We start from the raw sequence: 144,179 nt of genomic DNA, 5'->3' as shown, positions 1-144,179 counted from the left end.
TTCGAAGCAATTGATCGGCATCTTAGGGAGCACGGAACATTCCAGCCTATGACTCGCGACTGGGGAAGACCTAGAACGACGAGAACACCTGCAATGGACGAGGCAATTCTTCGTGCAGTTGACGATAACCCTAATGTCAGCGTCAGAGAAGTTGCTGCTGTACAAGGTAGCGTTGACCACGTCACTGTATGGAGAGTGCTACGGGAGAACCATTTGTTTCCGTACCATGTACAGCGTGTGCAGGCACCTGATTGGCCTCCACGGGTACACTTCTGCGAATGGTTCATCCAACAATGTGTCAATCCTCATTTCAGTGCAAATATTCTCTTTACGGATGAGGCTTCATTCCAACGTGATCAAATTGTAAATTTTCACAATCAAAATGTGTGGGCTGACGACAATCTGCTCGCAATTGTGCAATCACGTCATCAATACAGATTTTCTGTGAACGTTTGGGCAGGCATTGTTGGTGATGTCTTGATTGGGCCCCATGTTCTTCCACCTACGTTCAATGGAGCATGTTATCATGATTTCATACGGGATACTCTACCTGTGCTGCTAGAACATGTGCCTTTACAAGTATGACACAACATGTGGTTCATGCACGATGGAGCTCCTGCACATTTCAGTCGAAGTGTTCCTACGCTTCTCAACAACAGATTCGGTGACCGATGGATTGGTAGAGGCGGACCAATTTCATGGCCTCCACGCTCTCTTGACCTCAACACTCTTGACTTTCATTTATGGGGGCATTTGAAAGCTCTTGTCTACGCAACCCCGGTACCAAATTTAGAGACTCTTCGTGCTCGTATTTTGGACGGCTGTGATACAATAGCCATTCTCCAGGGCTGCATCAGCGCATCAGGGATTCCATGCGACGGAGGGTGGATGCATGTATCCTCGCTAACGGAGGACATTTTGAACATTTCCTGTAACAAAGTGTTTGAAGTCACGCTGGTACGTTCTGTTGCTGTATGTTTCCATTCCATGATTAATGTGGTTTGAAGAGAAGTAATAAAACGAGCTCTAACATGGAAAGTAAGCGTTTCCGGACACATGTCCACATAACATATTTTCTTTCTTTGTGTGTGAGGAATGTTTCCTAAAAGTTTGGCCGTACCTTTTTGTAACACCCTGTATATATATACGGTGGTCCATTGATCGTGATCGGGCCAAATATCTTACGAAATAAGCATCAAACGAAAAAACTACAAAGAACGAAACTTATCTAGCTTGAAAGGGGAAACCAGATCGCGCTATGGTTGGCCCGCTATATGGCGCTGCCATACGTCAAACGGATATCAACTGCGTTTTTTTAAAATAGGAACCCCCATTTTTTATTACGTATTCGTGTAGCACGTAAAGAAATATGGATGTTTTACTTGGACCAGTTTTTTCGCTTTGTGATAGATGGCACTGTAATAGTCACAAACATATGGCTCACAATTTTAGACGAACAGTTGATAACAGGTGGGTTTTTTAAATTAACATACAGAACATAGGTACGTTTGAACATTATATTTCGGTTGTCCCAATGTGATACATGTACCTTTGTGAACTTATCATTTCTGAGAACGCATGCTGTTACAGCGTGATTACCTGTAAATACCACATTAATGCAATAAATGCTCAAAATGATGTCCGTCAACCTCAATGCATTTGGCAATACGTGTAACGACATTCCTCTCAACAGCGAGTAGTTCGCCTTCCGTAATGTTCGCACATGCATTGACAATGCGCTGACGCAAGTTGTCGAGCGTTGTCGGTGGATTACGATAGCAAATATCCTTCAACTTTCCCCACAGAAAAAATCCGGTGACATCAGATTCGGTGAACGTGTTGGCCATGGTATGGTGCTTCGACGACCAATCCACCTGTCATGAAATATGCTATTCAATACCGATTCAACCACACTTGAGCTATGTGCCGGACATCCATCGTGCTGGAAGTACATCGCCGTTCTGTGATGCAGTGAAACATCTTGTAGTAACATTGGTAGAACATTACGTAGGAAATCAGCATACATTGCACCATTTAGATTGCCATCGATAAAATGAGGGCCAATTATCCTTCCTCTCATAATGCCGCACCATACATTAATCCGCCATGGTCGCTGATGTTCCACTTGTCGCAGCCATCATTGATATTATGCCGGTTTAGATTACGCTGTTGGTGAATGACGCTTCTTCGCTAAACAGAACGCGTGCAAAAAATCTGTCATCGTCCCGTAATTTCTCTTGTGCCCAGTGGCAGAACTGTAGACGACGTTCAAAGTCGTCGCCATGCAATTTATGGTGCATAGAAATATGGTACGGGTGCAACCGATGTTGATGTAGCATTCTCAACACCGACGTTTTTGAGATTTCCGATTCTCGCGCAATTTGTCTGCTACTGATGTGTCGATTAACCGCGACAGCAGCTAAAACACCTACTTGGGCATCATCATTTGTTGCAGGTAGTGGTTGACGTTTCACATGTGGCTGAACACTTCCTGTTTCCTTAAATAACGTAACTATCCGGCGAACGGTCCGGACACTTGGATGATGTCGTCCAGGATACCGAGCAGCATACATAGCACACGCCCGTTGGGCATTTTGATCACAATAGCTATATATCAACACGATATCGACCTTTTCGCAATTGGTGAACGGTCCATTTTAACACGGGTAATGTATCACGAAGCAAATACCGTCCGCACTGGCGGAATGTTACGTGATACCACGTACTTATACGTTTATGACTATTTCAGCGCCATCTATCACAAAGCGAAAAAAGTGGTTCAACTAAAACATTCATGTTTCTTTACGTACTACACGAATATGTAATAAAAATGGGGGTTCATATTTTAAAAAACCCATTTTATGTCCGTTTGACCTATGGCGGCGCCATCTAACGGGCCAACCATAGCGCCATCTGGTTTCCCCCTTCAAGCTAGACGAGTTTCGTTCTTTGTAGTTTTTTCGTTTGATGCTTATTACGTGAGATATTTGGCCCGGTCACTATCAATTGACCACCCTATATATATATATATATATATATATATATATGTGTGTGTGTGTGTGTGTGTGTGTGTGTGTGTGGAGCTACCCAAGAACGTTGGAAATACAGAACGATGGGAATACCATGCAGAACTCGCACGTTCAGGAATCTGATGGTGCCCACATGCTGAAATGTAGAAACTGTCCTCTTCCTTTCTGCCTGAGATTCCCTACACTGAAATTGTTTCAACGGTGAGAATGGTGGGTTTTTCTGTATTCCTACACCTCTCATGAACAAGAAGATTCTCATTTCGAACTTGAATATTTTTTAACAGTTGCTGTCATCTTAAGTAAATTGTTAATTCCTCTCGAAATGTTGTCGGCCGAAATCTGAGTCCACATTGTGGTACCTCAGGGCTGTCAAGAATTATTACTGTAAAGTCTCTTTTCCTCTCTGGAATTTCCTTAATGGTTTAAATCATGACACAATTTTTAAGTACTTTGTAGTAATACGGGTATATAAATTATGAATGCATTAGCAAGTTGTTCATCATCAAAGGGTTCTCAATCTTGATTCATTGCTTACTGATCTGTAACTGGCTCATATTTTGCTTTTGGTCTTATGCAGCCACCCACACGTGTGTCCTGGTGTGTGGTGGTCTTGGTGAGATTTGTAACGTGAGGAGTTACATGGTGTTTATTTCTCCACTAGAAATCGAACGAAAGCTTGTAAACAGCACAATAATACTCTGTGTATCAGCACTTTTAGTGCCAACAATATACACATCATCTGGAAACAAGCACACTGAAAGTTTCTCTCCATGAACTACCAAGCTGCATGTCTCCCTTTAAGCTGTAGAGAGTAGCCGTTGAGTAACATAACAAATAAAGTCATAGACAATGGGTAGACTTGATAGTGTCTGTTCATTTTTATTGGCTGCCTTAGGTTGCTATTGAACTTTATTATGAAAGTTTCATTATGTACTATAGCATGATTGTTACGAAGTGCTTCACAATTCCTCATCTTCCTTAACATCTTATGTAGGTGATAGTGGATGACACAGTCAGTTCTTAAATATTTTTTCCATGTTTCACTAATCATAATTGCAACTTCTCGCTATGATGCAGAATGAGTCACTTTTCAAATCATAGTGCACTTTCCCAGTGATAAATATTTCAGTAAGCTGACTATTTGCATGACTGTTGTAAGCAACCTTTTATTTCTTACGTTACAGTGTTTTATACTTAACTACATTCAATCAAAAAAATGTTAAAATGTGTGTGAAATCTTATGTGACTTAACTGCTAAGGTCATCAGTCCAAAAAGCTTACACACTACTTAACCTAAATTATCCTAAGGACAAACACACACACCCATGCCTGAGGGAGGACTCGGACATCCGCTGAGACCAGTACATTCAACTTCACACACACACACACACACACACACACACACACACACACACGCATCATATTATTACATATTACGAATAGAACAGAAAGAGAAAGAGCTTTCAAAGAGATATAAGTTTAACTTTCGAATTAATTCTATTAATGATTAAATTCTTTACATCCCTGGACTGGTGATAAATCATCTTTTTGGTTGGATGCCTCGTTTTTCCCTGTTCACCCTAAGACTGGCTGAAGGATAAGCAAGCAATTTATTCTTCTTATATTACATGAGCGCATTGTAACCATAATGGAATTCAAATCCAAAAGCACGATCGTCCATGAAGTCCATCATTTAGTAATGAAAGCTCACCTATAAGAGAACTGCCTCCTGGATGGAGAGGGTTGCTGTCTGTACAAACATCGTATACTGCGTTATATGCAATCATTACAAATGTCAGAAATTTCGAGAATTTTCCAGAAATGATAAATAAATTCTACACAACTTGCATTTGCTAGTGACTGGATTAAAATGATTACAGTACACCAGCCAGCAATGCCAATTTCCACTCCACACCACGTATAATGCAGTTCATGGGGTTTCCCCCTCTCTCAGTAAAACAACGACCTGCTGCTTCAGGACATCTCATTGGAGCCAACTAAAGCATCCTAGATCTAGATATTGTCACTGATCTTCTGTATGGTAGTGCTGCAGTACCCTTGGATTTCGGTTGTGATGTGACATTCTCTTCACTCTGATGAGAATCGAAGGTATCCCTTATGCATTAAGATAAATTCCAGCATTAATTAGTTTATAACTGTCGAATACGTTGAAATCCTTCCAAGCTCCCCTCCCTGTCAGTAAGCAGTGACAGTGTAATGAACCTAGGGGTTTCTAATTGAACAGCAGTTTCAATGGTACATGTTTGTCTGGATGCAGTCGGTAGTATGGCATATTCAAACAGTTCTCATAAACAAAAAGTTAATGCCACTTGAATACCAGCATTGAATATCTTTGAAAACTTGAAATATTCCTCGTCGGTTGTATAAATATAATTAGTTTTGCATACTAATTTCTCAAGCACAAATTTATGCTCTTCAGAATATCCCTGAATGTATGAGTTATTACCCGTTTTACTATGTACTAAAATTAGTTCTTGCTTTGATTCAGCATCTACAGCAGCATACATATGCTCAAGTACTCATTGCTACTTACTGATATGACTATAAACAATACTGAATTTATCAAACCATTTAAGTCCAAAATTAATGTGGAAACATACGTTTTAAGGCTTGATGTAACTCCAACATCTCTTGTACAATCAATCTCAACCCCATTCATTTCATCTCTTTCATGTTGGAACATTACGTGTAAGATGTGGTCTCACTGTGGGGCCTCCATCCTTTTACACACATTTTCCTTCCAAGTATAGGAAACTGTTACCTGGAATTGTTAAAGCTGCGTGATGCTGAATGAGAATCCTAATCACGTCATTATTATTAAATGTCACAGAAGGAAAAAGTTAATGGGAGAAATATTCTTGGTGTACTGAACTGGGGCAGTTGTACCAAGTGACATCATTGCAAAGTTTTAAGCCTAATGGTATAAGGTAATTCTCGCACGTCATCATGTTGTGCTTCTGCTGCAGAGTGGTGCACTGACAGCTGTGTGCATCAAATTTATACTTTATACCCATGCTGCTGCTCCTGTTTGAAGTATAGACGTATTACGATTTCTTCACATCAAATGTCGACTAAATGCCTCTTCCGGTCAACAGTACACAACTCGAGATAGAGATGGTCTAATGTCGGGACAGTCACTGGAATGTATTTGGTGTTAGCAAGCAGTTCAAGGATTTTATATTCTGGACCCACTATATGGAGGATTCTGTGAATCAGTCTGACAATGAGATATGAATTAGTTTCTGTATTACACTCAATACGAATTGTGTTAACTGATACTGTATCCTCTGGTTGTGCCAAATTGTAAAATTTATCGGAATTCCTCCAAAAAACCATAGGGTCTGGTACTGTATCCACTGGTGGTGCCCACTCGTAAAATCTATCGGAATTCTTCTCCAAAACTTGATCCGTGGAGAAACCTAAAAGCAGTCCTTTCGAATCTTTGTATCGACAGTCTATACTATGTTCTGTTGTTTTTATCTCTGTTTTAAATGTATTAACGTGTGCACATAACTCAAACCCATCTACGGTTTGTTTTTTAAATGCATTTAAATCATCAATATCATCATATATCTCCACACCTTTACCAGTTCCCAGATGTAGTTTATAGCTCACCTTAGTGACATTAGGAATGGTGTTGTATGTCTTCAGCATGGTCAATTCAATATTCCATTCCCTCATGCTTAGATTAGTTGGTGGAAAGTAATTTGCGCATAGAACTGATGGTCTTTCTTTTAATCTTTTAAAGTCAAGAGTGTTCGATATCACATGTACGCGAGAGCCGTTTAAGACTTTCAGCTACAGGCTTAAAAGTTTATGAAGAGAATAATCTCTTTACAACTTTCCTAATTTTAGCGATCGTGATTTCCACCGAATAGCTTTCCATGCCTGAATAACTAGGCATTTTGGCGAAAATCTGTTGTATACTAAACAGGTTTTGAGATAGTATACAACTTATATAATACCAGATTAGCCATGAAGCAGTTGTTTCTTTATACCTTCACTAGTGTTTTTCGGTTTTACGTACCTTCGCATTTACTGCATTGAAAAAATTTGGAAATTTGTGGTAAGGTCTTATGAAACCAAACTGCTGAGGTCGTCGGTCTCTAAGCTTACGCATTACTAAATCTAATTTAAACTAACTTACGCTAAGGAGAACACACACACTGATGTAGCTACAATCATCCCAGAACAGCAACACCTAGTCCATTCTCCGTTCCTCTTCCTTTTTGCTCTGCAGATGTGACCCCAAATTTCTCATTCCAAAGACACTCCTAACTGTCATTCAGAACTACCTTCCAGCAATTCAAGTCCAACAACTCTTCCCTAGGAGAGATTCTATCGTCATTAAGGCTAATGATCCACATTCCCATTCATCCCCCCTCCGGATTATCCCCTCTTTTAGAGGAAGTGCTGGTTCGAATGGTTCAAATGGCTGTGAGCACTATGGGACTTAACATCTGAGGTCATCAGTCCCCTAGAACTTACAACTACTTAAACCTAACTAACCTAAGGACATCACGCACTTCCATGCCCGAGGCAGGATTCGAACCTGCGACCGTAGCGGTCGCGCGGTTCCGGACTGAAGCGCCTAGAACCGCTCAGCCACAGCGGCCGGCAGAGGAAGTGCCACCATTATGACCTTCACAAATCATCCACCGAAACAATCGCAACTTCCACGCCAACCCTCCACATTCACAGAAGTGATTAAAAAGGTTATCTTAAAGTACACCGACTAAGAGATCGAAAATGAACTCAAATTACAACCAGGAATCAATGTGCTCATGGCATTCTGCATTCAAAGTGATAATGGACGTCGCTTCTTAGTATGAGTGTTATCGGAATTACCCAATACCAATGACACACTTCTCAAACATGGAGCCTTGATTCACTGCAGGAAGCATCGCGTAGAAGCATCTCGATCCACTATACAAGCTTATACACTAAAACGCCAATGAAACTGATACAGGCATACGTATTCAAATACAGTGATATGTAAACAGGCAGAATATAGTGCTGCTGTCGGCAACTCCTATATAACACAAGTACCTGGTGCAGTTTTTAGATCGGTTACTGCCGCTACAATGGCAGGTTATCGAGATTTAAGTGAGTTTGAACGTGGTGTTATAGTCGGCGCACGAGCGATGAGACACAGCATCTCCGAGATTGCGATGAACTGGAGATTTTCCCGTACGACCATTTCACGAGTGTACCGTTAATATCAGGAACCCGGTAAAAAATCAAATCTCCGACATCGCTGCTGCCGGAAAAAGATCCTGCAAGAATGGAACCAACGACAACTAAAGAGAATCGTTCAGCCTGACAGACGTGCAACCCTTTCCCAAATTGTTGCAGATTTCATTGCTGGGCCATCAACAAGTGTCAGCGAGGGAACCATTCAACGAAACATCATCGATGTGCGCTTTCGGAGCCGAAGGCCCACTTGTGTACCCTTGATGACTGCATGACACAAAGCTTTATGTATCGGCTGGGCCCGACTTTGGACTGTTGATGACTGGAAACGTGTTACCTGGTAGGACGTTTCAAATTGTATCGAGCGTATGGACGTGTACGGGTGTGGAGACAACCTTTGGAAGCCATAGACCCTGCGTGTCATCACGGGACTGTTCAAGCTTGTGGAGGCTCTGTAATGATGCTGGACGTGTGCAGCTGGAGTGATATGGGAACCCAGATACGTCTAGATACGGCTCTGATAGGTGACACGTACGTAAGAATCTTGTCTGATCACCTACATCCATTGTGCATTCCGACGGACTTAGGAAATTCCAGAGGACAAAGCGACACTCCACAAGTCCAGAACTGCTACAGCGTGGCTCCAGGAGCACTCTTCTGAGTTTAAACACCTCTGCTGGCCACCAAAGTCTTCAGACATGAACTTTACTGAGCACATCTGGGATGCCTTGCAACGTGTTATTCAAAAAAATCTCCACCTCCTCGTACTCTTACGGATTTATGGGGAGCACTGCAAGATTAATGGTGTCAATTCGCTCCAGCACTACTTCAGACATTAGTCGAGTCCATGCTACGTCGTGTTGCGGGCATGTGGGGGCCCTACACGATTTTAGCCTGATGTAGCAGTTTATTTGGCTCTTCAGTGTAGGTGCTAGCGATGCCTCCAAAACGATGAACACCTGACAGAACATTCCAGGAACACACTCACCTGTCATTAGTGCAAGCAAAACCATGATCAGAAATAATGCCAGTAGCTAAACTCCCCACCTACCTGCAAGATCTGCGACCAACCTCACCCCACCTACTTCCACAAGTGCAAATCCAAACCCACTTTCCAAAAACCTGAACTCACAATGCACAGTTGATCAATCACTCCACACATACAGCTCCCTCCGTCCTCCACCCACCATTGAAGATATAATCTGTTTCATAACATTAGTCCTGCAAAACACACATCCATCTGATAGATTACAGTGCTACAACAAATAGCCCTCGCCACCTGTACAACCTTCCATCTCAATGCCTACGTCACATAGTCCCAAAATCAAGCCCATTTCATTTTCGATCGTCTCGAAACACTAGTCTAAGCTTCCCCTCAACTTCTCCTTGCTTCACTGAAAATGGCACAGCAGAAATACAGCATTCTCTACCAAAATATCTGTTCCCTCCACTCCACTAAACGTCTTCTTATCCATTATTGTTGTTGTGGTCTTCAGTCCAGAGACTGGTTTGATGCAGCTCTCCATGCTACTCTATCCTGTGCAAGCTTCTTTATCTCCCAGTACCTACTGCAACCTACATCCTTCTGAATCTGCTTAATGTATTTATCTCTTGGTCTCCCTCTGCGATTTTTACTCTCCACGCTGCCCTCCAATACTAAATTGGTGGTCCCTTGATGCCTCACAACATGTACTACCAACCGATCCCTTGTTCTAGTCCAGTTGTGCCACAAATTTCTCGTCTTCCCAATTCTAGTCAGTACTTCCTCATTAGTTATGTGATCTGCCCATCTAATCTTCAGCATTCTTCTGTAGCACCACATTTCGAAAACTTCTATTCTCTTCTTGTCTAAATTATTTATGGTCCACGTTTCACTTCCATACATGGCTACACTCCATACAAATACTTTCAGAAACGACTTCCTGACACTTAAATCTATACTCGATGTTAACAAATTTCTCTTCTTCAGAAACGCTTTCCTTGCCATTTCCAGTCTACTATTTATATCTTCTCTACTTCCACCATCATCAGTTATTTTGCTCCCCAAATAGCAGAACTCATTTACTACTTTACGTATCTCATTTCTTAATCTAATTCCCTCAGCATTACCCGATTTAATTCGACTACATTCCATTATCCTCGTTTTGCTTTTGTTGATGTTCATCTTATATCCTCCTTTCAAGTCACTATCCATTCCGTTCAACTGCTCTTCTAAGTCCTTTGTTGTCTCTGATAGAATTACAGTGTCATCGGCGAACCTCCAAGTTTTTATTTCTTCTCCATGGATTTTAATACCTACTGCGAATTTTTCTTTTGTTTCCTTAACTGCTTGCTCAATGTACAGATTGAATAACATCGGGGAGAGGCTACAACCTTGTGTCACACCCTTCCCAACTACAGCTTCCCTTTCATGCCCCTCGATTCTCATAACTACCAACTGGATTCTGTACAAATTGTAAATAGCCTTTCGCTCCCTGTATTTTACCCCTGCCACCGTCAGAATTTGAGAGAGAGTATTCCAGTCAACATTGTCAAAAGCTTTCTCTAAGTCTACAAATGCTAGAAACGTAGGTTTGCCTTTCCTTAATCTGTCTTCTAAGATATGTCGTAGGGTCAGTATTGCCTCACGTGTTCCAACATTTCTACGGAATCCAAACTGATCTTCAAATGGCTCTGAGCACTATGGAACTTAACATCTCAGGTCATCAGTCCCCTAGAACTTAGAACTACTTAAACCTAACTAACCGAAGGACATCACACACATCCGGCAAGATTCGAACCTGCGACCGTAGCGGTCACGCGGTTCCAGACTGAAGCGCCTAAAACCGCTCGGCCACCAACGGTCGGCAAACTGATCTTCCCCGGGGTCGGCTTCCAGCAATTTTTCCAATCGTCTGTAAAGAATTCGCATTAGTATTTTCAAGCCGTGACTTATTAAACTGATAGTTCGGTAATTTTCACATCTGTCAACATCTGCTTTCTTTGTGATTGGAATTCTTATATTCTTCTTGAAGTCTGAGGGTATTTCGCCTGTCTCATACATTTTGCTCAGCAGATGGTAGAGTTTTGTCAGGACTGGCTCTCTCAAGACTGTCAGTAGTTCTAATGGAATTTTGTCTATTCCCAGGGCCTTGTTTCGACTGAGGTCTTTCAGTGCTCTGTCAAACTCTTCACACAGTATCATATCTCCCATTTCATCTTCATCTACATCCCCTCTCATTTCCATAATATTGTCCTCAAGTACATCGCTCTTCTATGGACCCTCTATATATTCCTTCCACCTTTCTGTTTTCCCTTCTTTGCTTAGAACTGGGTTTCATCTGAGATCTTGATACTCATACAAGTGGTTCTCTTTTCTCCAAAGGTCTCTTTTATTTCTCCAGTGATATATGCCTCTACATCCTTACATTTGTCCTCTAGCCATCCCTGCTTAGCCATTTTGCACTTCCTGTCGATCTCATTTTTGAGACGTTTGTATTCCTTTTTGCCTGCTTCATTTACTGCATTTTTATATTTTCTCGTTTCATCAATTAAATTCTATATTTCTTCTGTTATCCAAGGATTTCTACTAGCCCTCGTCTTTTTACATATTTGATCCTCTGCTGCCTTCACTATTTCATCCCTCAAAGCTACCCATTCTTCTTCTACTGTATTTCTTTCCCCCATTCCTGCCAAGTGTTCCCTTATGCTGTCCCTGAAACTCTCTACAACCTCTGGTTCTTTCAGTATATCCAGGTCCCATCTCTTTATGATCCCAACTCTTTGCAGTTTCTTCAGTTTTCATCGACAGTTCATAACCAGTAGATTGTGTCAGAGTCCACCCCTGGAAATGCCTTACAATTTAAAACCTGGTTCCTAAATCTCTGTCTTACCATTATATAATCTATCTAAAACCTTCCAGTATCTCCAGGGCTCTTCCATGTATACAATCTTCTTTCATGATTCTTGAACAAAGTGTTAGCTATGATTAAGTTATGCTCTGCGCAAAATTCTACCAGGCGGCTTCCTCTTTCATTCCTTACCCCCATTCCATATTCACCTACTACGTTTCCTTCTCTCCCTTTTCCTACTACCGAATTCCAGTCACCCATGAGTAATAAATTTTCGTCTCCCTTCACTATCTGAATAATTTCTTTTATCTCATCATACATTTCTTCAATCTCTTCATCATCTGCGGAGCTAGTTGGCGTATAAACTTGTACGACTGTGGTAGCGTGGGCTTCATATCTATCTTGGCCATAATAACGCGTTCACTGTGCTGTTTGTAGTAGCTTACTCGCGTTCCTATTTTTTATTCATTATTGAACCTACTCCTTACATTACCTCTATTTGATTTTGTATTTATAACTCTGTATTCGCCTGACCAAAAGTCTTGTTCCTCCTGCCAGCGAACTTCACTAATTCTCACTACATCTAACTTTAACCTATCCATTCCCTTTTTAAATTTTCTAACCTACCTGTCCGATTACGGGATCTGACATTCCACGCTGCCATCGGTAGAATGCCAGTTTTCTTTCTCCTGATAACGACGTCCTCCTGAGTAGTCCCCGTCCGGAGATCCGAATGGGGGACTATTTTATCTCAGGAATATTTTACCTAAGAGGACGCCATCATTATTTAACCATACATTAAAGCTGCATGCCCTCTGGAATAATTACGGCTGTAGTTTGTCCTTGCTTTCAGCCGTTCGCAGTACCAGCACAGCAAGGCCGTTTTGGTTAGTGTTACAAAGCCAGATCAGTCAGTCATCCAGACTGTTGCCCCTGCAACTACTGAAAATGCTGCTGTCCCTCTTCAGGAACCACACGTTTGTCTGGCCTCCCAACAGATACTCCTCCGTTGTGGTTGCTCCTGCGGTATGGCTATCTGTATTTCTGAGGCATGCAAGCGTCCCCATCAATGTTAACGTCAATAGCTCATGGGGGCGGGGGGGGTACTTATCCATAACTTCCAAAAATATGAAATCCACATCAACGAAACCTTCCTCCAGTCCCACATTTCATCCACACATCTTCTTCCATCCTACATCGCACTGATAATCCCCATTCTACAGCCCATTGCAGAGTGGCCATTGCCCATCTCTGAACTATCGCCTCTACTCTCCAAACGCTCCTCAGGATCACTGAGCACCTCATCTTCACCTTCTATCTCCCAAAACTCACATTAATGCTTGCCACTATCTTCATCCTCGTTAATTATACCTTCCCTTACAATTCCCTGGTCCATGTAGGCTGAACCTTTACCACATACATAATCTCAGCCGACCTTAACTTTCACTCCCGCACTCTCGCCAAAAAATGGTAGTGTTGCCATTTTATCAATATCTTCAATGGATACGATATCCATATCCTTGCCACCCTTATCCTGACAAGATACCACCGGCGATGCCATTATCGTCTCCCCCAACCTCTTGTGGTGCACCACACTAGAAGTCCTAGATCCAACAGGGATTGTGCACCTGCCTGTCCCCTGTATATCTTATACCGTTTACCAAACCCAATTCACACCATTCCTAATCATCCATCCAGGCATACCCTGGATTATTCTCGTGTAGAATGGAATGCATAGAGAGCCCAAATTCATATCATAATCGAAAGCCATGATTCCAACCTTTAAAATCCTGATGACATCCAAAAATGAGGCCGACTTCCTATAACACACCATCTCGCATGCTATTTCCCACCATATCCCACTCTGAACTCTCTACTACGATCGTCCTACTCTTCCTCTGCGTGCTCTGGCCTGCTCCAAGAACCCCATGGTGCATATACATAATTCCTTCATACTCCTGACAGGATATCCTCGCACACCACTGACAGCTCCAGCAACATGTTTGCAGTCACCTTCAAGCCAAACAATGTCAGGACTGGCACGTGCTATGCACTAAATTAAATAAAACACCTATAAACTCTACAAAGTATTGGAAAGCATTTCATATACTCTCCAGAAATAACCCCACTCTCAACTATCTCATCCTACACAATAACAGACCACTTCCAGGCAACCTCACCGAAGTCAGGTCTTCACATCCTACCTGGAACACACATTCACCATCCCATATGATCCTAACTTTGATTACACAATGGATCCTTATGTGTATGAACGTGCCAACACAACTATTCCACCTCTCGCCCCAAATTTCCAGTATTTACTCAATACTCCACAAACAACACTCAAAACGCCCATATCAGTAGAAGACATTACACAAACACCACAAACACTGGCTGAAAAGCGAAACACTGCGCCCGGTCACGATACAGTTACCTATTACCACTTCAAGGAATATCCCAGAGTCTGTCACGATACCCGTTCTATTCTGTACAATACCATCTTGTACACAGCTACCCAGAGGAGTGGAAAACGTCCAAAGTCCTCCTCTTCCTGAAACCTTATAAACCGGCCTTGCAGACCTCATCATATCGACCTATGAGCCTTACGTCAGGTTTCAGCAAAATCTTTGAAAACGAATCCATCAGAATCTTGCAACCCACCACCTACTCATTCTCAATACCCAATGTGGCTTTCGTTTCAACTGTTCCAACTATGACCAACTTCTCTACGTTACCCTCCTAATCTCCCATCAACTGAATAAACCGAAGTCCGCCATATTTGTCTTCTTTGATATTCAAAAAGCCTTCGACCGAGTGTGACATTCTGGACAGCTCTTCAAACTACAAACCTATGAATTCCCAGTTAACGACGTCGATCTTACAGCATCCATCCTACATTTGTTACATCAACCATACCTGCTCCCACATATTTCACCACACTGCAGGTGCGCCTCAAGGCTGCAGACCAAGAGCACACGGAGGAAAAGTAGGGCAATCGTAGTAGAGAGTTCAGAGTGGGATATTCTGGGAAATAACATCCAGGATGGTGTGTTGTAGGAAGTCAGCCTCACTTGGGACGTCATCAGGATTTTGAAGGTTGGCATCATGACTTTCGATTATGGTATGAATTTGGGCACTGTACGCATTCCAGTATGCATGAAAATAATCCTGGGTATGCTGGGATGGATGATTAGGAATGGTGTGGGTTGGGTTTGGTAAACGGTATGAGATTCAGTGGAGGAGAGGCCGAAAACAGTATCAAAAACGAATTTTTGGCATTTTGTCCTCTAACTTTGTCAGTCTTAGCGCTATTTATAGTTATCTCAAGTGTGGAAAGTTTTGTGCTGGATACGTTTCACGCAGTAGAACATGCAATCGCTTCAGCTTCTTGCTGAGTTGCTCAATGCAGGTGCAAGATGACTGTAGCACGAGACACCAGAGTGCCTAAGAGAACAAACACGTGGTCAGCTGCAAAATTCCCTCGATGTAGGGCATGAGATACGGAGCATGTCAAGATACCATTTTCAGAAATTTATTTTTTGCGAAAATGGTCTACACGAAGAAATGTGGGGAGACGAAAGTGCTTAACTTCATTATGTAGTCATCTCAGATAAAATGGAGTTTTCTTCTGAACCCTTTTTCCTGTAGAGTAGCATAGCATGTAACATTGTACACCACAACATGTGCTAGTGAAGTTTTGACAAGGTGAGCTACATATGTGTGTAAGAATATCATTCGCTCTATGGCAGCAAAGATTCAAGGTCAAAAACCTGTGCTACCTCGTGTTATCCATGAGCCGTGCTTCACCGCCAAGAGGTGAACTGCGCTCGCATCATTCCTCTCGTAGTAAGGGAATCTTATGGTGTCAGAATCCAAGAGCCTTACAGCATTTCTGAGCGCACCGATCGACGGAGGATCCAGTAGGTGTGTGGAAACTAGATTTTAGGTGGTAAGAATACAGGCTTAGAATAGTGATGTGGTGAACATATTGCAGCAAAAAGGTTTTTAACGCCGTCCAATTGAACACTCCAATGTGTTTCACATGTATGTGGATATGGTTTGGTGCCAGTTTTGGAAGGCGTAGCTGCAAAGCAAACATGTGATCATTAAGAAACTCTGCGTAATGAACACCAGCCCTACGTAACTAATGCCAATCGCAATTGGCAAAATTTTGTATTTTCTGACGGATCGGCATTTTCCTCAGAAAACGGTGGTTCAGTATGCATATACAGAGCACAATGTATCTGTTTTGAGCCAAAAATACATCTGCGCGTTATCTTGCAATAGCCGTCTGCCTGTAGCTGTCTCTTTCCGTGGACTTGATATTAATGGTGGGCTAAATGCTACATACTGTATGCTGAGTTTCCAGTTTCTACTAGAATCAGTCCCACTTAAAAACATCAGTGATATTTCGAAAACGGTTTGCAGCACAGAACTCTTGCTAACTGGCCTTTTCTGCACCATGTCTCAACCTATGGGAATTGTTGCTTGATCTCGCGCCGAGATTTTGAGGTGACCTTGAGGACTTCACCCTAGCTGCTTCGTAGGTGAGATCAGAAAGTGGAAGATTTATGAATCCATTCCTTGCAGAATGCTGCTGATAATTGAAGTTGAAAGCCTTTGGACATGATGTTAAATTATGAAGAAACTGATTGCTGTACTCTTTCAGAGACCAGATCATCTTAATAAGAACTATACTGCCCAGTCAGATTAATGTGACCAACTGTCAAAAGGCCAAACAACCACGTTTTGCAGTGTAGATTGGTGCGAAACGTGCAGGAAGTGAGTGAATGAGGTTCTGGAAGCTACTGACAAGGTTGTGGAGAACTACCGACTCCAGAACCGTGGCCAACTGTGCGAGATTTCTCGGTTGAGTATCCATGGCGCGAACAGCCCAATCGATGTGGTCCCACAGATGCTCGACTGGGTATAAATCTAGGGAGTTTGGTGGCCACGGGAGGGCGGTGAACTCATCTTGGGGCTCTTGGAACCACGCACGTACACTGTGGGCTCTATGACACGTTGCATTGTCCTGCTGGTAGATGCCATCGTGCGGAGGAAAAACAAATTGCATGTAGGTGTGGACATAGTCCTCAAGGATAAATGCATACGTGGTTGATCCGTTGTGCCTTCCAGAATGACGAGATCACCCAGTGAATGTCACAAAACATTTCCTGACCATAAGGCTTCCTCCTGTGTCCTGGCCCCTGCCAACAATCGAAGAACCATCCGTCTGATAGAGCGCAAAACGTGATCCATCTGAAAATCGTCGCCGATGAACAGCAGTCGGGTTGAGTGCATGAGCAGGGCACCTGCTGTGGAGGCCCATACGCAGCAATGTTCGCTGAACAGTTGTTCAGAAGACAATGTTGATAGTCCCTTGGTTCAACTTGGTGGCCAGCTGCTCAACAGTTGCACGTCTGGTCGCCAGCACACATCTCTGCAGCCATCGTTCACCCCTGTCATTTACGGCTCGTGGAGCACTACAGTTGCGTCGGTACCGGTTTTAGATAGCAGCATTTTGCCATCCACGGTATACTTTAACCACGGCGGCACGCGAACAGTGTACACACCGAGCCACTTAGGAAATGCTTGCACCCTCGGCCCAGAAGCCAATTCTGATGTCCTTTTGGACGTCAGATGAATCGTTCCGTTTCCGCATTATGAGAACGACTGCACTACTTCCCGCGTCCTCACCAATACGTTTTATATACCCTCCACTGCTAGGGCTGCCACGCGCCGTCTCTGAGTGGTTACTGCAAGCTGACGTTGAACATAGGCGGTGGCCGCATAAATGCGACGTGACAGTGTATAAATGTGCGTCAGTTTTTCTTCGATCTGTCTTTTAAGTAAGTCGTAGTGTTAGTATTACCTCTTGCTTTCATGTATTTCTTTGGAACCCAAATTGCTCTTTCTCGACGTCGGCTTCTACCTACATTTTTCTGTAAATAATTCAACTTGGTAGTTTGAAACCACGACTTATCAAATTTATGATTTGGCAATATTTACATCTCTCAACAGCTGCACCCAGACGAAAAAAGGTTTTAGCTCCTCAACTAATGCCGAATTGTAAGTTTAACGCACTAGAGAGAAACGGGCTTTCTCCTGCTTGTTGTGACATGCAAGAGATATCCAATCTGGGATGAGAGATGGAGGGCCACTCTTGTTAGTTTCGTGGTGCATGACGAAATAATTCTTTAGATTTCACAACAGATGAGTGTGGGTACACTCGCTGCTAATCAGCATTCATTACAGGTTTTGGCTTTCATCAAACTTACACTGAGTTTATGTGTCTGTCTGTTTGGGTAAGTGGGTCGCGAGTCCTGTTCATGAAGAATTTTTTTCTGAGGAGGGGTTGGAGGCAGGATGGGCAGCCTATTTCTCCCGCCCTCACTGGATACGTACTTGGTCGTATGGAGAGCTATCAAAAAACTCTGTATTTCTAAACGGTAGTACTGGCATAAGTTAAGTTTCTATGTATTTTTTAAAATTTTCTATCCAGTTCTGAATGATAGCTTCAAGGTTTGCTCTTTGAAACATCTTTGAGCAATGAATTCCAAATGAAACGCGTCTACGTGCACAACCATAAAAAATTGGTTAGTACTTTTTTCGACACCTCTTCTCGCTTACTGGTGCTCTAGCAACATTTATTTACAGTGTAATGTCTATCCACATTTATCTAAATAAACACGGTGAAAGCTGTTATTTCGTACTGTTGTTCATAAGATCGCAGAAACAGCTGCTAGCAGCAGACAGACGACAATCGTTATATTCCTTTTTAATGCTATTCTTCTTTATATCACGTTCCCCCTTCTAATTACCATATTACCATTCACTTTAACTTTTTCTTAGTACAATCCATCCACCTATCCGTCGACCCTGCCACTCTTTTGCCGGCTCATCGTCAATTGGTGTTAACAGAGAGCTGATGTGTCGTCATTTAAGGTGATTAGTTATCGTATCTGTTAGCACTGCGAAAAATGCACACTGTTTCAAACTGGAACGTGGTTGCACATACTGACGTAATTAGGCGACATCCATTCGTAGTAAGGTCTACTGTTTGCCGAACTGAAAGCATGGCGACTGTGTCATAGAAAAGTAAGGTATATTATACATATGTGGTGTCTGTTCTTTCAGACATGACCAAAAGACGACACCATTTTTTGATCCAGGAGCCATTATGAATTAAAACACAAAGGAATTACAGACATTTTCTGCGAGTGGGTATTGATTGAAATCAATGTGGAAAGTTGAACATTTGTGTTGGACCGGTATTCCAATCCTGGTCTCCTGCTTGTATGGCACATATCTTGACCACTAAGCCATTCGGTCAGGGTGGTCATTGCACCTACACGGAATACCCTAGCACGTCTCACGCCAGACCAGATTCTCAATTTGCCACACACTACTAATGTAGTGCGCCTTGCCCATTATCCTCATTACTCGCCGCATTTCGCCGATTCCCGTGAGAGTTCGAGCCCAGAGTGCACCTGCATTGACGAGATAATTGGACGTCTCACCTTTTATAACCACATCAAAAAAGTTTTGCATCACCCCGGTTCGCGAAACTCCTGAAGACAGACGTTGACTGTGGATGATGTATCACAGACACAGTCCCTTTGACAGTTCAGAGACGTCACTAAACCCGCCCAAAGACGCAAACAACCATGCATGAGCAGCGCCTATTAGATGAGGGGTTCCGACAGCCCATCAGTTCCAGTCATTCCACCAGGAAGGAGGTACACGGCTCAAGTTGTCTGTAGTTCAACGTCCACCCCGATTGCTGAGTGGTCAGCACGACTGACTGTCATGCCAAGGGGCCTGGGTTCGATTCACGGCTGGGTCGGAGACTTTCTCCGCTCAGGGACTGGTTGTTGTCTTCATCATCTCATCCTCATCGGCGCGCAAGTCGCCGAAGTGGCACGTCAACTCAAAAGATTTGCACTAGGCGACCGGTCTACCCGACGGGAGGCCCTAGCCACACATTTCATTTTTGTACTTCAATCGTGCCTAGGCGGTCAATACCGCGGTTCGATCGCGTCCGCATTGTTACTTTGTGCCAGGAAGGGCTCTCAACAAGGGAAGTGTTCATGCTTCTCGGTGTGAACCAAAGCGATGTTGTTCTGACATGGAGGAGATACAGAGAGACAGGAACTGTCGATGACATGCCTCACTCGGGCCGCCCAAGGGCTACTACTGCAGTGGATGACCGCTACCTACGGATTATGGCTCGGAGGAACCCTGACAGCAACGCCACCATGTTGATTAATCCTTTTCGTGTAGCCACAGGACGTCGTGTTACGACTCAAACTGTGCGCAATAAGCTGCATGATGCATAACTTCACTCCCTACGTCCATGCCGAGGTCTATCTTTGCAACCACGACGCCCTGCAGCGCGGTACATATGGGCCCAACAACATGCCGAATGGACCGCACAGGACTGGCATCACGTTCTTTTCACCGAGGTGTGTGGCATATGTCTTCAACCAGACAATCATCGGAGATGTGTTTGGAGGCAACCTGGTCAGGCTGAACGCCTTAGACACACTGTCCAGCGAGTGCAACAAGGTGGAGGTTCCTCGATGTTTTGGGGTGGCATTATGTGGGGCCGACGTACGCCGCTGGTGGTCATGGAAGGCGCCTTAACGACTGTACGATACGTGAACGCCATCCTCCGACCGATAGTGCAAACCATATCGGCAGCATATTGGCGAGGCATTCGTCTTCATAGACGACAATTCGCGCCCCCATCGTGCACATCTTGTGAATGACTTCCTTCAGCATAACATCTCTCGACTAAAGTGGTCAGCATGTTCTCCAGACATGAACCCTATCGAACATGCCTGGGTTAGATTGGAAAGGGCTGTTTATGTACGGCGTGACCCACCAACCACTCTGAGGGTTCGCTGTTGAGGAGTGGGACAATCTAGACCAACAGTGTCTTGATGAACTTCTGGATAGTATGCCACGACTAATACAGGCATGCATCAATGCAAGAGGACGTGTTACTAGGTATTAGAGTTACCGCTGTATCTAGCAATATTGCCATGGGAGCTTACAGCAAATACATTGGCATGGGACGACATTGTACCCTCACAGTTTGAATGCCGATTATGTCGTCAAAGTGTTTAACTTTTCATGCCAGTTTATGCACTTTGTCATTTTGTGGTTCGTTCGTACTGATGACATCAAGTCTCGTCACATGTGTCGATATTTCCAGATAAGAACTCTCCACATTTTAATCAAGTCGCTACAGGCACCCATGCGCCATTGTTTTTATTTGGGAGCCAAGATGCGCGTGACAAACTTTGAACATACTTTCTATTCTTTAAAATATTCTGGAGAATTAGTGTTATATGTATGGTGTCTGTTCTTTTGGACATGTCCGATAGAAAAGACACGACACTGTCATGATTCCGCGACCGCTTATGTACATGACGGAAGAGAGCTACCGACGTCAGTCGCGTGAGGGCATCGAAATAACTTTGGCAACAAGTGACAATTATGCCGGACCGTGACTCGAACGCCGATTTCCCAGTTTACTATCCAAGCACACTTCAGGTCCGAGCAAAATTCCCACTTTGTCGCACACTACTCCCATAGCGACCGCTGTCCATTTTCCTCATTGCTCGCAGTATCTCGGATGATTCCCGCAAGAGGTCGAACCTAGGTTGCATCCACACTGAAGATATAAATTAATATTATATCTAAGCCTTGACGGCATTTAATTCGGATCTGAAGCGTGCTCGACTTGTCGAAGTCGTTAAGGGGACCGCTCGCGTAAAGCGGGAAATCCGAGTAAGATTCGCGTTCCGGCACGAATTTCCACTTATCGCCGTTGAATTATTTCAGTGCCTTCATGCAGCTGACGTCAGTATTTCTTTTTCATAATTCTAGAGAATGCCTTAACCATCGGATTTAGACAAGTTCTTCCATCGCAATTTGCGACACTACAACGTCGACACACTACGATCGCACGTCCACTACTAAATACTGCCTGTTCACAGCTGACTGGTCGAATGCACAACTGTTGTTTGTAATTCTATGTTCAAGCTGCACCGTAGTCAGCGCGATGGCGTCGCTTCTACGTAAGGAGTATGCTTTTGGCAGGCATTCCACAGTATACGGCACCCGTCTTTTACAAAATTAAGACATAGTTAAAACTTCGTGTGGAACGTACCGCACTCCTACTTAGGATACCAGCAGTTTCACACGTCACTGGTCGTAGATCACTCTTATCGTAACGCCCATTATTTCGATGTCTTCATATGTAGGTGCTATTTTCGGCCGTCCGCCATGGGAATCATCTTCAGAGAAGTACGACCACTTTTCAATACAGTTACCCATTTTTTAGCGTTGAGAAGAAAGAAGCAAGCTTCATAAAACCTTTAGTCTCCGGATGAGTATCCGTTGACAGTAAATCATCCAGAATAAAGTAATTTTATAAAAACGTGGTATTGCAGTTTATCAGTTTGAGGGAAAACGCATAATATGATAACTTTCAAAAGCATTATTAATAAAACTATCCCGCAGATGAAGTTGATAGGAAACTTTCGAAATTGTATAACATGTATCAACATCCTCTTTGCATCAAACTGGGAAATTTCTACCCAACATTAAAATTATTTCGGAAATATACTTTCATGACTGACCAAACGGCGCATAGGCAGTACTTTTCCACACATACACGACTAGTCCGGAAATAATAAATTACTGAATTCAAAACAGTTTGGCTTCAGATCAGATCTATGCACATTAAAAGCAATAGGAAATCTGTTATATATTACATATGATGGTGCTGGAAGGAGGCAAACTACTTCTGCTATAGTTACAGGTCTGGGAAAAGCATTAGATTCTGTGTCACATGAGAATATGATAATTAAATTAGTTCAAATATGGCATAAGAGATGAGTCGTCAAGTTCATTTGGATACCATTTATCTGACGGGATACAGTAAGTGTATGTAAATGTTTAGATATCACATCTATTGAAAAGAAAACGAAGAATCCCACAGGTGTCAGTTCTTGAACCATTTCTCTTCACTGTTTATATAAATGATTTCTCAAATTCTCTACCATGTGTGAATGTACTCAATGGTGATTAAATTACCCGGGTAACAACAGGTGAAAATTTACAAAGCATTCAAAATTACATGAGAGAAACAAATGAAAATAGTTATTACTGGTATTTGGCAAACCATGCGTCCATTACCAAAACAGAAACCGAAGAACTTTATTTTAATTTCAGCTTGGCGCCCTAAGAGAAGGCTAGTATCGGTTGGGCCCTGGATGTATTCTAGGTTTGTCTCCAAGAGAGGCTTGAAGCAGTCAGTTCAGATCACTTAACGTAACAGTCCCAAGTCTCTACATCTATAGTTCTTATAATGTAGGCCAAAGAAAATTTACAGTGATTTGGATTAAGAAATATTGTTCATTTGCATAGTATAAGAAATAACTACATAGGGGATGTACTGTACTCAAGTCTCTCCGACACACACAATAGTCACGAAGATACGAGACTGAAGTTCTTCAACAAATTGACAGAAACGTCTCGCTTGCTCCACTCACATAAGTCTAGAAAGTTTTGGCAACTTGGCTCAAAGAATGTTAACTCACGGAGAGTGATGTCCAAGAATGGTGCTTTCAATAGCTATACTCTACTCATCTGGAACTTGTATTTTCACACAAACTATTAACTGTATTAACTGTACATTATATTTTAACAAGGCCAATTATATGAAAACATACTGAACGGTTGACAATAACACGTTGTAAACTTTCTTTACTCAGAGTCACTGCTACTTCTCTAACGACCGCATGTATGTCACAAACAACACTTGATAACCAACAAATTCTAGTAAGGGTAATCACACTTGTTAACTGATGCGTGAAACAAAAGATTCGGAAAGTGGTGGTGAGTAACGGGAGGGGCGGAAGTAGGGGGAGGGGAACCAGCATACGACTTCCACCGGAACCGTTTCCTGGAAGGAAATCTGCGAGTTCTACACTGTTCCGCTACGCTCAGAAGACCGTATAATGGAACAAGATGTGTTGTTAACGCACTCTGCTCTACTTACGGCGAGCAAACTTGTTCTAAGTGAAAAGTCCAAATTTTCCTGAAGTAAAAAATAGTTACGTATTACTTTGTTCGGAGAGAGGGGTAGCAGAGAAGGAATCTGTGTATCCAGCAGGGGACGAAATCAAATGCGCACCTTATAATTCTGCTTTAGCTCTTCGAGGGCCTTGTACATTGCGTAGACAATTTTGCGTTGATTCCTTAGATTAAGCAATCGTCTCGTTCTAGTAAGCTAGGTCGGTCATTTGGCTCTTGGTACCTTTTCTGTCTTGGAGGGTGGCCACCAGTAATGCCATCTGCAGTTTTTGCAGTCAGAGAAAAAAATCATTTTTCATTTTCCATATGTGATATAAACTACGTTATTTTTTAAACAAGAAGGATACAGGAGAAACACAGTTTCTCAGAGATACCAGTTAGAAGAAGAGCCAGACGGTCACTGAAGAGGATTGTGACGAACAATAAAAGGACGACAGCTGTGAAAGTCATCGCAGAACTCTATGTCGCACTCAGGAACACTGTCAGGACGACAGCTGTGAAAGTCATCGCAGAACTCTATGTCGCACTCAGGAACACTGTCAGCACTAAGGCAACACGAAGGGAGTTCCAAAAGCTGGGAATACCAAAACCATTCGTCAGTAATGTAAATGACCGTAACAAGAAAACTTGGAGCTGAAGGCGCAAAGCCTGGACCAGAGAAATGGAGGAAAGGTATTTCGCCGGATGAGTCTTGATTCACATTGTTTCCAACTTTTGGGTGAATTTACATCCCAAGAGGGATACGCCCGAGAGGGATACGTGGCGGGGTTTCGGTGTTTCTTTCGCCATCCATATCGTAGTACTCCATCGGCTCAGTGGGTACTCTGCAACTTCGTACTAGTACCAAGAATTACGTGACCATTTTGGGTGATCAAGTTGATCCAAGGGTACCATGTTTGTTCTCCAGTGCGATGTTGTAACACAGCTATTCATAAGGCTCGCTTCGTGCACGATTGGTTTAGTGAGCGCGAGGGCGAATCGCCACATCTCCCCTGGTCACCAAAGTCGCCAGATCTCAATATTACTGAACTTTTGTGATCTACTTTGGAGGGAAGCGTGCGTGATCGCAATTTTAGGAAACTTTCTCACACTTTCACACGCGATACCACTAGATGTAGGCAACTGGGTTGCACAAATTTCCTTCCGCAGACAGGAGAGGGAAAGGGTGGCGACAGGTAGAGCATCTGACAATCTTCTACCACTAACATAACCAAGTCCAGTCATTAACATGCCGACCCCGTTAAGAAGCGGGATGGAGGCCAGGACAAAGATAGGCGAAACATTACTTGAGGGGTGCGGATCATAATCGAAGACGAGTGTGTGGAAGGAACAGGATGTTTAAAATAGACGCCTTTCTACGTCAAGGTCATCACAGATGGAGAATTTGCTCGTACTGAATAACAATGGGAAAATTATTTGGCTGCAGCCCTCCTTAAGGAACTATTTTAGCATTTTCCTTTAAGCAATATAGCGAAAATATTCAGAACCAAAGTAAAAATTGCCGGACAAGGATTTGAACCACAGTTGTCCTAACTATGAGTCCATTGCCTTAATCACTATTCCATATCTTTCTGTAAACAGCCATTTGTGATCTGTGGGTAACATCTCAGCTTCCAATGTACAGCACAGTGTCTAGAAGAAGCTTTCTTGACTTCGTATGTTTCATTTATGTTAAGTAACTGGAGTCTGCCCCATTGTTTATGTATTAAATTCACAGATTTAGGCTACTAAGATGACATTTGCTTTTAGCTGCTGCAACAGGGAGACAACAGCGCCCCTTAAAGCTGCTGCCATTTTTTTTAACCTCCGGTTTTCATAGAAAATTACGCCGTTTCGTGAAAAATATGTTTAGTAACCACTTCCAATTAAGCAGGGGCTGTAGCCCATGCCTCAAAATTCTGGCGCTGTAAAGCTTTTTTTTATATAGAGAATGAGTTTATTCTTTTCACTGAGTGCAGCCCTTCTTTGTCTTTCAGTTCTGCACCGACGCCGACACCGTGACGAGGTCGTGTGCGTTGATGAAGATCAAGGAGAATTATGAAGCACTGTGCTGACAGGCAGCTCTTCCAGGATCAACGAAAGTGGAAACTGAAATACACTGCTTTTGTGTGACACCCAAGTCAGAATGTGATGTAGAGCTGCCGGAACAGCAATAACTGTATAGACTGCGGTCTTATTTTTAAAGTGTAGTTATCGTTCTATCGCCTATACAGAACAAGCAATGCTGGAAAGCAGACATGTGCTAAATTTTCCTCTAGTGGGAGTTGTTTGCAACCCAAAATATGTTTTACGCCAAGGTGTAGCCGCCGAAACAACAGCGTCTGATTCCAAATGAAGTGCGAGGTGCTACAGTTGTGACGTATGTGTCGCGATGCGCCCTGGTTCCGCGATGCTGGTGGTGCTGCTGACTGTGCATGCGTTAGGCCGGGCAGCTGGCCAACAGGCGAACCACAGCATTAGCGCGCGGGGGACCTCTGGCCTCATTTCCGGTCTTGCGCAGTTCAAGCGGCAGTGGGCGCACCAGAAGCTAGCCAGGCGTAAGTACCCCTTCACTGCTTTGTTCACGTGTTTCCTTACGGCGAACAAGCACAGTTTCTCTAGAATGTCCCTTATGTAATCCATCATTCTTTATTCTCTTTATGCTATACACTTGTTTTTTATGTGCCTACAAGGCCACTATATGTAGTGCTTGCAGCTATTCAATTTGTCTTGCATCAAGGATAATTTCCCATCCAGGTTGTATTCCACATCTAGTTATCAGCATTACTAATCTTCTTTTCCGGATGACACTGTTGTGTATGTAAATAATTATATATATATATATATATATATATAATTATTTATATTATTTTGGTTTTTTTATATAATTTTTGTTGAACTGAATTGAGATGGATGGAAATATTTTTAAAAAACTCAGTGAATATATTTACTGATTTTGATAAGGTGGCATCGGACATATACTTTGAGAATTTCGTCGCCGTAAGAAGGAGGTTAGTGGGCCACGTTATTTCTGAGCTAAAAAGAGATAAATACTGAAAATACAGTTTACATATAATGTTGAAATTTTAGGATCATGGATTAAACAAATAATTAAATTTAATAACAAATAGCGTTAATCATAACTATAATTGCTGAAGTGCACTATGCTACTTACATTGGGAATACAATATTAATCACTAGTGATATGTTGATTATCCGCACGTCGGTATCTCGTCCGTGTGCAGTGGAAATTTCCTTATATAATTACTAGTATGCGCGAGTATGCGCCCTGCAGTACGCAGTGACTTTTTATAAAATTAACGAGTTTAAATTACAGCGGCCAGTCTAACGCGCGAGGCTCTCCCTCGACTCCAATCCAGAACAGATAACAGAAGAAGTAATTAACAAAAGACTAGACATCCTTTCTGTGTCTCACCAGAGATCACATGCGACCGCGCACAAGATAACTTACATTGGCTTTCATGCTTTATTAAACAGGGTTCTCTGATTAAAAAACTAGATTTACATGCTATGGCTAAAAATGTGCCTTTAAATGTACTTAAACGCAAAGGTGGTGGAATAAGCCAATGTACAGTAGGAACATGGTAATTACGGTCTTATTAGAAAACTCAATTCAGTTAACTTACGTCGATGATACTTCTGAAAGATGATTATCTCGTGATGTATGGTTTGTGGGATGTTCTCAGACTGTTCTATAAAATGAGTATCAGTCGTGCAGTGAAAAAAAGAAAGAAAAATCGGGATACTGCATGCTACTTCTGCAGCAGACGATCGTCGGTTCCAAAGATTAAAAAAATGCTAATCGATGTCAGTGCATTCTCAGATGTAACTAATGATAAAATTTCACTACTACAGGTTTGAAAATGTTGTCTGATGCAGTTGTTTCAGTATTTTTAAGAACACCTTTCTCAGATTACTGTCAAATAAAGTTTCTTGCGACCTCCATCAAAATACGACGTTGTTTACAACGATAAAATAAAAAGAATTAATCTGATAAAAGATTAAACTATTACCCAAAGTTATAAAGATTAAGACACTAGTTTATAAGACGCGTCCGTTCCCAATATCCTACGTATGAAGATCGAAGTTACGTTGCAGATAACTAGGCCTACTGCTATCATTTACCTTATTCTTTATAATCCCACAGCACTTCCTTTCATAGCTTGTTGTCAAACCAAAAACACAAGTCTGTGAGAGGGACTACAATTTACAAAGCCTTTACTTGAAACGAATGATATGGATACAGTATTGCCTGTTACGCATCCGTTTCACCCTTTACTTGATAGAGAAGACTATGTACAAACGTTTAGGTTTGGATTCTTTTGCCACAAGAAGAACGGCAAACGTCGTGGATGTAGAAATCGGTAAGTTAACATATTTTGCCGGCCTCTGTGACCGAGCGGTTCTAGGCGCTTCAGTCCGGAACCACGCGGCGGCTACGGTCGCAGGTTCGAATCCTGCCTCAGGCATGGATGTGTACGATGTCCTTAGGTTAGTTAGGTTTAAGTAGTTCTAAGTCTAGGATACTGATGACCTCGAATGTTAAGTCCCATAGTGCTTAGAGCCATTTGAACCATTTAATATATTTTGCAAATTTCAATTCACTGGTGTCTTATGGAATAATATTTTGTGATAACTCCTCCCTTAGCCAAAATGTATTCATTCCACAACACAAAATAATTAGAATTATGTGTTTGGCTCACACACGTATATCATGCAGGCATTACTTTAATTAGCTGAGAATATTCCCGTATGGAACTGATTAACAGTACATCTTTAGACATGCCAGCTGCAGTAACGTAGTGGAAGTATGAAATACTTACCATCGTCATGATCAGCCACGCCGTAATGGTGCTGTGCGACTGATTAAGGTGGTGTTGGAAATTACACTGATGGCGATTTACTTCGTGTTTGTTGCGCTTGTTCCAGTCGGGACTAACAGTACATAGCGTTTCACTAGGCATGGTCTGCATCTAAACAGGACTAAGATGGATGGTATAGCTAACTGCTGAAAGTATAAGCAAGTGCTTATTGACCCACGCACGGCGAAAGATCTAATTGTCATGGATTGGAGAAAAAGATTTCTTTTAGGAAACAGCCGAAACAGTTTTTTGCCTGTTAAAAGATTGTTCCCATTAGCTTAAAGCTCTGTTGCATGAAGTTGCCATTTGGTAAATTTACGTTTAATGTTAAGGAAACCACTCGTATTTGCATGATGTTGCCGTCTAGTAACACATACTCTCTCGCTGCATCGAGCGACACTGTGTTTAACGTCACTGAGGTGGCAGACACGGCAGAAAAAGGACGCGTTGGTCCACCTCTTACCCTTATACAAGCAGTTATTCGACTCTGCACTCATTGGTATAATTGTTGGATGTCCTCCTGAAGAAAAGCGTGTCAAATTCTGCCCGATTGGCGCTTTAGATCGCCAAAATCGCATCTGCTTCAAACATTCTCAGTTCGGGAGAGATCGGGCGACCTTGCAGACCAAGGTAGCGTTTGGCAAGCGCGAAGACCAGCAGCAGAAACTTTCACCGTGTGCGGGCTGGCATTATGTTGCTGAAATGTAAGCCCAGATTAGCTTGCCATGGTGGCCAATAAAAAGGGGCCTAGATTGTCATCGCGCAGCGCTTTGTGTGGTAAGTGTGCCGCGGGTGTCAACCAAAGGGGTCCTGCTATGAAAGGAAATTGTACCCCAGACCATCAGTCCTGGTTTAGGGCGAATGGCGGGCGACAGTCAGCTTGGTATCACAATGCTGTCTGGGGCGTCTCCAGACACGTCGTCATCGGGGCTAATTTCGAAGCGGGAAGAATCACAGACCGAAAACATGACTGGAGAAACCTCTTCTTGACAGGGTAGATGATCAGGCACTTATTTATGAAAAGGATGGCAGTGTAAATCGGGACATGCCGATACTACAGTTAGAGTACATTTCTAATTTTTTACACGAGAACCAAAGCGAAAAGCCCGTGGTCTACGATAGACGTTATGTTGACTAAAATGATATTTTTTTTTCTAGGTCCTGTTGCATAATAAACCAAACAATGCCTCCGTAAATTCCAGCGGGAGGGGATGGAGGGGAGGCAATGTTCTACACTATTCTTGGCCACAAAATTAGGTACTCTGACAAATAGACACATGCCAAGTATACGAGATGTAAGTTTGTTGACTGATCCACAAGCTTGTTGTCTTTCTTTATCCTACGTTCATAATAATCATCTGCACATTAATTGACTACTCTATACTGGGCGAGGTTCAAAAAAATATTCAAATGTGTGTGAAATCTTGTGGGACTTAACTGCTAAGGTCATGAGTTTCTAAGCTTACACACTACTTAACCTAAATTATCCTAAGGACAAACACACACACATACCCATGCCCGAGGGAGGACTCGAACCTCCGCCGGGACCAGCCGCACAGTCCATGACCGCAGCGCCTTAAACCGCGGGCGAGGTTCACTCGTACGATTTATCGTCACTAAATTCTGATAAAGACTGCTTGTTTGTTCTCATAGCCGTTCATAATTTAAGAATCTCTACACGAAATCGCCAAATGTTATGATTCTACTGTGCGTTATAGATATAGGTCCTCAGTTCATTAACTTTGCTCTTATTCCTGCTGGGAGAATGTTATTACACTGGTTTTAATAATCGCTTTGAGGCTACAAATGATATATTGTTCTCGTCATAAATTTCTTGTATTAGAAAGTTCATCCAAATATATACAGTAAGTGAAAAGTTGAAACATTTTCAGCAGTTAAGAAATGTGCAACTGAATTTAACCACGATCGTAATTCCTTTACGTAAAGGACGTAACAAAAAAGGCAACCAGAAATCAAAATTTCGGGGGAGTGCACAATACGGTAGTAAACGATCGGCAATTAAAGATGTAAGAAGTGGTTGACTCCATATCCATGTCATACCAATGAGTTTTGATAGATTTTACATGAAAAATGAATTGTGAGAAAGCTTCGTGCCCTGCGCTATAAAAGGTGCAGCCACTTTCATCAGTCAGACAGATTGCGGCCAGAGTTTTCTGCGATGTTAAAGAGATTCTTCTCACTAATTACCTTACGAACGGGAAAACAGTAGTTAGGGAATAATATGGAATGGTTGACAAAATACGCATAAAGAAACCTGGATTATAAAAGAAAAAAATTCATCTAGAGAATGTACCTGTCCACAAAGGTGCTCTGAAGATGAGTTTTTCCACCTGTGCCGTTCACCCAGTCCCTCACTGGAGTATTTTCTAGCTGGAAAGAGTTTTGAATTAAATAAAGATGTTACGTTCACACATTCAGGAATCTCGTTTCAGGTAGGAAATCTACTCGCTCGAGTAATTTAGGAAAAAAGAATTCCGTCCGAACGGGCCCCGAAAGGCCGAACGGTACTGACCCTGCAACCTGGCCGTCCCGATCACCTGATCTTTATCCGTGTGACTTCTGGCTGTGGGGCTATCTGAAAGCTGTTGTGTTCAGTGTTCCGACTGCAAACTTAGCTGCATTGAAGGCACGAATTGTGCAACACATTCTGAATGTGACCCCTGAAACATTTCGATCAGTTGTGGAACATGCTGATTCTCGATTTCAACTCGTTCCAGAAAACGGTGGACAGCATAGTGAACATGTTTTGCGCCAGTCATACGGAAATTAATAATCCGATTTGATTTTGACTGATGCTTTTTATGCGGTTTATGGCCTCAACACAATTAAAAACCAATGTCAGTGATGCTTTTTATGTGGTTTTTGGCCTCAGGATAATTAAAAACCAATTTTTTTCCATCCTATGTGATATGACCTTGCCGTAGTAGATGGGCTTACGTAACTAACCATATCGCACCTGTTCACCCATACACACTGAGTAGTACAGTTTGTTTAACATCAAACGTACACCTTGGGCATTGTTATGATTCATTTGTCATTTGTAGTCGGCCACTATTAAATTGTGATGCTTACAGCGCCATCTATTGCTAATTTTGTAACTTTTTATTTTTCTTCTGCCTTACGTTTTCCATTGCAATTTGACGTCATTCTGACCAGTGGTGTTACTTCTACAGCGGTTTGAAAGTTTAAACTTTAATTATAATCACTCTGTATGCGTAGCAGTTGGCATGATCGTATAAAATGTGTAAATTGGCCCTTATTTGCAGATAAGAGCGCATTTTACTTGATTTCTAGTTCTGCTGTTTCACATACCTAAAGTGAATGTATCAGTGCTGCAGTACGTACATGATAAATAGCGAGCGGTAGGTTATCACACTGGCTAGCAGAGGCGGTTGACCATCTGGCGCTTTCACAGCCAGTGGGATGAGGTGCCGAAGCAGAAATCGCTCGTGACGTCAGCAAAGAGATACGTAGAGGAAGTACCTTTATTCTGGCGCGAATCAAGTAATTGTTGTCAATAAAAATTTGCTAACAAAAGTTGCCTTTTTCCACTCAGACATTAGGAGGAGTCTACGGATCATAAATACTATCTTTCAATGCCAGGAAACGTTGATTTTAATAAATAAATGAATAACTTTTACATAACAGAAGATGTACTACCTTGTACGAACTACACGGAGTGTATGCTCAAGTTACAGACTGGGCGCCACAGTCGGAGTCATCGATAAGACGCCTTTCGATCTAGTGACGCAGACCAACACATTCGGCAGAGCTCTCACGCACTGAAAACACCTGGCCATGAGTTGCCGAGGAACTGGCGCTCCGCGACTCAGCAGGCAGTACGACAGATTCACTCCGGAACATTGCTGAAGCAACATAGAACGACGTACCCAAATCTGTTATGCAGGTTCATCCCCCCTGCGGGTTCGGGGGTTAGAAAAGTCACGCGGTATTCCTGCCTGTCGTAAGAGGCGAGTAAAAGGAGTCTCAAACTTTTCGGCCGTATGTGATGGTCCCCTATTGGGTTTGACCTCCATCTCTCAACATTTTTCTGAAGAGCGAGCCGATTGGGGAAGGGAACCTTACTTGGTGCATTGTGTCCATCTTGCGATCAGACCTTTCGCCAGCTTCTTTGTCGTTGCATTGCAGTCCTGCCCGCTCTCCATCTCTTGGGCATGGATACGTTCCTGCGTGCACTTTCAACCTTGCGCTGTGCAGTGCCACTTTCTGCACTGACGGCGACCATGGACCACATGTCACCTAACATCCAGCACGGTAGCCAGCCCGTTGTGGTGGGGCCACCATGTGCCCTGTTGGTTGTAGCCCCCTGACAACACAGGGATCGCTCTACTGATGCCTGCGCCGTTAACTTCCCACGTATGCCAAGGAGTAGATGCCCATCTCCCTGGGGCATCATGACTCCCGGCAATGGCCATCCTGCCAGGTGGCTATTGCTGCGGCTGGGTGGCGCCCGTGGGGAGGGCACTTGGTCGGAGTAGGTGGCATCAGGGCGGATGACCCGCAATGAGGCGTGGTACATCATCTCTCGCTGGCGGGTAGCCGCCAGCAGTCTCTAAGCGTTCTCGGGCTCAATTTAATGCTCAGAAGTACGATCCGAAAACGTTCCCCTCCCTGGCCACGTCGTGGGAGGAGCGTAAGTCTCAGGATGGAGGTAACAGTTATTCGCCCCGATTCTTAGTTTGCACGAGAGCTGATGGGGAGTCTTTTCTGTCCACAAAGGCTCAGTTCTTCGTCGAGCTTTAGAGGACAAGTTTGGGGAGGTGGAGGGCTTGTCCAAAATGCGCTCTGGGTCAGTACTGATACAAACGGCATCCTTCACCCAGTCACGCAGGTTACTTGCTTGTGACAAGTTGGGGGATGTTAAAGTTACCATTACACCACATAAAATATGGTCCAGGGTGTTATTTTCCATAGGGACCTACTTTTGCAGTCTGATGACGAGCTGCGCGCCAACTTAGAGCGTAGAGGTGTTCATTTCGTGCGGCGCGTTCATCGGGGTCCGAGGGACAATCAGATTGCTATCGGCGCCTTCATCTTGGCCTTCGAGGGTGATACATTACCGGATAAGGTCAAGGTGATGGTCTACCGTTGTGACGTCAAGCCCTATATCCCTCCCCCGATGCGGTGCTTTAAGTGCTGGAAGTTCGGCCATATGTCTTCCCGCTGCACTTCCAGCCTCACAGGCCGAGATTGCAGACGCCCATCACATCCCAATACTCCATGTGCCCCGCCTCCCATCTGTGTCAACTGCGGAGAGCATCATTCACCTTGCTCGCCAGACTGCAAAGTCTTTCAGAAAGAGCGCAAAATCATAGAATATAAGACCCTGGACTGGCTGGTCTATACTGAGGCCAAAAGGAAATATGACAGACTACATCCTGTGCGAATGACATCTTCTTACGCAGCTGCTACAACAACTGTGCTAGCCCCATCAGTTTCGAGACTTCCAGCCAGCTCGATGAGCAGTACAACTCCTCCTGCCCCCTTGCCCGTGGGGGGCTCTACCCAACCGGTTGCTCCTGCACCACCTACCTACGGAGCAATATCCTCCCACCCATCGGGGACTTCTGTCCCCGCTTCTCAGCCAGAGAAGCGTCTAACTTCTTCGGCTGCTCTCGCCCATAAGGTTTCCCTTGGGACCCTCCCTTCCCAGGCTTCCAGCAGCGGGAAGGCTGACGCCCGACAGTGGCGTAAGTCCCCACCAGCGGCTGGTTGTAGGGCTTCGCAATCCTCCTCCGTCCTGGAGACTGATTCGGTGAAGCCTTCCCAGCCGGTGAAACCCAAGGTTCAGCGAGAGAAGTCCAAACGCAAGACCTCTAAGGCCAAAGAACTTGCGGTGGCACCGACCCCACCGCACCCTTCGAGCTCTGCGTCTGAGGATGACGTCGAGATTCTGGCGTCCGCTGAGGACCTTGATCTCGCCGGTCCCTCAGACGCCATGGCTGTCACTCGCACGGGTACTGAATCGGTGGCAGCGAGTGAACAAGCGACGTAAATTGCCTGCCCAGTCCCTTCACGCCTTTCTTAGCCACGGACAATATCATCGTCCAGTGGAACTGCAGCGGTTTCTTCCACCCTCTAGCTGAGCTCCGACAACTTATCAGCCTTCACCCTTTCTTCTGCATTGCTCCAGCAATGCGAACCCCCGCCCTTCGTGGCTATCGGGGTTATTATAAGAACCGGGCAGCTTATGAAAGGGTGTCTGGTGGCGTCTGCCTCTATGTCCTTCACTCTCTGCACAGCGAGTCTGTCCCTCTCCAAACATCTTTAGAGGCTGTCGCTGTTCGGGTGTGGACGCCACAGGCTGTTACCGTCTGCAGTCTTTACCTTCCACCAGATGGTGATGTTGCGCAGCATGTCCTGGCTGCGCTGATAGCCCAATTGCCACCACCTTTCTTGTTACTGGGCGACTTCAATGCCCATAACCCTTTGTGGGGTGGGTCAGTGGCAACAGGTTGAGGTGTCACCGTTGAGCATTTATTGGCGCAGCTCGATCTTTCCATTTTAAATGATGGTGCCTTCACACACTTCAGTGAGGCGCATGGCACATACTCCGCCATTGACCTTTCGATCTGCAGCCCTAGCCTCTTACCGTCTGTCCAATGGAGAGTGCATGACGACCTGTGTGGTAGTGACCACTTTCCGATCTTTCTGTCACTGCCATGGCGTCACTCTTCTGGGCGCCCTAGCAGATGGGCTATGAATAAGGCTGACTGGGACTTGTTTTCCTCCACTGTCGCTATTGAGCCTCTCTCTAATGATGACATTGATGCGGTGGTTCAATTGGTCACCACCGTCATCGTTACTGCCGCAGAATCTTCCATTTCCCGTTCTTCTCGGAGGAGGACGGTGCCTTGGTGGTCGCCTGAGATCGCTGAGGCGATTAAAGATCGCTGGCGGGCGCTACAGCGTCACAAGCGACATCCCTGCATTGAACACCTCATCACCTTCAAACGGCTGCGTGTGCGGGCCCGCCGCCTTATCCGCCAGAGCAAGCAGGAGTGCTGGGAGCGGTATGTGTCCACCATTGGCCTCCATGTCTCTCCATCGCAGGTCTGGGCCAAGATCCGACGCCTCTATGGCTATCGGACCCCTGTCAGTGTCCCTGTGCTCTCACTGAATGGAGCAGTTTGTACAGACTCCGACGAAATTGCCAACAGCTTGGCAGAGCATTTTTCTCTGAGTTCCGCTTCTTCCAATTACCCACTGGCCTTCCGCTCCATTAAAGAGCGAATGGAACGTCGGAGCCTTTCTTTTCGCACCCACCATCCTGAATCTTACAATGTTCCATTCAGTAAGTGGGAATTTCACACTTCCCTCGCCGCTTGTCCTGATACCGCTCCTGGGCCAGATAGCATCCACTGTCAGATGCTGAAACACCTTTCAATGGACTGCAAGCGACGCCTCCTCGACCTTTACAACCGTCTCTGGGTCGAGGGTGCGTTTCCGTCGCAATGGCGGGAAAGCATGGTCATCCCCGTTTTGAAACCAGGCAAGAGCCCTTTGGAGGTGGACAGCTACCGTCCCATTAGCCTCACCAACGTTCTTTGCAAGTTGCTTGAACGGATGGTGAGCCGACGGTTGAATTGGGTACTGGAGTCTCGGGGCCTTCTGGCTCCGTCTCAGGGTGGGTTCCGTAAAGGCCGCTCCGCCGCCGACAATCTGGTGAGCCTGGAGTCGGCCATCCGTACTGCCTTTGCCCGCCGTCAGCACCTGGTCGCTGTCGTTTTCGACATGCGGAAGGCGTACGATACGACATGGCGTCATCACATCCTTTCTACACTTCATGGATGGGGACTTCGGGGCCCTCTGCCGATCTTTATCCAAAATTTTCTGTCGTACCGTACCTTCCGCGTGCAAGTCGCGGCCTCCCATAGATCCTCCCGAGATCAGGAGAACGGTGTGCCACAGGGATCTGTTTTAAGTGTCTGCCTGTTTTTAATAGCCATTAACGGGCTCGCTGCGGCGGTGGGAACGTCTGTCTCAGCGTCCTTGTATGCTGACGACTTCTGCCTTTACTACAGCTCTATTGGCATTGCAGCTGCTGAACGTCAGCTACAGGGCGCTATCCGTAAGGTGCAGTCTTGGGCTGTAGCTCATGGGTTCCAGTATTCGGCAGCCAAGACCTGCGTTATGCATTTCTGCCGGCGACGCACTGTTCACCTGGAGCCGCGGCTTTATCTTGACGGCGAACTTCTTGCTGTGGTAGAGTCCCATAGGTTTTTGGGTGTAGTTTTTGATGCCCAGTTGACTTGACTGCCTCATATTCGGCAGCTTAAACAGACGTGTTGGCGGCATCTAAATGCTCTGCCATGCTTGAGCCACACCAGCTGGGGCGCTGACCAATCTACCCTGTTACGGCTCTACCAGGCGTTAATGCACTCCCGTCTGGATTATGGGAGCCTGGCTTATGGCTCAGCATCCCCATCTGCGTTGCGGGTGCTGGACCCAATCATCCACAGCGGGATACGCCTTTCCACTGGTGCTTTCCGTACCAGCCCTGTGGACAGCATACTAGTGGAGGCAGGTGTCCCTCCACTGCGGTTACGGCGCCAACGTTTGCTGGCCGCTTATGCTGCCCATGTTTTCAGCTTGCCCGGGCATCCTAACTATCGGCTACTATTCCCACAGTCGCACGTCCATCTTCCAGAACGTCGGCCCAGGGCTGGGTGTACGATCGCGGTCCGCGTCCGAGAGCTTCTCCCCGGGCTTGGGGTTTTACCTCTTCCGCCTCCTTTCTGGGAACCTCTGCGTACACCCCCTTGGTGTGTGCCTCGCCCTCGCCTTCAGCTGGCATTGGCACAGGGCCCAAAGGACTCAGTCCCTCCGGAGGCCTTCCGCCGCCGCTTTCTTTCCATCCTCGCAACGTATCAGGGCTCTGGCATTGTTTACACTGACGGATCGATGGTTGCTGGTCGTGTCGGTTATGCTCTAACTCTAGGGGACCATTCCGAACAACGTTCTTTGCCGGCTGGCTGCAGCGTTTTTACTGCTGAGCTGGTCGCCATCTTTCGAGTCCTAGAGTATATCCGCTCCTGCTCAGCTGAGTCCTTCATTATCTGTAGAGATTCCATGAGCGGTTTTCGAGCTCTCGACCAGTGTTTCCCTCGTTCTCGTCTGGTGATGGCTCTCCAGGAGTCCCTGCATACTCTTGCCCGTTGCGGCCGCTCTGTGGTTTTTGTGTGGACCCCAGGCCATGTCGGGATACCCGGCAATGAACATGTTGACCGCCTGGCGAAAGAGGCCACCAGTACACCATCTCTGGAGATTGGCCTCCCAGAGACTGATTTGCGAGCGTTCTTACGCGGCAAAATTCTGGAACTTTGGGACACTGAATGGCGAGCCCTGCCTTCACGAAACAAACTTCGGGGCATCAAGGAGGCTACCGGTGTGTGGCGCTCCTCCTTGGGGGTCTCTCGCAAGGAGTCTGTTGTCCTCTGCCGACTGCGCATTGGGCACACATGGCTGACGCACGGCCACCTATTGCGACGTGAGGACCCACCTTCATGTCGCTGCGCCTCTGTTTTGACGGTGGTCCACATTTTATTGGACTGTCCACTTTTAGTTGTGCTCAGGCAGACGTTCGCACTGCCTGACACGCTGCCTGCCCTTTTAACAGACGACTCTGCCTTGGTGGACTTAGTTTTGCGTTTTATTCAAAATGGTTCAAATGGCTCTGAGCACTATGGAACTTAACAGCTGTGGTCATCAGTCCCCTAGAACTTAGAACTACTTAAACCTAACTAACCTAAGGACATCACACACAAACATGCCCGAGGCAGGATTCGAACCTGCGACCGTAGCAGTCGCGCGGTTCCGGACTGCGCGCCTAGAACCGCGAGACCACCGCGGCCGGCTTGCGTTTTATTCGGGCAGGGTTTTTTTTATCGTTTAATCTGAGAGTTTTTTTTTTTTTTTTTTTTTTTTTTTTTTAGTATTGATTCTGGCTTTTGGCCTACGATTTTAAACTGAGTTTTGATGTGTTCTCGGTGGTTGGCTTTTCCGGTTTTTTCTCTATGGTCGGCCAACCACCGTCACAATCTGTGTAATTTTGTTTTGTCTGATCTCTGCCGGAGTATTTCTTGTCCTGTGTCGTGTGCCGTCTTTCTTGTTGTTCGTTTTTTATTCTCTTGGGGTGGTTTTAGTTTTTTGGAAAAATGGTCCGATGACCATAGCAGTCTGGTCCCTTTGATCCCACAAACCAACTATGCAAGTTCAGTCCGATTCTGTGCCCTGGTGTCAGAGGTGGGAGCTATGTGTACTAAATTACGCAGCCCGTATATCCCACTCTCCCCCCCCCCCCCCCCCCCCCGAAATAACCAACAATGTTAAAAGCGTGTTCTTCATACCATAGTGTAGACAACAGTAAGAAAATTTTGTTATTTGTACCCTTATTGGTGCTGCAATTTTAGTGACCAGAAACGTAAACATGTGATTGTAACGTGGAAGAAGGTTCTGGCCATTTTTTAGAGATTTCACTGTCATTTTTTGCGGAGCGAAAGACATTAAGGTTTGATTGTTTTCAATAATACCGTAGTCACAAGTAGCGCTATGAAAAAATAGATTCCGCCTTTTCACTTTCCAACATGGAGAGTTGTAGAGCATACTCGTACAACGTTGTTCCTAAGTACCTCCGAGCATTCAGAAGATGACTGCACATAAACATCATGTGCTTCATTCTTATAGCACATAGCTACATTCTAAGTTACATTGTTTTAATTCTTGTTTTTTTTTATTGTGTAAAACAAATTCTAAGACAAAGAAAAAGGACACACCACGAATAAATTTCTGAATGGGACGGATATTGGCAGATGTGATGTTCATGTACAGACAATCAAATGAAATGAATTCGCAATTGCGAATAAGGATTACCATCAGCTGTAGAATGGAATGACGACAATGAACATTTGTGCCGGACCGGGACACGAACCCGGATTTCTCGCTTATCGCTTATTTTCACTGACGTCATTCCATTCGACAGCTGATGGTAGTCGTTATTCACAAATGCGAATTCATTTGATGTGTTTCGTAACGGCTGGGGTCACCGCGGTGGCTGTCCAAAGGAACTTTGCATCGTAATCAGAATAAAACAGGCACTGAAATATCATAGACAAACAAATGGTTACAATTTCAAAAAATTGGTTGATTTGTTCAAAATAAAGAGTTCGCAAACTGAGCAGATCAATAGCCCGTTGTTCCACTTCTGGCCCTTATGCAAGCAATTATGTGGCTTGGTATTGGTTGACAGAGTTGTCGGATGTCCTCCTCAAGGATATTGTTCCAAATTCTGTGCAAATTAGCGTGTTATATTGTCAAAATCCCCAGCTGGTTGCAGGGCCCTGCCCATAATCCTCCAGACGTTTTCAACTGGGGAGACATTCAGAGACCTTACTGGCCAAGGTAGGGTTAGGTAGCACAAAGATAAGCAGTAGAAACTCTCGCATTGGGTGGACGGACTTTATCTTGCTGAAAGGGTAAGACTACGACGACTTTCAACGACGGGCGACGAAACGGGGCATAGGTTATCGCCGACGTACCGCTGTGCTGTTAGGGTGCAGCGGATGTCAACGAAAGGGTTTCAGCTATGAAAAGCAATGGCGCCTCAGATCATCACTGCTGGTCATTGGGGCTTATTTCGAAGCAGACGCACCACCGAAGACAGCAGCACTCCAGTCAACGAGATTTCCGGGCGAAGACGTGTGTGGACGCGCCCTGAACAGCCGTGGGACGCCAACCTGACTGTCGCCCGACATACAGCTCGACAACTTGGGGTGTCATTTCTTTTCATAGCAAGACCCCTTTCGTTGTCATCCGCGCTTTCCTACAGCACAGTGATCGACGATATTGTACGCACCGTTTTGTTGTCCTTCATTCAAGCCATCCTGGGTGCATTTCAGCAAGATATTGCCCGTCCGCAGACGGCGAGCGTTTCTACTGTTCGCCTTCGTGCTTGCCACATCTCACCTTGGCCAGCATGGTCGCCGGATGTCTCCCCAGTTGAGAACACCTGGAGGGTTATCGGCAGGGCCCTCCAACTAGCTCGGGATATTGACGATGTAACGCATCAATTGGACAGCATTTGGCACGTAGACCCTCAGGACAGCCAACATCTCTCTCAATCAACGCCAAGCCGTATCATTATAAGTGTTACTGATGATTTGCTCAGTTTCTGAAGCTCTTTCTCTTGAATAAATCATCCAGTTTTTATCTGAAACTGTAATCATCTGTTTGTCTGCACATGTTATGTATATCTCATCTACCGATTTCCCTCCCATTCGGATAACTAGTTCGTGGTACGTAGTTTGCTTTGCTTTAGAGTATATGTAAGGTACATGTAGTGTATCATGGGTCTTAACAAGTAGAAGGAAAAAAAAAAATCAGTGCACACAAATATACCGGGTGATCAAAAAGTCAGTATAAATGTGAAAATTTAATAAAACACGGAATAATGTAGATAGAGAGGTAAAAATTGAGACACATGCTTGGAATGACATGGGGTTTTATTAGAACAACAAAAAAATTCACAAAATGTCCGACAGATGGCGCTGGACGACAGCAATACCTCAGTGACTACGCATGACAATCGTGTATAAAAGGAGCTGTAATGAGGGAGAGAATAAGATGCGCCAGCAGTTTCAGCATGTTGACGTTACCTGAAAAGGCGCTTTTAGTGAAGCTGTATTATCAGAATGGGGAATGTGCTAGTTCAGCGTTACGATCCAATCGCCATAGGAAGTGGATTCGAACGGGCAAAGGTCCGTTGACAAATGCAGCTGTGGCGAGAATGATTTCGAAGTTCGATGCCACGGCTTGTTTAGACGATACACCCCGTAGTGGCCGACCGTGTACAAGGCGTAATGCTGCTTGACAGTTCAGGAAGAAATGGAGACTGTAGCGGGTTCGTCTACGCGCGGGGAAGTCAGCATTCCATACACTACTCTTTGGTTGGCACTGAGGCGTACAATCCGATGCTATCCGTACAAAATCCATCGGCATCATGAGCTGTTACCTGGCGATTTAGTGAAGCGGAGGGCATTTGCAGCGTGGGCGTTTCAAAAGATGGCGGCAGATGACGATTGGTTGAGTAACGTGTTGTGGACCGACGAAGCTCATTTCACGCTCCGAGGGTCTGTCGACGCCCACAACTGCAGAATTTGGGCTACCGAAAATCCTAGAACTGTCGTGGAAACTCCATTGCACGACGAGAAAGTCACGGTATGGGTTGGATTTACCACATCTACCGTTCTCGGGCCTTTTTTCTTCGAGGAAATGCGTGGTTCTGGTTCTGTAACTGCTACCTGACAGGTGAGAGGTACGCCGATATGTTACAGAATCGCATCATCCCCAGCCTGACTGATAAACACCTGCTGGAACGTACGATGTTTATGCAGGATGGCACTCCACCCCATATTGCTAGACGTGTGAAAGATCTCTTGCGCGCGTCGTTTGGAGATGATCGTGTGCTCAGCCGCCACTTTCGTCATGCTTGGCCTCCCAGGTCTCCAGACCTCAGTCCGTGCGATTATTGACTTTGGGGTTACCTGAAGTCGCAAGTGTATCGTGATCTACTGACGTCTCTAGGGATGCTGAAAGACAACATCCGACGCCAATGCCTCACCATAACTCCGAACATGCTTTACAGTGCTGTTCACAACATTATTCCTCGACTACAGCTATTGTTGAGGAATGATGGTGGACATATTGAGCATTTCCTGTAAAGAACATCATCTTTGCCTTGTCTTACTTTGTTATGCTAATTATTGCTATTCTGATCAGATGAAGCGCCATCTGTCGAACATTTTTTGAACTTTTGTATTTTTTTGTTTCTAATAAAACCCCAAGTCATTCCAAGCATGTGTGTCAATTTGTACCTCTCTACTACATTATTCCGTGATTTATTCAGTTTTCAAATTTATACTGACTTTTTGATCACCCGGTATATTACACTTCTTTCACACGGTTTTCATCCTCCATAGGGACATTTAGAGGCAGTGTTCGCCTCTTAAGTACTGAGTAAGGTTATCATCCTGGTCATATCAACTTACATTTCTTGGCTGGAGGACAACATTTCTTCATCTTTTGTGTTTTGTCATCAGATCCAGAACTGTCAGAGCACTCCTGTTCATAGACAGACATTTCCCTAGAGAGCTGTGACGAACTTCGCATATGAGAAGATTTTATTAGCTTATTAACCACATTCAGTCTAAATTTTATTGAGGACAATCTGTTGTATTTTGGTACGCCCTCCTTTGTACAAGACCTTTTGTACATAATCCAACAATTAACAACAGCTAAATCAGTAAAATGGTTAAAGACTCGAAATGGTCAGTTTGTTCTGATACTTGACTTAAATTTGTTTTTGAGCCCTTGACTTTCACTTACAAATACCTTGTGGCTCACTTCCAATACACTTGGATAACAGGACAACAGACTGAAATCACTCTCCTCCAGGGTGCAAAGTATTTCTTCATCATGGATAACTGAAGATAATAACATAAATTAATTTCTAGCTCAAAATTTAAGTGCTACTATTTACACTGTATAGGAGATAAGAAAGAGCTTCGAGGATGTAACCTGTAGTTCACATATGTGTGTTTAGAATTTCTACGTCTACTGTAGTGAACATAAGAACTAATTCTAGTAAAATATATGTTAATGAAACATAAGACCATTTTCACATATTAAAAGAAATAAATGAAATAAATCTAAGATACCTTCAGAGTGCGCGGTTTTGGCAGCCATTCTGCTGAATCGTCTCTTCAAAACAGCCGGCGCTGCAGGGAGAGTGTGATGTGATGTAGCGGCACAAAGTGAAACTATGCAACGTACACGAACGTGTCATACGGGTCTTGAGTTAATAAAAACAGTTTACTGATTTTATGAAGTGAAAACTCGAAGTCACATATAACACCCAAAGACTGTAGACTAACAATGCAACTTGAAGGCAGTACAACCTGCAGGTGCAAGCTGTAATCATAAGAACTCTGCAAATCTTCAGTGAGATGCTGATACATGGCAATAGCATGGAGCAAATTGCGACTGATTCTCTGGTAAGCTACACAGTATGTCTGAGTTCCTTTAGGACTGCGGCTAAGAAAAATAAGACATGGATTATGTTCCCAAAATCACTGATTTTATTCAAAATAGCTTCCCCCTAAATCAAAACACAGCTGAAATCGTTTCAAGACAGTCACAGTAGTCCTTTTTTGGAGTTGCACTTAGTACTGCAGTAGAATTTTCTTGGATGTCCTTCATTTTGTCATTGCGAACTTCAGTTTGAGAAACAACCAGAAGTCGGCTGAGGCCAAATCCGGGAATACTGTAGGTGACCCAGGACTGTGATCCATTTGCTAGCTAGGCTGGGGTGTCGTGAGGGAGGAGCAATCGGGAACCTTCGTCTCGGTATTCGGGTCGAATTCGACGAATTCTCGCCAACAAACGCTGGAAGACTCAAAAACTTTGATGTTGCCTCACTGTTCCACTGCTATTTTCCTACGAGTGTCACACACGTATTGTTACATTCGCGGCTAGGATACCTGCTGCAGCAGTACTAGCGATTTGGCTTTCTACACAGCTGTTTTTGAAACTTCAAAGATCGTAACCCCGCAACTCGCCACGAAATGGCATTGCAGTTTGAAATTTCAGACAAGCAGTCCTAACTAACGGATCTGGAACACACTGTAGTAGTAGTAGTAGTAGTAGTAGTAGTAGTAGCTTTATTCATCCGTAGATCTCTTTTTACAAGGATACAGGACATGTCAAAGTATTTACAAATTTGGATCAATTTAAAATAAGCTAATTCGTATACATATATATTTACAGACTTCTAGTTAGAGACAATCATTAGCTTTACTCCTGATATACAATACTTTTTTTTACAAATAACTTATTAAATAATGTAATGCCACATTGTTCACTCATATCTCACTATCAGTCACTGAACACACTATACACACATTGTTTCATAACACTTCACTTACTACACACACATGACACACACACACACACACACACACACACACACACACACACTGGTGATCTCTGGTCCATTTTCTATACTGCAACTTCCCATTTGCTGTCTTGAAAAAATGAGTCAGCATCTCTCCGTAATGAGTGAGATGTTGAGCTCAGAAAGAGGAAGAGGTGTTATTGTATTGTGCCATACATAGCTTGGGGGTATGTATTTCTAGAAAGGAAAAAGAGAAGGAAAAAAACATAAAGTGAAGGTGTTATGTGTAATGTTGGGTATTTTATAATCATTATATTATTATTTATTTTTATAACATTTTTTATCAATTTTAGCTGCCTTTTTAAATAAGTGTATTTTTGCAATTTCTTTAATCTCTTTTGGTAATTTTTTGTACAGTTTTATTCCTTGGTAGAAAATGCTGTTTTGAGTTTTATGTTTATTTTTTCTTGGTAAATGTAGGTTGAGTCTATCTCTTGTTGCATGGTCATGGACAGAGCCGTTTGTGCAGTAATTACCAATGTTGTTTTTGATGTGTACAACTGACTGGTAAATGTATTCACATGGAGCAGTTAAAATCCCCAGTGTTCTGAACAGATATTTACAATGAACACGACTAGTATTTTTTGGTCATTATTCTTATGGCTCTTTTCTGGAGTTTAAAAATTGTGTTCATATTTTGTGCATTTGTTCCCCAAAAAGAATGCCATAGCTAAGAATTGAATGTACGTAAGAATAGTATGTAACTAAAAGACTGCATGTTACACACTGATGATAGGATTCTAAGGGCATAACATGCTGAAATTCTGTTTGCAAGTTCCTTCGTGTTTTCACACCACTTCAACTGAGAATCAATATTTATTCCTAGAAATTTTGTATTTGTTACACAGTCTGTAGAGGTGCCATCCACATTTAATTTAACATTGTCATTTTTCCTCTTCAAACTGAAATTCATGGCATTACTTTTTCTATATGTTCAATGTCACTTTATTACTTATTGACCAATCACAAACTTTCTTGAGAGTTTCATTTGCTTTCTCAGCAAGGAGTTCTCTCGTTTTCTCAGTGACTATAATATTGCTGTCATCAGCGAAGAGGATTTTTTTCACCATGAGTAACACTACTGGAAAGCCATTGATGTATATTAGGAACAGTATTGGTCCTAATATGCTACCTTGCGGAACTCCTATATTAATGTATTTCAGTTCTGATAAGTGTTTTGCTTATCTATTTGAAGTATGAGTTATCTCTACTCTTTGTACCCTATCTGTTAGGTATGACCGAAACCAGTCATTAGCTACCCCTCTTATTCCTAATGCTTCTAATTTATTTAATAGAATCTTGTGGTCGACTGTATTATACGCCTTAGACAGATCCAAAAATATGCCTGTGACACACTCATCTTTATCAAGAGCATCAAGTACAACTTTTGCGAATTCTACTATGGCTGACTCCGTATTTTTGCAACTTCGGAAACCAAACAGTGATTCGCTTAAAAGTATGTATTTATTCAGGTAATTCATTAATCTGTCTTTCATAACTGCTTCTATTATTTTTGAGAATGCTGACAGCAGGGAAAAAGGGCCGATAATTTTCTATGTCTTCTGCATTACCTTTCTTAAGCAAAGGTACAACTCTTGCCTGTTTTAACTGCTCTGGAAATGTCCCTGAAATGAAGGATTCATTTATTTTATTTGTTAAGGGGCCTTGTATAATCCCTATGCATTGTTTCAGTACATACATTGGTACTTCGTCTAAGACTATTGACTTTTTATTTTTTAGTGTCTGAACAGTTTTACTGATTTAATTCTCTGTGGTTGGAAGCAATATCATTGTATTTAGTGCAACATTATTTACAGGTTTTATATTTGTTTTCGGCAATTTTTGCTGTAACTTCTCTGTAATACTTGAAAAATGCTCATTTACATAGTTTGCTAAGTGCTGTGGATCATTTATTACTTTATCCCCCTTCCTTAACAGTATGTCATTCTGCGTTTGTTTGCCTCTTCCCGTTTCCTTTTTTATAACATCCCAGACTGCTTTGCTTTTATTCTCTCCATTATATATTATTTTGTCATTAAATGACTTTTAGCAGCAATTAGCACCTTCCCATAGATCTTTTTGTATCTATGATAGAAATTTAAGAATTCTGGATCATTTTGAATCTTTTTCATGGAAATGAGGTTTTTAAGTGTCTGGGAGGACTTCTTAATACCTGCTGTTATTCATCTCTTTTTGTGAGATGTTGATACAGAGATGCATACTTTTGGAAAAGCCTTTTCAAAGTTCAATTTGAACAATGTGGAGATTTTAGAGAATTTCATATTCACATTGATTTCCTTATATACTTCACCCCAGCTTTGTTTTTCTAGTTCCTTTGAAAAATCTTTTATTTTGATTTATGATAGATGTCGTTTGTAGGCTTGTGGTTTAGGGGATGATTCGATGCCTGATTGTTGTTATTTGACAGAGATGGTCTGATAATCTGAGATCATTTACAGCTACATCACATTTTTCCCTGTCCATATTTGTGGCCACATGGGCAATTACTGATGAAGTCGTTGTGGTAACCCTTGTTGCACTATTGACCAATAGCGAAATGCTAAAACTTTGAAGGATGTTTATGAAGGTGCTGCTGGATTCATTTATGATGTTAGTGTTGATGTTAGTGTCCCCACATAGAATTATGTTGACCTTCGTACTTGAGACTTTATCTAGAACTTCTTTTAACTTATTGAAAAAAGTGTCCACACTACCACTGGGAGATCTACACACACACAAAATGATTAATTTCTTGGTGATATCAAGCCCTGTTAATTCAATAGCTGATATTTCGAAGTGTTCGCTTACGGTGCTGAGGTTATGTCTTGATTTGAACTGCGTTCCTTTTCTGATATAAATGCATGATCCTCCACCCCTTGAAGTAATTCTGCAGTAAGAGTTTGCCTTTTCATACAATGATAATACTACATGTTGAATTTCTGTATACATGTCTGTGTATACTGCGGAACGCATACGTCCCAGTGCTAGTGGAAGGGTTAGCGTGACGCTGTTAGTGGTACGGCCAGCCGGTGCGAGCGCGTGCGCTGTGTGTTGCAGTGCTGAGCCTGCTGACGGTGGTGCGGTTCCACAACGGGCCCTGCGTGACGCCGCACGGGGTGGCGGGCACGTGCTACCACCGCCTCGAGTGCGCCAGCAGGGGCGGCGCCGCCGGCGGACACTGCGCGCGTGGCTTCGGCGTCTGCTGCTACTGTCAGATGAGCTCCATTACACAGCTTTAAGGCTTCATGAAAAACGCACGCTGTTTTAAAGATGCACTAAACCCACAATTTTTATGATACGGCACTCAAATTATGTACCATACTTGACACAAAATTAACACATTTGTTACATTGCTAGGATTATATACATTTAACATTTTTGTGAAATTTAAAAATTTTATTTTCAAAAAATAATATACGTACCTTTTTCTTATAAACTAAGAGATTTCTATAAAATTTCCTCCGTTTGCATATAGTAAGCTTCTCTCATAACTTTTTGTCAGTATATCGAATAAGCGAATTTTGATGATTTTTAATTATAATTCTGTAAATATAACACAAAATTCATGAGAAATTCCAAAAACGTTGCCATATCTAGCAGCTTATACTTACAATTTCAAAATTTACTCTTGAGTCCACATTTATTGGGTTCGTAGAAATAAGAGTACGAAGTTTTATAATTGTAGCCTTCAAAGATTCCAAGAAAAACTTACATAACTTTTAAAAAAGACAACTTTCAGGAAATGCAATTTAAAGCTCAGCTTAATGTTTTTCCTTATTTCACGCCTTATGAAGGCCCCAGATTTGTACATAGGGTCCTCTTTTCCTAGAAGGCTTCTCTTCTCGTTTCTCGTTTCCTACTTTCGTTCCTTTAACAGCTCTTAAACTGACTTTCCAGGTGTAGAGAGGCGCTGTAAATCTATTTTCCTTAAGATATTTTGAGTGAAATTTCCTATCTTAAAGCCCATTCTTTCTAATACCTTCATTCTCCCTACGTTCCTATCATTAAATACAAGAAATGCATCATGTGTTGCAATTCTGACAACTGTAACAGATGAAAATGTGGTTTTAGGGCATCATTTCCATATGAGTGAAGTTACAGATTCATTTGGATTCTGGATTTTGCCACGAACACACTTTCTAAGAACCTAAGTTTCGGCCACCAACCTGTAAGTGGGCTTCACAACATCCAGAATACAATTTGGAAGCCCATACTGCGTGCACTTTTCATGTCACTTTACACCGGATAGTTCTATCTGACAGACTTGCCGTAATACACTTACGTACATCTCCGTCAGTAGCACAAGTCAAAACAAGAATTGCTTCTTCATAAACAAAGCAGCTGGTTTATTATTGATTCCAACATACACAACGGAGTCACAGGTGATCTATAAAACCAAACGGTATATATACTGTGGCGCCAAAGAAACTGGTATAGGCATGCGTATTCAAATACAGAGATATGTAAACTGGCAGAATACGGCGCTGCGGTCGGCAACTCCTGTATAATACAAGTGGTTGGCGCAATTAGATCGGTGACTGTAGCTACAATGGCAGGTTATCAAGATCTAAGTGAACTTCAGTATGGTGTTATAGTCGGCGCACGAGCGATGGGATTTTCCCGTACGACCATTTCACTAAAGTGCGCGTCATTTATGTTGGCGGCCGAGTTTAGGTTCGTTCTGCGCATCTGACGACACAAAACACAGTCAGCCAATGAACAGAGAACGACGTTGCCAGATCTCGACTGCAGTGCAGAGCACGGACGAGTGTCCTCAGTTTTAGAAACGTTCAGTCAAAAATAAAGTAATAGAACAAAATCAATGTCTTGATAGCAGACTTTCTTTTACAGAATGTTTGGAAAAAGCATTCTTTATACCAATTGCTTCATATTCTATTAATTAATTAAACCAAACAAGCAATAAGACTCCTAATTCAGGCGATAGCAAGGAAAGGTGTTTGTATCAATCTCACGAACCGCTTTTTCGCAATAAAGAACAGCGGTAATTGTTTATTTCCTGTTGTACTTAGATGAATCGTGAGTAATTCATAGTCACACCAACAGTGTTTGTCAGTATTTTGCGTGATGTGTTACAATCCTCTGGGGTTTTGTCGTCAGACGAGTTGCGTTAGCGTAACGGTTAAAGTGTATGTTTTACGACGTCCGCCCCGAGCAGATGCAACGAACACAAGCAAACAAAATGAATTAAAAAAAAAAAGTGTTGGGCTGATAAGCGCAAGGTTGTGAGTTCAAACCTCGTGTGGTGCCTAATATTTTCTTTATTTAAAAACAATATTGAAGTGCCTTACTTCACGAATTTTATTCATTTGAATGCAATTTTTTGAAATTTCTAGTGCTTTGTCTCTTCATTAACCCTTTCACTGCTGCCGATACGTGCTCCCCGCATTCCGCGCTGTGTGCGATTTTGTCATCACTGCACTGCTCGCCTGTGCAGACACATGGTATTCCCAATGCTTTGACGCACTTGTCATTGGATTTCACAAAAACTATTTGGCCCAAAAATTTGATTTTAACACGTCTTCTTGACTGATACCTTCCCCCCATAAATGACTTAATTTTTTTTCGATGTTCAACGCAGTTATTTTGCTGCATTAGATGTAGTAAACCATTGCACGAAATTTTGAAGAGTTATGCTTTAAAATAAAGCCAAACATGCCCGGTGTAAATAAAACTTTTGTTACAGTCGCGAAAGATGGAATATTTCTCAATATTACATACGACACCTATGTGGTACTTAAATTAAATGAGATATTGTTATACAGTAAATTTTATATGAAATTTAGGTATTTGTCCACATGTCAGTCTCAACATTGTGGCAACTAAAATCGACCATACGGAAAATATACGCTATGGACTTTTACCTCTGCAAACTCTTCGAAATTTCGTGCAATAGTTTACTATATTTAATGCTTCATAATAACTGCGTTAAACATCGAAATAAAATTAGGTCATTTATGGTGGGAAGGTATCAGTCAAGAATATGTGTGAAAATCTAATTTTTGGGCCAAATAGTTTTTGTGGAATCGAATGATAAGAGTGTCAAAGCAGTCGGAACACCATGTGTCTGCACAGGCGAGCAGTGCAGTGACAAAATCGCGGGGAGCACGTCTGTGTAGCAGCGAAAGGGTTAATGCAGCCGTGGTGGCTTTACTTCATAAACTGCGCGCTCCCCCCTAAACGTAAGCTTGCGAACTATGCTATACAATGGCGCTGCTTCTCTTGGCGAGTGCGTCGTGTGCAACTGGCAACGCAGCAATCTCCCGCTTCTGGGCGGGCATGCGCGAGCCGCCAAGATAAAAGAATTGAACTATAGTTTACCGTGAATATCCGGTAAAACATCAAACCTCCTACATCGCTGCGGACGGAAAAAGATCCTGCAAGAACGGGACCAACGGCGACTGCTGCGAATCGTTCAACGTGACAGAAGTGCAACGCTTCCGCAAATTGCTGCAGATTTCAGTGCTGGGCCATCAAAAAGTGTCAGCGAGCGAACCAATCAACGAAACATCATTGATATGGGCTTTTGGAGCCGAAGGCCCACTCGTAGACCCTTGGTGACTGCATGGCACAAAGCTTTACGCCTCGCCTGGGCCCGTCAACACCGACATTGGACTGTTGATAACTCGAAACATGTTGCCTGCTCGGACAAGTCTCGTTTCAAATTGTATCGAGCGGATGGACGTGTACAGATATGGAGACAACCTCATGAATCGACGGACCCTGCATGTCAGCAGAGGACTGTTCAAGTTTTCAACCGATGTACTTTTTCAGCGAGTGGATCAGGCGATTCGAGGAAATCATCGGTTCACAATTTCTGTATTGAATGATTCATTTCTCGAAGTCACGATGTCAGCTCTCTATAACATCGTGAGTGAGTGACTTTAGTACGGCAAGCATTGTGCGACATGGCTTCCCAAGATGCTGTCCGACAATCACAAAACATAGTGAACGAGCGGCGCCTTATCTTCAGCGCTACCGTGATCTAGGAAAGATTTTTTGAACAAAATTGTCACAGAGACGGAAGAAGTGTCAATTTTGAAAATGAAGAGAACAAAAATGGCCACCCCAAGGGTGGAAGCATTGTCATTTCCTGTGTAAACCTCCATCAGAAAGTGTTGGCTACTGTGTTCTTGGACCGAAAAAGGGTTTTGTTGGTGGAATTCATGGAAAGTGGCACGACCATCACTGCAGCCTCATACAATCTGACTATTCAACGTATACGAAGAACATTTCAGAAAAAGCAAAGAGGCATCTTGTCTTCAGGCATTGTCCTTCTTCATGATAACGCTCGGCCGCACACTGTAGCTGTAATAAGGACGATGTTGGGCTTTCGATGAGAATCGTTTGGTCACCCACCACGCAGCAAGCTCTTGGCTCCCTCATATTTTATCTCTTTGCCCACATGAAACATTGGCCAAGAGAACAGCATTTCAGCAGAAACAACGAGCTTAAGACCAGCGTAGAGAACTGGCTGAAAGCTCGGGCGGCTGCTTCCTAAGCGGCCCAGTCACATTTATGTGGCAACCTCCTATGTTCGACGTCAACATGCAGTAACCACTCACAGACAGCAGATGGCAGCACTAGCAGTAGAGGGTATATAAAGCGCGTCAGAGGGGCGCGGAAAACAGTGCAATCGTTGTCGTAATGCGGGCACAGAGCGATTTACGTTATGTCCAAAAGAGCTACGGGTGGAAGCATTTTCGAAACGGCTAAGTTTGAAAACGGTTCGTTCTACCGTGGTCGAAGTATGCTGTACATTGGCTGCGGAGATGTGTACGAGCGAACAGACTGTCGACCAACTGATCGATCAGATGAACCAAGGGGCTATCAACACTATCTGCCCCACGACCGTTCAGCGAAGACTGCTGCGTGTAGGCCTCCACAGCAGACGCCTGCTTCATGAAGCCGTGCTGACTGCAGTTCGTAGGGGTCGAAGGCTATAATTTGCACACCAAAACCGGAGTTGGACGTCTACTGAGTAGCGACAGGTCGCCTTTTCAGATGAATGACGTTTTACGCTCCGTCGGACAGATGGCCATTGGCAACAATCGTGGCAAGGGTCCAGGCTGGAGGATGGAGCGTTAAGACCTTAAAATGTTTTGTGGCATTCCCTAGGTGGTCTCGTTATTTTGGAAGGATCAGTGAATCAACAGAAATATGTCTCTATCCTTGGGGACCATGTCTACCTCTGCATGCAGTTTATCTCAGCACGATGGAAACTACCAGCAGGACAGTGCAACGTGTCAGACAGCTCACAGTGTATGCGCGATGTTCGACGAGCAGCATGATGAGTTTACCGTACTTCAGTGGCCACCAAACTCCCCGGATTTACGCGGTGCGACAATAAATTAATGAGACCCATGTGAAAAAAATGTTACTTTCCGTTTTAATCAAGTTTAGTGTTGTCTCCTTCAAAGTAGTTCCCTTCTGATTGCACACACTTTTTCCAGCGCTTCTGCCATTGATGCTAACATTTCTGGGACTCATCTTCTGTAATATCCTCCAAGACCCTCATCACAGCTTTTTGGACATCTTGTGTTGCTTGAAAATGGTGTCTCTTGACCGCCGTTTTGACTCTTGGAAACAGAAAAAAGTCGCACGGAGCGATATCTGGTGAATAAGGTGGCTGTGGTAGTACTGAAATCAGTTTTGAGGTTAAAAATTGCTGTACTGACAGAGCAATATGGGATGGTGCATTATCGTGATGCAGAATCCAATTATCAGCAATGTTGGCACGGACACAAAGAACTCTTACGAAGTCTTTCTAAAATTTCTTTGTAGTAATATTGATTTACTGTTTGTCCAGGAGGCATCCTCTCTTTATGAACAGTTCCCTTGGAATCAAAGAAGCACACAAGCATGCATGGTCGTCCACTGCCGTCTCCATCTTCAACATTCGTTCTGCCTTCACTAAACATTTTATGCCAACGAAAAACTTGAGCTCTCGACATAACCTCCTCTCCAAAAGCCTTATGAAGCTTACCGTAAGTTGTCGTCGCGTTTTCACCCAATTTAAGCGCAAAAAGAAATGGCATACCGTTGCGCATTATTATGCGGTTCCATTTCCGTGACGACATGCACAAATACACAACATTACAGCACAACTCACGACTGAGCAATTGCACTGATGTGGCGCTTGGACTAGAAGCAGCGTATAGACCAAGGTCAAAGATATTGTGCCTACGCAAGCCTGAAGGGTTACCACATCCTCCAAAGAAAATCGGTCTCATTACTTTATTGTCGCACCTCGTAAACCCAATCGAGAACACCTCGGTCAGGCTGTTCGCGCCATGGATCATCAGCCGATAAACCTAGCACAGCTGGCAATTGCACTGGCTTCAGCATGACTCCACATCCTTTCGGTACCTTACCTTACAGAACCTCACTGACTTTCTTCCCACACGTCTGTGCTCAAAAAGGTGGTTATTCAAGTTTTTGACAGGTGCTCACATTAATGCGACTGGACCGTGTATGACGAGGTATTGGAAAACTTAGTATCACACTAGGATAAACGTCTGTCAGAAGGACGACTATGTGGAGAAGTACCTGGAAGGTGTTGCTAAATGCTGAAAATAAAACATTTTTGATTTGCTCAGTGGTTTCCATTTCGCAGACAATTGGACCTTGTAATATATATCGCTCATATTTCATAATAATCTTTGGTGTTTTTATTCTTATGTATGAGGGTGACTCAGTTTAAAATGTTGTGAACGTCATACTACTGCCGTTTTGAATTTATCACACATGTGTTCCTAGAACGTGGCAGCACATGTCAAATGGAAGTGTTCCGAAACGCATTATTATGCATCCAGCGGATTTAACTGATGCCAGTACCAGGTGGCAAGTATGCTTTAGGAGTGTACCTTTCTATAAAAACCACGGTTGAGCGATATTTTTTAGCAAGGGATTCTCCAGAGAGGACGTTCTTTGTGAAATGCATTTCTTGAAAGGTGAGCACTGAACGCTACAGGAGAAAGGTCACAGTTTAACGTCCCGTCGACGACAAGGTCCTTAGAAATGGAGCACAAGCTCGTATTAAGGAAAGCTAGGAGAGAAAATCGATCGTGGCCTTTGAAAGGCACCATCGTGGCATTCGCCTTAAGCGATTTAGGAAAATTACAGAAAAACTGAATCTGAATGGTTGTATTGTATTAGCGCTGTGCCGTCTCTCGCCGTACTTAAGAGAAAGCTTGCTCATCAGTATACAGGAATTCAACAAAGGACGAGAAAGAATCACAAACGAGGAGCATATTTGTTGCCCTGTGGAGTTTTCCAGTCATACTAAGTAACAATATGTGCAAGAAATGACCTCTGGAGATCGTCGTGATACAGTCAATGACGTACGCGTGGCCTAGCTGTAGATTGTTCGTTGTTCTCAGGGATCCGGACTTGGTTATACACTCCTGGAAATGGAAAAAAGAACACATTGACACCGGTGTGTCAGACCCACCATACTTGCTCCGGACACTGCGAGAGGGCTGTACAAGCAATGATCATACGCACAGCACAGCGGACACACCAGGAACCGCGGTGTTGGCCGTCGAATGGCGCTAGCTGCGCAGCATTTGTGCACCGCCACCGTCAGTGTCAGCCAGTTTGCCGTGGCATACGGAGCTCCATCGCAGTCTTTAACACTGGTAGCATGCCGCGACAGCGTGGACGTGAACCGTATGTGCAGTTGACGGACTTTGAGCGAGGGCGTATAGTGGGCATGCGGGAGGCCGGGTGGACGTACCGCCGAATTGCTCAACACGTGGGGCGTGAGGTCTCCACAGTACATCGATGTTGTCGCCAGTGGTCGGCGGAAGGTGCACGTGCCCGTCGACCTGGGACAGGACCGCAGCGACGCACGGATGCACGCCAAGACCGTAGGATCCTACGCAGTGCCGTAGGGGACCGCACCGCCACTTCCCAGCAAATTAGGGACACTGTTGCTCCTGGGGTATCGGCGAGGACCATTCGCAACCGTCTCCATGAAGCTGGGCTACGGTCCCGCACACCGTTAGGCCGTCTTCCGCTCACGCCCCAACATCGTGCAGCCCGCCTCCAGTGGTGTCGCGACAGGCGTGAATGGAGGGACGAATGGAGACGTGTCGTCTTCAGCGATGAGAGTCGCTTCTGCCTTGGTGCCAATGATGGTCGTATGCGTGTTTGGCGCCGTGCAGGTGAGCGCCACAATCAGGACTGCATACGACCGAGGCACACAGGGCCAACACCCGGCACGTCCGCCGCTCGTGGTCTCGCGGTAGCGTTCTCGCTTTCCGAGCACGGGGTCCCGGGTTCGATTCCCGGCGGGGTCAGGGATTTTCACCTGCCTCGAGATGACTGGGTGTTTGTGTTGTCCTCATCATTTCATCATCATCCAGGAAAGTGGCGAAATTGGACTGAGCAAAGATTGGGTAATTGTACGGGCGCTGATAACCACGCAGTTGAGCGCCCCACAAACCAAACATCATCATCATCAACACCCGGCATCATGGTGTGGGGAGCGATCTCCTACACTGGCCGTACACCACTGGTGATCGTCGAGGGGACACTGAATAGTGCACGGTACATCCAAACCGTCATCGAACCCATCGTTCTACCATTCCTAGACCGGCAAGGGAACTTGCTGTTCCAACAGGACAATGCACGTCTGCATGTATCCCGTGCCACCCAACGTGCTCTAGAAGGTGTAAGTCAACTACCCTGGCCAGCAAGATCTCCGGATCTGTCCCCCATTGAGCATGTTTGGGACTGTATGAAGCGTCGTCTCACGCGGTCTGCACGTCCAGCACGAACGCTGGTCCAACTGAGGCGCCAGGTGGAAATGGCATGGCAAGCCGTTCCACAGGACTACATCCAGCATCTCTACGATCGTCTCCATGGGAGAATAGCAGCCTGCATTGCTGCGAAAGGTGGATATACACTGTACTAGTGCCGACATTGTGCATGCTCTGTTGCCTGTGTCTATGTGCCTGTGGTTCTGTCAGCGTGATCATGTGATGTATCTGACCCCAGGAATGTGTCAATAAAGTTTCCCCTTCCTGGGACAATGAATTCACGGTGTTATTATTTCAATTTCCAGGAGTGTATTTTCGTAAAATTTCTGGCCACTGACTCCAGAGTACAAACGGAGCCTAATAGTTACAGGGGGCATGTCATGGGCTCACCACTGTCAGTAAAGAAGTTCAGTGCGGACCCCTCGACATACAAAGCTATGATGATGACTCTGGTACGGGACGTACAGGTTGTAATGCAGCTGAAATTCCAGCATCACGGTGAGACCGTTAATGCTGCATCCTACGGCACCACTCGCAGGAAATGCGACCGGCTTTTCACCGTAAGGGAATTTGACTCTTGAGGGCGGACGCCGTTCAGATCTCAGTGCCTACCTTCTCAAAGCACAAAAACTCAGGAACTACTGCAGACATTCCGTCGGAAACTCTTGGAACATTCGCCGTACAGTCTCGGCTTAGCCCTCATGGTTTGATGGGTTTTGGTTCTTTAAAAGCCTCTTGGATGTGCGACTCGTTGAAAAAGATAAGGTTGTAACACGAAAAGAGATTCGTTGGCTGGACAGCCGCCACGTGAATTCTTTGCTGCATGGTTTCAAAGTCTTTTCAAACGATGGGATAAGTGCTTAAAGGGGTAGCATGTAGAAAAGTAAAATAAATTTCAGTTTGGTACTCGTGGCACTGGTACCGCTACCCTGTTTTGAAACTTTTGAGTGACCCTTGTAAATTAAAATCCACTGTAACACTATTATGCTATGTCCTTTGAACTCATAACAGTGCAGCAATACTCAGAGATGTTTAACAGTAAGAGCATCAATACTAACGTGTAGTCGGTTCCCAGTTGAATCAACTACTGGGTAAATATGGGATGTGAAAAAAAGGTCTTCCATATTTTGAGAGATGATACTATGGACTAAAACAAGAAAAAATGTCCATTAAAGAGGGGCTCGAAAGTGCATACCTTAAGAGCTATGAACACTGCTTCCGGTTCGCTACTATGAAACACGTCTCTTCTACTGAACAAGTTCTTATGGCTCTTAAGGTATGCGTTTTAGATCCCGTGTTTTTTGGACATTTTTTCCTTGTTTTGGCCCGTACCTACCACCTCTCAAAATATGGGATACTCTTTTTTAACACGCTGTATTTAATAACCACTGCTGCATAACGTCACTTTCCTTGATGATGGCAGCAAACGTGAACTGACGAATATCTTCCTAACTATGCAGGAAATGTTAATTTCGTCCAGGTAACATAATAGTTGCGAAACAGATCAGCAACAAAACAGTGACAACCTGTGCATTGTGTGCCAAACCCATGTGCCTGTCTCTCTCACCCTTTCTCCCTTCTCTCCCTCTCCCCATTTCTCTCACTCTCTCGTGTGTGTGTGTGTGTGTGTGTGTGTGTGTGTGTGTGTTTCACCGAGGGGAGTTTATTTCTTTCCAGTCAGCAGTTTGCCGACTGATTTGATGCCATCTTCCAACTTTTACTCTCTCGTACTGATCGTCTCATGTATACATACTTACAACACCCACCGTCCTCAACAACCTGCTTCCTATTCTAGTCTTTGTCTGATACATTATCCTTCCCCTTCAACTGTTTCCAGCTCAAGTTCACTACTCCAGGGCAGTGTTGCTTCATGTATATTCTTTGGATAAAAGTTTTCTGTTCTTTCCAGTTCCACTTACTATTATCACACTTCTATGGCATCTGCTTTCAGATACTCTCTGTTACATCATCAGCGATTTTCCCAAAGACCACATTTCGCTTGTACACTACACAATGAGGAACGGTACTCCAAACATATGCTTACAGGAATTTCTTTCACAGTTACACGTCAGTATTTCACATGGCTTTATTAATAGTTATCAGCGAAATCACGTGCGTTGCTTCACAAAATATTTTTCTTCGTTGTCTTTTCATCAGCTAGCATACTGCTTTCAGCAGCGGAGCATTGGTCAATTATCTAAATCAAATTAACTAAAAGGTGCTCTTACCATGATGCAAGGGCCACGTTGGTGCCAAATAGGGAACTTTATATCATAGAGAATATTTTTAGTGGTAGCGTCACTCTTTTAAGTTCGGGTAAAAACTAAAAGGTGTTTTTCCCTCTCTGTAATCATCTTACACAGGTCTTGTTAGAAGCATTATGTACAATGACTGAACTAAAATGCGTTGTGAGGAATGAAAGGGCTTGATCAATAGTTGGAGCTTCACTGCTAACAGTACTTGATATCGGAATACGCTGAGATTTCAAATATCAAGTCTCCAGGAAAGTTAAAACGTTTCTTTTTGAATATCTACAGATAACTTAAGCTTTCTTTCACACTGCTGGACGCTTTACTCTCCTGTTGGCTTTCAGTGGATTTTCCTATATTTCGGTTCTTTCATTCTTCCGTAAGACAAGTTTTGAGTAACCATCTGTGACTTCGGCCATTTTACGTTTTACATCTATGAAGGAGCTGTTCCTTTCTGAACACTATGTAAGTTCTTTTCATCCTTTTTCTTTTTTCATTCATTTTGCTTTTGCTGAAATTCGCTTCTCTTGGTCTCTGTCTCTATGCAAATACGCATACTGTCTTCCATATGACAGATATGCCACACTAAAAAGCGTTTTTTACTCAGAGGACATACAAATCAACGCCAAATTAGATAAATTCTGGAAACGTCTTGGTCACGGTTTCTTGCTGATTACAAGCTTCAATCCACTTATAATTGTAAGCGTAATTTTTCATATTTTTTTTTCTTAAGCGTCTTATTCAGCTATTACAAAGAATTTATGAGTAAATTCATTGAAATAATTAATAGTAAACAGTCTTCATAGACGAGTAAATGTCACAAGTGGTAGGTTCACTAAAAGCATTTGCTTACAAAAAGTTAGCAAACGCTTTAATTTCCAGGTTTTACTCGTGACACTGTGACATGAAAATCAATGACTTGTCCAGTGATCATATGGAATTTAAGTGCGTTGTCTTGCAAATGCTTTGTCCTTTAATCAAACGCGAAGCTTGAGTTACCACTCCAAATATTCTGGTTTTTCGAGTCTTCAATAACTGTGTCAGTAATTTGGGTGGTGCCCCTTCTCTGACTCCAAATTAATGTGTGAACATTTCTCGCTTCACACTAACTTTTGCACCATGTCCACTACTCATGCGTCCGTATATTGTATTAAAAATCAACGCACAATGTAACCACGATCAAATTACGTTTCTTTGTCTGTTGTAGGAAGTAAATTAATTGGCACAAGTAATACAGGATACTTAGGAAGCAACTGACCAGTGCAGATAAAACTGTCTGATTTGACTATACAGCTGATGGCTATGTGGATCTGATTGTGAAAGGGGCTCCTTTACGATAATTATTATGTCATGTTTGTAGTTGCTTGTAGTAATCTGTTACACAATAACGCGTTTTCACTATTGCTTTCAAGGGTGAAATTTCATTTTCATTCAAAATGTATGTTCTCCTCCTGCATAATTTCTTTCACGTCTTTGTTGTACAGTCTTTTATTTACTGTTACTTTTTGTTTCAAAACGTTAATCTTCATGAATAAAATTATTATTTGTACAACAGTAAAATATATAATAGTTTTGCTTTCGACACGGAAATGTTTATCTCTCTTTGCATGTCTAAAACACCTTCTCTCCATGTATAGGTTGCTAAATATAATGAATACTCGTATTTTTAAACAGTTTACTTAAATGCATCTCTGATAATGTTTTGTTTCAGACAACTTTGGCTAAGTATGTAGCGGTTGTTTGTAAAATAATAGGGTTTGCTTTATTACAGTTGTGAGGACATGTGGCCAGCAAAGCGACCAAAATTGTACATATTTTGTAAATCCAGGATTTCCAGCGGCTTATGTGAACGGGCAGCCTTCTGAATGCGTTCTGACCATTAACAAGCGCAGTCCGAAGGTTACTCAGCTGCGGCTGGATTTCAAGATATTTGAGGTAGGAAAACAGAAAATAAAGGGGAAAAAATATAACTTAGTCACATCTGTTTGTGAAAACTGCAGAGCCCAAATTTCCTGGAAGATGGCTAATCGAAACTTTTTATGAAATGCAGTAAAGTGGACCTGATGTGAAAACCCAAAAACTATGAGTACCGCAGCGTTAATATAATTTTCGAGTAAAGGCAAGTCAGCTGATAACCTCAGACCATTAACTGGAGCACCTCATGTCACTATTACTCGAAATATTGCAAGTGACAGCCACTAGAGCGAAAAATGATTGGTTGCCGCAGTTTGGTAGTACTGTGTTGTTTATTTTGTCTATATACGCAACAGAGGAGCTTGCTGATTGTGAGATATAAGATGTTTAAATACTGTGAACAGAGATACCAACGAGAGTGATAACATGCGAATCTAAACTGATAGGAACCATGGTTTGGTATCATAATAAATGGTTAGAAATTCCGAATTTGATATTAGGTATTATTAGAGATTATTTGGCTATTGTAGTCCAGACCTTCTACTGGACACCAGTACTACTTTACTATTTACTTTGCCCACTGTACAACACGAGTTAGGTAAATTCAAGATAGAAGAAAGTAAGTGGTCCACAGAAGAATCTTGCCGTCTAGGCAGAGCCTAGACTGGCTTTCAGAGTTACGCAACCGTAGTTGCGAAAGTTTTCCCTACTAATTAATACGGAAATTTGCAAAAAGGCAGACATTTATGACGTTTTCATGACTAATCTTCAAGATAAATATTGTGGTTAAGTGGTCAATAGTCTTAATGAAGGTAGAAGCAATTGCCCAAACCCCGCCCAGAGAATGTTCGAAGTGTTAACTTCAAAGAATCTTCATTTTCGATGCCGAGAGTGCGGTAGGTCAGAGCGTTCATTATATTGTCCAACACTTCCCATTTACATCAGTGTATTGTTTTGCGGCACCTTAAATCAACACTGCAGTTATATATCAATCTATGTTGGTGGGGGAGAGTCTTGGCTGCAGTGTGGTTTTGCTGCAGGACCGTGGATAGGCTCTTGCCAATGGCACACGTACAGAGCGGACGCATAAAACGACCGAAATAGAAGCAAATTAAAGATGGTTTAAGAATTAATCGGGAGAGGTACGTTATTTCTTCTATCCCTTGTGTTCCTACCGTCTGCCTACGAGAAGAAGCCGCTCGCTCGGCCCACTGCAGTAAACACACTTTGTTGTCACAGTGTCATTTACTCCAAGTAACATCAAATGGTTCAAATAGCTCTGAGCACTATGAGACGTAACATCTGAGGTCATCAGTCCCCTAGAACTTAGAACTACTTAAACCTAACTAACCTAAGGACATCACACACATCCATGCCCGAGGCAGGATTCGAACCTGCGACCGTAGCGGTCGCGCGGTTCTAGACTGTAGCGCCGAGAACCGCTCGGCCATTCCGGCCGGCGAAGTAACATCATAAGGAGATGACTAGAATCGAACAGACGTCCACCGCTTAGTTCACACACCTGCTCCCTAAGCAATTTTCTCATGTTTAGTAATTGGAGTTCTTGCTGCTACCTCGCTACAGAACTGAAGGATCTCAAGGGTGTGAAGAAGCGCTGAAGTAAATACCCTATTTGACTGAAGGCTCCCGATTTTTCCCAATTTATGCTGACTGAAAAAAGGGTGAAAGGGATATGCAATTTTCTTGCCACTGCCTTTCGGATGGCAGGACCGGATGCGGAAATAAAAAAAATCGAAATTAAGTTGCTGAGGCTGATAGTGATTGTGACTATTGAAAGTCATACTCTATTCATCTTGGAAATATAATTTCAACATATTAAAGATGAAAAATAAAATTCCTTAAGGTCGAGCATGAGTGAAAGCAGCCCATCAAATTTAGCTATCCTGCCGACAGAAAACGCTAAAGCTGCTAAATATGACTTCGATGTCATTTTCGATGTGATTGCTCCGCTGAAAGCAATGACATGGAAAGTAAAAATATAATAAAAACACAATTCCTGGAAAATTATATTTTTTCAGTTTTTCAAAGCTACGTAGAAAAGGTTGCGGGTATTATAATTTTTGGGGTGAGTAGTGTTACAGTGGGAACAGGGGGATGTCACAGCTTTCGCAGTTCTGCCAGGGGCGCAGGATCACCTCGGTAAGGCTGTGATTTGCTGCTATATCCCAAAGTAAACTTTACCTAATTTATTCAAAATCAACGGCAAAATCTCTGCCTAAAGATCTGCGGCAACACTGTAGCTGACGTCAAGAGCGTAGGCTACCCAGGATCTTATCTAGATAAGGGTGGAGGAGAGTAAAGAGGGGAGGGGACATTTGCAAGTTTTGCTGTGTACGACAAAATAGTTTTGAGATTTCACAACAAATGGTTGTGGGTGCATTTACTACTAGGCTATAATACATCACATGTTATGACTTTCATAAAACTCATACTGCGTTGATACGTCTGTCTTTCGGGGCAGGATGAGAGGATAAAAGCTGTAGAGGGAGCAAATAATAGAGGGCGAAGGTTGCAAGTCTTACTCTGAGATAAAGAGGTTGGCGCAGGAGGGAAATCCGTGGCCCGCGCATCAAACCAATAAGAAGACTGTTGACCCCCCATCCCCCCCTCCCTCCCCACCAAAAAAAAAAAAGGTGCCAATTCAGTGTGTGAAGCTGCCTCTTCCTACACCTCGATAGGTAATTCCTTGGAAACTATGCAAAAACGTGTATGCATTTTGGCAATAAAAAATTGTAGGCTGCTGCACCACCATCATATTCTTGGCTCTTATTCAATTTTTTACACAGTACCCCTATACAAAACATGTGCTGCCAGACCTTTGCTTACGAGTAACACACTTAATAGGCAGCTGACTAACACAGTCAGCGTTGGATAACACGTCACTCTGTCTGACTCGACGTTTGGATTACTATAAACTGTTACACAAGCCCCTCCCCCTATTCCCACCTCCCCCCTCCCCCCTTTGCTCCCGGCACTTCCCCTTATCGTTGCAGCTGGTTAATTCAGACAACGCAAGCCAACAATAGTGAAGAACTGAAAGCTTGCTTTGCAGTGGCTTAAATGCAAATGCCCAGAATGTTTCACGCTAACACATGCATAATCTACATATATATATCCTGCGAACCGCAGTGAAGTGCATGGCAGAGGGTAAGTCCCATTATATCAGTTAATAGGGCTTTTCTGCATTCCATTCACCAAAGATTGTGGGAAGAATGATAGTTTAAATGCCTCTGTGTGTACTGTAATTAATCTTGTCTTCGTATTCCCTATGGGAGCGATATTAGGGGGTTGTCGTATATTCCTAGAGTACGCTATTCATTTAAAGCCGGTTCTTGAAACGTTGTTGATAGACTTTCTCGCGATAGTTTCCGTCTGTCTTCAAGAGAGTACCAGTTCAGTTCTTCCATCATCTCTGTGACATTGTCTCGCGTCAAACCTGTGACCATTCGTACTGTCCTTCCCTGTACACTTGCAGAATACCCTGTTGGTCCTATTTGGTACAGACCTCACATATTGAGCAATACACTATGTGGATCAAACGAGTGACTCGTAAACAATCTCTTTCGTATACTGATTGAATTTCCCTAGTATTCTACCAATAAACCTAAGTGTGCCACCTGCTGCACCCACGACTGAGCCTATGTGATCGTTCCATTTCATGTTCCTACTACATATTTCACCCAGGTATTTGCATGAGTTTACCAATTCCATCTGTGACTCACTGATATTATGTTCACAGGACACTTGGTTTTTTTCGTCATGTGAAGTACACAACTGTACATTTCTGAACATTTGAAGCAAGTTGCCTGTATCTGCATCACTTTGAAATCATTTCATGTAGACTGTACTTCATTGTAGATAACTGCGTCATCTGCGAAAAGTCTGAGGTTTGTATTAATATTGTCCGCAAGATCATTAATATACAACATCAACAGCAAACGACCCAACACACTTCGCTGCAGTAAATCCGAAGGCACTTCTACATCTGTCAGTGACTCTTAATCTGCATACTCCCTACCAAGAAATCCTCAGCCCAGTCAAAACTTTTTCTCGATACCCATACGATTATACTTTCGATAATAAGCGTAGGTGTGATACTGAGACAAATGCATCTCGGAAATAGAGAAATACTTCATCTACCTGACTGCCTTGATATTTGGATTTCGGGATGCTAGGATGCCATTTGAGATGACTGAGAGTTGGGTTTGACATGACCTATGTTTTCGCCGGCCCGTGTGGCCGAGCGGTTCTAGGCGCTTCAGTCTGGAACCGCGCGACCGCTACGGCCGCAGGTTCGAATCCTGCCTCGGGCATGAATGTGTGTGATGTCCTTAGGTTAGTTAGGTTTAAGTAGTTCTAAGTTCTAGGGGACTGATGACCTCAGATATTAAGTCCCATAGTGCTCAGAGCCATTTTCTTACCTATGTTTTCGAAATCCATGATGGTTGATATGGAGGAGGTCGTTCTGATCGAGATACTTCATTATGTTCGAGCTCAGAATATGTTCCAAGATTCTACAACAAATGTTTGTTAAGGATATTGGCCGGTAGTTTTGTTGATCACTTCCGCTACCGTTCTCGTAGACAGGTGTGACCTGAGCTTTCTTCCAATTAATGGACACGGCTTTTTCTTCGAGGGATCTACGATAGATCATAGTTAACAGAGGGAGTAACTCACCTGCAAATTTGGTATAGAATCTGACAGGGATTCCATCAGGCGCTGGATTTTGTTCAGTTTTAACGATTTTAGCAGTTTCTCGATGTCACTGACACTAATTTCTATTTCATTCATATTTTCGATCATATGTCCGCCCCCGGTAGCTGGGGGTCAGCGCGACAATATGTCAATCCTAAGGGCCCGGGTTCGATTCCCGGCTGGGACGGAGATTTTCTCTGCTCAGGGACTGGGTGTTGTGTTGTCCTAATCATCATCATTTCATCCCCATCGACGCGCAAGTCGCCGAAGTGGCGTCAAACCGAAAGACTTGCACCCGGCGAACGGTCTACCCGACGGGAGGCCCTAGTCACAAGACATTTAAATTCGATCATATGAGTCTTGAATTTGGAAATTACTCCTGGGTTTTCCTTTGCAATGGAACGTTTGAATACAGAGTTAAGAATTTCAGCTTTTTGCATGGTACTCTCAATTTCAGTTCCTGTCTCACCCGGTTAGTGGCTGGACACTAAGTTGTGTGCCACTAACATCCCTTACAGATCATCAGAATTTCTTTTGGTGAAAGGTCTTTCAACGGTATTCTGCTGAGGTAGTGACCGAAGACTTACAGCATCGCTATCTTGACTGCCAAATGCGCTTCATTCAGCATCCCTCTATTCATAGCCCTATGCTTCGTTTTGTTCCTATGATCTAACACCCTCAAGTTCTTTAGAAGTTTCTTTACTGTAACTGTACACCATGGAGGACCCCTCCAGTCATGAACTGTTGTACTGGATACATATCTAACCAGTGCATGGTCAACTATTCTTTTAAACTTGAACCCTAGTTCCTCTACATGCTTCTGTCCTGAGCTGAGAGTTTCGATTTTGTGTCAGTCCTTGATACGGAGTCTTGTCCAAACACTCTCACTTACAGCGTCAATTTCTATTTCCGTGAATTTGAGTTTCTTGTGTACTGCGACAGATAAACCACCTCCATCTCCATTTCACTATCCTTTCGGTACACGCTTATATTTTCCCCCAAGATATTTTTACTGTTAACAATTTCAGGTTTTAAGCAGCTTTCAGTGGCTTGTATTATGTAACCTTCAGTGCTTTTTAGGTGCACTTCGGACTCTGACACTTTGTTGTGAACGTTTCGATAGCTAACCACTAGTATTTTAATAGTCTCATCTACAAGGGGCATTTCTTTGGATCTTACACTGTTAATTCCGGGTTTCATACAACTGTCGTTATTTGGATTGGACGGAGAGTCTCCTAATCTAAAAACCCGATATGTGCACCCCAGTCACATTCAGTTACTTTAGAAGCTACCACTGTCGTGCAGTGCACACTCGAGTCACTTAGGGAGCCCCTACAACTCTCAACCCGAACGGCGCAAGTCTGTGTAGTCACAGGTGTCACTGATAGCAACATGGGATTAAGTATTTAATTTAATTAACTGTACAGATTTTAACATGATATGTTGAGGCCAGCAAAGTGTAGTGTTATACATACTGAATGATCCTAGCAATAGATTGTAAACCAAAAATTCGCCAGTCGATTGATTGATTATTGCTTAGTCCCATTTGATTACATTACATACACAACGTTCACCTGTACTATAGGGCAAGTCAACTTGATCTAATGTCTTAAAGTATTTGGCCTACACATTGCAATATAGAACATCAAACTACCAAACATGATTGTAACGTTGCACCGATTTTTTTCTATCAATTTATATTTAGATCTTGAAGTTAACTCAGTTAACTATTGAGCAGACATACAAAAGCAAATAATGCATACAATATTTTCAGGTGGTTACAATACATACCTACTGGTTTTTGAACTTGGTGCCGAGAGAATATCGAGACATAGATGTGAACTCTCTGACATGTTTAGTTTTGTTATCTTTGCCATAATAATTTAAGTTCAGTGCGTTAACTTTCAGTTCCTTTTATCGAATGTTCTTGTTGTCATTCATAAAGAATAAAAGCCTAATTCTTTAAGTTCTAAAGCTATGTACAATTATTAAGAGGAAAACTTGAGCGCCCACATAGTGACCCCGGCATTTTCGACAAACGTCGGAAATACGCAAGGAGCCAATGAACGACAACGGCATATTATGCCATTTCATCGTAGACAAATTAGCGAACTCCCCGATTACATTAGGATTTTGGAGCTTATTGTTCCATCAAATATGAGCATGAAGCTCATGCAGTGCAACAAAAACGGTGTAAATTCTGCAACGCCGACATATCACAGCACAATGAAATTTCTGCCGAGACAGGAGATGTTAAACCAAACTCTAAGACTCTATCGGCTCATATAAGTACTCTCGGCTCGCAACCGTGTGTAACAACAAATTGTATAACGGAGCCGTGACCATAGTTCAAAGCAACGAGATACCGGTCGACCACTTGTAGCAGTTCGTCGGCGCCGCGCCTGCAGTTACTGCTTACTGACAGAATTTAATCCCACCCAACAACAAACGTTGTTTGCGTTAGTGGAGAACATAATTCGGTAGCAACTAGTGATCAACTACCGCAGACAATTCAACTTGGTGATGAGCATTCTGAACCAAAAAGCCACAACATTGGTATCGGACATTATAGTCCACCCACCGCCAGACGGAGCTTGAAACAAAATAAAAGAAGAGCTAATATCTCGCTGTAAAAAACCTCACCGATCTCAGGGTCAGGTACTATATCAGGGGAAACGGCGTGACAAGACCCCATCAGAGTTCCAGCGGCATCTAAGATTAGTGAACAGCTCCACCATGTCCAATGGTTTGTCACTACACGTTTGGCAATTACAACTACCGGCACAAGTACGGACAGAGTTGGAAGTATACGACTATAAGTCACCCAACAAATCACTTCAGATCGCCAATAGCATTGCCCGCAACAATTGCCATGACATAGGCGGACACTCCCAGCCGAATTCACCTGAGGCGACTCCAGACAATGCGGCTGTCACGTCATGATGCCTGTCGAGCGTCTCCAAAGAAATTTGAAGCTTGAGAACCACAGTGGAAGTGCTGCAGCAACGACAAGGCGCAAATAGTCGAACACAGGAACTGTGGAGGACCTTCTGTCAGGAATGCTGGTACCACAAATATTTTGGCCAACATGCTGTGAAGTGTAGCTTATGTTGCAGTTACTCAAATAGCCAGTATGTCTACAGTAACAGTGTAGGGCATACACACTGTCGACAGCAGGACATTGAAGCACGTAAAAAAGACTATGTGTCTACCATACAGTTAAAACGAAGACACTTGCTCCAACATCACCACGCTGTCTATTAGCCATGCACTGGACTACAAACAGGATCTTTAAGCATGGTTTAAAGCACTATACAACTCTGTGATCAACACTCACTTATACGGTGTTCACTTTTGATGCCGATTTCTCCATAACCTCACGTGGTTATTTGCAGATGTTGATGTCTCTGAATCTGTTTTAGGCGCTGACTTCTGTGCATATTTGTTACTAGCAGTTGACCTGCAGGGAACATGATTACTGAATTCAGTTGACAGCAGTGCTATATCAGGAACTAGAGACCACTGCTCAATCGAACCATCAAGCGAGTATCAGGTACAGGTTCACCACAATGATGCCAAGCACAGTGCAGTGTGTCACACACCTGGACAAGCAGTATCACTTATATGTGCAAGCAGAACTGCACCTGAACACTTAACAGACACAAAGGCAATGTTGCTGACTAGAATCATTCGCTGATACATTAACCCACAGTCTTCATACTCACAAGCGGAGACAATGACGCTGGGATCACATATTTACTCCAAACTTTGTACACCTTTAGTAGGCCATTAAAACAACATAACGTGGAAGTTTGAGGGTTGTCCGAAAAGTAAGATCCCCAGCGAGCTCCCGTCGGGACGGAGCGAGCTAGCTTAAATCTGACAACAGCGCCATGTTCCTTGCTCCCCACACCAATCTCTGCGACGTTCATTTTTGGCGTAGCAGCCATTAACGAGGGAGGAAAAACTGACGCACCCGCCAAGTGTGAATTGCATTCTGTGATTAGATTTCCGTGGTTTATGGCGTCAACCCCTATTGAAATCCATCGTCAGTTGACCCTCGTGTATGGAAAAAGGTGTATGGTCGTAAAATAGGTGCGTGAGTGGTGTAGGGAGATCGCAGACAGCCTTACAAACGTGCATGACGTGGCGCTCGTGGGCGTTCATCAGTTTCAAACGAGACAGTGATAAAAGTCGAAGAAGTTTTACTTGTGAATCGACGTGTGACTGTATGAGAGATTGATGAACTGATAGGGGACCTATCTAAGACTACAGTGGACAAGATTTTGAAGGACGTTTTGAAGTATCATACGGTGTTTACCAGGTGGGTGCCATGGCTGCTCACCGAAAAAAGAAGTGCATTGAAAGTGCCCACAATTTCCTGCGCCGTTACAGGGAAGAGGGTGAGGAATTTTCGAATTCCTTTGTAACCAGAGACGAGACTTGGGTCCACTACTCTATACCAGAGACTAAGGGACAATCAAAACAATGGCAGCATTCCAGTTCTCCAAATGTCAAGAAGTTCAAGCAAACGCCATTAACGCGTAAGGTGATGGCTTCAGTATTCTGGAATAGGTAAGTAGTTCTGCCCGGTGACTACCTGGAAAGAGGTACAACAATCAATGTGGCTAGGTACTGTGAGCCACTAACAAAGCTACGCTGAGCCCACCCTCATATCGCCCGCACCACAACAGATCTCATCGCCAAATTTGAGTGGGAAATCATTGACCATTCTCCGTACAGCCCTTATTTGGCTCCCAGTAACTACTACTTGTCCCCCAGTTTGAAACAACCCTTGGGAGAGTGAAATTCTCAAGCGATGAAGAACTGAAGCCACCTGTCCATTCCTTCCTGCGCACGCCTACGGGAGAGTGGCATGATGCAGTATGAAAAAGCTTCAAGAGTGTGTCCAAAAATGGTATATTGGTGCATCTGTGACAGAAATGACTTACAGTGAGCCTCTACACATTCCAGTAACTACTTAGTGGCAGCACCACTACTTGTCATGGGGGAACTTTCACAGTTAGTGGAGCAATTAAAATATGATGGCACCAAAATCTGCACATCAGCTACCTGCCCACTTCCCACTATGACAATGAACAGATGTTTGTGCACAAAGACCTGCACTGCTATTCACATATGATGCTGCAAATGTACTCTTCTAATGTGTAGAGAGGGTGTCTTACTAAAAATTTCTTAAGCTGATGTTTCAGTTTAATTGTAGGAAGAGCCATGACTGCACTAGGCAGTGCATTAGCTAATTTTATACCTGCGTACTGAGGCCCCTTTTCGTAAAGTGCTGTTCTGTGGCTGCCAATGTAAAATCTTTCTTTATTTCTAGTATTTTATTGGTGGAAATCTGAATAAGTGTTTGGGTGCAGTCTTTTCACAAGCAATATGGCTTTAAGAATGTATGTGTTTATAACAGTTAACACCTCTGTTTTTGGAAACAACTTGCGACAAGATTCCCTATATTTTGCTCCACAGATTATTCTCACACCCCTTTTTTGAAGAATGAGTAGCTTATCTAGATTAGCTTTGGTTGTTGCCCCCCAGATTTCAATACCGTAGTTCAAGTGAGAGGAGAAAAGAGCATGGATGTAGTCTTTAGGACTACAGTGTCTCTACAGAACTTGATAATAGTACTGATTGCAAATACATTTTTTGACAACTTAGTTGCTAGGGAGTCAGTATGCGTGTCCCATTTCAGGTTGCTTTGGATTGTTATGCCAAAGAATTTTACACTAGACTGTTTCTTTACCAATTCGTTGCCAATGTATAATTTAATTTCGTTATTCAAACTACTTTTGTTAAACTCCATCAAACATGTTTTACTGTTGCTTGCATTTAAGTGGCTTTCATTAAAAAACTGAACAATTTCTTTTGTCACATTATTACACTCGGCCTCTAGTTCATTACATGATTCCTTTTTACACACAATGGACGTGTCATTGGCATACAGAACAATTTTGGAATTTATAGTACAATATTTAATATCATTTACATAGATCAAGAACAGATTGCTGTGTGAGACTTGTTCGAAGTATTTTCACTGGGGGGAATGCAGTGGGGAACCCAGTGGGCATTCTGGTGAGATCCTCTCCTGGAACTGCAGGTTATGTAGCAAGAGTAAGTTGATAGAGGAGCAGGAGCGTAAGATCTGTGCCCTTCAGGTGCAGTTGAAAAACGCACAGCAGGAGCTAGATAGGATGAGGAGGGAGAAGGGGGTTGGGGAATGGGAGCTGGCTGTTGGCAAGAGATCTGCTAGGAGAAGGAGATTTTCAGATAGTTTTACTATTGGTGTTTGTAATAGATATGACCAACTGTCAGAGTCTAGTGGAGAGGAATCTCTAGTAGCTGTAGATGTAGGAAGTATGCAGCAGTCCTCAGCAGTTACGGTGGCTAGGACAGTTGCAAAGTCTAAGAGAAAGAAGAAGGTTCTGCTGTTAGGTAGTTCTCATGGTAGAGGTGTAGGCCAACAGTTGCAGGAAGTTTTGGGGAGTGAGTACCAGGTCACCAGCATTGTGAAGCTTAATGCAGGATTGGCTCAGGTGACTGTTAACATAAGGCGGTTATGTAGGGATTTTACTAAAGAGGATCAGGTAGTGATTGTGAGTGGGGCTGATAATAGTATTGATAGGGATGGGGAGTATGACATAGATGGTGACCTGGAAAAGATAGCCACTCAGACTGGCAACATGAATGTGCATTTCATGGAACTGTTTCAGTGTCACGATTGGCCTCATCTTAATACAGCCATCAGGCTTAATAACATGAGACTTGGGGGTGCGCTGATGACAGAAGGCATGAGTCACATTTCAGTGGTGTCGGTGGAGTCTATCAGCAGGACGGGTTTCACTAGACATGGCCTGCACCTCAACAGGTATGGAAAGGGGAGGTTGGCAAAGCTTATAGGTGACAGCATAGGTGGAGGTGGTGGGATCACTCATGGGAAAATTCCGGTAGTTGTGGGTGTTAGAGCTGTACCTTTTTTAGATTGAAGTCAGCTGATAGGTATTCCTGCTTAAGGGAAGTCTCTCTAACAAAGAAACCACTTTCGACAAAGCTTAGGTATCCGATTAATGAGGGAATTAGTATATTTCATCAAAATACACAAGGTATTAGAGATAAAGTTAGTTAACTGCTTATAGATGTTGACTCTGAAATTATTGGTATATCAGAACATTTCTTAAATAAGGAGATAATTCAGAGGCTTCCTTTACCAGGATACAGGTTGGCTGGCAGCTTTTCTAGGAGCGCTTTGCGGTGTGGGGGAGTAGCCATGTATGTGAAAAATGGTATACCATTTGAGTCAATTGATGTTTCAAAGTACTGCACTGAAAAGGTGTTTGAATGATGTGCAGGTGTGGTTAAATTTAGTGGAGCTAAACTTCTTACTGTTGTTATTTATAGATGCCCAGACTCCGATTTCACAACATTTTTGTTAAAGCTAGAGGAGGTTCTTGGTTCACTTTATAGGATATACAAAAAGTTAGTTATATGTGGTGACTTCAATATTAATTGTATAAGTGATTGTGCAAGGAAAAGGATGCTGGTAGACCTCCTTATTTCATATAATCTTATGCAAACCGTATTCTTTCCAACGAGAGTGCAAGGGAACAGTAGAACAACCATAGACAACATTTTTGTTCATTCCTCTTTACTAGAAGGGCATTCTGTTAGCAAAAAGGTGAATGGCCTTTCAGATCATGATGCACAAATTGTAAGTCTAAAAGATTTTTGTGCTGCGACACATGTTAAATATAGTTACCAACTTTTTAGGAAAGCTGATCCAGTTGCTGTAGAGACTTTTGTAAACCTTATCAAGGAACAAGAGTGGCAAGATGTTTATAGTGCTGATACAGTAGATGATAAATATAATGCTTTCCTCAAGACTTTTCTCGTGCTCTTTGAAAGTTGCTTTCTGTTAGAACATTCAAAACAGGGTACTAGTACAAACAGGCAGCCTGGGTGGCTGACTAAAGGGATAAAAATATCTTGTAGAACAAAGTGACAATTATATCAAAATGTTAGAAACAGTCACAATCTAAATGCAGCAGCCCATTACAAACAGTATTGTAAGGTGCTTAAAAAAGTTATTAGGAAGGCAAAAAGTATGTGGTATGCAGATAGAATAGCTAAGTCTCAGGATAAAATTAAAACCATATGGTCAGTCGTAAAGGAAGTGGCTGGTCTGCAGAGACAGGTCGAGGATATAGAATCAGTGTGTAGTGGGAATGTCCGTGTTACTGATAAGTTGCATATATGCACAGTATTTAATAACCACTTTCTGAATATAGCAGGTGAAGTAAATAGAAACCTAGTCCCAACAGGGAATCATATAGCGCTCGTAGAAAAAAGTGTTCCGAGCCTGTTACCTGAAATGCTCCTCCATGATACTGACAAGAGGGAGATTGAGTTAATAATTAAATCACTAAAGACCAAGAACTCTCATGGATATGACGGGGTATCTAGCAGAATACTGAAGTATCGTTCCACGTATGTTAGCCCAGTACTTAGCCACGTCTGTAACTTTTCCTTTAGGAGTGGTCGGTTTCCTGACCGATTAAAGAACTCGGTAGTGAAGCCACTTTATAAAAAGGGAGACAGGGATAATGTTGATAATTATAGACCTATTTCTATGCCATCGGTGTTTGTTAAAGTTATTGAGAAGGTTGTATATACAAGGTTACTGGAGCATTTAAATTCACGTAATTTGCTGTCAATTGTACAGTTTGGTTTTAGAAATGGCTTAACAACTGAAAATGCTATATTCTCTTTTCTCTGTGAGGTTTTGGATGGATTAAATAAAAGGCTCCAAACGTTAGGTGTTTTCTCTGATTTAACGAAGGCTTTTGACTGTGTTGACCACAAAATATTACTGCAGAAGTTGGACCATTATGGAGTAAGGGGAGTAGCTTACAATTGGTTCGCCTCTTACTTTAAGAACAGAAAGCAGAAGGTAATTCTCTGCAATATTGAGAGTGGTAGTGATGTTTAGTCCCAATGGGGCACTGTTAAATGGGGCATTCCCCAAGGGTTGGTGCTGGGGCCACTGCTGCTTCTTATTTATATAAATGATATGCCTTCTAGTATTACAGGTGATTCAAAAATATTTCTGTTTGCTGATGACACCAGCTTGGTAGTAAAGGTTCTTGTGTGTAATATTGAAACATTATCAAATAATGTAGTTCATGAAATAAGTTCGTGGTTTGTGGAAAATAATTTGATGCTAAATCACAGTAAGACTCAGTTTTTACAGTTTCTAACTCACAATTCAACAAGAACTGATATTTTGATCAGACAGAATGGGCATATTATAAGCAAGACGGAACAGTTCAAGTTCCTAGGCGTTCGGATAGATAGTAAGCTGTTGTGGAAAGCCCATGTTCAGGATCTTGTTCAGAAACTAAATGCCGCTTTATTTACCATTAGAACAGTATCTGAAATAAGTGACATTTCAACACGAAAAGTAGTCTACTTCGCATATTTTCATACACTTATGTCATATGGTATTATTTTTGGGGTAATTCTTCTGATTCAAAAAGGGTATTTTTGGCTCAAAAACGGGCTGTTCGAGCTATGTGTGGTGTAAGTTCGAAAACCTCTTGTCGATCCCTATTCAATAGTCTGTGAATTTTGACATTGCCCTCACAGTACATATTTTCTTTAATGTCGTTTGTTGTTAGCAATACTAGCTTATTCCCAAGAGTTAGCAGCTTTCACTCAGTTAATACTAGGCAGAAATCAAATCTGCATGTGGAATGCACTTCCTTGACTCTTGTGCAGAAAGGAGTGCAGTATTCTGCTGCATCCATTTTCAATAAGCTACCACAAGAACTAAAAAATCTTAGCAGTAGCCCAAACACTAAACTGAAGAGTTTCCTCATGACTCACTCCTCTTATTCTGTCGAGGAGCTCCTGGAAGAGCTAAAAAATTAAGCAAATTCCAGTGTTACATTGTTGATTTTCTTTATTTAAACTTATGACTTGTCACCTGAATATGTTTCTTATATTTCATTTTATCTGTTACTACAATTGTGTTATAATTTCATGTATTGACTCGTTCCATGACCATGGAGACTTCTCCTTAATGTGGTCCCACAGAACAATAAATAAATAAATAAATAAATAAATAAATAAAGGAGGCCCAACACCGAGCCCTCTCCCTCTAGTATCTCCTTCAGCAGTTCTCAGTCTGTGTGGTATACTTTCCAATTGGCCTTTATTTCTTGTTTAATCTAAATTAACATTTACATTTTTTGTATTGCCTTTGATTAATGGAATTATTGTTCTGCATATGTCCATGGATGGAAATATCAATATTTTTAGATTGTGAAAGGCAGTTCTGCATAAGTCTGTTTTTAATCCAGGATGGTCTGAATAGACTTTTTTTGCAATACAAAGCTTTTTTTGTGTTGTTGCCCAAACAGTAGGGCCTAATTTCATACTACAAGTATGGTCCAAAACAAGCATGGTACACTGTTTTTTGGCATAATGTGCAAACTGTTTCATAATAAATATTAAAGTGCTTAATTTACACCAGATATGGTCTATAAGTTACCTCAATTGCAGCTTATTGTCAAAGACAGTTCACAAAAAAATTGTACACATAACCTCTTCCAGTCTTTTTTTCATCCATGAATACATCTATGTGATCTTTCTATTGTATATTCATGAGTAAAGGGAACACTGCTATTTTCAGAGTTGGTGACTATTTCAGTTGCTGTGACTATCAATAGTCCAGCAAGCCATTAAGATGTCGAAAGTTAAGATCTTCGGACTTTAGTCTTTGCTACACTGTTGTTATGTACACTTCTTCTGTCATGTATGCAGTTTGTTTAGACAGTAATTTTCACATTGTTTCTTATAATTTGATATCTTCTCTTACCTCCAAAGAGTATAGTGATAAATATCCACTATGGTGATCGTGGATGCTTTTCCGTACACAACCAACTAACTACGTGGTTAGACACTGGACTCGCATTGGGGAGGACGACGGTTCAATCCCACGTCCGGCCATCCTGATTTAGGTTTTCTGTGATTTCCCTAAATCATTCCAGGCAAATGCTGGGATGGTTCCTCTGAAAGGGCACGGCCGACTTCCTTCCCCATCCTTCCCTAATCCGATGAGACCGATGACCACGCTGTCTGGTCTCTTTCCCCAACCAACCAACCAACCAACCAACTAACTACTTACCAGGATCCAGTGCCAAGCCTATGCAGACAATGGATCGATTGTCTTGGAATACATTGGACTGTACACTACCTGCCTACACACTGGATGTCAATTGTGAAGGACAGCTGCAGTCAATAGTGCAAGTACCAGTTTTGTGCGCTCATGTACAGTCTTTCAATATCAGCCCACATGTTCCTAACCTGTGACTGCACTATTGCCCAACACTGATTGAAATCTACATAATTTGATGCAAGAATTCACCCCAAAACCTCTTGCTTCTATGCACCCACTACCTTTGTCAGTTTGGCACCTACACCAGGCAGTGGACACTTATTTTTACCATTCGGCTGTCAAACCAGTTTCTCATGATCTTTCCATCTCTCCTTCTGACAACTATTTCAGTTGTGGTGACTATCGATAATCCACCAAGCCTCTATGATGATGAATGCTTAAATATTTGGACTTTTGTCAGTGCTACACTGTTGTTATGTATGTGTCTTCTCTCATGTGCACAGTTTATCCAGACAATAAAGTTTATTTCGTTTCTTATAATTGGATTACTTCTTTTATCTCCTGTGCCGATGTACATGTTTTTGATATCAGCCCACATGTGCCTAACCTAACTGCAACTGCACCTCCGCTACGGTTGTCCCATCTGCATCAGTCGGTTTCACTTCCACATGTGCTGTGCTGTGTAGCACACTTCGTGAAGGCTTCACCTTGTAATGTCTCTTGCAGCGGTCTCTCCACGGTATTTTCAGAAATTTTATAAGTTATATAACTCAGTACATATCTCGAAATATCTCTTCTTATCTTACTGATTCCTAAACTTTAATATACGATGATTATCAATGCAAAGTAGTTTCAAGCCCTATTATTCCTTGGAGCGCCCATTTACTCCATGGAATAGCTTCTCTGCTATCTGTTTTCTCTTATGGAAAGAATGAGGCAATGCTTGCTGATTAACCGTGAAAGAAGGAGGATGTATATGTATGTATTGTTGAGCTAGTCGCCATCTTGATGAGATTCTGTATGAGAAGGAATTAATACATGAACTAAACTAAAGTAAGTGTGTTCGCGTATTATTTAACTGGTTATTATAGACAGTGTCTACTTACTAAGTTGTGTTGCACGGGATCAGTGGGGAACATCTGATTTACACTGGACGAACCTGCCATTTTGTATGCTCAAGATATCCAGTTACTTCAAATAAATAGCCTAACACGGTCTTACCAGCAGATCTCTGGTCTTCCCCATGTGATCACCGAAAGTTAATAATTATTACAAATGTTTTCAGGAGATCAACTGACAATTTTCATCGCACCGAGACTTCGAAATTGCTTCACTGCCTTATGGAATTTAAGTTAAGCTCAATTTAATCAGGATAGAACAGTATTGAACTGTGTGAATGTGATAAGCCTGCTTTGTGAATGAAAATCCCCTTAATATACGCATGTTTTTACTATCCTGATCAGTGAAGCTAAATCAGGCCGGTGTGAGAGAGGTTTTTTAAATTTTAGATCCCAAAAAAAAAAAAAAAAAAAAAAAAAAAAAAAAAAAAAAAAAAAAAAAAAAATTAAAACTGGCTTGCCCATGGGCCTTGGTCAACACACCTCACCGACCTCCTTCTTTGCATGGCATTCTCAATTAGGACATCATGCCCACTGCTGTGGATACCATCACAGCAAGCCACATTGCCACTGCTCTTCCATGATACACTGCACCAACCAACTTCTATGCAGTATGTCCCAACAAGCAGATTCTCCAAGTTACCACAGCCCCAGATGGAAAGTCCAAAGATGTGGCTTGCCCTGGTGGCTAACATCCTAAACGCCGATACTCGATTCATATGCGTGGTCAGCGATCTCCATGACCAGACTGACCTCATTAGTGACCTGATTTTGAGCTCTTCTGCACAAACCAAGTATGTTACCATGAAGTCGATTATCATTGAATGCCTATTGCATCCCACTGATAGGCCAGTTCATCATATCATCCAGCAAAAAGCAGCTCAGCAACAGATAGCCTTCTCAGCTGTTGTGACACCTCTGGGCTTAGATCGGCCTAGAGGCCATGCAACACATCGCTCTTTGGACATTATGGCTTGTTCACTTACCACATCATCTCAACTTCAGCTGCCCTCGCACTCAGTGGATTCTTTACAGGCTAAACTCTGGGTGTTAGATCAGACACAGAATCATCTGTCACTGGCAGCTACTTTCAGCCACAAGCCTTTCACCATATGAGAAGGTTGGCAACAGTGTTAACATCCTCACTCCTTGTCTGATGCCCTCTGCTGGCAGAGGTCATATGAGAACTCACACAACTCAACAGAACGCACTGTTGCCTGTTGCCACCTAATGGCTGGTAACTAGTGCTATCTATGCCAGTTCCACCTCCACTGATGTTGTCTGGCCACCCTTCACACGATCACAAGGCACATCTCCAGCAAAGCACAAGAGATGGCGTGGGTGACAGACACCCTACTCTCCACCCTGTCTATCCACTCTGTTGGTTTCACGTCACCTTCAGTGACGTGGCAAGAAACTGTCAGCTTAATACAACAACCATCAGACATGGTGGTCTCTCCTAGCTGAAAACTTTACGCCTAAGATTACAATAATAAGCTTCATTTCCTCATAGACATTGGGACTGATTCCAGGGACATTCACCCCTCTTGTGTCCCTATGCATATTCTGGTGAAGCTCATCGTTCACATCACCAGCAGTTCCCATGTCAATGTCTATCACAGAGTTGAGTTTCAGATTCAACTTATGCTGGATTTCAGTTTCCCTGCACTTTTCATGTAGCTGATATGGAGAACCCAGTCCTCATGATTGACTTTCTTAAGAATTTTGCCCTCTCTCCAGACCTGCATTCAGCATAATTGGTACACCATTTGATGGATACATGTATAACAGGCTCCTTCATCCTTAGACCCCCTCTTCTTTAGTGAAAAGTGATCCACTGCTAGCCTCTCTCTTGACTGCTCACTCCAGCAACTCCCTGTTCGGGCTTACTACCCAACACTCCAAGATTGACATCCAGCAGACACACATTTTGTAACTTCAACCGCTCATCAACGACACATTGGACAAACTGGTGCATGCTCTCCACACTATCAGCCACCTCATCAGTTTGTGGCTGACTTATGTCATGGAGATGCCCACCACAGAAGCCTTGCCCCTGTCAATTTCACCACATCCACAAGCTATGGTACACCTAGGTGTGATTATGAACAGTACTTCCCACAGGACAACAACTACAGAGGGTCCTCCCATGCACTACAGGGCCACACTCCTAAGAAACTGCGCCAAGCAAAAGCAGCTGTCAATGAAATTTTAAATGTGAGCACTGTATGCCCTTCAGAGATTAACTGATCTTTCCCCATACATCTCATCCAAAGAAGAATGGTTCATTCCTGTTGTGTGGTGATTTTTGGAAACTCAATGCCTGTGCCATCATGGAGAATTATCCCATTCCCCACATTTATGACTTCGCCCAACTACTTAATAGATTGTGAGTGTTTATGTTATAGATTGTCACAAGGCATACCATCAGATCACTATGTGCAAATATGACATCCCTAAAACAGCATAACTACACCTTCGGCTTATTCCAGTACTACTTTGTGCCTTATGCTCTCTAGAACATAGTTCAAACTTGGCAAAGGCTCCCTGACTCTGCTTTGTGTAACTTAGCTTATTGCTACAGCTACCTTGACAATATCCTGCTCTATTCCCCCTTGACTGAGGAACATATAAAACTCCTAGCTCAAGATCCAACTGCAGTCACCAATAATGGCGTGGCAATTAAACATGAAAAAACACAATCGAGCCACATGAGTGTTATCTTTCTTGGTCACACTGTCAATGCCACATTTCCTTTCTGACATCTAATTACATCATGCTTACCCATGACCTCCCATTACCCACAATCTATTGCGATTTGCACAAATTTCTGGGAATGTTGAACTTTTTTTGGAGACATTTGCCACATGCCACCTCTCTTCATGCCCCTCTGACAGATGCTTTGGTCAGGAAAAAAATCCTCTGGGAAATGTAAGGTACTGTGGTTGGATGAAATAACCCAGGTGTCCATCTCGGTTAAGACAGTGCGTCCAAATGACGTCATACTCATGCACTCACTGCTTGACACACGTATCTCCATCACAGCGGATAAGAGTCACATGTTGGTTGGTGTGCTCCTACAACAACATGTTGGCTATAATACACTACCCCTCAGATTCTTCTTGTGGAAACTCACTGCTCCTCAATGCAGATGGTCAGTATTTCACCATGAACTTCTTGGAGTTCACAAAGTTGTGTAATACTTCCGCAAGGACTTTGGAGGGCATGAGGTCATGATTGACCATAAGCCTCTTGTGGACACTATTTTCAACCCCACAAAGAACCTACCCCACAGAGATTTCGACACTTGGACCCTCTTAGCAATTATACCACTGATATTTGACAGAGCTCGGGGTGGGGGGGGGGGGGGGGGGGGGGGGCAGACAACGTGGTAGCCGACTACTTGTCACGAGTGAACTCCGTTACTTCCACTTTCAACAAGGATCAACTAGCTCACCCGCAAGTGGACAATACTGAAATTCCAGACCTGCAGCAAGACTCTAATTCAGGGCTGACCTTAGTGTCCCGCTGTCTTCCTGGTTCCTTTCATACAGTACTGTGTGAAATTTCGACTGATAATCTCCACTCCCTTTATTTGGCTCCTCTAGGCTATTCATGTTTACGTGCACCCAGGCATTATGGCTACAACACAGAGTGTTCTGTTTGGCCTGGCATCAAGAATGACTGCCACTCTTGGACATGTGCGTGCATACCACGCCAACAGAATAAGCCATATTCAATCATGACTGGGTAGCTTCAAAATAACAAAGAGGTGCTTCCATCACGTCCACCTCAACATCGTGAGCCCCCTAACCTCTTCCAATGAATTGAGATATTTCCTTCCAGCTGTTGATTGGGTGACCAGATAGGTTGAGGCCATACCTCTTTTGGGGATCACAGCAGATTCTGTCGATGTACTTCCATTTCTGCATGACCTTTACCACCAACCAGGTACACCAGACTGAGTCCCTAATCTTTGCTGCTTATGAACATTTCCTTTTGAGAAGAATGTCCATTACATTATTCCCTTGGCTAAGGACCCTATGTGGACAAGGGTATGGTGGTTGAAGAGATGCACAATCATTGTTGTCACACAGCACTACACATTCACAGTGTGCCACATCACTATGTATGAACACTTGCACCAGGGTGTGAGGACACGGTGCTGGTGTACACAAATTTGTGATGAGCGAGTAGACAAGTGCTAGTTGTGTCTCCCTTCGGGAGCTGCCATGACATGGCTCACTATGAAATATTGCCAACTGTCTCTTCTGATGCCACCCGACCAGCACTCCACCCTACAGTACCTAACACTGGTACTAGTGTCCTCCTCAAGCTCAGCACTGCCAGGGTGCGGGTGGGACAGGGGACTATGTGGTGACTATTGATGGTCTACCAACCCTCTGTGGTGATGAACACTAAGATCTTTTAACTTTAGTCTGTACTAGCACACTTGTGCTCTCATGTACACAATTTATTCATCAATGAAGTTAGTGTGTTTCTTACAGCTGAGTCAGTTCTCTTACCTCCAAAGTATAAGGAGATAAAAACCCACAGTCATTCTGTACCATTACCTAAACTATATTTTTTGTTCAAATAAACATGTGTCTTTCAGTGTTTACAAATTCTTTTTAATATTAGTGTCATGTCATCAGCATACTATATTTTTTGTTCTTTCTCACCAACTTTAATACTGAATGAAGTACAGACCCTTGAAGTGTAACATGTTTAATAGCCCTCATTTCAGATCTGCATCAAGAGTCCCAGTCACATACTGTTTTCTGTGGTTTTACCACTGCACCTCATATCCATGTACACAATTTTTTCGGTTGTTACTGTAAGGGTGATTGTGTCAAAGGCTGAATTTTAATAGATCTATAGCAGATTCTATCAGGCTCAAGATGGCTCTTTGTGTAGTTTTCCATTTTTGGAAACCACATTTGTTGGAATCAGCATACCATACTACGTTTCTCTAGCAATGTAATTCATCTACTGCATATTTTTGGGAAACCAGATATTAAAGATACTGGTTTGACATTATTTGTATCATATTTGTCACGTTTCTTGTATATTGTTACTACTTCACTTCTTTTTAATTTTTTGAATACATCTTCTCCTAATGAACAGTTTGTTGTATGCAAAAGTCATTCACTTGTTTCTTTATTCACATGCCATGCTTTATTAAATAATTTGATATTTAATCTTCTCCTGCAGACTTCTTGGGTTTCAATTTCTGAACTATTTTTATGAGTTCCTGTTGTCTTAATGGTTCCACAAAAAATGAGGGTGTGGCTGCCCAAGTGTTCTAGGATCCTCTAGTCCCTGATGATTTCTTTCACATCTTAAATTTTGGATAGCATCTAAGAATTTTTTGTTGAGTATATTAAATTTTTTTGTTTCATTTGTAACTGTGGTGCTGTCAGTTTTCATAGAGTTAATCATATTTCTCTTATTTACACTCTTTTTATTATATTATTCAGTGTTCATTATGTCCAATGTCATTTTTCTTTTATGGTTTGAACTTGTTATGGCTATTTTATTGAAATGACCATTGCTTCTCTTATTAATTGCCTCTACTTTTTTCAGTGTTGTTTATGTGTCTCTATATTCCGTGTTTGTTTGAGATCCTCCCGTCTAGTCTGGAGTTTGGTTATTTCTTTGGCAATTCATTGCATACAGTGACCCAACTTTTTCTGACAGATCATTTGGGGAAGACTTCATGAAAATTGTGCAGTAGAGTATAAAGAAATGCATCATACTTCTCATTTGTGTCTTGTGCTTGCATTATTTCAGTTCAACCTTATCTCTTTAGAGTTATTTTTAAAATGTTCATTTTCTGCATATTCATAATCCTGTCTTCTCTTTTGTGTTTCTCTGTTTTTGTTTTAGAGCTCCTGTTTTTGTTGATATAGCACATTAACCTGTGATGATCAGAGGTCACTGTTTGCAGAGCTTTGTTTCACATTCACTTTTTAGGTGTTGTTGATAATGTTGTCAGTGGTGGTCTGGCTTCGATCAGCCCCTCTCGTAGGTGAATTTATTACTATTTTAATATCATACTGTAATAAGGTTTCTTTTAATTCTTGTTTTTGTTTTGAGTCTTTATCTGTGTCTTTGTTGTAGACTCCACAAATTACACTTTTTATTTTAAATTTAAGTGATAATTTTTGCTAGATTTTTCAAAAATGTTGCAATATGACCGCTTAGAAGAGCTGTATACACAGAAAATTCTTAGATCTTCATTCAGCACAGTGGCCCTTTTGGTTGTTTTTATTCCCTTTCATTTAACAGAATTAATTTGTTTATATTTTAGTGTTCACTGTATTGACAAAAAAAGTGGATGATTCTTTTTATGGTCAATGTATTTTTAACCATTTAAATTTCTGCATTCTAGTGCTACAACCATTCTAATTCTGTTCTGTACCTATGTTAATTTGAGAATAAAACAGAATTTTTGTAACAGTGGTAAATGTAAAATTAATAACAATTTGCTTCACCAAAAAATAATAAAAATATCAATTAAAAAACAAAATATCTTTTTTAAATGCATGGGTGTGATAAGTGGCCAGAAATGTGTTAAACATAATGGCTTTCAGAAGAATGTATAAAAACCAAAACACCACAACCATTTTTGTACCTTGTCCAACTCAATCATTATATTGATGCAGATATGAGTTCTGTGACTATTGTTGCTCACTGTTGTGACTATGTGGTGTATGACACTTTGATAAAGGATGTATTTCACAAATTGTTTGCGATATTCTGTAACTACCAGTGTTAACCTTCTCTGTGTATGATAGTTATGCTGCAGGAAAACTCATATTTCACACTCTAATAGCTATTCCATACTCTAAATCTGACAGTTGTATGTAATTATGTTTCATAGGCATCCACAAGAGTGGGAATCTGGAGTACAGAGTTTTTATTCATTGTAGAAATCTCATACACTTCTAGAAGAGAGTGGATAACCATAAGTTTTCTTGGCTATAGTAATTTTTCATTGCACCTTTGAAATGTAGTTCTTGTGGACATACAAAAAATTGACCACCTCACTTACATAAAAAATGAAAATTTAGTGTGTTGCCCCCCCCCCCCCCCGGATAAATTTCAGCAAATGTTTAGTGTCTCAGATAGCACCTAATGTGATACCAGAAATGTCATTAAGCACAACTAGTTAATTACCATTGGAAGTAGAGTTTCTACAACAAATTTGATATCAGAAGCATCCACTAAGCACAACTATGGCTACTGCAAGCAGGGTTACAGCAACAAAATCATGTTTTCTAAGCCTCCATTTTTCTAAATATATTCAGCAGGATAAGAATGTTCCACATTTGTTTAGTTGTAATGTCCTCTTGGTATCAAAATGACCAGAATGTCCAACAAGAATTATATTTCAGCAAGTGACATTTTTGCCATAATTAGAAGTCCTGATGAATTGTTTGCTTTTTTCTTCATCAGCATACCTAATGATGTTAACATGGTCACTTGCTAAAATACTTTTGCTATTAGACACAGAGACTTGACTGTAAACCCAACAATTGTTCCCTTATTGTCAACACTGGGAGCAATTGGCAGGTGTGGATCCAGTGTTCAGTTCTGGGTGGAGTTACTGTCACTTTCTTTTACTGCCACTCTCCCCCCCCCCTCCCCCCATTGTCACCTCATATGTAGTTCACAATCACACCCACAGTTCAACATGCTGCAGGTGCCTAGGATTCTAATGGTAATAAAATTCATGAAATGCTATAATAAAGTCATAATAATTTGTTTATATCAGTGGTTGATAAAATGCATTTACTTACTTATTGGGGTCGGTAGGGGGGGGGGGGGGAGAATCATGAACCCCTATGCCTAACCTTTGGATCCACGCCTATGAACTGAAGAATCGCTACAGAATTAGGTATGGCAAGCATAGAATGAGGGATAGCTGTTGACTTCTGGTATCATCATGGTGGTGGATGTGCTGTGAATTGGTCTGATTTGTTATTCTAATGAAGTGATTTATGACTGCAAATAGTCTGCTCCTAAAATATTTTCCCGCTGTCCAATTTAGAGACATCAGTCCCATGCATCCACCTTGAAGGCAAAAGTTCGTCAACCATAGCACATGCTGCAGTTTTCACAAACAGCTATATGTATCTGAAGCTCTTCTGTAAAATAACTTACTATTTATTATATTAAAATCTTAAAATAATATTCAGCTCCAAAAGGAGAAAAAATAATGGAATACCACAATTACAGAGATGAATAAAGCAAGTTATTAGTTTTTGCAGTACAATATTTCACTTTGTGTTGTAGTTAGAAGCACCTAGAAATGGGACATGTACTGTGGATCAGTTCACAGTCAGTGGTCAGAACAGAAACAGCATCATTCCAGTCCTGTGTGGGAATAATACTGGCAACCACAGTAAGTATTCTCAGTTTTTGTCATATTTTTGTGATTTAAGTAAGTTATGGAACCTATATCCAGTGACTCAAATGTTTCTGATTTTTATTTATCTCTTATTAGTTGTTCTTGGATGTGTTACAAATAATGTGAAATTCACCAGTGCTGTTCATTACAATGGAAAATTAATTCTCATGTCCCACATACTGATTCTGCTTTATGACCTAGACACAGGATAATTTGAATAAAAACAATATATAAACCACAATAAGATTTTCACTCTGCAGTGGAGTGTGCGCTGATATGAAACTTCCTGGCAGATTAAAACTGTGTGCCGGACCGAGACTCGAACTCGGGACCTTTGCCTTTCGTGAGCAAGTGCTCTACCATCTGAGCTACCCAAGCACGACTCATGACTTTGGAAGGTAGGAGACGAGGTACTGGCAGAAGTAAAGCTGTGAGGACGGGGCGTGAGTCGTGGTTGGGTAGCTCAGATGGTAGAGCACTTGCCCGCGAAAGGCAAAGGTCCCGAGTTCGAGTCTCGGTCCGGCACACAGTTTTAACCTGCCAGGAAGTTTCACAATATATAAAGTTAATTATTTCAATACATTTTACATTGTAAATTACAGTAAATCTTTTTTCCTTGTTGTTCTTTTCCTGGTTGTATTTTTTAATCAAAATGAGAAGTCATTAAAGTCATGAAAGTAATGCTTGTTCATTGTCATTAGATATTAATTTTGTATGATTTCAATGTTAATATGATCCATTTGTATGCTGCCATGAACTGAATAGCTGTGAAACTTTTTTGTGGCTTATCATTAGTTACAGAGGATAATGGCACCACTACTTCTTTAATGTACACATCTGAGCAAGTTGGCATAATGATTAAGACACTGGCTCCACATTTGGGAAGGGCATGGTTCAAATTCATGTCCAGCCATTTGCATTTAGATTTTCTGTGGTTTCATTACATAAAGTACATGTCAGGATGGTTTCTTTGATGAGGCTCAGCCCCACCATTCTTGTCCCATCTGAACTTGTGCTCCTTGTTATCAACAGGAATTGTGTAGTACAAGCTAAGGTACATATACTACAGGGATCTGTCCCAGGTTCTTTCCTCTTCTGAATAGTTATTAACAAGATGCCATCATTAATTAGATCCTACACAGCATTATACATGGACAACATAACTTCTCTTTTTTAAAAAAAATCACTTAAGTATCTATTTGGTTCAGAGTAAATGGATTCCTTCTGAATGAGAACAAAACCCTACAGATGAGTTTTACTGTAAAAGACAAGCTACCTCCAGATTATCCCAGTTTTATTTAGTTCTTGCTTATATATTAAGATGGTAAAACATCTTGGGGTCAGCCAGTGGCAGCCACAGATTTTCTTGTCGGTAGGGGCAAAACATTTTCCCCATACATGTGATTTAGAAATTGTGCGGACATTGTTATCTGCTCGTCATATATATATGGAATGTGCTACTGATGTGCAGTTTTCACAGAATGGATTGGTAGACAGGGGCTCATATTGTTAGCCAATCAACAGATTGCAATAATACTTAGAAAGTGTAATTTTTTGTGCAAACATACACATTTTTAAATGTAACTAAAAGTAGGGTAAATTAAAGTGTCAGTATTTGTTGCAGGATCCTAGTGTGAGTCATTTACAAGATATAATATTCTGAAAAGTTCCCACACTGACACTTGTACAATAACTGTGGTCTCACACACTACAGAAAAACACAAGCGCATACACTAGTTATGCAGATTCTGACCAGTAACAAGAAACTGACTATCACAGGTTTTGTTCAAAAAGACCCCCACCTCTGGTATGGAACAACTGCTGCAAATGTGCAAGCATTTCAGTGGAGATGTCGAAGGAGGTCCCAGTAATACATCATTGCATATCATCTGGTGTAGGTGCTATGGCATAGTAGATAGTCTCTTTCAGCTTTCCCCACAGAAAAAAGTCTACAGGCTTCAAATTCAGGGAATGGGCTAGCCAAGGTACAGGTCCTCTGCATCCAGTCCAGTGATTTGGAAATGATTCATGAAGACATACTGTAGTACTTTGTGCTCTGTGGGATGGACAGTCATCATGTTGGTACCACAGGTTCCTCCTCGTCAGCAGAGGAATGTCTTCTAGCATCCATGGAACATGATCTAATAGGAGACTGCAATAATTGTGCACATTCTGTATTCAACCTATGAAAAACAGGTCTATGAACTGATGGTTCAGTATCCCACACCACACATTTCCACTCTTTAGATGCTGATGTTCCACAAGCCAACAGGTATTGTCAGCAGACCAATAGTGCATGTTTTGGTGGTTTACCTGCCCATAACTGGTAAATGTGGCTTCGTCACTAAACAAGATACATGATACATCTGGAGTATCCAATCTTAATGTCTATGTACAGAATTTAAAACGATTCTCATAATCATTTCTATTCAGCTGTTCGTGGAGAGGGATGTAGTTGGGGTGGAACATATGTTGACGGAGAATGCATTGTATTATATTGTATCCACTCAGTCATTCAATGTACAGAAATGTACATGATATGGGACAAGTCAAGCAGATGACGAAAAACATATGTACATACAACATCATTACATATAGTATACATCACACAGAATATATATTACACATATATTCTTTCTCAATCATTCAGTACACAGAAGTGTACAACATAATAAAGAACATATATATACACATAACACTGGTTCGTTTACTATACATCACATTGGTTTATAGATCACACTGAAGAAAATCTTGTATACTGTAGAAGCAATGCTTTGTTAACAGTGCCCTTAAAGTTTTTTTAAATTTAGTTGGTTCATGAATAATTTATATTTCTTCAGAAAAATGGTTATAAAATTTGATTCCCATAAACTTATCACTGTCACTGAACAGTTTAGTTGAATGGGGAACTAACCTTAACAATCTCTTTGACCTTGTAATATGTGGTAACTATCCAGGTTCCAGTCCAGTCCACTGATGTTTTGTTTAATAAAGCAGAGTTGTTCAGAAATGTATTGACTAGGGAGAGGCAGTCTGTTTAATTTTTCAAAGAGTGGTTTACATGTTTGTCTTTGATGCTTGCACAGGATTGTTTGAATAATTTCTCTGATTTCGCACTATGACTCCAAAAAATAATTCCATAATTTAGTACCAAATGGAAAAGAACTTGAGACATACAAGTCAGTTTGCTGGTATTTAGCTCATCTCTCACTGAGTGGAGCATAAAACAGACTTTGCTTAGCCTGGAACTAATCACATCAATGTGGTTTTTCCATGTAAGTGTGTCCATGATGTGGATCCCTAAGAATGTGTCTCACTGGCAAATTCAGTATTGCTGTCACTTAATGTTACTGTTGGAACATGGGGCATTCTATTTTGAATGGTGTGAAAGGCTAGGCACGTTGTCTTTTTTGTATTGAGGAGCACTCTGTTTCGTGCTAGCCATTAGTCTATTTGAGCTAAATTTCTGTTGATTGCTGACTGGAGAGATTCAGCTGAGATAAGGATATTAGCATTGTTGGTGAACAAAAATCCATTACTAGTGGGTAGGGTGGAGGGGAGGTTATTTAGATAAAGAAAAAATAACAAAGGACCTAAAACTGAGTCTGTGGCATGCCATGTTTCATGATTTGTGTAAATGAGTGCACCACATTTAGGATACCTGACTGATTCACTATATTTATATGAACATACTGTGTTCAGTCTTTAAAATAACTACTGATCCAGCCACAAGCAGTTCCCCTTATCCCATATCAATCTAACTTTTGCAAAAGTATGTCATGGTTCACCATGTCAAAAGCCTTTGTGAGGTCAAGAAAGACCCAAATAGCTGGACATTTCTTGTCAACCAGTTGTAGGGCAGAATCAAAGAATTCATATATTGCATCAGTAGTTGTTTTATTTTCTTGAAAACCATACTGAGCAGGAGAGAGAATGTTATTTTTCTAAGAAAAGAGTTTAGTTGGGTTGTTTGGGGGTGGAGACCAGAGAGCGAGGTCATCGGTCTCATCGCATTATGGAAGGATGGGGAAGGAAGTCGGCCATGCCCTTTCAAAGGAACCATCCCGGTATATGCCTGGAGTGATTTAGGGAAATCATGGGAAACCTAAATCAGGATGGCTGGATGCGGGATTGAACTGTCCTGCTCCCAAATGCAAGTCCAGTGTGTGAGTTTAGTCTGGCAGCCACTGCATACTCAAATATTTTACTGAACACTAAGAGCACTGCAACTGGATTGCAGTTGCCAGGATCTTCTTTAGGTCCTTTTTTATGTATGGGTATTAGTTATGCCATTTTAAGTTTTCTTGGAAATACTGCATCAGAAAATGAAGCACGTATTATGTGAGACAGTGGTTTACTAATAAGTTTACTGCATTTATGAAGAAGGAAGCAGGGGGTCATGTCTCCTCCTGCTGATGATATTTTTTTTTATTTTACTACTGCTTATCTTTTCTATCTCTGCTACTGATGCAGGTGATAAGAAACTGAGAATTGACTGAGTGAGGAACTACTTTATAGATCTCTGTTTGTTTTTCTATGGCTTCAATAAAGTATTAGTTTAATTCCTGAGCTACTTCCTCTTGTCAGTAATTAAAGTTGAATTTTCTTTAAGTTTTATGTTACACTTTTCCTATTTCTACCTATTTTTGCACTGATTATTTTTCATATGCATTTGCTTTTATTATACAAAGACTACAGAAGAAAGTCATCTTGTAGTTTTTTAGCAGCATTCACCACATTCCTAAATATTCTGTTGCATTCAGTGAAGTATTTCTTGAATTTTTCAGTGTTACCAAAGTTAGTCTTTCTGTCAGAGAAAAGCTCTCTCTTTCTCTTTGCTGATGTTATGAAACCTATTGCGATCCAGTTGGAGGCTGCTCTGTTGTTACATATGGTTTCTGTTTTGAAAGGGAAATTACAGTTGAAATAATAACAGATAATGTTCAGAAAAGTTTCAAAACATTTCATCTACTGTTTGAGAGGAGTATATGGTCTCCCAGTTTTCTCTCTGCAAGTGGGACAGAAAACTGAGTACATTACTTTGACAGAAACTTCTGCATTGTATTGTCATTGACATTTACATTCCAGAAAGACTGTCTGTGTAATCAATGCAGTATGGTCAGGAAATCCCAGATTTATAGATCTATAGATCTAACAGGACAATCCATGTTGCTAACCACTTGGTCAAGAGCCCTTACAGTTTGGTTAGTTACGCTATTTAGGGATGTACCCTTCATATCAAGGAACCAACAGTTCACAAAGTTTTTAAAGTCAGAATTATCATCACCTTCTGTGAGGAAACTGATGTCAAAGTCACATCAGATTATCACCCTTGATGGTTTCCTTTTCATCACTTTTTCTAATACTGGTGAAAAATTTCTGTAAAAGGAGTGCAAGCTGCATGAGGGAGATCTATAAACTGATGTTACATGAACATTAAAATCTTTGATTTCCATCACACACAGTTCTATGTCTTTTTGAAGAGAGTAGGAGTTGTGTATGTCCAGTGGAGTAGCTGCAACACTGTCTTTTACAAATATGCAGCTTCTTCCACCTCTGAAGTTTTTCATTGGAAAATGGTGCACTAGTCTGAATTGTGGTAACACATCTGATTCTATTTCAAGGGACTTCATAAAGGGCTCAGTCACACATAGTATTTGGGCAGCTGATACTTCACTGTTGATGTTTGTTAAAAGTTCTAACTCATTTAGTTTATTCCTAAATCCCTGCACTTTATGAAAATAGATGTTTGGGACAGAATAATGATTTATATTAGTCAGTACATTTCCATGAGAAGATTCTGGCATTATTTCATTAGTTACAATTGATTGTCTAGATTTATGCATAGCATTGTGTGAGACTGCTCCTTAACTGAATTTGTCACGTTGATCCTTTTTAGGGGGAGATAGAAACAATCCTTCTTTTTTTGTTAGAGACAAATTTGGCCTTAAGTTGACACTAACTGTGGCTGGTGTTCTTGGTGCCACTGCTGTTGCTATTACCTCTGCTGTGGAGTCATTAGTGCTGATAGTATCGATGCTGGTGCTACTGCTGTTACTGGCACTTCTACTGATTTTGAAGCTGTTAAAGTCGTTGACTGAGATGTTGGAGTCATTGCTGCTGGTGCTGTTGCTGCAGTAATTGCAGAAAACTCCACTTTTATTTCCTTTCTCGTTTCTTTTGTGGTAGTGTTTCTGTTGCTCCTCTTGATGGTACCTCTTCAACATCATGTTTTTGTGCAGAAACCACTTCTGCCTAGGAGAGGGTCAATGAAGAAGCAGTCCTGTTTGACTTGTTTGATTCTGTTGCTGCTTCCCTTGCCATCCTAGGTAGCAATATACCTGCTGATGATTCTCTGTCTACTTCTGGTTGTGTTGCTGTTATAGACTCATCAGTTCTTCTCAGATGTTTCTCTGCAGAGGGTAGGTTAGGCTTGACTGTTAATAATGCTGGTCTGTTGGACCATGCCAACAACGCATACTGTATGTTTTGCAAAGTTTATCTTTTCCTTTAAACACTAAGTGAAGCCCATGTTTTGTGTAGTCACTTTAGCTGAGGAAGACGTTTATGTTAACTGCAGTAGCAAGGTTATAGCATGACACAGAGCTCATTATGTAGATGTTCGTTAGGGCAATTTTGTCATTCCATTCTGTTATTTGTATCTGTATGGAATAGTGCATACAATCACTATAGCATGCATCATCTTCTTAAGGAAGTCTGTCATCAGCATTTTTAAGTTTGTTGTTGCATTCATCACATTGTTTGTAATATCTAAGTCGATCAGGCTGTGGCTCTTTTTAACATCGTTTGTTTTTTTCTCAATGTTGTGAACCATGTCCTTCAGTTGGGTTTTTGGCTTAGTCACTGTATGTGACACTTGCCTGACTCGTTCCACTTCCTCATGCAAGGTTGATAAATAATTGAAGATTGGTTTTGTCTATTGGGATATCTTGCCGCATACACCATATGAGAACAAACTGCATCCTTCCTACACTGTACATATGCCATGAGCATGTTGACTTTTTCTGTATTAGTAAATCCCATCATCCACTAACAAACTACTGCTTGGACTGTCAAACACTAACTGACTAGCAAGTCTTAGTGAGCTCGAGGAACACACAACCACACTGTAAACAAACATAACAGCGTGATACCAAACAACTACACAGATTGAATGGCACAAACAAGTGTTGATTGTTTCGAAATACGATAGCTCATAATTCACTCACACTAGAATTCTACAAAACTACACTGCTGACATTATAATTTGCCCTTTTTTTAGACTGCTAATGTCAATAGGCATTGATAAATTTAAAAAAAGTGTATGTTTGTGCAAAAACATATTTTGCAATCTGTTTATTGGCTAACAATATGAGCCCCTGGCTAACAATCCATTCTGTGAAATCCATACATCAATAGTGCTTTCCATTTCCATAACATTTGTGATACAAGTTATGTGTTTATGCCACTTTATTTTCTACTGGTCCTGTCATAAGCCATATTCCTTCAATAAATTCTTGGCATAAAAAAATGTTTGAGCATGCTGACATGTTTATTTTGCATAATATTCATCTCTCAGGCATCTGACAATTTGGACAAACAGTTCATTACATTCAACTCCATAAAGTTGGTAAAATTTACTTTCATTACAGTGAAAGCTTTGTTGAACACATCTAACGATAGTGTTCTGTAGTTACATTTCGTAGTAACTGCAAATGATTGTTTCAAGTGATATAACCTGATTTTGGAGTATGCAGACAAGATATAAAAGCTGCAAGAACTACAAAGTGTGGCATTGTGGTGAGCATTACACACCCTGTACTTCATTATGGTTGCTGAGTCGCCCACATTCTACCATTTCTTCAGTGATACAAGATGCTGGCAATCAATTTTTCCTGTCTTATGCCTCAAAACCAGCACATCAGGAATCTTGGGATATACAACAGGAATGAAGCCAAGAAACACAAAGAGCCCTTGTGGCTGCTAAGGGATTGAGAACACACATTGTCAAATCATTACCATTTCAACCTATCACATCCAATCCATCGTTTTCTTGATAATCATCAGTCATTAAAATATGCTATCAACATAAAATGCCAATTCCACCTCAGGTGGTCAGTGGTTCCTTTGAGGAAGGACGGTGTCCTACATTGTTAACATGAATGTGGGCAAAACAACCTGTAGGGGTGGGGAATGCATTGGTAGCGGAGGTCATGTGGTGACCAGTTTTGTTTTTCTGACATGGGCTGCAATTACGTGACCAGCACCAGAAATCTTTCTGCATTGCTCGTCACACCACTTTGGGGGCCACAAACTCAGCAGAATTGCTGATGTAAGGATGTGATAAGGCATGCAAAACATCAAAGATAGTGTGCCACCAATGTAATGGAGTAAACAGGAGCAAAATGTTCTGAGATATGTGACACCATAGGTGGGTCGGGAAACTGATGCATGTTCAAGTTTCAGACTAGTGGATGCAAGATCGAGCTCACACTCTTGTAAAAATGCACCAGAATCTTGGTCTTTTGGGATAGCTGTTTAATCAATACACGTCAAAGAGGCACAATTGTCTGATAAGCAATCTTCAACAGTGTTGTCAGACCCAGATTGTGATTGACATCAATAGAGTATTGGGCAATAAATTTCACAAACAGATTTGATGTTGGAAGTTCAGTTCAGACACCCACTGAAAAAATGAAATTAATAGTTTGTGATCTATATAAATTTTGTGTTATATATATATATATATATATCAGACATTTTTTACAGTACCTGTATCATATGTAACACAAAACATTCCACGTGGGAAAAATATATTTAAAAAGAAAGATGATGAGACTTACCAAACAAAAGCGCTGGCAGGTCGATAGACACACAAACAAACACAAACATACACACAAAATCTAGCTTTCGCAACCAACGGTTGCCTCGTCAGGAAAGAGGGAAGGAGAAGGAAAGACAAAAGGATATGGGTTTTAAGGGAGAGGGTAAGGAGTCATTCCAATCCCGGGAGCGGAAAGACTTACCTTAGGCGGAAAAAAGGACAGGTATACACTCGCACACACACACATATCCATCCACACATACAAGACACAAGCAGACATTTTCAAATGTCTGCTTGTGTCTTGTATGTGTGGATGGATATGTGTGTGTGTGCGAGTGTATACCTGTCCTTTTTTCCGCCTAAGGTAAGTCTTTCCGCTCCCGGGATTGGAATGACTCCTTACCCTCTCCCTTAAAACCCATATCCTTTTGTCTTTCCTTCTCCTTCCCTCTTTCCTGACGAGCCAACCGTTGGTTGCGAAAGCTAGATTTTGTGTGTATGTTTGTGTTTGTTTGTGTGTCTATCGACCTGCCAGCGCTTTTGTTTGGTAAGTCTCATCATCTTTCTTTTTATATATATATATATATATATATATATATATATATATATATATATATATATATATATATATATATATATATATATATATATATATATATAGTTCAAATTTTTTTCCGCCGTCCACCTAACCTTCGTAACCTCTTAGTTCATCCCTATGAAATCCCCAAACCACCTTCCCTACCCTCTGGCTCCTACCCTTGTAACCGCCCCCGGTGTAAAACCTGTCCCATGCATCCTCCCACCACCACCTACTCCAGTCCTGTAACCCGGAAGGTGTACACAATCAAAGGCAGAGCCACGTGTGAAAGCACCCACGTGATCTACCAACTGACCTGCCTACACTGTGATGCGTTCTATGTGGGAATGACCAGCAACAAACTGTCCATTCGCATGAATGGACACAGGCAGACAGTGTTTGTTGGTAATGAGGATCACCCTGTGGCTAAACATGCCTTGGTGCACGACCAGCACATCTTGGCGCAGTGTTACACCGTCCGGGTTATCTGGATACTTCCCACTAACACCAACCTGTCAGAACTCCGGAGATGGGAACTTGCCCTTCAGCATATCCTCTCTTCTCGCTATCCGCCAGGCCTCAATCTCCGCTAATTTCTAATTTCAATCTGCCGCCGCTCATACCTCACCTGTCTTTCAACATCATCTTTGCCTCTGCACTTCCGTCCCGACTGACATCTCTGCCCAAACTCTTTGCCTTTACAAATGTCTGCTTGTGTCTGCGTGTGTGCAGATGGATGTGTGTGTGTGTGCGAGTGTGTACCTGTCCTTTTTTCCCCCTAGGGTGGGTCTTTCCGCTCCCGGGATTGGAGTGGCTCCTTACCCTCTCCCTTGAAACCCATATCCTTTTGTCTTTCCTTCTCCTTCCCTCTTTCCTGGCGGGGCGGCCGTTGGTTGCGAGGGCTGGAATTTTGTGTGTGTGTTTGTGTTCGTTTGTGTGTCTGTCGACCTGCCGGCGCTTTCATTTGGTAGGTCACATCATCTTTGTTTATATATATATGGTTATAACAGAAGGAAACATTCCATGAAGGAAAAATATACCCAAAAACAAAGATGATGCGACTCACCAAATGAAAGTGCTGGCAGGTCGACAGGCACACAAACGAACACAAACATACACACAAAATTCAAGCTTTCGCAACAAACTGTTGCCTCATCAGGAAAGAGGGAAGGAGAGGGAAAGACGAAAGGATGTGGGTTTTAAGGGAGAGGGTAAGGAGTCATTCCAGTCCCGGGAGCGGAAAGACTTACCTTATGGTGAAAAAAGGACGGGTATACACTCGCACACACACACACATATCCATCCACACATATACAGACACAAGCAGACATATTTAAAGACAAAGAGTTTGGGCAGAGTCGACTGACATCTCTGCCCAAACTCTTTGTACTGTAAAAAATGTCTGATATATATATATATATATATATATATATATATTTTTTTTTTTTTTTTTTTTTCAAATTTTTTTCCGCCGTCCACCTAACCTTCGTAACCTCTTAGTTCATCCCTATGAAATCCCAAAACCACCTTCCCTACCCTCTGGCTCCTACCCCTGTAACTGCCCCGGTGTAAAACCTGTCCCATACACCCTCCCACCACCACCTATTCCAGTCCTGTAACCCGGAAGGTGTACACGATCAAAGGCAGAGCCACGTGTGAAAGCACCCACGTGATTTACCAACTGACCTGCCTACACTGTGAAGCGTTCTATGTGGGAATGACCAGCAACAAACTATCCATTCGCATGAATGGACACAGGCAGACAGTGTTTGTTGGTTATGAGGATCACCCTGTGGCTAAACATGCCTTGGTGCACGGCCAGCACATCTTGGCACAGTGTTACACCATCCGGGTTATCTGGATACTTCCCACTAACACCAACCTGTCAGAACTCCGCAGATGGGAACTTGCCCTTCAGCATATCCTCTCTTCTCGCTATCCGCCAGGCCTCAATCTCCGCTAATTTCTAATTTCAATCTGCCGCCGCTCATACCTCACCTGTCTTTCAACATCATCTTTGCCTCTGTACTTCCGTCCCGACTGACATCTCTGCCCAAACTCTTTGCCTTTACAAATGTCTGCTTGTGTCTGTGTATGTGTGGATGGATATGTGTGTGTGTGCGAGTGTATACCTGTCCTTTTTTCCCCCTAAGGTAAGTCTTTCCGCTCCCGGGATTGGAATGACTCCTTACCCTCTCCCTTAAAACCCATATCCTTTTGTCTTTCCTTCTCCTTCCCTCTTTCCTGACATCTCTGTGTATATGCGGATGGATATGTGTGTGTGTGTGCGAGTGTATACCTGTCCTTTTTTCCCCCTAAGGTAAGTCTTTCCGCTCCCGGGATTGGAATGACTCCTTACCCTCTCCCTTAAAACCCATATCCTTTTGTCTTTCCTTCTCCTTCCCTCTTTCCTGACGAGGCAACCGTTGGTTGCGAAAGCTAGATTTTTGTGTGTATGTTTGTGTTTGTTTGTGTGTCTATCGACCTGCCAGTGCTTTTGTTTGGTAAGTCTCACATCTTTCTTTTTAAATATATTTTTCCCACGTGGAATGTTTCCCTCTATTATATTCATATATATATATATATATATATATATATATATATATATATATATATATATATATATATATGAGGGAAACATTCCACGTGGGAAAAATATATCTAAAAAGAAAGATGATGGGACTTGCCAAACAGAAGCGCTGGCGGGTCGATAGACACACGGACGAGCACAGGCATGCACGCGGAATTCTGGCTTTCGCAACCAACGGTTGCCTCGTCTGGGGGGAGGGAGGGAGGGGGAAAGACAGAGGGATTTGGGTTTTGGGGGAGAGGGTGGGGAGTCGTTCCGGTCCCGGGGGCGGGGGGACTTGCCTCGGGGGGAGGGAGGGACAGGTGTGCGCTCGCGCACACACGCGTGTCCGTCCGCGTATGCACGGGCACGGGCACAGGCAGACATTTGTAAAGGCCTTTACAGATGTCTGCTTGTGTCTGTGTATGTGTGGATGGATGTGTGTGTGTGTGTGTGTGTGCGAGTGTATACTGTCCTTTTTTCCCCCTAAGGTAAGTCTTTCCGCTCCCGGGATTGGAATGACTCCTTACCCTCTCCCTTAAAACCCAAATCCTTTTGTCTTTCCCTCTCCTTCCCTCTTTCCAGACGAGGCAACCGTAGGTTGCGAAAGCTAGAATTTTGTGTGTATGTTTGTGTTCGTTTGTATGTCTGTCGACCTGCCAGCACTTTCATTTGGTAAGTCACATCATCTTTGTTTTTAGATATATATATATATAAAAGAAAGATGATAGACACACAAACATACACACAAAATTCAAGCTTTCGCAACAAACTGTTGCCTCATCAGGAAAGAGGGAAGGAGAGGTAAAGACGAAAGGATGTGGGCTTTAAGGGAGAGGGTAAGGAGTCATCCAATCCCGGGAGCGGAAAGACTTACCCTAGGGGAAAAAAAGCACAGGTATACACTCGCACACACACACATATCCATCCGCATATACACAGACACAAGCAGGAGTGCTCTATCAAATGCACTCCAGTTCTTTTGCTGTGTAGACAGACCTCCCACTCTCTTTATAATGATTGCTGGAGCATTGCTCCCACAACTGACTGGCTGGCATCAGCCAAAAAAGCCATCTGTGCACTGGAAATGGGGTGGACCAATAAGACAGCTTTTGTTAAAGACAATTTTATGGGCTTGAAAGTCTTTCTTGTCCAGACCTGTTCAGGGACTTTTCTTACACCAGAAGTGTGTTTGCCCTATAGCAGGTCATTGATAGGTTCTATAACTTCTGCAAATTTTGGCAGGTGTTGCTGGTAATAATTGACCTTATCTACAAACCTGCATAACTCTTTGAATGTGATGGGAAGGGTCACCTGCAAAATATGAGAGACCCTCTGAGAAGAACGAGATATACCATCTCTTGGTACAAGGTAACCCAAGAATTGCACTTTGTTCTTAGTAAAGATGCACTTGTCCTTGTTAATTTTGATGCAATATGTTCCAAGATGAGAGAAAACCTCATTCAAATGGGAAATGTGTTCATTCATATTATCAGAAAAAAACACCACATCGTCCACAAAAATGTCTATAAGACACTGCCATGTCTGAGCGGTGTTATAAAAGGCATGACTTTGTCTTGAAATAGCCTAAAAGGTGTCATGATGGTGGTTTTGTGCTTGTCCGTCTCTGCCATTGGAATCTGTGCAAAAGCCTTAGTGCAATCTATGATGCTGAATGAAGAGGCACCCTCTAAACTGCTTGTGAAATCCATCATGTTCGGTATCGTGTACTGGTCTGGCATAGTGTTGGAGATCAATCCCCTATAGACACCACACAAACACCAAGACTTATCCTTTTTGAGACATGCGCACATATATGTGTCTATTGTCATTTGGGAATCTGCGCCATTCTGAGTATCATCTAGCATTGTGCCTAAAGCATCTGTGGAACCAACACCATTCGAATTTGGGTGGTGGCTGCTTGTCAATGGGCTGTATGCTTCTTCCACTGCCATTTGCCAGCTTGGTGTTTGGTCTTGCCAGTTCAGTGAGGATTCACTCCATAGTTGGATCTGGTGACTGCTCATCCAAGTGACCAGCATGTGAAACATATCTTGGCATGCCAGATGTGTGCGGTTCATGGCCAGGGTCCATAACCTCATTATTTGCTCTGCATGAATTAGCCATTTCATCACATGCAAATGCCACAGCATTTGCCTAGGTCAGGAAATGTGGACAAAACTCTGTGAACAGCTTGCAGCATATAATATAACTAAAATAATTTCACTGACATTTCTGGATGGAGTTCTGGACATGCCAAAGAAAAAAGCAGGTGTAGTAGCTGAGTGGCTGGGAGGGGGATTCACCAGTACTAAAATTATTGTCCATTATATTTGCAAATGAGATTCTGGGGGGCACAAGGAAATGCTGCAAAACAGTTTCTCGGAATACTCTAAAAGAAGGATGAGGCAGAGTCCTTAACTTGTTTAATAGTTTTCAAGTCCAGCTGTGAAATGACAACAGTGAATTCTGAAGTAATGATGTGCAGCTGTAAAACTGCATCCACTTGTGGCAGCCATAATTGCAGCCTTTTAGGCCTTTGGCAATTTGTAATTCAGGAACAGTAGGAGACTGTAAGGAAGAACCAGTTGGTGGGAATCCTTGATCTTCTGTCTTGGCGGTGGCAGCTGGCATTGTTCTAGTGTCAGACCATGAATAAAAAAGGAATTCCACAACAGATCACGTCATGGTTACCACTATAGGTGATAAGTATAAATAGTACACACTTCAACAAAGACTTCTGTATTTAGCACACTTTTCTTCCCAGTGAAAGAGAGTAACACAGGCACGTTTACATAGCTAGACTGAAGATACAAAAGATAATCAAACAAAAGATAAAACAATGATATTATGTTCAATATCTTGGCCATTGACTGTTGCACTTGCCATAATATCATTTTCGACATTTTCTTCCTTTTTTTACAGGTTTGTAGTTAATGTCCATTTATGATACGTTGATTCATTCTTTTAATGTCAACAAGAAACATATGAAACTTCCTGGCAGGTTAGAACTCTTTGCTGGACTGAGCCTCAAACTCAGGATCTTTGCATTTCAAGAGCAAGTGTTCTCACAGGAGAGCTTATGTGAAATTCGGAAGGTCAGAGATGAGGTATTGGCAGAAGTAAAGCAGTGAGGATGGGTCATGGGTCGTGCTTGAGGAGCTCAGTTGGTAGAGCACTTGCACAGGAAAGGCAAAGGTCCAAAGGTTGAGTCCTGGAGTCCTGCTCTGGCACACAATTTTAATCTGGCAGTAAGTTTCATATCACCACACACTTCGCTGCAGAGTGAAAATTTCATTCTAAGAGCAACATGCATGCCTCTAGGAAAAATACAACAACGTCGCTCAAGAATGTATTCATACACATCAAAAATAAATTGATGATTCATCTGCTTATCATTCTTGTGTCACTTACTGTTAGTAACTCGTATCAGGTGTATCTAAGATTAGTGCCATAATAGTGGAGGGGCATTAATGGGAGGGACTTGCTCCAGAATCCCTGTCACTAATGCTTCCCATCAGGTGCAGTTATTGAAACAAAAATATCAATTTTTGCTATGGATATTGTACCAAATGTAATGTCCATTTGTGAAAATTGATATTCTTATGTATTTTTTAATTTATTTTTAAAAATAAAGGAAAATATGCAAGTACACACTCCTATCATTTCAGCAAATGTTGAAATATTTTCTATCTGCAGAAGTTGGTGAAGTTGTCATTGGAGCCATACGCCAGTAATTACGACATGTGAATCACTCGTTCACCATGCAGCTGTACCATAATCTGTGGGTCCAAATAGCTCAGTCGGCAGAGCATTAGGCTCTTACTCAAAGGAGCCTGGATTCAAGTCCCTGTCCATGCAAAAATTATAACACTTTTATAACAGTTAGTCTGGTAGTGATGGAAGCACTACAGAAAAGAGTGCAGCTAGGCATTTTCTGTCATCACATTGCTTTAAATGATAGCAGTTTCATGTGTTGAGAGAAGTTTCTGTGACCAGCAGTCATGGTCGAATGGTTGTGGTGTCTGACTAGAAATTCACTGTGGGAGTATAGGTTGTGTTGCCTGACAACAGACATTCCCTCCCTTTCAAGAACTTGTGCATGCTGAGTGTATTCACCACAACAGTGCTATAATGATTATACAATTATTGTATATCTTCAAAGAATGAGAATTCTTTAAAAAAATACAAAGCAATTTAAAATAATTATCCATTTTGTAATTTCAGTTGTACCCCTTTTAAATTTTTCATTATTCTAATTCATTTTATAACTCACTTTACCTATATTTTATTTCATTTTTATGCCATTTTATTGATATTTTCAGGTCATTCTAATGATAATTTTCCAGATATTTTAGGTTATAAAGTACGGGTCATGCAGTCACAGGTTCTTCATATTCATAAACTATATGAATTCTCACTAGGGTCAACTGCCCTCACTGCCCTCCCCCTGTATGCCCTCCCTGCAGGAATCCCTGTAGTCAAAATATAAAATGTCTTAAGTTGTTTATGGTAGGTGAAGGTGGCTTAAGCAGTGTGTACCAAAAATCTACATTAGAAGATCCTATGTTGAATTTTTGTAGCTTACTGTCATATGGTAGTATTTCATGGGGGACCTCTAGCACCCTGCATGACATCTTAATACTGCAGAAAGAAAGCTGTTACAGTAATTTTAGGTTGCCATATAAACTGTATTGTAAACCTTCATTTTCTTAATAAAAAATTACACTAGCAAACTTGTACATGAACTATGTTTTGCTGAGCAGTTCTAGGCACTTCAGTCCGGAACCATGCTGCTGCTAGGATCGAATCCTGCCTCGGGCATGGATGTGTGTGATGTCCTTAGGTTAGTTAGGTTTAAGTAGTTCTAAGTATAGGGGACTGATGACCTCAGATGTTAAGTCCCATAGTGCTTGGAGCCCGTTTTGAACTATGTTTTAATTTAAGCTATATGAATTTTCACTAGGGTCACTAGGGTTAATTTAAGCAAAGAAGAAGCTGCCAGAAGCAAAATGCAGGAAAAATGTACACAGCTACAGAAGCAATAGACACATATACATATTGTACCACAGATTATCAAAAGTAGTTAACAGGTATGAATTCATAGGGGACAAATTATTTAATAAGCTTTCACAAGCTGTAGAAGATATTCCTGAACTGGCATTCAAAATGCTATGTAACTGGTTAGCTGCCCACACCTTCTGTGACATAAAGAAATTTGTCTATACCACACTACCATAATTATAAGCATTATTATCTGTGACAGGCAGAAAATGTGCTTGCACAGAAACAGCTAAGTGTAAAAAACATGCAGTACATACCTTTTTTATACATAAAAGCCAATTTCAGAATTTTCCTTTGTGTGATATCGGCATTGTGTATACAAGATTCTTGTGCTGATTTGAAGTTCTCGATTCCCATATTTTACTGTTCGTGTTGCTTCTGCATTATTTTTCATTGATTGTATCAATACCTGTTTGTATTGTGAAATTTCGAACAGTCACAAGTGCCATGATAAACTTGTATTGCTATTGTCAATTACAGGCTTAAACTTAGCTGATCTCTTGTAAAATTTTTGAGAACAGTAGGCCCATCGTCTTTCAAAACAATCATCTTCTAATTTCATTGTTAACAGATGAGTAAAGAGATTGAAATGAAATGAATTGTACAATTACGTGAGAAATAGGTTATTTTGGAAACTTTTCAGGTGTGTACAAAACTATATTTTCATAAGTTACCAGTGTTTTGGATACATAATTAATTTTGTAGCAAATTAGCATTTGTCGTTCACAGTTCTGCTAAGGAATACATCACCCATGATTTCATTGTTTATCAACGTAAATAAATATGCATTTTTGAGAATTTTTGGAATCCACCATTGTCCTTTGCATAATCTATGAACAATTTATAGTAAATCGGTGCCGGTATTTTAGTTACCATAGCAGATATTGAAACTAACATATAGTGTTACATCTGGTAGAGCAGCTCTGCATATTATCTGCAGTTAACATAAATTAACTCAGTTTTCAAGTTTGATAACTATAATTAACCTCAAAATGTTTTAGAAAACTAGCAATTTTTCCAAAAGTTTTTCTATTGCCTTAATAGAAATCTCATTTTATGTATTTGCTTCAATTCTTGTATGGAACTAACAACTTTTTAGCTCAACACATTAAAGGATAATCAGCAAGCTTAATTTAAAGTTATTTGTTCACTGCCTTGTAATACATTGCACCAGCCAAAATGCAGCTCCACTGTGAATGCTGTTCCCGAACATGAGATGGGATGATGTTCATAAGCAGGTCAAAATCATGCTTACCACTGTCAAACACTTGGCAGCTGCTGCAAATTAGTGTGTTGAAAGAACTCCTGAGAGTCACCATCAGACATAGAAGTAACTTCGGGTGTCCCTCGGGGAAGTGTGTGTGTGTGTGTGTGTGTGTGTGTGTGTGTGTGTGTGTGTGATATAAAGGAAAAAAATTCTTTCTGATACTCTTGAAAAGTTCTTGACTGATCTCCTGCAAATTTTACATGATATTCTAACAAACATTTGGAAGAAAATATGGTACATATTTTTCTAATATACATGGTACATAAATATATACATAAAGGGAAAATATTGTTAGCAAAAATCTTTAAAAGTTCTTCACTGATTTACTTCAGTTTTTTACAGTACTGTAATAAACACTTGGACAGATATGGGGTATATATTTTTAAATGTGTAAATATATATGTATATAGAGCTAGGAAGTTCTCTTTCTTTTGTGTGTGCCTGTCAACAACTCAACACTGCTGCTTTTTGCTGTGTCGTGTCCTTTTTTCCAAAAGTATTTAAGTTCTACAAGAACTTTACAACAATATTTTTTCATAATATATAATAGAGAAAAGGAATTACCATAATTTCAAAAATGTTTGACCAATTTGCTTCAAATTTCTACATTATACACTAATAAACATTCATAAAGACTCAGGCTATGCACTTTTTTAAACAAAAATGTACAGGTTTTGTGTTAATACCAACTGCAAGAAAGAAAATACTGCACTGTGCCGCAAAAATGTGTGGTTTCGTTTTCTTTCTTGCAGACAGTTTTAACGATGATAATGGGACATCTAAGCCGTTAGACAAATTGTTTCTCCCATATTTGCTCTTTCTCCTTATTTTTAATTTCTGGCAAAAATTTTATACATAACAATCTGTTGTTTTGTTTTCTTCCTCACTATTGGTTTCACAGAAATTAAGAACGTCATATTTATGGCTTATTGGCTTATATTTAGAATACTGCTACAGGACCTGAATCACCTGAAACTTTATAATCCTACCCATTTGCAGATTAATGGCACATGAAATACTTTCATTGAAACTTCTATCCTCACAGATCCAGCAGATAGCAGATGGATAGATCACTCTCATACCCCATATACCAATGACCCCAACTGATTTTCCCCTTTATTTTTAAGAACATCAGTTACCATTGATGGTTTTGTTTGCAGTAACAATAAACAAGGCTCAAGGTCAAATAAAGGGGAGAAAGGAGATGGACAGAGAGAGAGAGAGAGAGTGGAAGAGGGGATGGAGAGGGAGGGGGAGGAGGAGAAGATGGACAAAGAAAGGTGGAAGAGGATTATAAAGACAGAGACTGGGAGGAAGGAGTTTAGGATGTATATCCCACTCCCATACATATTTAGCAATTGCAGAGCATTGCTGGGTTCACTAGTTAATTGTAATATTAAGCTCACATGTTGTACTTTTTGTTATTAATCATACTGTACTACAGATTTGTCATTTTCTGTTGTGTAATGGGTTATTGTTATTGTTATTAAAATATAATTTTACCTTTTTCCTGAAGGAAAAGTGGTGTGAGTTTCCAGTAGAAATATTACTTCATAAAAACTGCATAATGCACATTTACTTCTTTACTTCTTTGCAAAACTCTTCCTTTATGTGTCTACATATGTATCTACTGCCTCACTCTGCATACTACTGTGAAATGCAGAGCAGAGGGTACTTCCCATTACGGGTTTGTTCTCCCTTTCCATTCACATTTCGAGTGTGGGAAGAATGACTGCTTCAATATGTCTGCAAATAGTTGATCTTGTTTTCATGCTCTCTATGGAAGGAATACACAGAGGACTGTAGTATATCCCTAGATTATTCACTTAATACTGGTTCTTGAAACTTCGGGAGTTGGCTTCACCAGATAGTTGATGTCTGTCTTCAAGTGTACGAAGTAAAAAAAATCAATATAGTGACTACTTCTAGATATAGTTTTACATTTAAGAGCTGATCTTGAGTCTGGGAGCTCTTCCTCAGATCCCCCATCATTCCATGTACAAACCAGCAGTAGTAATTTCATTATGCACTTAAACATCAGAGGTCTGTCTGAAGGAATGATCAGGAAGCTTTATGATATAGAAATTTTGCTAGAAAGTGTGAAACAATCTGTGAAAGTAATATGCCTTAATGAACATTGGCTAAAATCTGAAAATATCAGTCTCTTGAATAAACTTAGAGGTTATAAACTGGCTACCAGCTTTTGTAGGACCAATGGGTATGGAGGCTCTTGCATACTATTTCATTCCATGGTAGACTATGATATCAGACAGAATTTTAGCCATCTGAATGAAGAAGGTACATTTGAAAGTTGTTGTATAGAACTTAAAGAGTATAACATATTAATTATCAACATATATCGTACCTCTGGGTACCATATAAGCTCTGTATTTTTAGGTAAGTTTGATACATTGCTACATAAATTAAAAAGTGAGAAAATGTACAAGAAAGTGGTTATATGTGCTGACTTTAACATAGATGTAAGGACTGATGACAAATTTTCTTCACACTTAAAGAACCTGGTAGCCACAAATGGGCTAAATCTCAATTTTCATCAGTATACAAGAATTACAGCAACCTCTGCAACATGTATTAACAATATTATAAGTAGCTATAATTATTATGTAAAAGAAAATTTTCTTCTAGATTTAGGAGTATCAGACCATAAAGCGCTATTTGTGTCACTACCGAAGGAAAATTCAGTGTGCACAACAAAAAGATGTAGGAATTTCAGTCAAGAAAATGTGGAAGTATTTTGCAAAAAACTAAGCCAAACCAAGTGGACAGTCAGCAAATTCACTTCCACAAGTGACAATTACAAAAACTTTTTAACTGAATTCTTTGGTATATTCAATGAAGGCTTCCCTTTTGTAACAGTGAGGACCAGGTCCCAAAAAAGTAGATCCTGGGTAACAAAAGGAATTAGAGTGTCTAGTGCTACTAAGAGGAAACTGCATATGGGGGTAAAAGTAAATTGAAGCCCTCAATTTCTTAAATATGTAAGCACATACAAAAAAACATTCAACAAAATAGTTAAACTAGCAAAACATACTGCGAATAATAACTTCATTTCAAATGCAAAAAACAAATCAAAAGCTGTTTGGTCTGTTATAAGAAGCAAAGTTGGCAGTGAGGCAGACAGAAAATGCCCTTCTAAAATAGTGATAAATGGTAGAGCTGTTACAGAACCCAGTGCCATTTGTGAATCATTCAATGACTTTTTCGTAAACTGTAACAAATTTGGTGACTGTTCACCACCAAAAACAAAGCCCAATATGACAGACAGCAATTGCCCATGTTTTAAGTTTTCTCATGTTTCCATTTCAGATGTCATCAAAATCATAATGTCCCTAAAAAATTCAAAATCTGTTGGGTGGGATGAGGTCCCCACTGAAATAATAAAAATAGTCCGTCACAGTATTGCATATCCACTCTCTTTCAAAATCAACCAATCTTTTGATGAGGGATGTTTCCCAGATCGATTAAAATAGGCAGAAGTTTGGCCCATACATAAAAAAGGCAAACAAGATGAATTGGGCAAGTATAGGCCAATCACACTGTTACCAATTTTCTCAAAAATATTTGAAAGAGCTGCATGTGATCAGATCGAAAACCACAATTCATCTAACAGCATTATCTTAGGTAATCAACATGGTTTCAGAAAAGGCCACAACACAATCCATGCAATAAAATGAATTAGTCACAAAAGTCAGCAGATGTCTTGATGATAGAATGTGTGTGTCAGGCATCTTTTGTGACCTGTCCAAAGCCTTCAATACAGTAAATCATGACCTGCTTCTCCAAAAATTGGCACGCTATGGTTTTCAAGGCAAATCTCTTAGCTGGATGTCATCATACTTGGCAAACAGAAAACAAAGAGTACTTATTAACATCAATGGCAAGAAATTTCTCTCTGGCTGGAAACACACTCAATTAGATGTTCCACAAGGCTCAATAATAGGGCAACTACTTTTTCTGTATTATATTAATGATATGCCATGTCAGGTCCAGTCTGATACTATCCTCTATGCAGATGACTCAACAGCTGTTGTCTGTTGTAAAAATGAGGTAGACCTAATTCGTCATATTGAACAAACACTTGGGGAAGTGGAGGCATGGGTCAAAAACAATAACTTGTCATTAAATTTTACAAAAACAGAAATTGTTCATTTCACCACAAAACAATCTGCACAGTCTATAAGTGAAATAAGGTATATGGACAAAAAATTAGAGACTGCAGACTGTGTCAAATTCCTTGGCTTATTAGTCAATAAAAACCTGTTATGGAGTCACCACGTGGACAACATACTGGGTCGACTGAATAGCCTTGTATATATTATGAATATCTTGTATAGTATTACTGATTTAGCTGTAAGAAAAACTGTATATAATGCATATTTTGTTTCAGTCATTAGGAGTAGCATAATTTTCTAGGGGTCTGAAAAAACAAATTTACTTAGAGCTTTTAGACTACAAAAAAGAATCATCCGAGCAATGGTGGGAACAAAACCAAAGCAACATTGTAAACCTTTATATGTAAAACTAGATCTAATGAGCATTCCAAGCATTTACATCTATGAAACTCTCACTTTCACGAAAAGAAACCCACAACTTTTTGAGGGCAACTTCTTCTTGCATCAATATGATACTAGATATAGAACGAGCTACATGTCACCTACCCACCATTTAAAATCATATGAAAAAACCCCATACTATATGGGCATGAAATTTGTAAATAAATTATGGAAAGATATGGATGACCCAAATGTAAAAGGTACCGAAAGAGACCTGGAGAAATATCTGAAAGATAAATGTTACTATGGTGTAGAAGATTTCTTGAATGGCAACAATGCATTATAATTGTAATTAAAATAGCTCTTTGAAGATGTTACACCATACGCATTACTAGTTTATTGTCTATTTTTAGTATTATTTTATATAACGTAAAACTGACATCACCTATGTCACAATCTTTGATTGTATAAGGCATGTTATGTGATAATAAAAATTGAACTGAATTGAGCACACATTAGAATGTAGTGACTGTAGAGTATCTTTTGGTGTTACTATGTGATCTGATACCCAAAGTTGTTTAGACAAGATATTCTGGATGCTCCCACCTTGGAAACAGCCTGTTTGGATTCTTGTGGTGGAAGAAATTTTCATCAAAGTCATTAGACAGTAAGGAGAGCAAAGCTTGTGTCTAAAGTTTCTGTTCATAATACTACGTGCTAAAGTCTTGGATTAAATTACTGATCACTCCAATGGCTTATGTAATGAGTGCACATATCATTGTTTCTTAATACACATCCTGAAAGATGGGTTTTTAGTAATAGTTTGAAGTCAGTGAAAAACTGTGAAATGTGGTATTTAGATATCGGTATGGTACATTATTATATTTGAAGGCTGAATCAAGTGCTTCATGATGTGACATATACAGATAATGTGCTCAGATCAGTTGTGCTGATGTGAGTAATGTCATAATTGCTGTTTGAGTTAGGATGATCTTTATGTATAACACATTAATTTCGCTGATACATTATTTTTCATTAATACATTATACTTTATTTCTCATTAATATAATATTCTATCATATGAAGATCTAAAATGTGTTATTGGCAGCCCTATTTGAATACAGTTAAAAGAAGCAGTGTACATAATTTAAAACATTTCTAATATCTCTCATAGTCAGATTAATTCTTAAAGTGTGTGGCTAATGAATGCAGAAAATTTTACTTTGACCAATTCTGGAGAATTTGTAACATAAAATGCTGATTGACAACATACTGTTGGACTCTTTTAGAAAGCATTAATTTACAGAGAAATATGCCCCTCTATTGATACTGACCTATCTGTCAGTGCTGTGCCCTTGGAGGCCAGCTGCACTTTCTTAACCTGTCAGATCACCTGCTCTTACCTCCAGTACAAATATCAGTATGCTGCACTCCAACGTGCGAATTCTGCCTAATTAAGTTTGGAACACAACAACATTTGGGGAATATTACCACACCTATAACTAAAGAGAAATTAATTCTGGTAAGAATTGGTAATATTATTAAGGCCCAGTGTCCCCAAAGTGAGTGAGTGTGCATTCATACTGATACAAAATCAAAGATAGCACTTATGAAGATTCACAGAACTTGTTCAGACATGAATATGTTGATGCCAGTGGTACAGAGGTCACATGTAAAACTTCACACTCATAATAATTTACTCTTTATAAATGCCTCAACACAGCTAATCTATGTTGGGGAGATGCCATTAACGCTCTTTGCCATGTAGGGCTTATCACACCTTGCCAGGATAGTTTGGAAAGCTGGAAATAATTAATTAGATGTTCTCCAAAGTGACCAGTTCAATTAATTCAATTAAATTATGAGCCACAACCAAAAGATCATCATCAACAACAATATCATAGCACTTGAGTAGCTAACAGCTTACCAATACACTATGCCCATTCCACCTTCATACTCAGAAGTGATGGGCCACACATGTCATAAGCCTTGCTCATTAACTACCCATGTCTAAGTTCAGCAGTTTGTCACCAGTACAAATATATTTACAACATATTCATAACATCCATTGCTTATATGACTTTAAGCAGACCATGTCAGTAGCACATTATGAGCATTACCAGATCTTACTGTGCATTCCTGATGGAGTAACACTTGGCACACATATGTCCGGTCCCCTCTGCACACCATGTCTCTCCTAACAATGGTGTGTCACCCCTCTGCTACTGATCCTTGGTGGCAGTGATCTCAGACATTACAATTTGCCAAATATTAACTTTGCTATGATATTCTGACCTAGAGGCAAACTCTAAATGTTACTTTAATACATACTGTGATTGCTCTACATGCTCCACAGTAAAAAGTAAGATGGATAATATTTCCTTTGGGCTGGGTATGCTGATGGACTCAACCATAGTAACCAAAGTGGAGAGGTGCACCACCCTTGAAACTACATCCTAACTTTTACTTCGGATTCCTTTTAAATATCCCTGCACCTGTACCTCCACTTTCCAGATCCCTATGGCTTAGCCTGCCGTCTTGAGGCTGCCAGCCATGCCTGCTACTGAACATACTATCTGGCTTCCTCATGCTCCAGCTGCTGCTGAGTAACTTCTTGAATTAAAACTCATATATCTCCACAATATATACTCCAATTGCTGTACTGTTTTCACCATTCTTAGTGTAGTAAAATGCTGCATCAGTTAACATGTTTTCCAGCCAATTACTTTTATGAATTATTATCCTTAATTAATTTATTCATTTAATTATCAGCCTGAGCATCAGCAGTGTTATGACAGCACAGTGCCATGACTCATATTCATTATGGAACATTGATAGATATTTGCACAATTTCTATTGTGTGTCCTTGTAATGCAGGGAGCTGTTCCAAGTCTGGGCTGGATTAGCTGTCATTATAAAGACTTATATACTGGCATAATAAATTCTAAATGTATTTCTCTCATTAAATTTTTCTTATACATGATGCTACAAATTTTCCACATCATTTATTTAAAATTCTCGCCTTTAACAACATCATCAGTGTATCTGAATGTAAGATAGTGGAAATCAACTTACCTAATGAGTCTGAAAGAGAAAACTATTACAAAAACGGAACACTGGCATGTTCAGCACTGTGAAAGAAGATACCAGTAATATATACATTAAAAGTACTAAAAGTGATTAAGATATTAAAGCTAATGTACAAGTAAGTAATGGTATAGCTTGTGGGCAAATATACAAAAGACCTTGCTTATACATAGTCTCATTGTCTTTTTGACAGTGCAGGCAATGTTAATCACAAAATAGTAGCAATGATTTGATACTGTATCATTGGCAATTTTTCTTGGTGATGCTTAAATAAGAAATTATTGTGTTATGTTGTCTTATGTTCACAATGTTGACAAGCTTTTGGAGTAGGGTATTTTATGGAAGGCATAGATTATATGTATCAATGAGTTGCCATTCTGTGACTCACTCCCACTTTATCATTTTACTCTGAGTAATATATCCAGCATTTATGTATTTGTGAATCGGGATATAAATCTAGAAAATATTTGCTCCTGTATTTATTAATACCATAAAATCAGAACAATTAGTTTTGTAATGATTTTGTTTTAATCCTTTTCCGTGTTCTCTGCTGCAGTATACATGGACGTTGACAGCTCTAACGGTCCATTTCAGCTGTCAGTATCACAAGGTGGAGGAAACTTTCCACGGCGATTCAAGATAAAAGTAACTCAATTAAGACCAGGAGACCGTCTGGAGAGCCCACGAAACTGCCTTCAGTATTATGTTGGTGTCAGAGGGTCTTTCCACAGTTTCAATTATGAGGGACCAAATGCTGGGTATTTGGTAAGGTTTCCACTGTTTTAAGAATCTGTATAGACGTAAGAAAAGGCTTATTACAGATAAAAAAAAGTCATTCCTACAACATATATGAATTAATTTGCATGTTAGCATTATCAAGGTCCTGTGAAGGTGTCATGAAAGACCTCAAAACATGCAGGTATAAAGAGTTACATTTGACAGAGGTTAGTGGTGGAAGGTCTGTGAATGAAAAACATATTATTTCTCATCAAGAAACTACAGGGAGAAGGCAAAGATATAGAAACACCAAAAACACAACTAATTACCAGGCCTAATATGATGAAGGAAACTCATTGGCATGCAGAACGGCTTTCACTAATCTTGGAATGGATAAATATGCATCCTGTATGGTTTCCAAGGCAATCTTGTACCATTCTTCCTGCAAAATAGTGACAAGTTCAGTTAACGATGACGAATGTGAATAGCAATCTCTCCAAAGTAGGTCACAAAAGCTCAATAATATTAAAGATCTGATGACTGTGGTGGCCAGGGGAGATGTGACAATTCATCCTTGCGCTTGCAAAACCAGTCCTGCATGATGTAAGCTGGGGCCTTGTTATCTTGGAACATAGCATAACCATTGGTGAACAACATTGTACCATGGGATGGACCTAATCAGCCAAAATGACCCCATAATCCTTGGCAGTCATGCAGTCTTGCAGAGTAACCATGGGGCCTGTGGAATACCACAAAATGGCTGCTTAAATCATCATCCACTCTTGGAACATTATGTCAGCCAGAAATTGGAAACAGTGTGAAACAAGACTCATCCAACCTAATGACTCACTCCTGTTGCTCTATAGTCCAGGTTTTATGGCTCTGGTTTGTGTTACCTGGTTATGGGCAATAGGAGCTAATTACTGTAATTATTTAATATAACTAAGGGAGCAGCAGCTTTTTACAAAGTAGTTGCACTCCTAATTTAGTTATGTTACATTCACCTAATATAAGCACAAACACTACTAAACAGCATACGATAGTTTATTGTCGTTAGGTAATGTCCAAGATCACTTGCAAGTGATATACACCGAGTTGGAAAGAGTCATAGGATACCTCCTGATATTGTGTCGGACCTCCTTTTGCCTGGCATAGTACATGTCAAGGACTCAACAAGTCATTGAAAGTCTATTGCAGAAATATTGAGCCATGCTGCCTCTACATTTGTCCATAATTGTGAAAGTGTTGCTGGTGCAGGATTTTGTGTACAAACTGACATCTTGAGTATGTCCCATAAATGTTCAATGAGATTCATGTTATGCAATCTGGGAGGCCAAATAGTTTGCTCAAATTGTTCAGAATGAAGTCCATGAATGGTTGCAAATGGTCTCCAAGTAGCTGAACATAACCATTTCCAGTCCTTGATCAGTTTGGTTGGAGCAGAGAACCCAGTCTGTTCCATGTAAACACAGCACACATCATTATGGAGTCACCACCAGAAGAAGCTATGCAGGGAATCTCATGCTGTTAGCAAAGGCACTCACATTGGTCATCTGCTGATATAGCCCATTAATGCCAAATTGCACTGTAATGTCTTAAAGGATACATTCATCACAAATCCAACATTGATGTCTGTGGTTATTCCACATAGTGTCACTTGTGTATTAGTACTGACAACTCCATGCAAACACTGCTTTTCTCAGTCACTAAGTGAAGGGCATCAGCCATTGCATTGTCTGTGGTGAGAAATAATGTCTGAAATTTGGTATTCTTGACACACTCTTGACACTGTGGATCTTGGAATACTGAGTTCCCTAACAATTTGTGAAATGGAATGTCCCATGCACCTAACTCCAACTACCATTCTGTGTTCAAAATCTGTTAATACCTATCATGTGGCTGTAATCACATTGGAATCATTTTCACATGATTGACTTGAGTACAAATGACAACTCTGCCAATGCAATGCCCCTTTATAGCTTGTGTACACAATGCTATGACCATCTGTATATGTGTTTATTGCTATCCCATTACTTTTGTCATAGTAGTGTACATTGAGCATGCTACTCTCATGGCATGAGATGTTGCCTTTGTTTACAGCACTGACAGCAACAACGATCGAACACAAGACTGTTGTAGTGCCAGATATCCTTTCATTTACAGCGTTAACAACAACAACAAAAGATGTCCAAAAAATACTTATTTTAAATTTAACTTACCTTACTCATGATGCAGATCTTCATCACTGACAATTCTGTGCTTGTACACAGCCAGGAGCAATCCTGGTTTGCCATAGCATGGGTTCACTCTGACTATATCTTTCACCATGTTTGACACATGTCTACCCATGATATCCACACAATTCCTTAAAATTGTGATTTGGCACTAAATGAAGTCTAAACCACTTTCCACAGTACAGTCTCAGAACTAATTTCTGCCAGGTAAGAGTAGTGCATGCAATACCTAAAATCATAATTTTGAACTAAATAAAGTCTGAACAATTTTTATAGTCTTGGAATTAACTCCTGCCAGCTTAAGAAGAGTGCAAGTCAACACAGAACCAACTTCATTCACTCATATGTAGAGCACTACTGACAAGGTTCACTATTATAAGATGTTGTGTTATCAAAACTGTAAACAGAAGCAATAACTAATCAATATCTGCTGCGATGACAGTTGCACACTCAATATTTATCCCTTGCAAGTGATCTTGGAAATTACCTGGTGACACAGGGTACCAGTACATATTAAGTCCAAAGTATTGTTTCTGTTTCATTAATGTATACTTTGAATTATCCCACATATGTTTAAGTTCATTTTTTAATGGGAAGTACATAACACAGCAAATGGGTGAATGAATGAATGAATAAACATGGTAATGGACATTGGGATCTGTGCTCGTCACTCCTCTTAATTCTCATTAGGGTGTAATTAAAAGCACTCCTGCTGGATCTTAATAATCATGTTGTGGACTATAAGTACACTCCTGGAAATTGAAATAAGAACACCGTGAATTCATTGTCCCAGGAAGGGGAAACTTTATTGACACATTCCTGGGGTCAGATACATCACATGATCACACTGACAGAACCACAGGCACATAGACACAGGCAACAGAGCATGCACAATGTCGGCACTAGTACAGTGTATATCCACCTTCCGCAGCAATGCAGGCTGCTATTCTCCCATGGAGACGATCGTAGAGATGCTGGATGTAGTCCTGTGGAACGGCTTGCCATGCCATTTCCACCTGGCGCCTCAGTTGGACCAGCGTTCGTGCTGGACGTGCAGACCGTGTGAGACGACACTTCATCCAGCCCCAAACATGCTCAATGGGGGACAGATCCGGAGATCTTGCTGGCCAGGGTAGTTGACTTACACCTTCTAGAGCACGTTGGGTGGCACGGGATACATGCGGACGTGCATTGTCCTGTTGGAACAGCAAGTTCCCTTGCCGGTCTAGGAATGGTAGAACGATGGGTTCGATGACGGTTTGGATGTACCGTGCACTATTCAGTGTCCCCTCGACGATCACCAGTGGTGTACGGCCAGTGTAGGAGATCGCTCCCCACACCATGATGCCGGGTGTTGCCCCTGTGTGCCTCGGTCGTATGCAGTCCTGATTGTGGCGCTCACCTGCACGGCGCCAAACACGCATACGACCATCATTGGCACCAAGGCAGAAGCGACTCTCATCGCTGAAGACGACACGTCTCCATTCGTCCCTCCATTCACGCCTGTCGCGACACCACTGGAGGCGGGCTGCACGATGTTGGGGCGTGAGCGGAAGACGGCCTAACGATGTGCGGGACCGTAGCCCAGCTTCATGGAGACGGTTGCGAATGGTCCTCGCCGATACCCCAGGAGCAACAGTGTCCCTAATTTGCTGGGAAGTGGCGGTGCGGTCCCCTACGGCACTGCATAGGATCCTACGGTCTTGGCGTGCATCCGTGTGTCGCTGCGGTCCGGTCCCAGGTCGACGGGCACGTGCACCTTCCGCCGACCACTGGCGACAACATTATTGTACTGTGGAGACCTCACGCCCCACGTGTTGAGCAATTCGGCGGTACGTCCACCCGGCCTCCCGCATGCCCACTATACGCCCTCGCTCAATGTCCGTCAACTGCACATACGGTTCACGTCCACGCTGTCGCGGCATGCTACCAGTGTTAAAGACTGCGATGGAGCTCCGTATGCCACGGCAAACTGGCTGACACTGACGGCGGCGGTGCACAAATGCTGCGCAGCTAGCGCCATTCGACGGCCAACACCGCGGTTCCTGGTGTGTCCGCTGTGCCGTGCGTGTGATCATTGCTTGTACAGCCCTCTCGCAGTGTCCGGAGCAAGTATGGTGGGTCTGACACACCGGTGTCAATGTGTTCTTTTTTCCATTTCCAGGAGTGTACATTCAGCTTAACAGCTCATTTAGAACTTAAACAGCTAATTGCCAACTTGTTATTTTTGTTTTTAATTGTTCAGTGTACATACTTAAATATGAAAGATGCCATTAATGGTGTATGCATCATAATTTACTTATGTTTCAATATCCATAAATGTAAATAGCCCCAAAACATGTCAAAGTTCTATTTGCAATATACAGATACATGGTCCAGTCACATTAATGTGATCACCTGTCAAAAACTTGAATAACCACCTTTTGCAGCACAGATGTGCAGGAAGAGAGTCAGTGAGGTCCTGGAAGGTACTGACAGGGTTATGGAGCCATGCTGACTCCACAGTACCGTGGCCAACTGCACTAGATTTCTCAATTCATGATCAGGGCACGAACTACAAAATCAAGGTGGCCCCACAGATTATCAATTGGGTTTGGTGGCCACTGGAGTAGAGTCAGTTCAGGCTGCTGCACTTCAAATCATGATGATACACTGCCGGCTGTGTGACATGTTGCATTGGCCTGCTGGCAGGTGCTAATGTACTGAGGAGAAAAAAAAACTGTATGTTGGGGTGCACATGGTCCCCAAGAATAGATACATACATACCATTGTGCCCTCCAAAATGTTCAGATCATCTGGGGAATGCCATGAAAACATTTCTCAGTTGATAATGCTGGACCTATCCAATGATTGCTCATACAACCCAATGGCTATCAGTCCACAGAAGAATAAAATGTGATTCATCTGTAAAAGCCACCTGTTGCCACTCAGTGAATGTCAAATTATGATACTGGTGTGCAAATTCCAGCATTCATTGCCAATGAACAACAGTCACCGTGGGTGTCTGGACCAGGTGCCGGCTGTGGAGGCCCATAAACAGCAATGTTTGCTGATCAGCGATTGAAGTGATACTGTTGGTAGCTCCTTGGTTCATCTGAGTAGTCAGTTGCTCAACAGCTGTATGTCTGTCTGCCCATATGCATCACCACAGCCACCTTTCACCCCTGTCATCTATGGCCTATGGTGTAACTCAGTTGCCTCAGTGCAGGTTTTGGATGGCGCCATTTTCCTATCCGTGGTATGCCTTACCCAAAGCGACACAGCCATTTCAAAAACACTTCCATCCTTGGCCCAATAACCAATGATCATGGCGTCTTGGACATCAGATAGGTCACTCTGATTCCACATTACCTCAACAGCTGCACTGTTTTCTGTGTCCTCCCTACACACTTTGTATACCCCCCACTGCTAGTGCTGCATCTTGCAGTCTGTGAGTGGTTACTTCAAGGAGACATCAAACATAGGTGATGGTCACATTAATGTCACTGGACCATGTAGTAAAATGAGTATGTAGTGTTGAACTTAATTATTAGCTGTACTGCATATTATGCTATTTAAATCTATGATATAGTTTAAAATCAAACCATTTTGAAACAATGATATAACTAAACAGCTGTTTTTAAATTGTTGTTTGCTTGGATTTACATTATCTTACATATTTAATTATAAGCAATTAACAGAATTAATAAATTTGCAGAACAACTTAAACTATGCTATCTGTATACGCAAGGAAGCAGGCTACTGTAGCATAACATACACAAATGAAGATGTGTTCCAGCTAGTCAATGTGGATGAGGGTAAGTGTGATGGATTTGAAAATTAATACTGTAGTTGCTTCATTTGGCTTAACTATTATGTATAGTACTTATTGGAAAGATATTTCATTTACTAAAAGTTTCACAAACAAACAAAAGGGACCTGTCACACCCATTAGAATAAACCCTGCAAACAGTTCATTCTTATCACAATAATTCAGTAGTCTTTTCAGCAAATCCAAATTCCTACTTTAGGTTAGAAAAATTGATTATGTTTGTTTGTGAGTCTGTTCTAGTTTGGTTAATTATATTAAAATGGAATGATATACCTTTATGTAGTAAACATTAGTCTTCTCACCTGTAATTTTATCGCTGAAGCAGGATAGTTAACATATTGAACAACTTCTTAAGTATAGACATGTACTATACTACAATTAAGACAATTACTGAAGCCAATATAAAAACCAAACTCCATTGATAGCTTTGGGTTAAGAAACGTAAACTGATTTTTCTTATCTTCCAGAATAGCTAATGAGGAACATATAAGCGATTGAGTCAAGCTATTCAATAGGTGTCACAAATATTGGAATCAAGGGGTAGGGGAATGCCTTTTTGTCTTACAGTGATCACAGACAAGACAGTTAAATGAAATTAAGTTCAGTTTTCTGGATTCCATAAGACAGTCACTGCCACAGTTCATAAAGCATGGTTGTAGTTCATAAATTTTACTGGACAGTAAGAATATTACAATAAGGATAAATAAAGGATAAACTGCTATGGTATAGTTATATAGTAATTTCTAACAAGAACATCTATCCCCACCTTTGAAGCTCACTGGACACACTTACAACAGTTCACGATCGAGATTATTGAGATGCTGCTGCCGCTCCTCTCATATATATCACTTGTTGACAGCATAACTGCTGGCATCAGTGAAACATGTGACAATCAATTCCATTTATATCTGGTCAAGAGTATTCCATTTTATTCTGTTTCAACTGCCTACTTCACTGTGTCCAACAGGGGGCAATATAAAAATCCTTCCATTCACACCTTATTAGACTAACTCTGCAGATTTAACCTAGTTAACTTCTTTACTGATACAACAGATGGAGATCCAACAGTCCCTCCTGGTCAAGCTGGTGCTGGTGCAGTCAGCTGCACTGATGATTACATAATTGTGACAGGCTTGGGTCTTCGATTATGTGGGGATCGCCTCAATGATGCATCTGTGAATATTGACTTCACACAGGATGCTCCAGTCACAGGTAAAATACACCTTTCCTCAATACAGCTTCAACAGCTACAGTTTTGTAGCATCACTTATATACTTAAAAAAAATAGCTTTCTTACTTAACACATGTAGGCGTAACCAGATAAAGTATATTGCATTTATGTAAGTCAAAGAGCTTTTAATGAAGTAACTCTGTAAATCATGGGATTTTGTCATATATATAAAAATATGGATCATCAAATTGACACGGTGATAGAGCTACCCTTTTTTTCTATTTTAATGTTGTTACAGACAAAAACACTTTGTTTATGAAAAGAATATTCAAACTGAAGTTGCACATTATTTTCACTTATAGTTACCATTTTTATTTGTGATTGGATTCATTTTTGTATAAGTACACACTAGAAATTAACATTTTAGTCTGATAGTGTGGCTTGGTGGCTCAGAGATCCTAAGGCTTCAGCTTTGATCCTCAATCAGTCTTAGGATTTTTATCTGTCACATATCAGTTCTTTCACATATGGCAGTGTTAATTGATGGCGAAAAAGTTGAGCTACACCATGGTTTAGAATCCATATTGAGCTGTAGGTCCCCCTAAAAATGGCTGGGTTCAAATATCAGAGGACTACAATAACATACTACTTCCAACAATACCATGCCTAGAAAAGCACTATGGTGTTCAAAGCATTCTTCAGCAAGATGACAGCTTTACTTACATTACTTGTATGTCTGGATGAACAGACATTTCAGACATAGACAGACAACTGAAATTGCTCCAAAATAAATTCACTAAATGTGAATAACTTGACTTCTACTGTGGTAGGTATAGATGTACTACGTAAGATATGAAAATTTGTGTCAAACCATGACTTGAACCTAGATTTCCCACTTATCGCGAGCCACAGTCTTAACAATTAGACTAGCCATGCATGCCTCCCACACTGACTGAAACTTCCATATGTCACATTGTCTACATACTTATACTACAGTCTTCCACATTCATCACCAAATGCTTGCAGCTATACTCTGGGTTCATATTTAGCCAATTTATTTTGAAGTAATTTCAGTTGGCAGTCCATCGTTAAAAATGACTGTTCACCCAGACATGCAAGTAAATACTACATGCTGAGGCATCAAAAGACGATAAGATCATAGGTCTTGATACCACATAGTCTCATTCTCACTGGTGTGGGAATACAGAGTACAGCTGTGAACTTTTAGTGATGAATGCAGGAGACAATGGTATAAGGATGTAGACACGTATGGAAGTTCTACATCTGTATCTACATGTATACACCACTAGCCACCAAGCGGTGTGTGGCGGAGGGCACAATTTGTGCCAAAGTCATATTTCCACCCCTCTGTCCCACTCGTGGATCGCACTAGGAAAAAATGACTGTCTGAACGCCTCAGTACGAGCTCTAGTTTCCCTTATCTCTGAATGGTGGTCATTGTGCAATTTGGAAGTTGGTGGTAATAATATATCCTCTACATCCTCGGTGAAGATCAGATTTTGGAATTTAGTGAGCAGCCCCTTCCGTTTAGCGTGCTGTCTATCTGAAAGTGTGTCCCACTTCAAACTTCCTATGAGATTTGTAATGCTCTCGCAATTGCTTAATGTACCAGTCATGGATCTTGCCGCTCTTCTTTGGAACTTCTCAATCTCTTGAATCAGACCCAACCCGTAATGGTCCGATACAGACGAACAGTACTCTAAGACTGGATGAACTAATGTATTGTAAGCTATTTCCTTCGTTGAAGGACTGCATTGCTTCAGGATTCTACCAATAAACCGCAATCTAGAGTTTGCCTTACCAGTTAATTGTGTAATCAAATCATTCCATTTGAGATCATTTCGAATAGTCACACCCAAATACTTGACGGATGTTACCGCTTCCAAAGACTGAAAATTTATTTTGTACTCGTACATCCTGCAAAGAAAATCAATCTCATTACTTTATTGTTGCACCTCGTATTACACTGCCCTGGGGTACACCTGAAGTTATTCTTGTTTCTGTTGACGTCACCCCATTCAGGACAACATACTGCTCCCTGTCTGTTAGAGAACTTTCTATCCAACCACATACGTCATCAGATAGACTGTAAGCATGCACTTTTTGCAGCAAGTGACAGTGCGGAACTGAGTTGAACCCCTTTTGAAACTCGAGAAGTATGGTATTAACCTCTGAACCAGTATCTGGAGCCTGTTGTATATCATGCACAAAGATGTTTCTCGCATGACTGCTGTTTCCTAAAACTGTGCTGGTTTCTGCAGCTTCTCAAAGTCTAGAAAGGTCATTATGTCTGAACACCAAATATGTTCCATGATTTTACAACAAATCGCTGTCAGTGAAATTGGCCAGTAATTATGTGCATCCGATTTTCTACCCTTTTTATAGATTGCTATGACCTGGGCCTTCTTCCAGTCCTGTGGAACTTCCTGCTGTTCCAATGCTCTCTGATAGATGATAGATAAGAATGGTGCTATATTTGTAGCATAGTCAGCGTACAATCTTACGGGGTTACTGTCTGGGCCAGATGCCTTCCAGGCGTCTAAGGATCTTAACTGTTTTACAATCCCAGAGTCATTGCAGAAGGAATGCATGGATAGCTTAATGGTTAAGGTGACCACTCATGATAAGTGAGAAATCCGGGTTTGAGTTCCAGTCTAGTACAAATTTTCATATGTTACCAATAGGTAGAACATCTATACCTTCCACAGCTGAAGCCAAGATATTTACATTTAGAAAATATATTTCTAAGCTACTTACTTTAATCATGAGTTCTGAACACAAATGTGTTGTTTCAGATTTCTTGCATGTGACACACAAGTCAGTTATGTTGTTCTTGCAATTTGATGCTTTGCTTTGCTGTCTTCGTTTCTTATTTGCTTGTCAATCTGATGTTTATAGGGAATTGTTTTAGTACTCATTTTTCACATGTACATGTTGTAGTTCTTTGCTGAAATGCTGCAGAAACTGCTTATGGCTAATATGATTTTTTGTAATTGCTCTGTAAAGAATACATGCAGAGTGGGGGAAAAAAAAAAAAAAAAACCAGCAACTGCATCCAGGACATAATTTTTTTTAAATAAGTGAAGGTTAAATGCAAAAAAAACTATGTGCAAAAATCAAATGTAGAAACTTATGGAGTAAAGCCATCTGACAAAAATTGGGTGCAACTATAAGTAAACCAAGACATGTGTACACAAACAATTATTGCACGTCACTGGAAAATAATGACCAAAAGCATGCAAACAAATTCAACTTATCTCAAAGTAATCTCAAAACACCAGACAAAGTGAAAAGAGAAGTGTCACATTCTCAACTAAATTTATTAAATGAAACCAATATTGTGTGCACAAACAGATTCAGTGTGCTATCAGCAACAATGAATGTACTAAGAGATGACAGTATGCAATAAAAAGTTTCGAAACTGGAAACAACAAACAATAACAGTCAATGTGTAAAACAAGATGCTAGTATGATTTATTTGCTTTTGATAGCCATGGAAAAGTATTGGCAGGTATTAGGAATGAAAAACTAATAAATAAAAGTGTTCTTGGATTTGTGAAACAAGTTGCTCCACTGTGAGAAGTTACTCAGTACATTGACATGTACATTAACCAAGGAAGTTCTAAGTCTTGCAGTATTTTAGCTGGAGCAAACAATGTCTACAAAAATGAGGTAAAGTTTGGTTTGCAGTCTTTAAGGGAAGTATTTTAAAAGGTTATGGACATGAAAGTATTTGTAATATGCCTGCCTGTGAAACATGACCTCTTAAAAACATTGTGTGTAAACACATAAATAGAAACACCCAACTGAAAGTCTGGGAAAATATGCAAGCTTTTCAGCAATGTAACATGTATTAATATAGACAGCAAAAAAAGGTGTGTTTGTGTGTTGGGGTTTATGGGCGCTCAACACCGAGGTCATCAGTGCCCGCAAAAAAAGGGAAGAGTCCAGTACTCACAGAATACATAGAAACAGGAAAGGCAAAGCAACAATGTGCGATATAACACTGAAACAATTACATTAAAATTGGCCAGGGTTATTGCAACCTCCAATTATAACAGCAGCAATGGAATAATCAGTTTCATTTGAAGAACCAAATACTCCAGTGATTCTAGACAGAGCTGAAGTAGAAAGAAGATAATCTCCATCATGTTTAGTTGCAGTGCCACAAAGTACAACTACAAAAATCACAGGTGAAACAGCTTGTCACTACACATCAACTTGCCCCACACACATAAGGAAAAAACCACAATGTTTTTGTGCCAAGTGACTGCAGAAAAATGTTAAATTCTTCTTGTAAAACATTTCTTTGGAAAGAAATCTACAATTGTAAAAGTGTCATGGGTAATATGTCATGTGCAGCTGCTAAACACAATGCAGGCCTTAGCAGTGAAGTAACTAAGCCATTTTCAAAATTTGTATTCCTTTACCAAAATGTGCAGTCCCTGTCAAATAAAATTAGTGAGATGGAAATATTGTTTTCAGATGAACAGAAAGAAGTGTTGGTTATATGTAGGGCTCAGATTTTAATTACCTAAAAAACAGTGAAATATGCAAGCATTTATTACCTAAAACTTACATAAATGTGACCTTAAAAAATAAAATGACTTAATAGAAGTTAATTTAAAGCATTCTTGTTTGTTTATTTAATTTTTTATTCACCATAAAGTAATACAAAATTCACTTCAAAATATTGTAAGTATACTTCTTTCTTTCAGTAGGGTTTGTGGCTAATTTGCACCTATTTTTTGAATGTCTGAATATTTTATTTTCTAAACACAAAGTACAGTGAAAAGATCATCTATTGAAACAGTAAAACAATGTTTTTATTTCTACATAGTATTTAAAGCATATCACATATTTAATACTGTATGTCAATCTTCAGTACCTGCAAAATTGCACTGGATCACGCATTTTCAGGTTTTCCATTGTCAAAGATCTATAGTTGTCACTGAGAATAGTTTTGTACCTGTAAAAGCTCCTCTCCACTTCACAGGACGTCACTGGAGTGTATTTGAAGGCAGCCAGGTCACTGGAGTTCAGCTTTGTTTCAGTATCTTCAAATGTTGCGCCATTCCCTGAAATACTGTCACTAATTTTGCACAGTGTAGAATATCCAGGATTCTATTGGAGAACACTTTGCAGTTTGGTTTTCACTTTGTCAGCCACATGACCAAAAGCTCAACCCAATTCACTCTGCAAATGTTGCACAATACTCAGGGCCTCACATAGCTGAGTGCCAACAGCTTCCAGTCATTTGATGGCTTTTGATATCACTGAAAAATTGGTGTTGATGTATGCCAAGTTTCAAGACAATGTATCTGTAAAAACTTCTTTCACAATTTTGATAGCACTTGATTCACCACTATCAAGCTCACAGAAGATTGTCTTTATTTTGGTGTAGTTGGTGCAGTAACACTCAGCAGCATTAAGCCAAGAACCCCATCGTGTAAGAACAGGTTTAGGTGGGAGGGGCGTTGAAGGTACTTGTTCTTTGAATTTCTGCACCCGTAGTGGAGTCTTCAAATAGATTTTCTTGCCACAGGAAATTAATTTGTCCATGTCAGGGTAATTTGATTGCATCTCTCCAGCAACTCTGTGCAACACATGTGCAAGGCAAGTGGAGTACACCATACTGGGGTAGAGAATCTGAAGCCCTTTGGCTGCTTTAGCTATATATGAAGCACCATCTGTTACAAGCAGCAAAACCTTGTCTCTTTCCACACCATCTGGCCAAAGTAGCTTCAGAGAGTTGTCAAACAAAATAGCAATCATTGCATTGTTTACTCTATTGAGAGCTCCACACGTTAGTAGGAACATATCTGCAGGGTCATCAACTTTTAGAACACCAACAACAACATTTGAAATGTATCACCCACTATTATCCATAGTTTCATCTATCGACAGCCAGATCTTTTGCTCAGCAATAGTAATTCATATTTTGTTGAGCACATCATTGTAGCATACGGATAAATAGTTGTTTCTCAGTGTAGATTCATCTGGAACTGGATGTGTTGTGTACTTCTCCAAGAACCATCTGAAGCATGGATTCTTCAGCTTTTCCAATGGGATGTTGCAGGATGCCATCATCTCACACAAATCCTTGCAGAATGATTGCACGGTTGATGATTGACCTGTCTGTTCAAATAACAGCGTTTTCCTGCTGTTATTGTCAGCACTTCGTTTCACACAGCTGCTGTGTTTAGCGGTATTACAGTGTTGTTGCACATTAAAGTGCTTTTCTGCACTAACTTTAACTGCACACAGTTTACAAAATCATATTTTCCCATCAGTACTAAAGAACTTTTCTCCAAATTCTCGAACATATCCTCGCAACTCCATGCTGTTGGAGCACTTTGCTTTAGGCATGTTGGTTGGTTGGTTGGTTGTTTGGGCAAGGAGACCAGACAGCATGGTCATCGGTCTCATCGGATTAGGGAAGGATGGGGAAGGAAGTCGGAAATCACTTTAGGCATGTTGAACAAGGCAAAGGCTGTATTCAAACTGGTTACTGGGAACAACTGTGCGACTGCGATGATTATTACAGCAGAAGCCACCTTTGTTGGCTCTGAGAGCGTACTGTCAACTCTGCACAACAATGTTTTATGTTCGCGAAACGACTGTTGTGGTACACCGATTTTCTGCTACAGTCCTGAGAAATAAAGATGTGTACTAATTTATCTGTTTATCTTTCATAATAGCACGTTAAATATTGTCTCGTGAGCAACATATTCATATTCTTATTTGTGTGTCCTGTAAGATACGAGAAAAATGGTGTATGCACTATTTGAAAAAGTTGACGGAAATATGACCTATTATATTAAAAGTTAGCCGCAATCAATCGATCAATCAATCAATCTCTTTATTCATCTGTTAACAATATACATTGTATGGATGTAGTCAATTACAATATAGTTTCTTATCTTTAATTTGTTTCAAAAACTTGGATAATAAATACAAATATTTTATATCAGTATATATAAATAATATTACTTTTCCATATTCAGATATTCTTCAATGCTACAAAAACTATGTTTTAGTAAAAATTGTTTAAGATCTACTGTGAATTTATGAAATTCTTTAATTTGCTTTATTGTAGAAGGCAATGCACTAAAATGTATTTTGGGCTGGTAGTTTACACTTTTTTGGTAGAGTGCTCCTTTGTGGGTGTGTCTGTGAAAATCATCCCTGTTCCTTGTTTCATTGTTATGAACCTGATTATTTAATGCTGAAAATTCATGGTGAGTTTTCAGAAAGCATACACTTTCATAGATGTATAAGCTAGGAAAGGTCATTATTTTAAATTCTTTAAATATTTCCTTGCATGTCACTCTGCAGGGAACCCCTTTCATTCTTCTAATAGACCTTTTTTGAAGTTTGAAAGCTTGTTTTGCTGTATCTGTATTTCCCCAGAAGATTACACCATATCTAAGCAAACTGTTCCTGTAAGCACACAGCAATGATTCAGTGTTGCAGCATTCCCGAAGCATTCTTAGCACATAGCAGAATTTACTTAATTTTTTACTCAAAGCTTCTAGATGCTTTTCCCATCTCAAGTGCTCATCCACCCATATACTGAGGAATTTTGTGTATGGAGCTTATGCAATAACATAGTTCCCTAACTCAGCTTTTACTATTCTTCTAGCTATACTTTTAATATTACTGAAATTCATCAATACCGTTTTATCCTTATTTATGATCAAAGCATTATCACTAAACCATTTTCCTCTCTCATTTATTGTCCTAGAGACACTCTGCTGTAGATCATTCTCAGTGTATCCTTTTATAAAAATGCTAGTGTCATCAGCGAACATCGCCAGTTCTGCAACTGTCAGATGGTTTGACAAATTGTTTATGTACACTAAGAATAAAAAAGAGCCTAACATGGAACCCTGGGGCATTCCATAGCTAGTTTTTTTTGAAATCTGAAAGATACCCTTTGCCTTCATGACATATTTGTACTTTCTGTTGTCTATTAGAGAGATAAGACTTGAACCATTTGAAGACAAGTCCCTGGACCCCATAAAATTCTAGTTTCATAAGCAATAAGTCATGGCTGATTAAATCAAATGCTTTGGATAAATCTAAGAATATTCCACAGCTTAATTTGTTCTTGTCCAAGGCATTTAGAATCATTTTCATGAATTGGAAGACTGCTGTTTCTGTGGATCTGTTCTTTCTAAACCCATTTTGAGCATTAGTCAGTATTTTATTTTTATTCAGGTAGTCAGCTAGCCTTTCATACATTACTCTTTAAATTAATTTAGAGAAACCTAACAATAATGACACTGGGCTGTAATTATTTATGTGAGCTGTACTATCCTTTTTGTGAAGTGGCTTTATTATGGAGGGTTTTAGTTTTGATGGGAACACCCCTGTCCTGAAAAAAGTATTAATAACGTCAGCTAGGTGAGTAACTATACTGGTAGAACTACGTTTGATTACCTTGTCTGGAATTCCGTCAATACCACAAGACATTTTGTTTTTTAGTTTATTAATAGCATTTGCAAATCACATTCTGTTACTGGGTACAGAAACATTGTCTTTTCACAAGTTGGTACTTTTATGTTTTTGTTGTTTGATTTGCACAGACTTTTATTTAGGTTTGGTGATATGTTCACATAATGTTCATTGAATATATTTGCTACCTGTTGAGCATCTTGTGTCACTTTACCCTCACTTTTAATTTTGAAATTATGGGTCTTGGTTTTACATTTTCCTATGCTATTGTTTATAACCTTCCAAATCGATTTTGATTAATTGCTTCCACTATTAATGTATGAATCATTGCTTAGCCTTTTTGCTGCCTGTAAAACTTTCCTATAGGCCCTTCTATATTTTCTGTAGTATGGTTTTACTGTTGTATTTATTTTAACATGTTTGCTTAGGTTTCTAAGGATGGTTCCTGATTTTTTAATCCCTTGTGTTACCCATTGGTTCTCACTGACTTTAATTCTTTTTAACAGGAATGCTACATCGTAGCAATATTTATAATCAGTGAGAAAACTATCGTACATTTTGTCTACATCATCAGTTTGCTCTATGCCCCCTTTTTAGCACACTATTAAATACCCTTATGTTGTTTGCATCTATAAGTCTTCTTTATACATATTTTTCAGTGACTGTGTATTTCTTATTGTTCTCATTCCTTATCATCATTTTTAAAGCCATATGGTCAGAAAAGCCTGTATCTGTTACTTCAACACTGTACTCACAGCTTTGTTTGTTGGTAAAATTCTGATCAAGTGTTGTCTCAGACCCATCCCCATATGTGGTAATTTCCTTCACTGTAGGTTGCATGTTGTATGTGTTAAACAGATTTAATTATTGTACCTTGTTCTTATTACTTTTCTTAAAATTAATGTTAAAGTCACCAAGAGCTATTGTGCATTTTGACTTGCCTCTCAATTCATTTAAAAGATCATCTATATAATATAAGAATTGGGTAAAGTCACCTGATGGGGACCTATTACTAAAATTTGTTGAAATATGACTTTAATGCACTATCAAAATACATTTTTTGACACTAAAATGCCTAGATTTATGTATAAATTGTTCTAAAATTCACCCTATAGTTCAGGAAAAAAAAAATGACTTGTCATTAAAATCCAGGCCCTAGTTATATGTGTTAGTGAACTATGGTTAACAGAAAATGCATTATTACTTAAAATAATAGAGGGCTTTATCCTTTCAACGTTTTTTATTTGTAGAAAACTTCCATGCGTGTAAAAACATGGATATATGTTAGAGAAAACGTGAAATAATGTTGCTTAAAGTTCATTGATCTGCTGGGGGAAGAGCATGACTTTGCAGTTTCCACTACAGAACTGACTAATTTAAATATACTTGTATATTTAGAAGCCCAGATGGAAACATAGCTACTTTCCTTGAAAATCTTGAGACAGCACTTAACAGTATAAAAGTATTTAGCAAAATGACTACCATATGTGGTGACTGTAACACAGATATCAATGTCTACATCTACATCTACATACATACTCCGCAATCCACCATACAGTGCGTGGAAGAGGGTACCTCATACCACAACTAGCATCTTCTTTCCCTGTTCCACTCCCAAACAGGGCGAGGGAAAAATGACTGCCTATATGCCTCTGTACAAGCCCTAATCTCTCTTATCTTATCTTTGTGGTCTTTCCGCGAAATGTAAGTTGGCGGCAGTAAAATTGTACTGCAGTCAGCCTCAAATGCTGGTTCTCTAAATTTCCTCAGTAGCAATTCACGAAAAGAACACCTCCTTTCCTCCAGAGACTCCCACCTGAGCTCCTGAAGCATTTCCGTAACACTTGCGTGATGATCAAACCTACCAGTAACAAATCTAGCAGCCCGCCTCTGAATTGCTTCTATGTCCTCCCTCAATCCGACCTGATAGGGATCCCAAATGCTTGAGCAGTACTCAAGAATAGGTCGTAATAGTGTTTTATAAGCAGTCTCATTTACAGATGAACCACATCTTCCCAGAATTCTACCAATGAACTGAAGACGACTATCCACCTTCCACACAACTGCCATTACATGCTTGTCCCACTTCATATCACTCTGCAATGTTACGCCCAAATATTTAATCGATGTGACTGTGTCAAGTGCTACACTACTAATGGAGTATTCAAACATTATGGGATTCTATTTCCTATTCATCTGCATTAATTTCCATTTATCTATATTTAGAGTTAGCTGCCATTCTTTACACCAATCACAAATCCTGTCCAAGTCATCTTGTATCCTCCTGCAGTCACTCAATGACAACACCTTCCTGTACACCACAGCATTGTCAGCAAACAGCCACACATTGCTATCCACCCTATCCAAAAGATCATTTATGTAGATAGAAAACAACAGCGGACCTACCACACTTCCTTGGGGCACTCCAGATGGTACCCTCACCTTCAATGAACACTCACCATCGAAGACAACGTACTGGGTTCTATTACTTAAGAAGTCTTCGAGCCACTCAAATACTTGGGAACCAATCCCATATGCTCATACCTTAGTTAGGAGTCTGCAGTGGGGCACTGAGTGAAACGCTTTCTGGAAGTCAAGGAATATGGCATCCGTCTGATGCCCTTTATCCATGGTTTGCAAGATATCATGTGAAAAAAGGGCGAGTTGCATTTCGCAGGAGTGATGCTTTCTAAAGCATCTCAAGGAAATTCATTATATTCGAACTGAGAATATGTTTAAGAATCCTGCAACAAATCGATGTTAAGGATATTGGTCTGTAATTTTGAGGATCCGTCCTTCTACCCTTCTTATATACAGACATCACCTGCATTTTTTCCAGTCGCTCAGGCCTTTACGTAGGGCAAGAGATTCATGATAAATGCAAGCTAAGTAAGGAACCAATGCAGTAGAGTACTCTCTGTAAAACTGAATTGGAATCCCATCAGGACCTGGTGATTTATTTATTTTCAACCCATTCTGCTGCTTCACAACCCCAGGGATGTCTGTCACTATGTCCTCCATACAGGAATCTGTACGAGACTCCAACGACGGTATGTTTGTACGATCCTCTTGCATGAAAGATTTCTCAAATGCTAAATTTAAAATTTCAGCTTTCGTTTTGCTGTCTTCCGTTGCCAGGCCAGACTGATCAAGGAGTGACTGGATGGAAGCCTTTGACCCGCTTACCAATTTTATGTAAGACCAGAATTTCCTTGGGTTTTTAGCAAGATCTTTTGCTAAGGTATGACGGTGGTAGTGGTTGAATGCTTTGTGCATCGCTCTTTTTACAGCAGCACGAATCTCTACTAACTTTTGCCTGCCCTCATTCTCGTGATCTTTCTTGCGCGGCAAGTGCAACTGCCTTTGCTTCCTGAGCATTCTCCGAATTGCACTGTTAAACCACAGTGGGTCTTTTCTGTCCATAACCCACTTTTGTCCAATGTGTGATTTACAATGTGTTTAAAATTTGCCCATAATTCTTCCACGTCCAGCGTACCAGAAGTAAATGAAGTTGATTCATTTATTAAGTGGGATGCTAACAACTTTTTAACTTTCATAACCATAGCCATAATGACAACATCCTGATCACTAATCCCTGTCTCAACACTGACACCATCGATGAGGTCTGGTCTGTTCGTGGCTACCAGATATAAAATATTTCCAGTATGCATTGGCTGTCGATTTAGCTGCTCAAGACAGTTTTTGGATAATGTGTTCAAAAGTAATTCACACGACGGCTTGTCTGTACCACCTGTAAGAACTTAAAAGGCAGATTAAACTTGAGGTCTTATTAAAAACTTACAACATGCATGCAACCATTACATTCCCTACCAGAGCCACCAAATCATCCAGCAGTATTATAGATTTGTCCAATGTATATTGTTAATGAACTGAATTGAATTGGATTGAACATGACCCAGAAGTTTTCACTTTGTCTCACCTTTCTGAATTTTGAAAAGCCCACAAAAAATTGTAATGGTAGCTGACACCTACCGTTTCCTCCATGTCTCACTCTGTTATATCAGACATCATCTCTTCCTGAGTGATATGCTGGTTTTAAGGGAGGAATCCATTATTTCCTTTTCTGACAAAATATGAACAGTTTTAATATGTGTATCATGACTGTTAAAGCACGTTAGGTACAGAGCATAACAATAATCAGCTCAGAAACTTTAGCATACATTGTAGCATCCTGTCACAATCTCTGTTGAAAAGTATTGTTGCATTGGACAGACCAAGTTTCAAAACTAAACAATGGAAAAGTTCAGGTTGGATTAATGACCGTACTAGACAAAAGGATAGACTGCTTCTCGCTGTATAGTGGAGATGGAGATTACAGATAGGCACAACAAAAAGACTGTTAAACAAGTAAGCTTTCAGCCAAAAAGGCCTTCATCAGCATTAACCAACATACATGCACACAAACACTAACACGAAGATGGCTCAAACACATGAACACAGTCTCTGGCTGCCGAGGACCTTGGCTTATTTGTTTGGTGGTCGTTTTGTTGTGCCTAACTACGACTCACCTCCTCCACTGAATGGTGAGCATCAATTTATTCTTTTCATAATAGTATCATTAAGTTTTAAAATCGTCAGCTTGACCACTTTGGCATTCCTAGTGTAAAGGAACATCAAAATTATGTATGAGATTTCAGTGATGTCATGTTGTAAGAACTGACTACCCCATCCACTTTACAGCAAAAGTTGATATTGACCCCATATTTAAAAGAAAGAAAAAAAATTGTAATTTTAAATTAGCTTTTGTTTGCAAGTCCCCTTACAAGTGCCTTTAGTGATTCCAATTGTCATTTCTTTATTATTTCACTAACACAATTTCCCCCACAGAATGCTGTATCACAGCTGTTTCTTCTGGGGCACTGTAAGTCTATGGCTTTAGTGGAACAGTCAGATGAAGGTTCTGTATAGGACCATGGTATTCCATCTAATTGTAAGATCTAACTGTTTACAAACACAGTCTTTCTCTGTAACTGATAAAATATTTGTTTTACAATTATTGATCAAACAATAACTTCTCAGTGTTGCATTTTGATCAGGTTCCTACCTAACATCTATGTAACACATTAACAAGTTTTTGATTTGTCACACTAAAGGGAATAAACGTTGCAGTAAGTCAGTTACATCACTCAGTTGGTAAATGAGGTACATTAATGTTACTAACATCTAACTATTGAAAGACAGCTTCCTTTTTTTAACTTCCAGAAGTTAAAACCTAATATTTTCTGCCACCTGATGAAACACTGCTGCTACTCAGGTAATACTCCAAGATGAACTATATCACATTGGTACAATTATTATCATTAATTGCCATTTTATTACTTCTGGGAGCTACCATAGTACTGTGTTAGTAATTGGGAAACATCATACTCCCAAAATTAAATTAAGTATATAATTTACTAGTAATTCTTTTACATTGTATGAACACAAGGAGTCTTGGGTTACAGTTTCTATTAGTTTTATAGTGGACTTAGTCATTATTTGAATAAGTTATCAAGTGCTTAAACTATTCTGAACTACACAGGTACAAGCAAACAGCAGCTGAGTTACATATCTAAGAGATGAAAAAGCTTCCTGTGCAGTATATTTAAATGTGTATGTATCAAGAAAAATGCCCTTGATTGATCTTGCATAATTTTGTTATCATTAATGATGATTACAGCAGCTATTTATAGCACATTTTTCTCTTCAAAAATGTGTTCTTGTGCTTGTTCCATTTTCCTGGGGATTGTCCTTCATACAGAAAGCTGTAAAATATTTGAATGGATGCTTCTTAATTCTAGTGACCGGGATTGTGTAACCCTTTCAAAACTTTGATAAAAGAGTCAAAGAACAGGAACAAATAAGTAGTAACTCATGCAGTGCTACATGGGCTGATCAGTACTTATCTTCAAAAAATGCAACTCTACAGACAATATAAACATACAAAGTAAAATGCAATAACAGAGAATCCATGGTGAAAACAATACACAAAAATGAAGCAAAGCAATCACTCAGCTGCAGGTGATTAGTGTTGGGCACATATATCCACAAAAGAGCATAGAGATATCACTAGCTTACATACTACCATTCTTTATCATTTAAGCTCAAACTCTTACAGAATGATGTGGGCACCTAATGGAAGGCATTGGTACAGTTACCAGATATGTCAACTTTTGGCCAAAAATGAGATCTTCCCACCACTGCATAGTTTGAAAATTGCTGTATCGTGTGATAGAAGAATGAGACCTGTCCATAGGATGAATACAGAATAAAATAGGGAATGGCACTGTCAATGTCAAATGTTTGAGGCCATAACTAGACATCTCCAATGCTTCCTTTGTCATTGCATCAAACATTAGTCAGATTCTGACATGTGAAATATATCTAAGAATTTACTGTGCTTAATGTTACACAAGATCTTTATTTAGACTCCTTGTTCCATCCTGAGAAGCTGTTTCACTCTCACATTTAGAGTGCTGATATGAGTAGTTAATTATTTCAGAACACAGGTCCTTTGAGAACTCCTCTGCATACAAGCATGTGGTTTGCTGTAGTGCATTATTATCACAACTTACCTATTACGATTTTGTCACTTTGCCTGAGAAGAGACTTTATGATGTGCCACTGCATGTTAAATATGAGAAATATAAAGATATCATGAAGTTTGCCAAGAAGTATGTGCTGGCGTCAGACATGAAACTTTATAATAAGGTGGTGTGTGACAGAGCTGTTCAGATGCTTCCTACATTTCTTCAGAAGTAGAAGCACAATGAACTTCTTATTAAACTTCCACAGCTGTTACTTTTATTAGGGTGTCCATTTTTTTATTGTAACTCTCAGACTATTTATCGTATTCATTAACCTGTAAAGTCCTAATAATATATTTATGCGAATCTAATGCACCATCGAATGTAATGTGCACCCCAATTTTAAAAATTAAATCATAAAAAAGAGTTTGTTGGCACATCAGTGGTAGGCTAAATTTATTTACACAACAATGGTTGTATACGTAAACTATCAAAACAACAGCAGTTTTTAACTGACCCATTGTTAAGGGGCACACCCATTATCAAAAAAGTACACATAACTTTATTACCTACATGACAAGTAAACATACCATAAATTACAGGTATTACTCATCATTATTCACTAATGTCACCATTGCTTGTATCATTGGAGGAGTCTACATCAGAAACAGATTTATTTCTTCTTTCCCCATCACCCCCAGTGTCGTTCTAGAGCAAATCATCTTCACTGGAATCTACAGTATTTGGAATACAGCATTTCTTGAAGGCTTTTATGACCATTGGTGCTTTGACATTTTTCTAAGCAGTCAAAACCCTGTGTGCAAATAATGTGGAGTACAGCCTGCTTAATTTTTCTTTTCAGCATCAGTTCACAGTTTGGTTCACAAAACTATTTTTTGTACTGTTACTGAACATAACCATTGAAAGATTCATTTATACTAGCGTCCAGGGGTTGTAATACAGGAGTCATTCCTCAAGGAATAATTATAAGGTCTCTCGCTAGGCTGTGGATCTTCTATTCTACATCATCTGTGAGATGACCTCAAAATGGTTTGAAAAGCCCACCAGAATGGAGTTGCCACATACACTCCTGGAAATTGAAATAAGAACACCGTGAATTCATTGTCCCAGGAAGGGGAAACTTTATTGACACATTCCTGGGGTCAGATACATCACATGATCACACTGACAGAACCACAGGCACATAGACACAGGCAACAGAGCATGCACAATATCGGTACTAGTACAGTGTATATCCACCTTTCGCAGCAATGCAGGCTGCTATTCTCCCATGGAGATGATCATAGAGATGCTGGATGTAGTCCTGTGGAACGGCTTGCCATGCCATTTCCACCTGGCACCTCAGTTGGACCAGCGTTCGTGCTGGACGTGCAGACCGCGTGAGACGACGCTTCATCCAGTCCCAAACATGCTCAATGGGGGACAGATCCGGAGATCTTGCTGGCCAGGGTAGTTGACTTACACCTTCTAGAGCACGTTGGGTGGCACGGGATACATGCGGACGTGCATTGTCCTGTTGGAACAGCAAGTTCCCTTGCCGGTCTAGGAGTGGTAGAACGATGGGTTCGATGACGGTTTGGATGTACCGTGCACTATTCAGTGTCCCCTCGACGATCACCAGTGGTGTACGGCCAGTGTAGGAGATCGCTCCCCACACCATGATGCCGGGTGTTGGCCCTGTGTGCCTCGGTCGTATGCAGTCCTGATTGTGGCGCTCACCTGCACGGCGCCAAACACGCATATGACCATCATTGGCACCAAGGCAGAAGCGACTCTCATCGCTGAAGACGACACGTCTCCATTCGTCCCTCCATTCACGCCTGTCGCGACACCACTGGAGGCGGGCTGCACGATGTTGGGGCGTGAGCGGAAGACGGCCTAACGGTGTGTGGGACCGTAGCCCAGCTTCATGGAGACGGTTGCGAATGGTCCTCGCCAATACCCCAGGAGCAACAGTGTCCCTAATTTGCTGGGAAGTGGCGGTGCGGTCCCCTACGGCACTGCGTAGGATCCTATGGTCTTGGCGTGCATCCGTGCGTCGCTGCGGTCCGGTCCCAGGTCGACGGGCACGTGCACCTTCCGCCGACCACTGGCGACAACATCGATGTACTGTGGAGACCTCACACCCCACGTGTTGAGCAATTCGGCGGTATGTCCACCCGGCCTCCCGCATGCCCACTATACGCCCTCGCTCAAAGTCCGTCAACTGCACATACGGTTCACGTCCACGCTGTCGCGGCATGCTACCAGTGTTAAAGACTGCGATGGAGCTCCGTATGCCACGGTAAACTGGCTGACACTGACGGCGGCGGTGCACAAATGCTGCGCAGCTAGCGCCATCCGACGGCCAACACCGCGGTTCCTGGTGTGTCCGCTGTGCCGTGCGTGTGATCATTGCTTGTACAGCCCTCTCGCAGTGTCTGGAGCAAGTATGGTGGGTCTGAGACACCGGTGTCAATGTGTTCTTTTTTCCATTTCCAGGAGTGTATTTCAGAGCCAGTCACACATTAACGTTTCAGTCATCCATCACTTCTCTTGCTTTTGAACAATGACATCATCAGGGAACAGCTTTTCATTATTAGGGGTCTTGGGGCTTGTTTGCTGTTTGAAAGTAAAAAAAGGGTGAAGTTTGCACCCATCTCCTGTGATTAACAGCATTATAGTTATGTATTGTTTTTACACCATGATGTTTTGATGGTAACTTCTTTCTCCTCTTCTCATCAATCATGTAATTACAGGGCATATCAAACCAAAGTGGCATCTCATTAGCCTTGCCTATTTGGCTCATCAAAAAATTATTCTCTTTTCAGAGTGTGACAATGTACCACTGAAATTCTTGAAGCTTTTTCTCAAAATCCTGTGGGAACTTTTGGCATACTCTTGACAGCATCGTAGAGATAAGCCCACCCATTACATAATGCAATCAACCCTCCACAGCTAGCCTTAAGGATTTTCCACAGTATTTTAAGAACTGCCGCTATCCCTTTTGCATTGTTTCTTATGGTGCCACTAGTAACAGGCTACTCATTCTTCCTCCTTTTATGGACGAATTCCAAAACTTTTACTTCATCGTCAGGATGTCTTCCTTTGTGAATGCCAGTGAATTACTTTCTGGTAACAGTAGCTGCAAAAAATGCCAATTACTGTTTCTTCCATAAGTGAATGTTACTCTAAGCTCCATTGAATTCACATTATGCCCTTCTATTACCACATTTTTTGGCATGAAGAATTTCTTTATGCTTGAAAACAACATTATACATGTTCTTCTGTGCTTACTATCCTTTTTGTGACTGCCTAATGCAAATGCAGTATGCAGTAATTGGCTAACAATAATGTAATGTAGTTGAGAATTACAACACTGCATTGTGACTTAAGGGACAATACCTAATTTCAGTGACACTGCCTGTGAATGATGGATTCAAGTTTGTACTCAAATGTAATGTGCCATTGAATCTTATGCACACCCGAATTTTGAATACTGCATATGGTAAAAAGAAAGTGTGCATTAAATTCATGTAAATATTGTAGTTGTTGTTTCTTGTTTATTTTTTGACATCATGCTCAATAACAAAGTTGTGTGGTGCAAGATCGAGACAAGTCCACTTTTTAAAAATTAAATAAATATTATAATAAATTTTTGTTTTTTTATGTAGTAAGCTATTATGGTGAACTGGCACACTAAATTAAAGTTGAAAAAGAAAAGACTGATGAAAACATTTTTCAGTATGTGGAAAGCTGTATGCAACCATCATTATTCCACGTTGGACTACATTTACCAATCACTGTTGACAATAGGCGATTGGTAGGGTCATGGCATTTTTAGATTTTGGACCTCACCATCTGGGCAAAGCCTCCACAGGAAACCATGGAAAACCGGGAGTGAGTTTCTTTGTGTTTCACGCACATTTTAAAAACTAAATTATCTCCAGTATGTGGGCCACAAAGTGAAATATTCCATTGATAACATGGCTATGAAAGTACCAGGTGGGGAATGTATGTTGGTCAGCTTGTAAATACGAGTGGTTATAAAAAATCAGAAATAATCCATTAGATCTAACTAATGTGATTAGATTTTGGGAAACACTCATTAGTCATTAGGACCAAGGTAATTTATGGCCTATGTGTTTTTTTGTGTTGACCTGTGATTGTGATGTGAGGATGCTGGATGAATTCACCAAAGAAAACTCAGAAATGTCCTGAGACTTGGAAATGTCCATACTATGCTTTACACACACACACACACACACACACACACGCACACACACGCACACACACACACACACACACACACACACACACACACACACACACACACACAGACAGACAAAGAGAGAGAGAGAGAGAGAGAGAGAGAGAGAGAGAGAAATTGAGGGCTTGTGATGCATAATTTGTCACAAAGGTCACTGAGATGCTGGAAAGACAGCTTCACTGAAAGTGTCAATTGTCTCATCATATCAAAAGCAAAGATGAGGCAGCAAAAACTTGTGCTAGAGTGGAGTCCAAGAAACCCGTGAAGATCTAGGGCATGATCACTAGTGAGACACAGATATCCAGAAAGCCATGGGAGTTATCTGGCAGAAATGAGCCTATGTCACATTAGTTACAGGACTTTACTAAAAACGTACTTCACTGTAAGAGTTTAGTTTACAGTGTAAATTGCTGATGGTGTCAGTGGAAATCCTGATAATGTCACCAAAGATTATGATAAATATGATGATGAGGAGATGGAGAATGAGGAGGATGTATGTAGAGTGGTTTGTTGTATGTGAACTGTACATGATTGTATCTATAACTGTCAATGTTGGTGCAACCCATTGTATTTTAAACAACGTTGCAAAGGATCTGTCTTCTATTTACAGATACATCCAATGGTCCATTTATAGTGGGTGTTCGCACAAACAATGAAGTTACCGGCCGTGGCTTCCATCTGATGTACCGACAAAACATCTGCGGAATGACTTGATATGTTTGCTGAAATGCAACTGTGTATTGCACTATCAGTTACTGTAAACTTGGTGTTATTGACAAGTGCATTCAAAATGCATTTAAACTTTCTCTTTCAGCTTTTGTTGACTCATCTACAATGAAGAAATGAACTAAAATGTATGGGTCCATACAGCTGTAAGAATTCAGAATATGATGCAGTTTAATGCATTTGATGAAGTACTGATGGATTAGTAGCAATTGTGTTTGTGTACTCATTTATTATTGTTTATTGTTAGTTCTTTTTATATTAAATTATGATACCACATCTGTATTATTAGGACTGAAATAAAGCCAAAGACTTCTGATATGTATATTAATATGATCAAACATAGTTTTTTATGTACTTCTATACAACTTTTTTAATTTTTGTTGTCATTTTGTTTACTTTAAACACTATCAAATACATTACCTCCAAGCCGGTGTTTTGAATTTATCTAAAGAGGAATGTGATATTATTCTCCACTTGAACTGTTACAGTACCATAGGTCAAAATAGTTGTTTGTGATGCCAATTTCACTCCTGTTCATTAAAAGTTGTGGAAAGATCAGCACGGGTAGAATGTTATGCGGAAACTTCTATCACTAGTAATAATGGATGCTGTGTTACTATCCTTTTACTATCATTTTGTGAAAAATTTTATTAAAATATAATTTTGACTAATGCAGAATCAGTATGAAAAATCTAAAATAACTTGTTGTTTTGAACTTCAGTCCAGAGACTGATTTGATGCAGCTCTCCATGCTACTCTATCCTGTGCAATCCTCTTCATCTCTGTATAACTACATCAACATATGTCCTTCTAAATATGCTTACTGATTCATCTCTTGGTCTCCCTCTACAATTTATAACCCCTGCTCCAAGCACACTTTCTTCCAGTACTAAACTGGTGATCCCTTGATGCCTCAGAATGCGTCCTATCAACCAACCCATTCTTTCAGTCAAGTCATGCCACAAATATGTGTAGCCAGTTCTGTCACCAATTCAGTGACAGAAACAACAAAATGTCAGTGGCAGAGCATCCATTATAATGTAGAGAAGTCCCTGCCGCAACAGGAGTCCTTATGATAGTTATATTGTCATATGTAAACCACAATCAAGTCCAAAATCAAAGCCAAGGTCATGAATGAAGTTCAGTACTTAGTGCTGAAAGCATGTTTATTACTGATACCAATTTACAGCCAAAACAGAACTAACTTCGTGGGCAGAAAGTGCAGCCATTTATACAAATATTAAATATTTCACAATGATATGATTCCATAATATATAAACACTACAAATGCATGATATTTCAGGAACCTTCCAGAAATGAGAAAGCTACAAGCTGAATAAATGAATTAAAATTTGTGCCATGATTGGTACTTAGTAGGGAGATGAGTTAAACATTACACCACTGTAGCATTATAGTCCAGTGACCTCCCTAACACAAGCCTGGATCACATCTTCAGCCTATTTTCCCCTTCTTAAATTGTCAGTATTGCCAAGGCTCTCCAGTATTGGAATAGCATCCCAGCCTTGTATGTAATGTGTAAATGTACCTCAGGCATAGATGATCTGTTGATCTGATGGAATAAAATTTTCCTTGAGACATATGACTCTCAAGTTTACCTTCAATAATGATAGAAGCTGAAGAAATGAATTAAAATTTGGGCCACCATTGGAACTTGAACCCAGGTCTCCTGCTTATAAGGTAGATGCACTATCCATTACACCACAATGTAAAAGCAAGATTTTCCACTTACGTAAAAAGCTGCGGTGCTATTGCAACACCAGAGACCCTTGCCAATACTCATGGTTTAAGAAGGGGAAAATAGGCTCAAGATAGGAGTGCATTGGACTTGGATATTCCATGCAGTTGTGTTAGCTGTACTACTATGGTGGCATAAAGGCTAGCACACCTGTCTACTTAGCAGGAGACCTGGGTTCAAGTTACAGCTGTGACTCAAATTTTAACTCATTTCTTCAGCTTCTTTCATTATCAAAGATGAAGTTGAGACTCACATGTCTGAAGGAAAATTTAATTGCATCAGGAATGATAAAGTCCAAATAATATATAATTGCTGTTGGCTCCACAGCTTGCGGCATTGCCCCGCTCATGGAGAAACAGCAACCCACTGTTTCAGAAGTTTTCATTGGAGCTGACGATAACACCATGGATCTATATCTTGTCAAAGGTCCTTTTTATAGTAGCACTGATTGAGCTCTCATTCTGGTTGTGTTGTTCCATCCTCTTCACCATAAGAGCATCAAAGGTAGCTCCTCCCATTAATGCTTCGCTGTAGTTGAGTGTGACTTTTGTTCAAGAACCTTCAACATCACAGCACATCAGCAATTGTTGGTTAATATATTAAAAAAACTATAAACCCATCTTGATTTAGTTCCCCTGAACCTCTGAATTGTGGCAGGGCTTCATAAGGAAGACATGGATGATATCTCTGTACCTTTATCTTCTTGATGAGGGGTCATAACCTCAGCTTCACATGTAAGGTCCAAAATCTACAAAAGATGTTATACAGCCCAAAACAGCACTTAAGTAATTTCTCTGATAGTTCCACTTTCTGCACAGATGAAAAAATCTATAACAATATCCTGGTCTGTATACCATCACCCAGTGATTGGCATTACAGCAGTCTCGAACTTTCCCCAGGCCATCCAACATCCATATGCCAGCTGCCATCCTCCTTTGGTAATGGTGAGGAGGATCATCCATTGAAATGGGAACAGGATACCCATTGTTGTTTTGGCCTCACAACCATTGAGCAGAAAGAACAGTGTGAAGTTGGTAGTGTCTTGCTTCATTGTGTTGAATGTGAATGTCAAATTGGCCAACAGTGTATCCCAATCTCCCTATTTGACATCATCATATACCAAGAGCCTATCTGCCAGTGTATTATTAAAGCATTCTGTGAGGCCAGTTGTCTGTGGATGGTAGGCAGTTATCATTCTTTGGGTGATATCACATCATGAAATTATCTCTAACAGTAGTCTCAACTGGTAAATTTATCCACGATCAGAGATCATTTCATGCGGTGTTCTGTGCTCTAAAATTATGTCTTCTTCCAGGAACATTGCATTTTCCATAACTTAGACGACTGCATTGCTTTGGTGACAATGCTCTGTGTGAGGTAGTCAGTGCAGACTATTATCCATCAGTTCCCATTTGTCAACTCTGGTAAACTCACCGTTAGGTTCAGTTTGGTGGAATGACATTTCTGCAAGTGGGATTGGGACCACTGGTGGCACATCCTTCCACCATTGGCATTCTTTGTAGTGGCGCACCTCATGTCTGACAGATTGGTAGAGACCTGACCCATGATACTTGTCTGTGATTCTTTCTAGTCTTCAGGAAGACTAGGTGATCAGATGTTAGATCATCATGGAAATACTTCAGAATAGCTAGCCATAGATGAGCTGGGAATATGAGCAACCATTTCTCTCCCCTTGGATCATAATTCATCTTACACAATTCTCCATTTATTGATTGGTAGTCTCCTTTGGTCAGTTCCTCCTTCTTCAAGGCTTCCTTGGTTTCCAGCAGTGCTGGATCATCTCTCTGTTCAGTGGCAATGTCATTTAATGCAGCAATGACTGAGATTTCATCCACACTGTTGTGTTCTGCCAAAGGAGGCAGTTGGTGGTCCTGTGTTTGTGTCCACTTTTGTGTTCCACTGTAATGTACTCCCAAAGCCTCAAATTGCTCACTTGCCAGTTGACCCATAGGATCGTTCAGGCTAGTCAGTCAGCATAGAGAATGATGGTCAATCACAGTGGTGAATAGTTTGCCAAATAAATGTGATCAGAACTTGTTGATGACACAAACTACTGTAAGGCAATCTTTCTTGGTCATA

The 144,179-nt window shown here is 41.1% G+C and overlaps 1 protein-coding gene across 1 annotated transcript; it reads left to right on the top strand.

Annotated features, from left to right (window-relative positions):
- Positions 1-26,555: 26,555 nt before the first annotated feature.
- On the top strand, positions 26,556-140,606 carry LOC126154588 (uncharacterized). The gene is made up of 8 exons (XM_049916160.1): positions 26,556-26,721; positions 48,155-48,307; positions 60,901-61,064; positions 86,370-86,478; positions 112,943-113,151; positions 119,035-119,134; positions 120,202-120,360; positions 140,208-140,606. The coding sequence occupies exons 1-8, from the start codon at positions 26,556-26,558 to the stop codon at positions 140,309-140,311; spliced, it is 1,164 nt and encodes a 387-aa protein (XP_049772117.1). The 3' UTR covers positions 140,312-140,606.
- Positions 140,607-144,179: the final 3,573 nt, after the last annotated feature.

This window comes from Schistocerca cancellata, chromosome 2, assembly GCF_023864275.1.
Source record: "Schistocerca cancellata isolate TAMUIC-IGC-003103 chromosome 2, iqSchCanc2.1, whole genome shotgun sequence".
Lineage (NCBI taxonomy): Eukaryota > Metazoa > Arthropoda > Insecta > Orthoptera > Acrididae > Schistocerca > Schistocerca cancellata.
Note: the sequence above shows the minus strand (reverse complement) of the source record. Positions and strands in the feature narration are given on the sequence as shown.

Bases quoted from the DNA above. Each gene is read 5' to 3' on its own strand.
- LOC126154588 (XM_049916160.1), top strand. From the start codon at position 26,556: ATGCGCCCTGGTTCCGCGATGCTGGTGGTGCTGCTGACTGTGCATGCG. The intron at 26,722-48,154 runs GTAAGTACCCCT...TGTGTGTTGCAG, and splicing joins GCACCAGAAGCTAGCCAGGC to TGCTGAGCCTGCTGACGGTG. The intron at 61,065-86,369 runs GTAGGAAAACAG...TTTGTGTTGTAG, and splicing joins TGGATTTCAAGATATTTGAG to TTAGAAGCACCTAGAAATGG.